The sequence below is a fragment of the Perna viridis genome, chromosome 6 (assembly GCF_037379345.1).
Source record: "Perna viridis isolate PV_CMFRI_1.1 ecotype Kerala chromosome 6, ASM3737934v1, whole genome shotgun sequence".
NCBI classification, from domain to species: domain Eukaryota; kingdom Metazoa; phylum Mollusca; class Bivalvia; order Mytilida; family Mytilidae; genus Perna; species Perna viridis.
Window position 1 is genome coordinate 4,292,290 of NC_142450.1, and position 144,179 is coordinate 4,436,468.

Consider the following 144,179-nt stretch of genomic DNA (forward strand, 5'->3'; position numbering starts at 1 on the left):
CAGCACACCATTTGTGAGAACTTAACTTTTGCAATGACTCATGGATTAAAAAAATCAAGCCAATTGACGTTCATTTGGGACCGCCCCAAGTAAGCACTGATTTGAACAAAAGTTATCATTGCCTAGATAATGTGGACAATTTAGTCATTGTATTGAATGCTGAAAATTTTGAAGCCATTGATTCAAAGAATAAATATTATTCACTTATAAGAAATCGTTAAGAAATTGTTTGTGATTTCTTTTAAAGCGTAAACAAAAATTGTTCGTATGACTTCGAAAGCATAAAAAGTTGTTTGGTTGTTAGTCAAATTCACTACAGTCGTAGCACTGTGTAGTAAATATGTTAACTATTTCAAATTGAGCTACTCTGTCTTTCTGTCTGTAGGGCATCATGGTCATAGGAGTGACCTTGTCACTCTTAAAACAAATTGCGGTCGTATAATGATATGGCACCTTCGTTATCTTTGACGTCGTCTTTATACACTTCGGTTGTATGCCAGAACTACAATACCCTGACAAGTCACAAACAATATTTGGCGGGGTATATTTGAATCCTCTGAAACCATACAAGGTCAAACATATTTGTGATATGAGGTAGAAATGTAGTGTTGTGTACTTCCTAAATTTGTCTTTGAAACAAACTTTTTTCACCGAAAAACGCGAATTTTGGGAAAATATCCCGATTCGGAGACCGTCATTGGTCCGTGTGTTCTAATAAGATTTCGCGCATGCTCAATCGACGTACTGTCCGGATCATGTGTACATGTGTTACACGAGTATTGTACGTTCATAATGACATTATTTTCTTAATTAAACGACAACTACCATTTTTCTGAGGTGCAAAACTGTTCATACATGAAAAGGCGTACAACGGACCGAAATGAAAACTTTTTATGTGTAAACTGGCCTGACTAGTAAGAAAAAAAAAACGACTGGATCATCAATTACAAGCAAACAAGTAATGACACACATTTTCACACATTTAGAATGACTTAAAATATGTAGTAACAAATCTTAAAAGCTTATGGTATATATGTAGTTGTCTTTCTTTTATTACATTGTATGATAATAAGTTTTGTTCGAGCAAAATGCACAGTTCGGATAAAGTGTGAATGCAGCCTAATTTTTGTATTATGCTTACAAATTCAGTTGAGTGTCCGTCTGTTTGTTCATTCGTTTCCCGGCGTTTTCCATTTGATAAACAAAACTTTATATATACAGTTGTCAAATACAATAATACATTCGATTTTGAACTAGATGAAAAAAATTCGACTTAGCAGGAGACCACTTTATTAACCTACTTGAAAGCATTGTTGAGCGTAAATCTTTGATAACTAACAGGATATTTCGTAGAATAAAATGACAAAATGCTAGAAAGTCCCCATTCAATTTTTCTTGTCAATTGAAGCCTATTTTTTTAATATGCATAAAAATTCAGTTGAGTGTCAGTCTGTCTGTCCGTTCGTATCCCGGTATTTTCCATTTGATACACAAAACTTTGTACAGTTGTTAAGCACAAAATTGCATGTTTGAGCTAGATAAAAAAAATCGAGTTAGCAAGATACCACTTTGATGACCTACTTGAAAGTATTATTGAGCGTAATTCTTTGATAACTACCAGAACAATAGGTCAAAAAGCTTGAGGTCCCCATTCGACTTTTCTCGCCAATTCAACCATTAAAAAAATTCGAACGAACAAGTCCCAGTTTGGGGGTTGATTACATATTTGTATATACATATAAAAAGGTGGTTAGGGAGAGAATGTGCATCTGACAAAACTCATTGGAAATAACCAATATCAAAGAACAGAGCTCAATTAATACCTCTTCTGCGTCTTGATGTTGTATGAAGGTGTTCAATAATGAAAAAAAAAACCCAAAAAAAACACCCTCAAACCAGACCAAGAAGACCCAATTTAACGTGCACATAAGCAGAATTCTTGATGAAATAAAAATCAAGGTATATCTCTTGTTGCCAACCGGCCATGGAGTGAAAACTGAGACAAAGCCTCAGGACAAACAGCTTATAGCACCAGGGGTACAGGTAGAGATTGCTAGTTTTGAATTAATCGATCGCTGCGAAAATACGTCATTATTGCAACGCATGTCTGGAGTAGTCAGATTGTTTATTGCAAATGTATTTTAATGGAAATTGTTTTCCTCAACGGGCCATATCAACTTTAAAGGCTCCTATTTGCGTTTGTCGGTGTCAATAACTTTGTAGTGAAACATAAGCTACTCCCATACCCCTGGGTCAAATTAAACCTGGGAGCAATAAAACAGCTTCTTAAATTTTTCCAAGAAAGTACATTAGCATGAGAATATGAAAATTTGCTTAGTGACGCACAATAGAAATTTCGGGGGGGGGGGGGGGCTTAATTTTTTTGTTGTTAAAAATATTGCAATCCTTTCTTTGGAAAAAATATAATTTGGTAAGTAATAGTTAAATATAAGTAATTTGAATAAAAAAAGAAAAAAAATCGCTTACATGCGTTAGAAACGTACATGAGCGCACTAAATAAAAAATTCTTATTCAAAAGAAAACAAAATCCCCCTGAAAGGTAAATGGACAACTCCACTAAAGCCATTTGAACAAAACTGTACACCAATGATGTATGGTAAATGATCGTAGATCATTTATAACGATTACTCACCTCGTTTGGATTCGTCATATTAGTACTGTGTCCACAATTTGCTCAGTGGACCGCCATTACGCGGGCATCCTCTAGTTTAATCAGGGTTGTATTGCCACATTTCCTTGTGAGCTTGCTCACTGTATTTCTATTTTTAGATACCAATTATTTCATATTCCAATACTTTATCCATTGCATCCGAAATTTGCAATTATAAAAGGCTATTGCAGAACCTCAAGATTGAGGACTTCAATGCTAAACCACCTGACTGTTCTTGCAAAAACTCTCCATTCAAATATGGTCCTTCCAGTCACGTCATTACCTGAGATTTAACCACCATCGAAAACGAATCGAGGTCTTTAATTTTGAAACGAATGAAAATTTTAAGTAGGTCAATGAGTGCCAATGCTACATCAGTTTTGAAACACCCCGATGCAGCAAAAACATTGTCTACTATACATGAAAAAGATGTACCCATACTGCTACCACACTCTCCAAAGAAGAGACTGTGGAAAACCATAAATCTGTGCTATCCTCTTTTGGTCTCTCTACCAAGGTCGATGATTGTGTTTTACCGTCTATGTAGTGGATCCCTAAACTCCACAAGAATCCATACAAAAACGTTACATAGCTGAATCTGCAAAATGTACCACCAAACCTCTTTCAAAACTTTTAACTTCTATACTCAAAGGTGTCAAAGAGGGTCTGCAGTCCTACCACAACACTTGTTACTTCCGTAGTTGTATTAATTCAATGTGGATCCTGATCTCTTGGAGACAATCAGTTCAAGACTATTATCAGAATATAATAGCATTAAAACCTATGATTTTTCAACACTGTATACTTCTATTCCCCATACTCAGTTAAAATCCCTACTTGAAAACATTATACATTGTTTTTTTCTCCAAAAAAGATGGTACACCTAGATACAAATACATAGTTCTTGGTAAAGATTCCTCATAATTCTTTAAAATGACTCCAAATTTGCTGGAATTTGTAATCGACATCATATTTGTCCAGTGTGGTGGACGCGTTTTTCTATACTGAATTTTTAATCGACAATATATTTGTCCAGTGTGGTGGACGTGTTTTTCAACAAACGGTCGGCACTCAAATGGGAACAAATTGTGCTCCTTTACTTGCTGACCCATTCTTTCACCCTTATGAGGCTAATTTTATAGCTGATCTGATCAGACAGAAAGAATATCGTTTGGCTAGATCCTTCAATCTCAGTTTCCGCTATATAGATGACGTATTGTCTTAAAACAATCCTAATTTCGGGGATTTGATACATCGCATCTACCCAAAAGAACTTGAGACACTGTGAAGTCAGTCTCATATCTTGACCTACACTTAGAAATCGATGGTGAAGGAAAACTATTGATCAAATTTTACGACAAACGTGATGATTTTTCATTCAGAATTATCAACTTTCCTTTCAACTGTGGCAACATCCCTTCGACACCTGCGTATGGAGTGTTCATATCACAACTCATACGTTATGCCAGAGCTTGCCGAAACTACGCAGACTTTTTGTATCGCGCTAGAACTCTTAACAAAAAGGCTTCTGGAACAGGTTTATGTTGAAGTCATCACTACAGAAGTTTTATGGTTGTCATCATGAACTCGTGGATCGTTATGGTGTATCCAGCTGCACGATGAAAACTGATTTATTCAACGGGTCATAGATTTCCTTTCCTCGTTTGTCTACCCCGGACTTGACTTTTTATGAGCAACTCGGCGAGTGTTTCTAGAAAAGCAGAGGACGCTTACCCTACCGGTGCACCTGGTCCATGCTCCCAATTTTTAGTGGAGTCCGAGTTGCTCATTTACTTTTGTTACTTTGTATGTATGATTTTAGTTACTTTATGTTCTTTGTTGTGTGTGTCTGTTTTCCATGTCTGGTCTTTGTTTGTTTGTTGGGGTATAACGTCCGAGCAGCAATATTTCAGCTATATTCAGACGATGAACATGAATTGGATGATAAAATGAACATGAAAGGAAAAAAAAAGGATGGGTCACAAGGATAATAGGGTCGACAAATTTTGATTGCCACTGGAAAAAGGGGTGTGTGTAAGGTCGGGCAATTTAGCCTCCTGTGGCGGAGCGCAAAGATTCCTACTCCTATCGAATACCACAGCAGGGTTCTTTAACGTGCGAGGAACGTGGCATCTTTTCCAACACGGTGCACCACTATGGTTTGCGGTCAGGTTTTCCGTATTATAGCCTGACAACCCCAGCATGCAACAAGCCAGGGGTACCCTATTCCACCACCTGGGGCACACATCGCAGTTGTTTTGTGGGCAGAGCGCCTAGCCCCCGGCTAGGTTTCTGAGCACTATTTAGTCGCCTTATACGACAAGCTTAGCGCTGCTGCAGGCCTATTCTTTTAACACCCGGACCTGCACGGGGCGTCTGGTCTTTGTCCCTGGATTACATTCTTTTGATTACCGCTAAAACCTTGGTTCCCTTGATTATTCTTTCGCTATATTTTGTATTTCCTTTTATTTCTATAAACCTTTTAAGTCCAATGGTTTCCTTTGTGTCGTTGATTTTATTTTTGATTGTCGTAAGACTCCATTTCATTCGAATTTAAATAAATGTAACAACTTTACAAGTTTTAAGTCACTTTATTAATAATCTATACGTCATGTCAGACTGTTTTTCCTTCCTGTTTTCATATTCCTCTATCATTGGAGTGTTGCTTTGGTATCTCTCATCATCAGAATCAGGAGACATTTCTTTTAAATTGTTAGCATTGCGTATCCTTATTATCGAGCGTGATTATAATATATATATATATATATATATATATATATATATGACACATGACGAAGAAGAATTAAACTATTTTATCGCTCGTGTCAACAATCAACATCTTTCAATTAACTTCACTCACGAAACATCTGCTACTAGCATCTCGTTCCTCGATACCTTCAGCACCTTATCGGGGGGAGAGCTCTCCACGGACCTATACTCAAAACCAACTGACACACATCAATATCTTATGCCTAAGAGCTGTCATTCATCTCACGTGACTAAGAGTATACCATTCAGTCAAGCTCTTAGGCTAAGACGCATTTGTTCAAATGACGAAACATCTAGGTCAACTGAAGAACAATTTAAGAAGAAGGGGATATAGAAACAAGACCATCAATGAAGGGTTCCAAAAAATTCACAATATCCCAAGAATTAGTCTGTTACAATACAAGGCAAAGGAAAAATGCAAAAGAATCCCTTGTGTTCTAACATACCACCCTGCCTTAAAAACAGCCACAACACCATTCGTGAGCACTGGGCCTCTGTCGAGAGAAACTGAACATTATCCAAAGTCTTTCCCGAACCACCTATGATTGCTTTTAGACAGCCAGACAGTTTGCGTAGTCTACTTGTGAGGGCTGAAATATCTAAGCCCAAATTGACTCCAGGCGAGAGTCGCTCCTGTGGTGACAAAAGGTGTAAATGTTGCAATCAAATGCACCACTCGTCATCATTCACCAGCACAGTCACGGGGAAACGCTACAAAATATTTTGCAACGTGCACTGCAAGAGTGCTAATGTAATATATTTGCTCCACTGTCCCATCTGTGGCCTTCAATATGTTGGTGAATCTAAACACATCTAAACGCCTATTCACAAGCGCTTGAACGGACACAGGAGCGACCTAACAAAAACGCCTTTACTCCCAGTGAGTCAACACTTCAGATTACCTAACCACTGCCTCGATGATTTCAACAAAATGAAAATCTTCATCGTAGAACAAAACACGATCTGGGGGATTTTGGATAAAAGAACTCCGTGTTTTACACCCACACGGAATTAACAAAAACATTAAGTTCTTCCTATTTTGTATAGTTTCTTATAACAGTGTTTGTAAATATTTTTAGTTTATAGTTCAGTATACAAGATCAACACACAACGTGTGTCTATAGCACAATGTTCAAGATCTTTGTTACTGTCGGTAAAATTTATACGTCACAGGTATTCACCTGATAAGGTAGTGAGTTGTGTTCACAGACCATTTACTTTCATACACACTCAGTTTATTTAAGGCACTGAAGAAGGTCATTTGTTGACTGAAAATTTTGCCCATTATATATTTTATTATAGTGTGTTAACATCTTTATCGATATCGTTGTACAATCCTTTAGACTTGTATAATTATTTTTGTTTGTGCTGCATCTTCATTACTGGACGATCCGATATCCATTAAGTTTGCTGGTTGGCAGATTCCTTTAGACTTTATATATATATATAGATATAGATATAAAGGTCTGAAAAATTCCCAACGATGTTAGAACTGTCAAATTTGAAAATTTTTGGTCGTTCCCTCCGTGGGACTCGAACTCGCACAAAGTCCAGCGCCCTAGACCAATCGCCCAGCTAGGCTATATATATATCAAACGCAAACATAGTAGAGGTGATATTTTCGAACGAGTTATCGAACAACGCCCGAATTCAAAATGGTCTTACCTCGTGATAACGAATGTTCGGTGGACCGTGAACAAATCTTCCTACACGCTAGGACAAAGACTTAGACTAGCCGATAAACTAAAACGTAGTTTATCGCTTAAAACGTTCGTGAATCATCAAGATCGCGCGGAAAGGATTCGAGATAACTGTTTCGGGTTGATTATAAATATATTTGAAAGAACAGACGACACCGGTGGCGCGAAGTTCGTTTATAGATCTGCGGGAAGGTATGGGGATACAATGAATTTGCCTATTTTTGAAAATCACGTTATGTATATAACTAAAAAGGACAGTTTTTTTAAAAAAGTTTCAGTGTAGAGATTGCGATAACTTATTTTCGAGAGCTGACACGATGAAACGTCACGAACAAAAATGTTCGAATGCTACTCCAGTTGTGTACTCCGGTGGTTACTATTCTCGGGAATCTACTTTTTTTTTAAAACTTGACGACTTGGGCATTCACGTTTCTCAGAAAAATAGATTTTATCCATATTTCCTATTTTACGATTTCGAATCCATACTTCAACGCGTTGAGACAGAGAGAGAATCTAACTCGTCGTGGACCCATAAACACGTCCCGGTTTCTTTCAGTTTAGCCTCAGATGTTCCCGGTTTCGAAGAACCCATTTTTCGTGTCGTGCAAGGTCCCGAGAGATTGGTTGAAGTTTTCGTAAAAGAGATCAATAAAATACAACGCAAAGCTTGCGCCCACATCTCAGAAAAATTTCTCCCCGTGCAGGTCCGGGTGTTAAAAGAATAGGCCTGCAGCAGCGCTAAGCTTGTCGTAAAAGGCGACTAAATAGTGCTCAGAACCCTAGCCGGGGGCTAGGGAGCTCTGCCCACAGAGCAACTGGGATGTGTGCCCCAGGTGGTGGAATGGGGTACCCTTGGCGTGTTACATGCTGGGGTTGTCAGGATATAATACGGAAAACCTGACCGCAAACCATAGTGGTGCACCGTGTTGAGGAAAATGCCATGTTCTTCGCACGTTAAAGAACCCTACTGTGGTATTCTCCCGGAGTAGGAACCATAGGGCTCCGCCACAGGAGGCTAAATTGCCCGACCCTATCCAACTCTCCCTATTTTCAGTGGCAATCAAAATTTGTCGACCCCATTGTCCTTGTGTCCCATCCCTTTTTCATTTCATCATCATTTCATGTTCATTTTATTATCAATTTCATGTTCATCGTCTGAATATAGCTGAAATATTGCTGCTCGGACGTTAAACCCCAACAAATAAACAAACAGAAAAATTTGCCGGTGTCTTCCATGAAGTATTCGGACGAGGACGACAAAAAAAGTTACCTTTCGAGATCAAACATGTGAAATCGTTGAAATCAAAATTAGAAGAATACGCGAGTCAAATCCCCTTGTTAGATTTCAACTCTTCCAAGTACAAATTGAACTTGGTGAAGTTGAAATTTGCCAAATTTTTAAGTCTGTGGAAATCTGAGAACACCAGACCAGACCATCTGTTGGATAAAAATAAAAGAGATGCCTCCCTTTTTGCAAACATGACCCTATACGGGAATCAAGTAGGAGAGGTTAAATATGATGACGGAACTAGGTATACCGGAACGAGGTAAATTTTGGTAGTCAAGCCGCTACTGAAGTGGTATCTCGAAAAAGGTTTTCGAGTGACACGAATCCTTAAAGTCGTAGAATTCATCGCAAGTCGATGTTTCTCCTCTTTTGTGTAGGACGCAGCAAGGACGCGTAGGGCGGGCGATGCCGATCGCAACCTCGAAGTAATCGGGGAAACACTTATTAATTGGAAATTCGAGTTACGGAAACATGTTGCTTCAAAAATTACGATTTTTAGACGTTGAGTATTGCAACTCCGAGGTAGATGCTCAATTAAGAGTAAATGGTAGGAAATTTAGAGAAATGATCGAAATAGACGAATATGTCTACGAAGTAGAAATGGCTAAGAAGAAGGTCGTGATGGATCTTCCCGTGCATAGAGGATTTTTTATTTTGAACTACGCGAAATTGCGAATGTTGAGGTTTTATCACGATTTCCTCGATGAATTCATCCAGAGAAGCAAATTTCAACTCGTGACAATGGATACGGATAGTTATTATTTCGCCCTATCCACGAGTTGTATGGAAGACGCGGTCCCGCTTGAATTTTATTTTTTTTAATTATTAAATTAACAAAAAAAGTTAAGATGTCTTTATTTTTTAATTGCTTTTTTAATAAAATTTTGTGTGTTTTAAAGGTAAAGGGTGCTTTCCGTTCGTTGTTTTCAGTGAAGGTCCCCTGATATATTCCACAATGCAATTAGAAAAGCAAAAATAGCTTGGGCATTGAGGTTGTTGTTTTTCGTTAGCGTTTCTTATGGATGGATGTGAGAGAATGGGGACTAGGATGACGTGTAGGAGATGCTTTAGCCATTTCACTTATGGTTTCTTTCATTTCTCTGATCACCACTTCTTAGATTGCGGTCTTGGTGCCTTTCACGGCTCGGACGTAGCTGTATAGGTTCTCCCACTGGTTTATATTGAGGCATATACCCCATCTAGTTGCCGTTTTAGGGTCCGTGCGTGTATACAAATCCTAAAGTCTACCACTACCGTTCCCCTGCCGAAATTATTCGGAATTTTTTTCACCATCACGAATTTGTTATCCGATATTTTCCACTCTCTCTCCTCCGCATCTTTCACCCTAGGTTCCCTAATATGTCTTACTGTTTATTTCTTGAGCATTGTGGGTAAATTTGTCCCCGTGCAGGTCCGGGTGTTAAAAGAATAGGCCTGCAGCAGCGCTAAGCTTGTCGTATAAGGCGACTAAATAGTGCTCAGAAACCTAGCCGGGGGCTAGGCGCTCTGCCCACAGAGCAACTGGGATGTGTGCCCCAGGTGGTGGAATTGGGTACCCCTGGCGTGTTACATGCTGGGGTTGTCAGGCTATAATACGGAAAACCTGACCGCAAACCATAGTGGTGCACCGTGTTGGGAAAGATGCCACGTTCCTCGCACGTTAAAGAACCCTGCTGTGGTATTCGATAGGAGTAGGAACCATTGCGCCCCGCCACAGGAGGCTAAATTGCCCGACCTTACCCATTCCCCTTTTTCTAGTGGCAATCAAAATTTGTCGACCCTATTATCCTTTTGACCCATCCTTTTTTTTCATTTCATGTTCATTGTCTGATTATAGCTGAAATATTGCTGCTCGGACGTTAAACCCCATCAAACAAACAAACAAACAAACAAATCACATTGGACTTGGCTCAGCGAAATCCCCATTCCTACCTCTGTAAAGAATAGAACGAAAAGATTATGATTGTGAATCGATGAAAGAGAACGTATGAAACACACAAAATACCGCGTACTTTAAATTATGTTTTGTATATATTTACTTTCTGGGTAAAAAAAAATTAAAATGGTTCCAGTCTACCGTTTGCTCATGTTGTTTACGAAAACAATGAAATACCCTCCCCTTTTTCTGCCTCTATAAAATACGAAAATTAAAATAAACGTATCTTACCTGTCAAGTTTTCCCCTGATATCTTTTTTATTCTGTGTCTCTTTTCCCTGAGTAAACCGAGCCCTCTGTAACAATACACGCTGCCTTCGAGATGTATCATGTTTAAAGCCATTTTGGATGTTTGTGAAAGATCGGTCATTCTTTTTATACTTTTAGGGCACTTCAATTAGACACACACCTGTGATTCAATGATATAACGATCCATTAGTTAAACGCCACGAGCGAGGAGTAAATGGAACTTTGACTCAAAAAAATTTTACACAACACTCAAATTCTTGTATAACTACTTTAAGACATAACGAACCATCTATTAATCAACTGCTTCATCTTCATTTTGTCATAACACTCCATTATTCTCATCCCCCCGTGGATTTTTTTTGCATAACTTTGTCTCGTATTATTAAGAAAAAAGAATCGAAAAGATGAACTCGATTTTGACATAACACCAACTTAGGATATGTTCACGTAGTCACGGTTCCCTTGATACACCATATTAACACCAAAAAATAAACAATAAAAAAAAACAAAAATAAAAAACAACATGAATTCAGCATTCAATGTTTACCCTTACGTCAATGATTCTGTTCTAAGTTTAAAGGAATTGTGCTACACGAACATTCAATCACACCTGAGAAGTCCGGATTATCATTTAGAATGGATGTTACACGATTACTTTTCCGGAAATCATCCAAACATGCCGTTATTGGAGAGGAATATTAAACACGTAGAATACTTCCTGCTACAAGCATATGCATTGGGCCATTGTCTGGAAGAACACTTTGATATAATTTGAGACATCTACCATCGTTTTAGGACGAATTCCATTACCTGTTTGGAATCTTTCACAGAACTGTTTTTTTCTTTTATTGAACATGACTTTGATCAAACCAGACGAGAAAGTTTAGGTTACTAGTATCCCGAACTCGTATTTATAAATGTATTTTTCACTGAACTATCAATTGAACCAAGATGTAGACCGGTGTGCGTAAAGCATTGTAATGGAAACTGTCTAATAAATCCAGTTCGTCTTTACCCCTTGTGTGTGCATTTTTTAACCGGTATCTCGATTGCATTTCGAATTTTTGATTCGCATCGTTGTTTGAGTGTATGTACATTTGCCGCTTTTCAAATTGCTACCTTATAATTCTACCATTATAAAAAAAAAAATGTTTCAACCATCGAACTTCTTTTTCATCCGTTTATCATAATTTTCGATTGCTTTAAATCTAATTTATCTACAAAAACTAAGGGAGCCGGGGATTAATTCATCTTTCCAGTTCGAATTATTTTACTTGTAATTACATTTATTTTCCGAAATTCGTTATAGTTTAATTGTGTCGTTTTTACCTATACAGCGTGACAATCTATTTAAAAATCTTGATCTGTGTAACGACCCTTTTTTACTCTACTGCTGGTTAAACCGGAAACGTAGTTTTGATATGAATGCCGGGAGAAAAAAGTTTGTTTCCCAAACATGGCGCCCAAACCGTGTCTCAATTCACCGGATCTAACTACTTATTTTTCTACGAAGAAAATGACAGTGACTAAGTACTAAGAAAGTTGAGAGACTCTATCGAGCGTATTGATCCATTCAACAGCTCCGAGTATAACACATGGCCAGGTCTACATATTTTTTAAATTTTGTTGATCACATGTACGGAGCATGTTTACAATACCGTAATCCATCCTGTATTTTCTATTTTTTTTTTGAAAGTTTCAGTTGTTGATACGCATGCCCAATAAATAAAACTAGAGTTTTAAACATGGATAAGTCCATTTACTATATAAAATACTAACACTGATACATAACGTAAGACAAATAAACAAAACAAGAACTTATAAAAAAAATATAATTTACGGAAATATTTACATTTTCTCAGTTAAAATAACAAATTAAAAAAATAATTATGACATTATGAGTTTGGAAATTATGACTGTATGTTTTATCCTTCGGAACAATGCAAAAAAGTGTCTTATCTTTATACAAATAATTTTATGATATTTTAATGGGTTTACAAAATGGATGGGTTTAAAGAAACGCTTAAGATTGTGTGTGATTAAAGCAACTTGATGATATTTCTGTTTTATTATAGGCAGATTATAACACAGCGTTCATTGTCCCATAATCTATAATGCAACACATACATGTAACCTTGTCATTCGTCTTCAGTTGTGAATGGAAAATCTTGGGCAATGTAAATGGGGAGGGGACAATATGTGTTGTATGAGCATTCCATTACATGTGAATATCAAATCATATTAGCAATGAATGTGTAACATTGAATAAGTTTGAATAGGATCTAAAATTATTAACAGACGGCGAAAGTTGGATATTGAAAAAAGGAAGTATATACATGTGATACATGGTGATAAATGCAATATGAATTGCTTAACATTTTAATCTATTTTATACAATACACATACGAGTTAAGTATTGGGATGCAGTTAAATTCGAATAAAACTATGATAATATGATTAATTTTGGAAATGATGAACAAAAATGGCCAATGGTACAAAGTAGAACTATACCTTAAGTGGTTACATGTACAATGAAAATTAATTATATATAATGGCTGTAAAACTATCTTTTAACTGGAATTTATACTAAATCATAAACTATAAAATTTGATTTTAATTGAGGGTTTATGTGGGACTATAGTAACGTATTTTCAAGTCTGGATTTCTCGTCAAACATTTAAGTATGACTAAAGGATTGTTTGTCATACTTTATACACAAGTACATGTTTGTCCCGATGATCTGTTGTTTCTTTTTTGTTTATATTGATAAAAAAATCCTGGTTATACGTGATTATGCCACTTTTCCTGCCATATAAATCAAAATTGGTTCTTTCCTATAACAAGTAAAATCGTCTGTCTCTATAACAATATGAATAAACATATCACAAGTGATATCAAACTTGTATTCAATTCTACAATAGGAACTCCAAAATTTATACATGTGTCTTGGTTTTGTTCGGTAACGAAGGTAATCCGCCCTTCTTCACTTTGATAAAATGGTGACTGGTTCTTTGTGTATTCGATGAAAACGTCGGAGTCAAGATCCCCTGAAAAAATACAAACAAATCATTGATTAAAAAAAAAGGTTTTTGATTCAGCATGTTTTCTATAAAACATTATTCATAATTGTCATTTTCATTTACAACTGACAAATTTTAAGTTCAAAGCTTAAATACAACAAAATACAATCATCTACAATTCAAGAGCAAAGTGATGGAGACGTGTTGCTTGATTCAAATGACATTCGTTTTAATAATTAACATACATGTATAATAGTCATATTAAACATGTAATAATCATATGGTTGTCATACATGTTTATTAACCAACTTCCCAAAATACGTTAAAAATGTCAAAAACTGACCAATTGATATGAATTCAAACCGGGCATCTATACGGGGTCAATATGGATCGAACCAGGGCCAATACGGCATCATAACTTCTGGTCGTTTGACACCGCCATTTTGAGTAATAATTGGATTTAAATGAACTTTGATTACCAGAACTAAAAGGTGCAGAAACAATCATATTGGCCTCGACTGCCGTATTGGCCCTCGGCAATGCCTCGGGACCAATACGACCGTCTCGACCAATACGACAGACCTCAAACCTGTAACAGGGCCAATATGAAATTACATATTTATCAATATATAATAATAACTATAATTATTAATCAACTACCCAAAATACGTTAAAATATATCAAAAACTGACCAATTGATATGAATTCAAACCGGGCATCTATACGGGGCCAATATGAAAAAAGAGAGCCAATATGGATCAAACCAGGGCCAATACGGCATCATAACTTCCGGTCGTTTGACACCGTCATTTTGAGTTAGAATTGGATTTCATGAACTCTGCAGAAACACAAAAAATCTTCCATTTTATACAAAAAAGATATTTAATACTGATTAATACTAATGAACCTACAAGTTGTTGGTAAAACACGAAAACAACTTTTCTAAGAATCTTCTAGTTGAGTTGGTTAATAAAATTGTCAATAAATATGTCATCTCATATTGGCCCTGTTTTAGGTTTCGGTCAATTATATTGGCCTCGACAGCCGTATTGGCCCTCGGTGATGCCTCGGGACCAATACGACCGCCTCGACTAATATGACAGACCTCAAACCTATAAGACGGCCAATATAGAAGACGAATATCATTTGGTTATGCTTTGTCCGTCATACAGATTTTTGAGATGTCGTTTTTTTTTTTTTTTTTTTTTTTTTTTTTTGTGGGGGGGTGGTGGGTTGTTTTTTTTTGCCTCGTTACTATTATTTTTGACCAAAAATACACCAACTTCAAAGTTAATTGCGGGCAGTCACTGGGGTTGACTGAAAAACTGTGTTTGTTCCTTAAAGCTGCATTGAAACGTAATGTGTATTGCTGGGGGTATTAGTATATTATAGTTTAAATAATGTTGATATACGACTACATATTTTTTCCTTCTATCATATTGTCAATTTGTGTATTATGTTATGTGCTAAAGTTATTCATTCAATAACTAACACATGATAATCATATGGTGATTAACATATGATCCAGTATAAGTGAACTTCACTTGAGATTCACAAAAAAATCCTTTCCAAAAGGCGAGTGGAATATAAAGGGTCGAGCATTGTGTCTTGGTTGCCTGACAAATAAACTTACACCCCTGCAAAGTTGGTTGGTTCCAAAACATGGAAATCGTGACTACATGTGCATGCAACTCACCAACCAGAACAGGACTAGATAAACAATAGCTGATAAATTATGTCTTATAAAACATAATATGATGAATTAATAATCTTAGATTAGAAACACTGTGAGCAATGCTCACTGACTTGATATCCCACTCCCCAATTTGATCAACATGCACCTTAAAACCTCCATATTAATTTCATCAAAATCTAATATAGGCGTACAATTGGAATGAAGATTCTCAGTAAAAAGTTTCTTTAAATTCCATTCAGGGGTGTAGGAGGAATAATGTGCAAGAGATGGGTGAATATGTACCCCGCTGCATAACGGAATGAAGAAAGAAATGAAGGAAGTACGGATACCCCAATCACTGTATATCCCAGTTTGCAAATAGTGTGCAAATAGGGTATACTAAGGGTCACAGCGGGGTCGAGCCATGCATTATTCTCGTCCATTTATAATTGAAGTTAAAATTGAAGATTGAATGTGGTAGATTTTGTCAGGACTGTGTCTGGGTAAGATATATATATACATATTTGGCAAGTCTAACAGGTGCTTTGAAAGGAGAGAAATGTAGCATATAAGATGTGGGTTTCAAACATTATTGATAATTTTTTGCCCAAATTATATACCGCATTAACATTTTTTTTCAAAAACGTTGGGTTTCAACGTCGAGAACCCCCTTCCCTTCTTAGACCGAGCAGCCAACGTATGGTCTTAGTTTTATTTACTTGTGGTATTGATCAAAGTCAACTTTTGTACATGTAGTTTATCTTTCATTGTAAGAAATAATTTATACCATTACAGATGTCGATATTTGTGAACTTACCGACTGTTACAGACTGCTCGGCGTGGTCTCTGATCATGGTGTATGAATCTCCTCCTCCGAGGATGAAATTCGACAAAATAATTCTGTACATTGTGTCCTTGTCAACTGGTTCATACACAGGAACAGAACAATTCTGACATATTGCAAGAGCTTCTACGACACGTTTTAATGGCGGCTTTGACATGTCGTATTTCACTTTAATTCCTGAAATGATAACGTGAGCTTTTTGAATCCTTAGCCAATGTTTTTAACCTTTCTGTCAAATTCGTAAGAATACCCCCTTTCCACAACGTCTTCATTTGTTTTAACTGATATGTAGAATATGGTTTTTGTTTCAGGAGGCAGAATAAGACACTCATCATTTATGAGTAGCGTACAAGTATATTTTACATGCAAGCTTCTTTTAATCCGGCATGTCTGTTTTTTTTTCTTAAGAAGCTTTCAGTGATTTAAAAAAGTTTCGAGTAATTGTTCGACGAGTGCATGGATGGTAGCACGGACAAATAACGATATATATTACATATTTGCAAATTTGACAGTTCTTACATCGTTGGGAATTTTTCAGACCCTTCTATAACATAATCTTCCCCGTATCAATTTGATCTGAAGGAGCAGTGTAGCAAATAGAGTCGTCATATTCTAAGACGTATGTATAATATTGATTTGTTGTGACATGTATCGTTAATTTGATCCTCTATCCTACATAATAACACCTAGATGAACTGTCCCGTACTACCATACATTGCGTACTAAGTTACAGCCCTAGATTTCAGCGGTCAGTCTAAAATCAACAATTTTTTTATACGGGGCATAAGTACATCACGTATCATTCCGCAAAATTAGAATCGCCAAAAATGTTCGTACATTGTCGTTGTTTTGACAATAAATTATGTTTAAACTATCTTGCATTTACCGGAATATTGAAGAAACCTTCCGCTTGGGTCTTCCGGGTTATAATTTCTGACACTGTGTTCCATCGCCTGAAGCAAGTAATCTCCCCTTAACCGTATTGTTTCTATGGTGTTCCGGAAGGGTTGTACTTCCATGGCGTGACCAATGGTTATGTTTCCTGAAATAAATCACTGTGCAACCTGACATAACAAACCTGGATATTACACATACACGTGCCTTTACAAGTCTTGTTCTTAAGCCAATAAAGAATGAAACATGTCTAGACCGAATCATGAATAATCCGAACACTTGTCTAAACCAAATCAATTTTAAAGTCCAAGGGAGTTCGGTTTTGACAGTTTCACTATATGAAATTTCTTTGTCCCCTTTTTTGAGTTTTTCTATAATTTCTTTAACCCAAGAAAATTATCTAAGAGAAACTCATCTAATTAGTTACATGTACTTAAAACATTAAGTATTTAAAAAGTGTTTTAATTTTTTTGGCATTCAAGTTTACTAGACATCATCATGCATGAAACTGAACTGAATTAACTGATTACATGCGGTTCAGCATAACATTTGCCTATTTGAAAAAAAAACAATGTGATAAAATACTTAATTAAATTGCATGTATCTGTTCCAATTTCTACGCCATATTTGACATAAAACATTTAAAAAATATGATTTTGGAAACACTTCTCAAATTAACCTTAATGTAAGTTTTGCTGACTCACAAACCTCTTTCTATAGACGCCCGCACAGCTCCGGAATTGACCAATGAAATGAATACCTTTGCGCCATCTATACTGTCAGCATGTAAGAGATTTTGATGAACCATGCCATCAGCTACTACATTACCTGTTAAAAAAATTGATACGATTTAGACTTTGCCTGTCGGGACTGGGTTATTTGTACTAAAATAACATTTAACTGTAATTGTTGATAACGTAATCATTATGCTACTCCCTTTGACACATATTGTTCGTCAGCGGTATAGTTCAAAGAACTGCTCCATGTGCATACGTCATTTCAGAAATACGTCACTTCCTACATATTCATCTGCATTGCTCCATCCCTGTAAATGCTTGTATTCTTTGGTGAATTTGATTTTCACATATTAGGCTTGGAACAGTTTTTAAGGTCGTAATATCTTCCCTAACTTGTTTTAGTTTCCATTTTGCACGTGACTGAATAATTGATAATGGTTTAACAATCTGTGACAGATATTTCAAAATTTTCAGGTCGAGAATAATTGGCCAATCGAACAGATCCCATTGTGTAGTGTTCACACACACACACACACACACACACACACACACACACACACACACACACACACACACAAACACACTGAGTTGGATCTTTATTTTGCTAGATCACAGAAATAAAACTCCACAGGTATACATGCCACACAACTCGGATACATTATTCTACTTCTAATTAAAAAAAAATAAAAATAAAAAAGATTCTAAACTGTTTTCATAATTGACTTACGATATCTACGAGAAAAAGGGTGAAAACAAAAACTTAAAGGTATTGGACAAACATACCAAAGACATATACATGTAGTTGCATTTTATAAGTTGATTCCAGTTTGATAATACTTGTATAAATAGTACATATTTTGTCTTTCATTTTGATACACAGCAAAAGGTTAAAAAAACATTAAAAATACAACTAATATTAATTTTACTACTAACAATGAAATCACTAAAACGAAATAGAGTTGTCGTTCCTTATACATATACATTTACATGTATATCCTTTCAAATATTTGTTTATACATGTATGTATAATGTTATATGATTGTCTATATATGCTGAATATTGTCTTGCATGGGGAGAACATATATAAGCCTTGCCTGCTATCCAATCCTATTCATTCATCATGAATAAAATATGTTTAAAGTTATATTCTAATTGCGAGTCATCCAGTCGTCTCACCATCTCACGAAAAGCCTTGTTATAGGCGGTTAATGAGTTTAAAGAAATTCGAACCCACGATTGTCTGCACTCGAGGCAAGCACACTACGCTTAGATCACGGAAGATGTCATACACGTATAGCATGAGTACATGTATATGTACCATACATGTCGGTCTTTTGTAATGTTACTGATGTACGGTCTTAATTTGCCAATAATTGGGTCATGCCTTGAAGCACGGGCTTGTACAAGAGAAGTTACTTGAAGAAAATGAAAAAAAAATAGTTACCCTGTTTTACAAAATATAGATTGTGTTGGAAAATAGTTAACTGTAACCAACTAGTTTACACTCTACTATTACTTTAGCTTTTGCTTCAGAAACTTCACGGATGTACATGTACACCAGGCGGCAGAGGCAATACATTTTTCAAGATTCAAGCGGAAGGTTTCTTCAGTATTCCGGTAAAATGCTATAAATTCCAACCTTTAAAATTGCGGTTATACATTGGTAACAAAACTGACTGAAGTATTATGTTTATGTAAAAATCAGGCAGGTGGTGTTACATTAAATCCATGTAAGTGCCAGGCAGGTGGTGGTACATGTACATCTAATCCGTATAACTGTCTTCAGGTTTTGTGGAACCTGATATTACTGAAACCCATTTACGTACATGTATGTAAAACAAGCAGAACACTCTGTATACGACCAACATAGCAGTAGGAGACAGCGTGGTGAGGAGAGATCACAAAAATAAAAATGAAGAACAACTTTGTATAGTGTACATCATCCATTTTTAATGAATTAATTTTTTCTTGATCGTCCTTGACCAACATTTGTATTTCATAATGTTTACAATGATGGTCTCCGATGTGGAATGAATGCAAAGTTTATGCAAAAAAGATCCACAGCTAAAGTTAATTTACTAAGTTGTTTTCCTGTTACAGCATGAACTGCCTTGTTTTTACAATGATTTGTGCTCAAAAACCTCTATAGGTTCGTCATGTCAAGCTAGGCCTTGTTTATAAACTTACCCAAATTGCATTCTCGTCTCCTACAGGAATAACGATCCCCGTCAAGATAAACTAGTGTTCTACCTATAACATTTGTTCTTATTGCCTCAATCTCGGAACCATACTGGTACGTCATGTTCTGTATGGCTTCATCTACAGAGAAAAATAAGAGGCTGGGCATTATTGATGTGTTCAATTATCCGTGAATTCTGTCTTCATTTCTGGTAGTGATGCCCTCTATTTAGGTCAGTAGAAAAAAATTAAATTCCAGCTCAATTCTTCGGGTAGTATTCTGAACTCAGGATGTGTTAAAAATGAATTTATAGGCTTAACATCGGTATATACATTATGTTCCTATAAATTGGCAAGAATTGGGACATACATGTAACTTGTTTTTAGGGTAACTACAATGTATATAATAATGGATTGTTGTTGTTGTTGTTTGTGTGTGTTTTTTTTTATTATCTTTTTCAGTATTAATGGCTGCAGTAAAAAATATGTGTCAACTTTGTAAGGAAAATGGCTACTATGTGATCTCAACAAAAAAAAACAGAACGTTTTGAATTTACATACATGAACCAACATTAGCCATGCATTCTTCGGGGTTCCTGTCCCGTATCTAATTGAATTATCTCTTAAGAGCAGCGAGTTTGGAATGAATAATAATACATTTCATCATATAGACCTGTAAAGCACCGTGCAGGTCCTGGTGTAAAAAGGATAGGCCTGCAGCAGCGCTAAGCTTGTCGTAAAAGGCGACTAAACAGTGCTCAGAGCCCTAGCCCCCGGGGCTAGGGCGCTCTGTCCACACAGCAACTGGGTTGTGTGCCCCAGGTGGTGGAATATGGTATAACTGGCGTGTTACATGCTGGGGTTGTCAGGCTATAATACGGAAAACCTGACGGCAAACCATAGTGGTGCACCGTGTTGGTAAAGATGCCACGTTCCTTGCACGTTAAAGAACCCTGCTGTGGTATTCGATAGGAATAAGAACCTTTGCGCTCCGCCACAGGAGGCAAATTGCCCGACGCTACCCACCCATTCCTTTTTTCTAGTGGCAATCAAAATTTGTCCTTTGTGTCACATCTCTTTTTTTTTAATTCATCATCATCGTTATCATCATCATCATCATTTCATGTTCATTTTATAATCCATTTCATGTTCATCGCCTGAATATAGCTGAAATAAATAAATGCTGCGTAAAACCCCAATAATCAATCAATCAAATAAAAACGTGCAGCCTTTTTTGAGGTTATATCACATTTTACAGAATTTGCATGATTCTTTCAAAGATTGCTACTTAATCAGTGGACAGTGCACCGTGACGATAAATTTTATCATGTGATTTCACTCATGATACTGAGAATAATAATAGGCCAAATACAAATGTATTCGGTTTGTTTGTCTGATGAAATCTCAAAACATATTTTATTATGGAAAGTAGAATAAAAGATTTAAAAGAACGAAGCCACTTTCTTATCTTATTTTCAAAATTACATTCATATCTAAAATCATCTTTTTTCAGAACTTCCCGTATTTGTTAATAACTGCTGCAACTAGTAAACTGAGAAGACTACAAAGCCACGCAACATAAAGAAAGGGAAAAATCTTACTTAGTTTTCTCAAGACCTGTAGATTATCGTAACAATTCATCTGTAAAAAATCATCATTAAGGTATACACTTACGCAATAATGTTTACCTTTTGATACCGTGTTATCTAAGAGTATCGGGTTTCCATCGTAACTTGTGATTTTCCCATCGTCATCAAAACTAATATGTAGGACACCAAGGTATTTGGCAAACGTATAGTCCTGTACTACTAACCCCTTGTTCCCGTTGCCATGGGTAACAACGGTGGGGTATACATTTACTGGTTTCTCGTTAGAGGGCGCATCACCTGTAGTTGCAGAAACAAATAGATACAAGCACAATTAGAAAAAATGATAAAATACATCAATATATATGTACATGTATATTAAATTATACACATAAGTATATTAAGTATATTAAAAAAAAACACGTAAATATATTTAAATACTTTATAAAAATATGAGTTATGTTGCTACAAGATTGAAGTCATCTCTACAGATGTCTTACTGTCGTCATCATGAACTCGTGGATTGTTACGGTGTATCCATCTGCACCATGAAAACTGATTTTTTCAACGTGTCATAGTTTTCCTTTACTCTTTCCTCTACCCCCGACTTGACTTTTTATAAGAAACTCAGCGGGTGTTTCTAGAAAAGCAGAGGACGCTTACCCTACCGGTGCACCTGGTCCACGCTTCCAGTGTTTAGTTGCTCATTTACTTCTGTTACTTTGTATGTATTATTTTAGTTACTTTATGTTCTTTGTCGTGTTTGTCTGTTTTCCATGTCTGGGCTTTGTCCCCGGATAACATTCTTTTGATTTTCGATGGAATCTTGGTTCTCTTGATTACTCTTTGTAGGGATATATCTTTATATACATGTACATAAAAAAATATTCATTGAAATGGAAAGAGTAAAACTCTGATATAAAATCCAGACAGAATTGATCAGTTAGCCTTAGATGCCAACCAGTCCAGAGGAAAGAAGCCTTGACCAAAAGGTCACTGGCCTTCAGGATTGGGGGTTGGACACAGGAACAGCAACTATGACCCGTAAAAACAACAACAACAAAAAAACCCTTATGGAAACAACAAAGAATAAAAAATTTCCAGACGTCGGTTTCACAAAGAGATGCAAGTGTGAAATTGATCCTAAATTATAACGTCACAATGCTATTTTAGGTTGTGACGTCATTACTTACGATCAACTTTACACTTAGGACTTTTTGTGAAATCGACGCCTGCAGGTTCACGTAGCGTCGGGCGTTTGTTTTCTCTCTTACTAACCGCTGCAGACAGATTTTATACTGTTATGTGGCGTATTTGGCTTTTTAATAGTACAGGGAATAGTCGATAGAGCTCTAAGAGACTAACCAAGCGTTTCAAGATAAGAGTTGTAGGTTGGCATGACAACTGAAATTACACGTGGGTCTTTGGTTGTTGGCTGAAATAATGATATAAAACTTAAAGTAAGTTTTTTTTTTTTTTTTTATAATTTATTGTTTCCTCGATGCACGCATGTAGGATGCGTTATTGTAGGTGCATAGCTTTTTTTTATACCAGATTAGCCAGAAAAAAAATGATTGACCAATAAAAATCAAAGTTCACTTAATTGGTCATCTATCAATCAAAATCTTGACCAATGAAATTAAATATAACAAACTGTTTCTAGGGTCAAATCGTCACTATGTGCCACCAAAAGTAATTTTTATTAAATCATAAGCCAAATGGACAATTGTCTTTTATTACATAATTTATCTCGGCATAATTGGTTTTGTTCACTTAGCGAAAATTGGAACTAAAGAAGTCTTTGAACATAATTCCTTGTGGCTTAATCTTATGAAATATGATAAACAATTTACCAAAAAAATAGCCGAAACCTAAACTTTTGATAATAGAAAAAAATTATATGTTTGGTAAGTTCATTGTAAGTGTCGAAAATAAATACATGTACATACAAAATCAATAAAACACTTTTAAATAACACAAACCTAAATAATGAAAAACTTTTCCATCACATTGTAGATTTTAAGAAAGAGAGTTTATTTACACAATATACACTATAATACAGGACTTTCGAAATTCTCGAACATTATTCAAATCAAACGTCATTTGATAATCCGATAATGCAGAGTAAAATCATTCACGTTTCCCCGACTTTGTAATATTCTCGAATTTTCCGAGAGGGCTGCCTGCAGCAGTGAATTACGAACGTCAGACGCTGTTCGGATATTGCAGCAGATGGCTCACAGATTTTTTGTTTTGCAATGACGTTTCATATGCGGACAGTAAGTAAGTAAATAAGTATGATAAAGGTCGCATACGTTTACTTGGAAGGGCCGCGACTCTTTTCGACATTTTTCCGATCCGATTTAATTGATTTTTTTCTAATGGACTGGGTGAATACAGACAATTTTAAAGTTAGTTAAAACGACACGAGTGCATTTCTTGCATACAGATTAAACGTGTAAAATCAAGCATAATGCGTGACAGTTTGTTGAATTATCTTTACAAAATAAGTACAATGGTCTCTCTTTCAGATTACGTAATTCATGTGCATTGTACAAGTACAAAAAAGTCTCTTTTTACATTGAAATATTAAATACATGAGACTTCATCAGAAGCATAATGTAATAATTCGGTAAAAAAAAATACATATTAATCAACAGCTTTATCAAGTGTGTTCGGACTATTGCGTTTATTTCAGATGATAGATATTGATTTGAAAATTTATGAAAGACATCGACTGAATTTGTTTTCAAACTATTTCTATACAGATTTATATCTCAAACCCGAATGATTACACACTCTGTCCAATCAAAAGTAAAAAAGTCCTTCTAATTTGTTGCTATGTATGTTGATTCCGAATACCTTCCTTTAAAAAAATCTTAGGATTCAAAAGGTTCAACTTTACAAGGGTTCAGCCAAATAGACGGTGTCGTACAAGACAAACATTCGGCTTCGAGTGAGTTCGCTAGATTTTACCTTCGTATGAGTTTTTTTTTCTTGTTCGTGCATTTGCTTCGATTAGCTCCTCCTCGTGTTTTTTCATTCCCGTTTTGTTTCTCATTGTGCAATTATGTCTTCAGAATGACTGTTTAACGTTCTCTTTACCTGTGTATAGGAATGTGTTACTATGACCACCGACAATGACGTCAATGTCGGGAATTTCCGTCGCTATTCGTTTGTCCACAATGTATCCTGCATGTCCTACGGCAATGATCTTATTGATACCTTGGTTTTTCAGATAGGTCACTTCCTTTTTAATGGATGTTATTTCGTCAAGGAACACCAAATTTCCTAAAAAGTTAAAATGGCATTAGTTCAAGCATTGCGCGTTAAAAGAGTGGTCGTCACTTTATTTTTTGGTGAATGTTGTTACAAATGATGTACGTGGTGATTTTCATATTAGTTATAGGTCCAATGCTGGTCATACTGGCCCGAGGCAATGCCGAATACCAATATGTCGAACCGAGACTTGAATAAATGTTATTGCTAATGACAAGGCTAACACATTCAACCAATTTTAAGTGAAAATTAAGAAGTTTTCATCGCGTGTTTACGTCTGTAACTCATATATAATTCGTTCCTCTAACTACATGTAGGTTTTCATTTTGCCCGGAGTTTACCTTAAACGAGCACTAAGCAGGAACTGTTCAAACGTCTGGAGCACGCTATTTCACATCCAGTGCACGTGATTGATGGGGTTCGTGCTGGTCGTGTGCGTGTGTGTTGTGCGTGTTGTGCGTTTTAGTTACATCGTGTTTTACAATGTGTTCTTCATTTGTCATTTGTGTGTACGTACATTATGTAGCTTTGTCTTGTCCAAAGATGTTCCCTCTGGTAGTATTACATGTATATACTTTACATGTACTTCTTCTATTATAATTTGTTTGCATATGTATACGTGAAAAATTGTCTTGTGATGTAACCATACACAAAGCATTTCTTATATTCTATTTTTAAAGGCTGGTATAATGACTTTTTTTAATTTTCTTTTTTCGGGGCTGGTATATAGACATTCCTTTTAGAGCAGACCAAAGGTTCTCGGCTTCATCTTCGTGTTGCAAGGAAGGAGATATGGTGTGAAATTACCCGTACACTGAAATATTTGGACTTATAGTCCTTTTTTCTATTATCTTATACCTTTAGTCACAAACAGAAACGCACTACATGTACATACAATATTAATTACAGTTACAATGTACAGATTTCAAAATTGTCTTTTATTATCAATATATGGATGCCCTATTTGATGATTACCTGAATTAGAAATCATTGGAGTGTCTTTCGTTGTATATCCAATGATACCGATCCTTTCCCCGCCAATTTCTTTTATCACGTGTTTCCGGAACTTATTCTGGATCGTCGGGTCGCTTGATTGATCAATGTTGCTGCTCACAATAGTGAAATTGCAGTTGTCTAGTAGAGGTATTAGACCAGAAACACCCCTATCGAATTCATGGTTTCCGAGGGCCTGAAAGCATACATTTAAGTCAATTCGGTTTTAAAAAGTTAAAAAAAACGAGCGTGCTGTACACGTGTACGTAATACAATAAAAAAAGTATGTAACACCATTCTCGTATTTGTGAAGTCGGATTTAGAATTGCCCACAAGTATCTTCATGGCCACATCAGTGGCGAATTCAGGCATTAATGAGCGAACAACACTGTGTAACCTGCACGATTTCAAAGTTAGGGAGCGTCACGTCCGGATCAGCTTTTAAATTTAATTACCTGATCTACCCCTGCACATGCGTCATTAGGTATTTATTTACTCTCTGACGTTTTAAATTTTGCTTCAAAATGACTTTCGATAATTATGTTGGTTAGTTTCAAAATGAACTTTCTTGCAGAAAAAAAGCGCGAGAAAGATGACCAGTCAACTGTGAAGTGGTTGCAAATGTCTAAAAACAGAGAAGGAAATCTGAGGAAGGTCGTATAAATATACAGGTACATGCACATGAATAAAAATATGTAGCCTTTTTAGGATGTATCACATATTACAGAATTTACATGATTCTTACAAAGACAGCTACTTAAATATTTTACGAGCCCTTCTCTAAAAAAGTAAGTCCGTATTATTATTCTTCTCAAACGGCCAAATTCATATGTCACTGGTTGAAGCTGGTAACACTTACGTACTTCTCAATCTAAGAATCGGGCAAAATGTGTATAAGGTGTGGCACATGGAGAAAAAAACGCAGATATTTTATAGCTTAATCCAAATATTTTTACCTCATAACATCCAGAATTAATCATCAAAGTGTTAGTAAAGTTTTGATTTTTTAAACTTAGAGAGGTCGATATTAGTTGAAATTCACTATGGAAAAATAGAGGGAAAATGCGTCTGATACTTTTCCCTATATATGCAGTCAAAATACCTACATCACAAATGTTTCAGAATTAATTCAAAAAGTTTTTTCAGTTGATTTCTAAATCATGTTTTTAATATATTTGAGGACAAAAACAAAAAAGACAAAATAGAGAAAAATGATGTGTCATCAATTGGACAAATCAAGATTCTATGCCAAAAAAATAAAAAAACAAGAGAGAGGTTTTTCCAATGTTAGAGGAGGCTACGTCCGGCACGCCTTTCCCACGACCTGTGCCTGATAAGTCCAATACATGTTTAAAGCATGAAACTTACAACTAAGTTTTAGGATAGTATTCTTAACTTTTCGATTGTATATACACAGTGCACAAAAAAAGAGAACAAAAAAAAAAAAAAAACAAAACAAAAACAAAACAAAAACAAAAACAAAAACAAAAAACAAAACAAAACAACAACAAAAAAAAACGTGTGAATTATAAGTACACCCTAAAGGTAATTTTCACACACATAAAATTTAAAAGACCAGTAACGATGTATATGTTTCATGTTGAAAAGTAAGCAAACTTGAGATGTCAATCACGCCTATGAATATAATTATAATTATTGCACATGTATTTACAAAAGTCATTTGACCTTTTTATGGATCAGTAAATTAAATTTAAACCACCGGCATGTTATAAAGTTCGTCTATAGCTATGCACATACTTTTTGAGATTGTCAAATATTGATTTCATGATCTAAGGCTTTCGGTTTAGGTTTATCCAAAGGACATTATTGAATGTAAAGGTAGGTTCAATGGGTTTAAATACGAGAAGAGAATATTACGTCGTTATTTTTCAACATGGGAGTGTTTAATTATAGATGATAAATGGCAGTTATATTTTGGTTGGACACTTGATTTGTGACAAACAGTAAATGTTTTATATCGTTGTTGTGTTTTATTTGTACCGACTTAAAATACAGTCTTTGAAATTTAACCGGTGGAAAATATATTATTTGTAATTACATGATATTAACATCGGAACTTGAATTTAACGACAATGTCCTTACAATACAAGCAGACAAGCAACAACAAAAAAAGGAAGGAAAAAAAGGAATAAACAATGTATATTAATATATAAACTTTAAAACCAATTTCAAAAAAGTAATAGTAACTACATGTGATAGTACATGTATTTGTAATTTATATTGTATACTAGTACATGCAATCAATACAATTATTTGCAAATTAAAAGTATTTAAAACCAATGTTAACCAAATCAGAATTAAGTCTTAACCGCATCTTGAATAAACCGGACTTCTTCATAATACGTCCGTTATTATTTTATTGGAGAACGATCAAAGCTTTTAAATTAGTTCCACAAAGAAACCAATTAAACTATTTAAACTTTACTATTTAACAATTAACTGGACCGAATGAAACTGCGATAAGACAGCGGGTTACAAACGACATATGTCCCAGGAAGGTTTAGAAGGGGACGGATTTTGACTCTTATAAGCAAAAGAGCGATAAAAAACGAGCTTGAAGTTGGTAAAAGCCCTGATACATGCGGTATTTTTGTCCAAGTACCGCCAATAAGTGTAGCTATGGGACTGATATATGCATGTTATAAATATACATGCAACTGATACCCACCATAACATCATATCCGACAGCATTCATGAATTTATACACTATTTCTCCTCCATGATGGGTAAACCATAAAGTTCCTTGATATTGGTCTCCACCGTCAAGAAAAAGTGTGTCCGCATACATACTACGAATTTCATCCAATTTGGTCTTTAGTCGTGCCATCCCGCCATAACATTCCCCGGGTTGAGAGCACTGACCACCGTATTTGTTCATTTCATCATAATGAGAATGCACATCGTTCGTGTGAAGAATTGTAATATTAAAAGATGAAACAAAACTTACAGAAACGAAAAATAGAATTATTGTAAACAAAATGTGTACATCCATCATGTGTAGAAATAAACAAACTGTGAATGTGATATATGTATAAGTAGTTGGTAAAATCCGTGTTCACACCTTAACTTGAATACCTATATGCAATGAATGACTATTGATGGTGTACAGTGTATGTGTATCTTGGTCTAAAAATGGGAATGTAAGATGTGTAAAAGTTCTCACACCGCTATTATGTAAACACTTGTCTTCCAGTCCTTTAAATCTTATGATTTTGGTCATTGGACCGTTTCGGTAAAAGAAAATGTGTTCCACAACTGGACTAGTAGCACTCTACTTATAATAACGTCATTATGTCATCATGTAAATAAACAGGTTCAATTTAACCGTAAATGGATTGAAGATGACATCTTAATCTGTCATGGGTTTTAACCGCATCGTTCAACGATGACATACTGGTTAAGTAGGTCTACACGGATGTGATTGAAGAGTTGGTGGTTCCGGATGTTTGAATCCCCCTTTTTTTGGAAAATTTTAATTCCATGCCAAATTAAGACACAAATGAGCCCATATAATAGCTTTGAAGTCGCTTTCAGAATCTTCGAATCCGTCCCTGTCACTTGACAAATTCCTAGCAATACAGTTTTTTTTTTTATTTCAATAGTGCCATGTATTTAATTGATCAGTCGAGTCTGCTTTATTGACATCGTCCTCTGGCAGTATAAACCAGATATCAGCCAGCGCAGTTAATCAGAAAACGACTGAACGTCTGCGGATGAGATTGGGTTTTCTATTGAGCAGTTCTAAAGGCTTTGTTTTGAACAAGAGCTCATATGACAAGACTATTTCTAAGAATAGACCTAGGCCGCTATTTGTCAGGGCTTTTTGTATGCATAAATTATGATTGATCACAAAACAATAGATTCTTGTCGAGCTTTTTTATCATCAGTATATTTGAAGATGATTCGGAACCGTTTTTTTTTTAATAAAATGTGAAGAATCTCCGCCAAGTGTTATTGTTTTATCTAGGTGTTCCATCTTTCTCGAAATTACAATCAACAAGCCTCGTTAACACCAAGAAATGTCCCACTACACTTAAATTCTATCAAAAGTAAAAGATAAATCGTATGTACTTTTTTTATATAGGCAAAATGAGTTAAATAATATTTTATTTATTGAACATTGTCAGATAGAATGTCAACGTAAATAAGCAGTTATTATAATATATATTGTAAAATCACAGCTTAAGTACAAAACAACATATTTGTGATGAGCACGACATAAGATAAAATAAACTACCCGTGGAAGATTGATGACGATTGCGTTCCATATATATTTAACTCCAAATAAGTGTCGCACAAAGTTGAACATGAATGAAAAAATGTCGATCAAAGTTTAGAAGTTGTACATGTAATACAGATGCTACTGACTAAATTTGCCGACCCATGCAAATTCTAAACAAGGGGCACAAACAGCGTAAAATAACTGATTGACAACAATGCAATCATACATGTAGCCCTGGATTTCGGCTCGAACCATTTGAAATACTTGGAAGGAGTGGGATGTCTATGTAGGACACGTTTTTTCCTGATGCGGTGGCAAGCCAATTTAATTGTTTATTTAATTAGAACTAAACTATTTATTTGGGTATTTTATTTTTCCCCATTGCTTAAATGAAGTTTAGGATATCTCTATCACTCTGAATTATTTTAATGGAACAAAATTAGGGTAAGAAATTTTATTATAACAATACCCGCCCAATGCAGGAATATCAAATGATCCATGCCTTACACAGACAAAAAAAAATCAATTTAGTGAGCAGTAACGATTAGATACATATTGTACAGCTATATCAATATTAAAAGAGTAAATTTTCAACTATTTACATAACTAGGTGAATTTGATTAAACCATCAGCAATGCAATGACATGAAGGATCGTTTACCTCCCTACAAAATACATTTACATCATACTGATATGCCATTAGAGATCATAGACGCTTTCAATGAATAGGAAGATCAATGCACGTGCAGCCATCTATTAACTGGGCCCTAACTGAAATACAAAATGTACATCGATTTATATTTTGATATTGTGACCCACCTAACATACAAACTCGTGTTCAATTGACGGTTAGTTTCTTCGATTTGTTTCCCCCGTGGAAATAAATGTTTCTACGTGTATATACTTAATATTTGCCCAGGGGAATATAGCGAATTGTTACCCCTGATCCATTCATGATGAATAGCCACCTGCACCCGGCACTATGGAGGTTCCCCGAGAAACACTTGGATGTTCCCTTGAGGAACAATTAACAGTACATAACATCATTTATATTCCTCTGTGGAACAATTAACTATAATATAAATGTAGATACATGTACATCTAATTTCCCAGGGGGAATAAATCACAGAAAACAATAGCCACTAGCGTTCAATCGCTGCTGGCTACCTCTAAAACGGTATATATGCAAACATGTGTAGTTAAGTACAGTAATTACACAGTGCTGTACATAGGTACACATGCCCAGTAAATGTACATAGCCTTAGAGGCGGTGTTCGGGCAGTGCCATATTGACTTCCATGTCAGTATTACTGTCGAAGTGCCAATTTAAGCGCTTACATTCTACACGAACACTTACTAACTAAAGTCTAGTTCAAATTTAAAATACCTCAATTCTGAAGTTAAGCAAATCTTCTATTGTCATCTTTTTTCTAATTATATATATACATGAAAATGAGATAATGAACGTTGTCCTTTGTCTTCAGCACCCTAATAACCTATTTTCGCAAATAATGCCACATTGCTACTGGTTTCCTAAGATTTGTCATCATTTGGTTCCAGTGCGAAAGTTCAGTACCAGAGGTGTTAGCACCAACAATCACATGACCTAAAGATGGCGTCTTGTCCGGTAAATGCTCAGCTACTGTTATCCGCAATTGAACTGTCTATAAATGAATAAAAAAGAAAATCATCAACATAGCTATAAGTTTTTACAATTCAGTCACAAATATTACATATCTATTAATTCCATGTTGAATACAAAATGAGTCAGCAAAATTCAGAAAACGACTTGTACATGTACATGCAAGTCCCGATCTTAATTTATTTTTATCCGGAATTTCTACTGTTGTAAGACTGATCTGTGATTAGTTTGCTACCATGATATCTTCTATTTTGTATCATTACATGTACCAACATCAATATTACCGCACGGATATAGTTAAGCGTCATTAGGTATACAAGTGTAACCATGTTACATGTATTTATAACTGACAGTGTATTTAACTACGCTTAAAGATTTTTTGTTAATAAGATCACAGTCTTTACTCCAAAAACAACCACACCCTTGGCTTATACATAGGGGGTGGGTACACATTCGTTAATTCACCGGGTCATGTGACGAGACTTACATGTATAAGCCCTATAGGAAATCAAGGACAGAAGGCTTCCTAGTCACTAACAGTCAAGAAATTATTAAATAGCAAGACATTACATACTAATTTCATATCCGAAATATATTTTTTCGAAACATAAGTATTTGCAAGCTCTATCCAGCAGCAGCAGACGTTTATGTCGTCTCTCACTGACCGCTGCAGACAGGCCTTTCGAAATCTTCGGACAGTATATCAAATTAAACGTCGTTTGTCAATTGAAATCATTCACTTTTTCTTGACTTTGCAAGATTCTTGCAAATTTTTAGAGACTGAGTGCAGCGTCTATACTAAAGTTCGAACGTCAGCCGCTGTTCGGAGCATGAAGCATTTGAACATATTACGAATTGAAATTGTCCATGATTCCGCAATCTGCTAATTATTACGGTTCATCCTGCAACTACGCTTTCTAGTATACAGATAAAGAGTGTCAAATAACGCAAAGCTTTATCCATCCACTGCATAATATCGTCTCGAACTGCACTGGTTACTTTTCCAGTTATGGGCAACGTCAAAAACAGGAAAATGGTAACAAGTTTATAGGTGCCCTCGCCAACCGCCGCGCTGAAAAGATTGCTGAAAAAATAAACTACTTTGAACAAATTTCGCGTGTTTTAAAATGTGGTTGCATGATAAACATTGCCGAAAATATAATTATATTTATTCGTACTTGCTTCGAAATAAGATTACCTCGGTAAACCCTTGCCATCTGACTATTCCTAAAGCTCGTCAACTATATTTGATATTTTTCGGCAATATATATGTACATTTTGTATTGTGCAAAAATGTATATGGACGATTATCATCCATACTTATCGAAAATGAAATTTACGAGTGCAAGAATTTGCTAATCAAAAGTTGCAAACGTTTTATACTCACTGACAAAGCTGTAGCAGGCACAGAAAAAATCATGGCTTCATTAAAGTTGGGATGTTTTTCTCCGCGTTTTACTGTTGTCTTTTTCTTGCTTATCTTCTTTCCATTTTGCATGAGATAAACCTTCACAAAGGGATCTGGAATATGATGAAATTAAGTTGAATGTACATATGTGTCAGAATAACAACGTATGCTGACATAAGGCTAAAAATAAGAAAAAAGTTATACCTGTTATATATATTTCCTGCTACCCAACCTGCCCTAGTTTTGTGGGCCTACCCTAAACATTTTATGGGCATTACGGCTCAAGCACTGTTATGGTAAACATGCGTACACTATTGTTTCCCCATTAACTCAATGTAAAATGTTCTCGAAAATGAAATTATCCCATTTATCCACCAAATTTGTTTTCAGGTAGCAGCAAAAAAAACTTGCGGCAAATGTGAGCAAATATTAACCTAAAACCCACTTTTATCAAATTTCTTGGTCAAAACACGTCCCCCCGTTAAAGGTATCTGGATCTGCCGCTGTATAAAAGTCCCTAGTTACATGTACTTTTCTGGATCACCTGTACTGTGTTGATTTGTACACCATTGATGCCAAACATACTTCATAATGTCAATATTAAAATGCCGCGAGATAAGACATTATTGTCACATTTACAATTCATCTATGAGAAGGACAATGTCCAAGGCAATCGTCGATGACAATGTTTAAGTGATTTGACTATAAACCTATTTTATTTCTCACGAGGATTGATAAACCTTACGTACTGACAAGAAAGACAACCCTTGAGAATGAAATATAACTTTGACTTGAGAAAAGTTGCTGGTGGTTAAACTGACTTCAGCGCAAAATTCTTGAAATTCTTTTTTCGGTACACATGCATTTTACAAATACAGTATAAAAAAAGCAGTCGCTTATACAAATAAAAAAGCAGTCGCATTTTACCTACGTGTATCATACTATCTTTATCCGGATACGTATTACATGTCAGCATCCACATTCGTTCTACGTACAATACGTAGAAGTTTTGCATGTACCCCGTAAGTTCAAAACAAATCAGATTCCAGAGGTGTCATGAAGGGCGTGCTTTGACATAAATGTACCACTGCCCCTCAGCATGTCGATACGTATTATGGCACATCAGAAACGTTCTTTCGCTGAGTATTTTATTAATATTAGTAAAGATGGGAACATACAAAGAATATGATTTACTTACATCGGTATTTGAGGAGGACAAGGAGTCAAAATTACAGAACTTCCCTTCATGGGGGAAGTCAATTCTTAGAACAGTTACAATTATTTAGTTAAGAAACTTTACCAATTAAATAAAGAAATCAATACCGTCATTACTCGCAAAAAACATGAAAAAAATAACCAATTAAGGATTTTTGCTGGTCATGTTCAGAAAATGTTTGTCAGTTTTTCGAACTCCTCTGGTTTTATGCATTTCACAACATTATTATTTTTGCCCGGTGACCTCAACTTTTCTTGTCATTTCATTAAACATATGCACCTTAAAATGTTATTTGGAAAGTTTTTATGAACTCCTTCTTATTTCTTCACTGATTTTAAAGGAAAAATCCTACTAAGACAAAACATGGAAAATCTAAAAATTTATTTCCCGCCAAATTTCAAAACCAATCTCATAAACGAGCACACTGATCCATCTATTTCTCTCCTAATTTTGTTGTACCATCAAAGATATCAAAATTAAGATTTCACAACCCTTTAAAATCCTTGTTATTCATAAATAGACCAGCGAACATCCCTTAATTATATATATAAAAAAATAACTGAGATTTTCAGTGAAGTATTAACAAAAATACTTAACAATTAAAATTAGTAATCAACTACGATCATAGATATAAGTACATATACATATATTTTACTATATAAAAGACACATGAGAGTACATGTAATTCAGTGGTGGCATTACATCTGCGCACATCCATACAAGAGATGGAACGATTGCGCGCAACTCACCTGTAGTTTGGTGTCACATCACAATTTTGATAAAAGAATAATGATAGTGCACAGTATATAGACAATGAACACCATTTAATAAATTAATGTATGTACAATGATCGACTTCTACTTGTATGATTTCGGTGACTTATTGTGAGCATTACTTATATACTTAAAATTAAAGAGCAAAAAAATCATTCGAAACCTATGTTTTGTAAGGTTAAGATGAAAAAAATGAATCACTTTCCATTACCTGAAAGCCCGGGTAATGTTTTCGTTCCACAAGTTTCTCTCAAATATATCTTAGCGATCATAGGGTCGCTTATGGTATATTGATCAGGGAATCAGATTACATTTTCCATTGTGAAATAATGATAATGACAAGGGGCGGGAACGGGCGCGCACCGTCACAATTTAGGAACTTCCTTTAATTTCAGCCGTTTTTTTCCTAAAAAGGATGGTGCGCACCCGGTGCGCCGTACCTGATTCCGCCTTTGATGACTTGTACGTCTCTACAGTCTAGATGGACAGGCTTCACCTTTAGAACTTTTTGCCCCCCTTTTTTACAAATGTTTATAGAGATATTAAATTATGGGATTCCTCTGTTTTGTAATATTGTTCAGTCTAACTATGTTTGGCAAGGCTTTATCGAAAGAATTATTAATAACTGGTACACTATTTTTAGTCACGGAAGGAAACTCTGCTATTTTTTGTTGGACAGTAAGTTGATCAGAGTTTACGATCCAAAAATATGGGGAGGGGGTGTACCGTTTTTTATTTAGCAGCTGCTTATTACAACTGGAATATTTGTGTGTATGTGTGTGCTTAACATAGTTAGTATAATAAAATGTTACCTCCGACATCTTTACCGGCTGTCATTCGTAGACTTCTGGCTTTTACGATAACAATCGTTAGTCTTTCTGCTGTTGGGAGGTAGCTGAGGGAAAACATTATATCACCGTATTCTGTTGGTTTCTGTAAAATTGGAAAATTAATAAATAATTTTGACAAACACTGAACAATGAAAAAAATGAACGTATTTTAGAAAAAAAAAGTAAAATGACCACAGGTAATGTTCCTACTGTGTTATACATGTATGTGTTTTTTTTTTAACACACAAGTTACAAATGCATGATCAAAGTTATACCATTTCTTTACTTTGCATTTATTTGCTTTCTTTTTCCGAGGTTTGAAGATGGGGTTAGGCTGCATAGTTATATATAATTGTACGCTACTGTAACTGTTGTGATAGTGCCTCGGTCCTCATGGGTGTCTTTTATATATCAAAAGTAATGTGATAAAAAAATGAAATTCATTGGTCCAAAAATGGAAGCACATGCAGGTTATATAAACTTAGAAACTATGGATACTGCTTATTAAAAAATCCAAATTTATCGGAAAATATTTTATGCACAATTGTGATTTTTTTCATTTTTTCATCCTGTTTTGTTGTCTGCCAACTGACATTATTATTTAATTTACACATCCGTCACACAGTCAAGCAAGTGAAATGATCATGAACAGATCGATAATACATGTACATGTATATATGTCAAGTATTACAGCTTGATCATGAACGAGCGAGACTTTTAGCACATCTGCAAATTTAACAAACAAAACGAGGATGATAGCCAAATAATATCCATTTAAAAAAAATAAAATTAAACGCGTCTTTTTTCCAAATAAACCACTGTATTAGCGAAGGTGGTGGTGGTAGTCGTGGTGGTGGGGGGGGGGGGGAGGTTGGGTCTAGCTTTGAACTTAAAAATAAATATACATGTATATATATTTTATACTCATCCAGTAAAAATAATGATTCTATATTTTCCCAATTACTTAAAAAACACAAATTTTCAAATAAAAACATTGTTTTCGGTTGCTGCTGTAATGAAAAATAAAATATTTTGGTCTTGCGACATAAAAATTCTTATCCGACATCAAATTCCAGCCCCCTTTCCACAACAAGAATGGTCGGTGCCTTAATCAACTTGCTCCATCACATTCATGGACAAGCTGAAAAAGTTGTACATATATATATATATATATATATTGTCGATCTAGATCTGTTCACAATCATTTCCCTCGCTTGATATTGTGACGGGAGCATAATTATGCGTTTCCTTCAATTAGTATTTTTTTCATAACAGACTGTCTCTTTAAAACCAATATCTCTTTTTTTGATGAAGAGAAACTAGCAACATAAATGTTATTCATTAACCCAAACTAAACATGCATTTCCATAAAACCTGAGTGAAGATTTGGAAATGAGAATATTGATGAGACTACCGTGTAATTATGTTTTTCGACGAGACCATTTACGGCAACAATTAATTACAATCATTGCCATAAAACAAATCCAAAAAATCTTTTTAATGCCGCAATAATTGACACACTATATATTAACTCAATAGCTATATTGGTAGTTGGTTAACTCACCGATGCCAGTTCAATTCAACGTTTTATAAACCCCATAAACTATTAGATTACAAAACCCACTCTAAAACAACGGAAGTTGCAATGAGTGCGACTCAAACAACCGGAAATGAGCGTGTAAACTTACGTCATCGATATCTCGCAGATTTAACCACATTTTAATGGGAATGCGTAGATCGATATCTCCAACACGAATTTCCGATTCACCAACGACCTTGTGTCGAGCATACTTATCAACAGCGAACACTTGAAACTGAATAATTTTACTATCAAGCTGAAATGGTTCAACATTGAACAGAAATCTCTCTTTGAACACCGGGTCTGTTGACTGCTTTTGGATCTGAAAAACAAAACGTATCAATATGCGTGTACATATACATGTAGTCAGCGCACATAGCGCTTTTTGTATTACAACGACATTGGTCTGTTTACGAAGATGTTTGGTTTTCAATGAAATTTGTAAACATTGTATTCTACCGATGCACTTGGTCTATGCTCCCAGTTTTTAGTGTCCGAACTGCTAATTTACTTTTGTTACATTGTACACATTATTTTGGTTATTTTATGTTCTTTGTTGTGTGTTGTCTGTTTTCCTGTCTGGTCTTTGTCCCGGGATTATATTCTTCTCTGCTTGAATTTTGGTTCGGAATCCCTTGATTACTCTTGGATCATAATATTTTTTTTTTATAGTTACTACATGTACATGAACTATAGAGTGAACTTTCATGTGGAAGTTGTGTAAGAAATCGATTTTTGAGAATTCTACATATTTATATACATGTAACAATCATCTGAAGACCGAGAAAAAAAAGGAGCAAGAATTAATTAAGCTCTCCTAAAATATTTAACTTAATATTTCTATGCCACCAAAGTGTAAAATACATGCATTCAAAAGCCTGCTTTTACTGGATATTTGATCAAGAAACAAATCATGATGGCAATAAATAAAAGTATTCCGTCGTGAATGAAAATCCCAGCCCAGCAATAAAGTTAGCGATTAAGACATGATAGGCGAAAAGTTTTACCCGCAAAATTGATTTTAACACTTTGAACCGCGAAAATAGATACAGGTCAATATGCTCCCTTGACATAGAAATCACGAAAATTAATTCATGTACAAAAAACAATTTTGTACATTCACGTTGACATTATAAATCTTATAAAGTTAATTTTTTTGTTCATTTCTTTTCAACCATTTTGAAAATGTTTGAAAATGTGCTGTTGCATTTTATAGACCAACCACTTGATTTTTATGTTTTAGCTGGGACAAAAATGAAATGAAAAACAGGACAAGGTTTCATGGAGTATAAAACTGGGATGATAAACTGGTCGTACTTTGAATATCTTTTCACATACAAAGATGCTATTAGTAATTTTCGAAAAAAAAACCATAGTTTTTACGATGAGTTTTTTTACAATAATTATTATAAGTTTCGAAAAAGTTACAATATTTTATAGAACGCTAGTCCTTCACCAACAAAAGACAAATAATTGTTTCTTTATTCGAATCGAAGGAGTCATACTTTTGTTTGGAATGTTGAAGATGAATCTGGGAGTATTGTCCCTTTGATGTATGTGTCGAGAGATCCCGAATATTGGTTTGGAGTCAAATCCTTTGCTTGGATAATACTAACTACCAATTCAGAAACTTCTCTGAAATGTAAAATAAAAAAGAAATGCCACATGTACATGTTACATGTAGTAGATAAAAAAAAGAGAGATAGCAGTTTGTGTAGTTCTAAGAATATCGCAAGTAGTAAAAAGATTTTAATCCACTTATTATGTCAAATGGAATTATGTGCGATTCCGTCACAAAAGGAATTACACACACACACACACACACACACACATATATTATACAACGTCTCAGAATGTCACGACTCTATTCGCTACACTTCTCCATCGGATCAAATTGATACAGGGAAGATATGTAGACGTATAGACAGGTCTGAAAAATCCCAACGATGTTAGAACTGTTAAATTTGCGATGCAAATGTTTGGTCGTTCCCTCCGCGGGACTCGAACTTGTACCGCTGTGACATCTATGGCAACATCTCCTGCACAAAGTCCAGCGCCCTAGACCACTAGGCCATGTAGCCTAGATGGTCGAGTGGTCTAGGGCGCTGGACTTTGTGCAGGCGGTGTTGCCATAGATGTCACAGCGGTACAAATTCGAGTCCCGAGTGGGGCCAAAATAAAATTTTAGGCCTAACGGTCTTCGTCAGGGGCAAAAAGTTCTAAAGGTGAAGCCTGTCCATCTAGACTGTAGAGCAGAATTGCCTTTATTGTCCCCTTCCTCACCGCTGTCCTATTCCTTGCCTCCCAGTGTCCAGTTCCCCACCCCTATGATCCCATTCACAGTCCCAAGTTGTCCCATCCCTGTCCCCCATTATCCCCTTCCCCTCCCCAATTGTCCCATCTCTGTTCCCCATTATCCCCTTTCCTTCCCCAATTGTCCCATCTCTGTCCCCCATTATCCCCTTCCCAAACAGTTGTCCTATCTCTGTCCCTCATTATCCCCTTCCCCTCCCCAATTGTCACATTCCCTGTCCCCCATGTCTCGTTCCTCATGTACAATGTACATTAACCATCACCTACCCTTTGCATTACTCAATGAACCTGAAATTAGCTTTTGGTGCATCGTAAAAGAAACACTGTCTCCCCAGAACGCCACACCCCCATACTATGTAAGACTTACAGATGTAATAATGAGTTGATGCTGCACCCTGAACTACCCACGGTGCCCACTCCTGGGAGACAAGTTCTATTTACGATCTAAGACTGATAAATAATGCGTGATGCTAGGGAAATGACATTTAGAAATACAGATATGTGTTGTGTGAATTATTAAATTAACTTCAAAATTGAATTTCTAGATTCATTCTCTCTTAGAATTGCTCTTTTTCAATTACGAGATAGCATGATAAACTATATATTGATATTCAATTTGCAATTAATGTAGATAGTTCTGAAGATTAAGTTTGAGATTATAGTGCAAGCATCTGCAAAATTCAAGCTCAATTCGAAATTCTTGCAGATGATCGATTACAAATGTTAAAACACCACCGACTGAATGATTAAAGAATAGATGCAATCGAAAGTTACTAAGACTTTCCCCTTTTAACAAAATTATCTTCTGCTTAGTTGTTCCTTCGCAATGCAATTACATTGCTCATGAAAAGTAATTATAAGTTTCAACTAATTTACCGAACTGAAAAAAACTCTAGGCGATAGACACAAGAAATAATATCAAGCAACTCGTAGCCATATGTACCCCGCCAACGCAAAAACGTTAAAGTGCCAAAGTCCTACAACTCCAGTAAAATTTGTCGAAATAGAATGGCTGTGCAATATGACCAAGTTCTGACAATGACTAACAATCCTACAAAATTAAAACAAAACCCGTCAAGCAGTTTCCGAGGGGTTGTGCCACAATTGTGACTTGGCGGACAGACGCACGGACGCGCGGACGCATGGACAACGACATTTCTATGCCCCCTTCCGCGTTGCATTCGTATTACAAATGGCAATATTATGGTAGAAATTGTTTAAAAGTATGAAACCACCGCAATGGTCCCAATGTACTGCTGGACAAATGTACGATCATTTCTGACGAGAGGTAAATCAAAACAGATCATATACATATTAGTACAACATTTTCTAGGTAATTTCTCCCACTTCCTGATTCTTGCAATGAATGGTATTTCGTAGAAAAGAAATAAATAATTTCCGACAAACTTTATTAAATTGGGGCCCTGATGAAATGCATTTTCAAGTTGCAGAATATAATTAGCTTTCTTTAAAACAATTTGTTTAATTTAAGCGCACATGAACATTTCAAATGCAAAGTTTTATATGCAGTGCTCATGCAATCAGGGACTATCGATATCGAAAGTTCTTTTGCGCAGTTCTATAACGTAGCAATGCACTTCAATTAGGCCAAGGCTGTAAACGTATTAATTTTTGCGGACTCTATCAAGTGAACATATTCCCGGTATCAAAATATGATTAGCGTTTTAAACTGTCAAAATTAAATTTTGCGGAAACTAATTTCCGCGCTTATCTGCCCACCGCGAAAATAGCGAAAATTAATACACCGCAAAAACTAATACGTCTACACTATAAGATTATGATCGACTCGATTCTTTTCATCTTTCCTTGATTTGTTCTTACAAATATATACCTGTCATATTCTAATGCAAATTCCATCTGTCCTATTTTTGGCATATCTGGTGACATTTCTAAGACAGACGAATCAGAAGCAACGCTGTCACACGACTCCGCCCTCCTCATTCCATGGGGTATTTCAACCTCTGAACCTACAACAATATTAATGTACAAGGTATTGGACACGTTTTTATGTTTTAATAAAGTACATGCATAACGACACACGAAAAACCTGTTCTGTGCTATGCAACTACAAGTGATTGTTGCTTTTAATGATGGTTTGCATTAAACCCTCACATTACTAAAATCCAAATTACCATTGAACGCTTATCGGACACAAGTCAAATGACAATCGGTTTATTGCATTTTGCACATGTAGTTCTATTAATCGAAGATGACTGTACGGACGAAACACTCTTAGACTAAAGAGTTGATGGCTGATGTTAATGAGTAAAACGTGATCAATTTGTGGCTTATTTCTGATATCGACACACACACACAAAAAACCCAAGTGCACTGGTAATATGAAATTCTACAAAGCAAGCTAACAAAAAACAATACAAATAAAACGGGAATGACAGGTGCTCCGAAAGGGTTAGTGCGTCCTGCTCCACAAACCATACACCAGTAACATACATTTTATGTAGCAACTGAGTAAAATTGGCAACTCGTGCACTTTTTTTCAGTAACATAACAGGACATGACTCATAATACGCACTTTATTTCATCATGTCATACGCGTAAAAAGAAACAAAATAAACTAACCAGAGCGCCTATTAGAATATAATGCAATGTATCGTTATGCAATGTTGTTCTGTAGTTTTTTTTTTCCTTTATATCTTCATGCCAGCACTAATAGACAAATGATCTCTGAAAATACCTTTTATTGTAGTTCTTAAATAATTGTTGCTATTTTGATTTTTACGATACAGTCGTTACGCATGTACTTTCGCTCTTTATCCGTTCCCATGGATAGTCACCTGATCGTAATTCTATTTTCTGATCGGCCAAATGCAGGTGATCAGTGACGTAGTCGCGTTCGAAAAAAACTATAGCCAATATTGATATTGCGTCTTACGCGTTATTACATGTATTTGTTTTATAATGAAATATAGAAAATTATAAGTAAAATGATCATAATTTTGCTTGCATCAGCTATTGTTCTTCATAGATAATACTTGTTTATCTATTATTGTTATTTAGCGTTCAATTTTACTTGAGACGAAGTATCCCATGAGTTCATTATCATTGCAATTGACAAGTTGAACGCACTTTACGACTACTTGGAATTAAATTTCAAATAATTTTTAAGTTCTTAATAGTCTGTTTATCTACTTGTTAAGCCGATGTTAATGTAAACGATATCCCTTGTGTTTGAATCTTAAAACAAACTCTTATTATTCGTGCTCACGAAACATTAGTTGTCTTAGATAAACTGAGATAGACAGATTCCTTCGGAACTCCTCTGAGACTTTTGTTACACTCCTGTAACCAAGCCGAAGTATTTTCCTATGAATTATTGAAGTAGAGATTATGGGAGTCGAATGATACATCATGTAATTTTTAATGATATTTTCGATTGCTGAACGTGAGAAATTTGCGGCAGAATTGGAAAATTGATTAATGACGCCTATTATCAAAGTAAGTCGTCAATACAAGAAACTTTCAAATTAATCTGAAGTACTACTAAATTAACCTTTGGAAATATACAAATTTTAAATTGAAAGATTAAGAGCGATTAAAAAATACCAAAGCATTGAACAATTCAGCCGAAACGGTTACTAAGAGATATATCCGCAAAAATACCGAAACGTCAGCAGTGAGATGAAATCCAAATCATGGTTTAAACGTTAACACGTGAAACAGGGACGATCTACATTCACAATATAGTGAACCGAATAAAAACTGAAGTTAAGGGGAAAAAAATAAGACGTCACGTGAAAACAAACTAAAGCATTAACAATATGAACGTCCACAAAGTAAAACGGGTGTGACACCAAGTGCTCCGTGGAAGGGTAACCACGTGCTATTTTACCAGCGACACCCGCCGTATTACAAGTGAGTATAATACTGTAATAATCTAGCAACAATAATATAGCTCCACTACACGTGACAAACACTATTCACACTAGGGCGGAATCATTCATTTCAACTCAGTATCATGATGTACAAATGTAAATGTACAAGTAGATGACTTGGAAACATGGGAAAAATATCCGAAATTGACAAAATTATATCAAGGTAATAAACAATCACCATACATTGACATCATACGCCATTATCAATAATTTTGTATTACCACCGGAATTTATTCTTGAACTTGATATCACAAAGCAATAAATCATACGATAAAAATTTATATAGGGCCAAAAATTTACTTGAAGATTACAAAAGAAAAAAACATGTATATCTCTCTTAACGCACTAACACGATAGTACGACGTTTCCAAATACTAGATAAAATGAGTTTAACTTCGAAAATATTGATATCTTTTTAGCCGGGCCTGCGTATGGATATTCGTTTGCCTTGACATTAGATATTCGACAGTAATGCAAAAATGCATTTACATTTACGTTAAGAATACACTTAAATGTAATTGACTTTTATTTTGCACTTTTAATTTTTATGACTGAATAAATACAAAATTTTCATTAAGTATTCTAATCATATACATGTAATCATTCATATTGTAAATTTTCCATTCCTAAGATAACACATTTTGGAGGTTCTAAAACGAGTTTTCAGCTTGGGAAACCAGTTCATCCCAGAAGAGAAAGTACAAAAATTTCAAAAAGTTTCAAGATAAAATTTATTCGAGGGTAATGACCATCACAGATTCTTTATTATAGTAACATTATTAGCGTAAGGCAGAAACGAATCCAAGATTTCAGGAAAAGGGGGCTAAACACATCTTAATGTCGAACCTAAGCGAGGCGTAAAATTGTATTAGGTAAAAGGCTTTTGAAAATCAAGATAAAATCCAATATGTGTTGGTGGTTGGTGTCTGTTGGCGACCCCTCCCCTGGGGCCTCTGAATCTATCACTGCAGGTACATGTGGTCATGCAATTGTTTTAGTTTTGATTCAAAGTCCACACACAAACAATAAATTTTAATACATTTTGTACATTCTAACACAAATTCTTGAGGCTGATGCCATCAGTGCCCGTCACGCACGTTTTTTTTCGGAGAGAAATTCCGACAAAAGCATTAAAATATTGCTTTTAACATTTTGCTTACGATGATATTGCGAAATGGACAGTACCTATAGAAACGTTGCTGACCGACACAGGACTGCTCCTTGAGCTCTCGTCCAGAGGTGGTGAGTATCTGTCTGGCTGTCCGTACCTTGGATCTGTTTGAATTGTATCATACTGTACAAACTTGCCGCTGGGATCCAACACAAAGTCAGATTCTGAGTTGACCTGTTAGGAAAACCATTGTTTTGTTGTATTGCGACGCACGGGTGTTACGATTGATTCTTCTTAATGATTTTTCTTATGAAAATATATCATGCATTTCATAAAAAAAACATAACCAACTCAGGATTCAGCAGTCAGACTCTATCAGATCATGCTTCGAAATCTACATTTTGATACACCTATACATCAGTAATAGTTGACTGGGCTCGACCCCGAATGAGTTAATCGTAATTTCTTTAAAATCTGGCTTAACTACAATAATTTAACACAAACTGTGACATTTGAGATTTTTTTCTCAGGCAAATTTTCAAAAAATATTACTTGAAAACGAAGAAAACAAGATCTGTTTGGTGTGTGCAAGAATTTAAAGTATTTGTTTTTTCTCAATGATCAAACTATTCTAAACAATTTAGAATCTTACCATGTAACCATTGAACTGATCATGTTGCGTCAGTACCTCTTTCTCCTCCCCCGTGGCAAAACAGGATGTAAGCCTGTAAGTACCAAATAACCGGAACAAAATGGCAACCGCAACACAAACAACCACACACAAAGCAATCACTAACAGGGCAGTTCCTGCGTCGCTCATTTTTTCAGGTACTACATCAGCCTTCAAGTAAACCAATATTACATTACTTTTATCGATTTATTATAGGTTTGAAAGACGACTTAAATAGTTTACGCAAAAGGAGAAATGTACGTGTTAAATGAAAAAAATGATAATTGTCATAAACAGATTGATTTTATATCAAAGTGTTAGCCAATTTTCTGCCGTAAATAATTGCTTTTGCAATATTTCCTTTCATATTCAAAGGATGGCTTTGGGTGCTAACACACATTTATCATTAACATCAAGATCGTTGTCTTATATTTATCCCTGAGTTCCATATCATTTATAATTATTTAACATTATTTGATTACGTTGTAAACGAATAATGGCTCCAGGAGTAGCATCTCAGATGCAGATCCAGTGTTTGAGTTCCGTGGGTTGACCCCCCTGTTTTGCTGGAAAGTTTGTTAATTTTGCACAGAATTTTGCCAAAGAGTTAGCAAGTTAAAATTTAAAAAGTAGTAAGAGAACCCTTTTATTCAATTGTAACCCCTTTTATACATGTATAAGTTTCTGGGTCCGTCCCTGCAATTATGGTCTCATCATCATGATGTTGAATATTAAGGATATTGATACCTGAAATAAGGAGAATCGTATACATGTACATCTTCATTGAGAGGCTTGTAAATTCTGATTAAAATCAATATTGATTTTAATTTGTATTTATTTCTCTAATTTGTGCTTTTTTAGCGGACCTGGTGTACATGTAAGAAGTGTTTTTTTATTACATTCGTTACGGTGGCGATTTCTTGTCTCTTTAAGATTTACTCATCCTTCCTGAGATGAACTCGCTACACCTTGTACATCCCGAATAAAAGTATTAACTGATAACATACTTAAGTATTTTTTTAAACTTATACTTAAGTTTGATGCGGGTGTCACAATTAATGAGTTAATAGGTAATACGAAAAAGGCACCATCAATGTCGCTGGATGATCTATTTACATGTGCAATGTGCCGAAATCGAAATGTGCCGAGTAGTCCCGTTTTCTTTTTGGCATTGTATCGCACGTTAATTAGGTCACATTACTAGTTTATTTTTTTCAGTAGAACCAGTGCCCTAAAGTTGAGATATCTACGATATTTTCCCCAGATTTGTTAGTTTCGCTGTCATTTTGATCATGTGACTTTGCCACCCTTTTGTGCTAACTGTGGGGTAGTCGATCCGCATGCGTAGAGCATGCTCAATATACACTTCCACGAGCAAAATTATTTTGTTATACCCAAGCCCTACCCCGTGGAAGCGTATATTGAGCATGCTCATCAACTAAACACAAAAGGGTCAATTAAGATATTATAGACAAGCTTGCCTCTTTAAGATCAAAAGGAGTGTAAGTCAAACGCTTCTCTGACCATGTAGAACGGTAATCACATAAATGGAAGTACATGTAGAAATTTACCAAACAGACATGAATGTTTTATAATATAGTACTTCAGATCGTTTGACAAATCTAACAAAAGGTTAAAAATAAATCTGACTTTTAGCAATAATTGCCATAATGGAATTATACAGAACTGTGTAGGAGTGTGTTTTGTTATCAAAAAGCAGAACAAATTAACAGATATTTATGGAGTGATACGGAAACTATAAATTTGATTAAATGTGTTTCAAATTTCCTAGGCCTACATATGTTTCCTACTCTCAGCGTGGATTTCCATTTTCCATGGCTTCTATTTAGAGTGTATCAATTAGTATTCTAAAATAACGTTTAGTTTTGGAGCCTATATAAGACTACAGTCTCAATGGGTGTCAAAAAGGTGCTACATGGGATTGGACATGAAGAAGGTTATAATACAATAAAAAAATTGTATATTTAGTACATGTCACATGGTTTAAAGATTAATGTCGGAAGTTCTGTTTAAGGAGGTAGACCTAGAGAAAGAGACATAACTCATGAAATCAGTGATATGTTTGTATTACATTCAATTTCACCAAAGCCTCGCAAGCTTTCGTGTGAGACAGAACAAAATGAATCCAAGTTAATTAGATGCTTACATAAGATTGATGTGAAATACTGAATACAAACGTTCCAATGATTTTTAATAGTTACATCTCTTACCATAGGTCTACCTCCTTAAAGTTAAAGAAATAACAGATTGGTAAAGATGAATAACCAGACTTCATTGAGATGTACAGAGATTTGTAATTTTATCTGCTGAATAACAAAGGATTGATTTTTTTGTGCTAATGAATCACAAATAATTTCATATTAATCAACATTTTTATAACATCTTTAATCATTCAAAGTGATCTGATTGGTCGAACAGAGATCTAGGAAAAACTTGAAGTTGAGTTGAGGAAGGGTTTGAGGTAAATTCTAAATTGATATATTTTTTTTTATAAAACCAAACCCTGTACTGGAAGTTATAAATATCTGTCAGCGTTATATCAAAACATTAAGATTTAGTGAGATAAAAACATTAATTTTATTCTCTGCTGTCTCTGTAGATAACGTAACTCTTCTGTTTTAGTAGAACTCAAAATAGTTGTTTCTGTACAATTGTGCAACCGTCGACATTATGCTGAACAAGTTGATAAGCTGTGAGAAATGTCAAGTTATTCGGAGATTAAAGTCATTTGGCACATCTAGAATCTAAATTTTTAAATTAGAAACTTTAAAGAAACGTGAGTACAGCTATTAGTCCGATATCAAAGAAATACCCGATGGGATTCAGGAACAACTCTTTCTAAAAACATTGCAAGTCATTTAACGACAGTAATTCACTGAAAAAATACCTCAGAATTTAAATGTTGTTCATTCATTCCTCTTTAAATTTTTTTTTTAAAATGTGAAATATCTTTGAAAATAAATTATAGCTAAATGTTTTTTATACATTTATATTGTTTTAATATTTGAGTTGTTTGCACAATATATACACAGTCTTGTATAATCTTTATCTCATAAGTCAAATACGATTTCTATGAAGAAAGACATCAGTTTTTGGGGGGGTTTGTGCCTATCTCAGTAAAAACAATTTTCAATGTGCAATTTCTATGACTTATGCTACTACGAATCATCTCTGCATGATTCTTTCAAATGGCTATATTTAAAATCTCATGATAGACAACGCGAGAGTATCGTATGGTACAAATACCGGCGTACCTAGCACCATGCTTTGATCCAAGATACGTGAATATTAAATTGATTTGTTGCAAGGAGGTGACTAAACCAAGTCTATTTCACATTCAGAAATTGGTGATACATATTCGAACAAGACATATATCATGTAGCAGTATCAAAACACTTGAAATAATCCAATAAATATTTAATATCTATAAGGTACGGAAGTTCATTGGTGTCAGGTGTTGTTTTATTTTTAGGTCGTTATAACGAGATATTAAGTCGTCATAACGAGATATTAAGTCATGATAACGACTTAAAAATAAAATAATTCTTGGCACTAGTGGGCTTCCATAATAAGGCGTCTCTAGCTTATAAATAGTGTACGTCTTATTTCCTAAAGAAAGCTTTTTACGTTTCTGTGAATATCATCAGACCTGTCCAACAGTAAGTTACCTCGTAGTGGTTAATTAAAACAAAGATTTTTGCAAGAAATCACATTAAGTCTGACTTCAGAAGTGATATCGATCGCTTCCGTCGACAATGAAAGAACAAAACAATATGTGTCAATTAGATCCCGACCACCTCCACACGCAAGTCTCTTATCAGATCGTCGTTGACACGATGACACATATTAACACTGTATTCAAATACGTCTTTAGTGTATTGATCAAAGGAATGACAGAGGTTGTAGGAACAATAAAAAATAGAATGACAAGGTACTTTTATGAGAAATTAAATGTAGAAATGTTATGGAAAATGTAACAAAAAGATATTGAAACATCACACTAAAGACAATGAATTTTGATTGTAAAAGGATAGAAAGATTGAGTTCTCTGTTTTGGTCGACTACTCCATGTCAAAAATATCTAATCCTTCTTTTGGAAACATTAACAATTTATAAAACAACGAGCTGTTTTGCATTTTATTTTGTGTTCTGCGGGATATGGCTTTGATCAGGAACATGCAACAGGCAAACAGGACAAGCGGAAAGGGAGAAAACAAAAAAGAACAAACAATCAAAACGACTACCCCAAACAAAAAAAAAACCAAAAAACAAAAAAAACCAAAAAACAAATAAACAAACAAACAAACAAACAAACCAAACAAAAAAAAAAAAAAAAAAAAAAAACAACGAAGTAAAGTATGCTCAAGGAATAACAAAATAATTTTAAGCAAAAAATAAATAAATAAACCAATATGATTTAAGCAAAATAATTAAAAAACCATAACTTTTTGAAAAAAAGACAAAAACAAACCCACAAAAACTACAACAGCAAATAACAAGTAAAAGATACAGGCAAAATTTTAGGGGGTTGGAGTGAAAAAATACACAATTATGTGTATAGTTCTGGATTTACAAAGACTTTGAACTTGAAATGTACAACATCTGAGGTCAAAATAGTTTTCATTTTCTTCAGCGGATATTTTCACTCTTTTGTCCTAATCTTCTTGTTTAAATGACATAAACGTAATAATAAATAAAATCAAATATCGGATGGACACACAAAAGGAGAAGTGCGATTTCCATGTAAAAGAACTAAATTATTCAATTACTGGAGAAAAACAAGCCGCATTTCTCTGTTTCCAACTGAAATGTATGGCTGTTTGTATTAAATGCGTTCAAAATAAATCAATCTTTCTTATTAAATTAACGCCCAACATAGACAGACCAAGAGAAGAATATCGCAATCAGTTAATCTTATGTTATTATTTACTATAAACGGGATCTTTTCTATCATGAAAACGTGACAGGAATTTCTGAATTGAGTGGTGCTTAAATAAGAGTCTTGAAAAAATAAAAATCTAACAGACAAACTTCTGGTCGATTTCTATCAATTTATACAATGATGTGATTTTAGGCTATGCCTATGATGGACGGAGCTCAATGTCATATTAAAAGGAAAAAAGCACCTCCGCACTTGCGCAATTGCTTCCGTGACGACAAATTTCGTAACTTCCGTCAGAATATTTTTTAGCCATCCATAGTTCTGGTCTTACATTCAACATATAGAGGACGATTCTCCGTCTGTATTAAAACGCATTTACTTGCAATGAAATAAAACTACTTTTCTATTGTAACACAGCGATAAAATCACTGCTCTGTTGTAACATAGAGATAACACCACTATTATGTTGTAACACAGAGATAAACTTACTTGAGTACTTTGTTGCAGGACTGAGATAAGACCAATATTTATATTGTAACACAGAAATAGAACCACTATTCTGTTGTTTAATAGAGGTAAAACAACTACATGTATCCTGTTGTAAGAAATAGAAAAAAAAGTTCTGTTGTAACACAGGGATAAGACCAATATTCTGTTGTAACATAGAGATAACACCACTTTTATGTTGTAACAAAGTGATAAAACCAATGTTCTGTTATAATATTAAAATTAGACCACTTTCTTGTTGTAATAAGGGATATAAAACTACTATTATGTTATAATACAGAAATAAACCAACTACTTGAGTACTTTGTTGTAGGACTGAGATAAGACCAATATTATGTTGTAACACAAGGAAAAAACAATATTTATATTGTAACACAGAGATAGAACCACTATTCTGTTGTAACAAAAACCAAAGAAATATTCTATTGTAACACAGAAATGAGACCAATATTCTTTTGTAACAACAAGAATAAAAACACATTTTTGTAACACACAGAACATAGAGAATAACAAATATTCTGTTGTAACAAAGGGAAAAATAATATTTCTATTGTAACACAGAGATAAAACCACTTTTCTTTTGTAACACAAAGATTCAAGTAAAATCACTATTTTGATGTAACACAGAGCTATAAGTAAAACAACTTTTCTGTTGTAACACAGCGGTAAAACCAATCTTTCATTGTAACACAGATGTAACACCATTCTTTCGATGTAACACAGAGGTAAAACCACTCTTTCGATATAACACAGAGGTAAAACCACTCTTTCATTGTAATGCATAGGTAAAACCACTCTTTTGTTGTAACATAGAGGTAAAATCACTCTTTTTTCTTGTAACATAGTGGTACAACCACTCTTTCGATGTACCACAGAGGTTAAACAACACTTTCGGTGTACCATAGAGGTAAAACCACTCTTTTGTTGTAACACAGAGATACAACCACTCATTTGTTGTAACACAGAGGTAAAACCTCTCTTTTGTTGTAACACAGATGTAAAATCACTTTTTTGTTGCAACGCAGCGCTAGAACCACTCTTTCGATGTAACACAGAGCTAAAACCACTCTTTTGTTGTAACACATAGGTAAAAACAACTCTTTTGTTGTAACACAGATATAAAACCACTCGTTTGTTGTAACACAAAGGTAAAACCACTCTTTCGATGTAACACAGAGATTAAACCACTCTTTCGGTGTACCATAGAGGTAAAACCACTCTTTTGTTGTAACACAGAGGTAAAACCACTCTTTTTCCTTTTAACACAGAGGTAAAACCACTCTTTCGATGTAACACAAAGGTAAAAGCACTCTTTTGTTGTAACAGAGAGGTAAAACCACTCTTTTTCCCTTTAACACAGAGGTAAAACCACTCTTTCGATGTAACACAAAGGTAAAAACACTCTTTTGTTGTAACACAGAGGTAAAACCAATCTTTTGTTGTAACACAGAGAGAAAACCACTCGTTTGTTGTAACACAAAGGAAAAACCACTCTTTCGATGTGACACAGAGGTTAAACCACTCTTTCAATGTAACACAGAGATAAAACCACTCTTTTGTTGTAACACAATGATACAAGTAAAATCACTATTTTGATGTAACACAGAGATATAAGTAAAACAACTGTTCTGTTGTAGCACAGCGGTAAAACCAATCTTTCATTGTAACACAGAGGTAACACCACTCTTTCGATATAACACAGAGGTAAAACCAATCTTTTGTTTCAACACAGAAGTAAAACCACTCTTACATTGTAATGCATTGGTAAAACCACTCTTTTGTTGTAACACAGAGGTAAAATCACTCTTTTTTCTTGTAACGCAGTGGTACAACCACTCTTTCGATGTACCACAGAGGTAAAACAACTCTTTCAGTGTACCATAGAGGTAAAATCACTCTTTTGTTGTAACACAGAGGTAAAACTACTCTTTTTTCTTTTAACGCAGAGGTAAAACAACTCTTTCGATGTAACACAAAGGTAAAAGCACTCTTTTGTTGTAACAGAGAGGTAAAACCACTCTTTTTCCCTTTAACACAGAGGTAAAACCACTTTCTCGATGTAACACAAAGGTAAAAACACTCTTTTGTTGTATCACAGAGGTAAAACCACATTTTTTCTTCTAACAAAGAGGTAAAACCACTCTTTCGATGTAACATAGGGGTAAAACCACTCTTTTGATGTAACACAGAGTTAAAACAAATTTTTAATTGTAGCACAGAGGTAAAACCACTCGTTTGTTGTAACACAGAGATAAAACGACTCTATTGTTGTAACACAGAGGTGAAACCTCTTTTTTGTTGTAACACATATGTAAAATCAGTTTTTGGTTGCAAGACAGAGCTAAAACCACTCTTTCGATGTAACACAGAGGTAAAACCACTCTTTTGTTGTAACACAGAGATAAAACCACTCGTTTGTTGGAACACATAGGTAAAACCACTCTTTCGATGTAACACAGAGGTTAAACCACTCTTTCAATGTAACACAGAGATAAAACCACTTTTTTGTTGTAACACAGAGGTAAAACCAATCTTTTGTTGTAACACAGAGGTAAAAACCACTCTTGCATTGTGACACAGATGTAAAACCACTCTTTCGTTGTTACACAGAGGTAAAACCAATATTTTTGTTAAAACACAGATGTAAAACCAATCTTTTGTTGCAACACTGAGGTAAAAAAACACTCTTTCCTTGTAACACAGAGGTAAAACCACTCTTTTGTTGTAACACAGGGGTAAAACCACTCTTTTGTTGTAACACAGAGATAAATCAATTCTTTTATCAATGCCTCATAACAGATCAAAGATCCACTATGCTTTAAAATAATTCATTGAAAACTATAAATGTTAAAATATTTCGCAATCATGACGATGTTTTCAATGTAGACCAACAGATGGGCTATTTTAGTGAATGTTAAGTATAAGTTAACTCAAAAATCCTGCAAATAAAAACAAAATAAAAAGAAATATGAAGAATTTTCTAAACAACATGAATATCTTTCACGGAAAGTAACACTCGGAATAAAATATCAGACATAGTTATAGCTGTGATCTATGGGGAGTATTAAAATAAATCAATCAGTTTAGTATTCATTTTTTAGAAAAAAAATCTCCCGCCAATTTTAAACTACATAATATAATCATGCAATCACTAGTTTTTTTCCTAATTAGCTATCCCAATCTCTATCATTAGTTTGGTCGATATCAAATCACTAAATAGGACATGCCGTTTTATATTACACTGTTTGCCCAGTTCTGAATGGTTCTTGGGTTAGTCTGTGCATAAATCTCTTTATATTGTTCTATATGGTGCAATTATATGCTGATATTGCATGGCTCATGCAGATATAAATCTGACACTCGTTTCGTCTTCGGTTTAAGTAGGTAAACCTAGGGTAAGAGACAAAATTCATGAAATCAGTGATATGTTCGTATCACATTCAATTTCACTAAAGTCTTTCAAGCTTTCATTTGAAACGGAATGAAATCAGTCCAAGTTACTTTGATGCTTACACAAGATTGATGTAAAATGCTGAATACAAACGTTCCAATGATTCGTAAGTCTTAGAGTTGTATCCTTTAACCTAGGTCTACCTCCTCAGGGGACATTTTTGTGGGTTGTGATGCCATATCACGTTTTTGTCATAAAATCAATACAGTACTGAAAAATTATGTACGTAAAAGGAGTTTTTCGTTGTTTCGTATGTTTTGATTTTTTATTAAAAAAAGTTCAGCGTGTTCCTCAAACAAGTCAAATTTTTATTTGTTACTTGGGAGCAACATGGCTTTCACTCCATACAAAAGTAAACATCACAACGAAGTTTGCAATAGTTTTTTTTTTAAATAAAAATGAGAAAAAAAAATGATATTCCAATATCAGTACTAAATCCCCCTCTTTATGCAAATATGTACAGCAATAACTGATACAACATCGCATAGTACTTGTGATGAGATAGAGCGACCTTTCTTCTAGCTGTGAAAGTACAATAGAACGCATGCACATATAAAACAAAACCATGGTGATCATATCGATGTAACGAGGGTAGAGGAGTGTCATCCTCAGGCCGGTAGAACCTTAGTTTTTAAAGATCTGAATTAAGCAATCTCTAAATTAAATCCACAAATTACATTGTTTACATGTATGCGAAAACTATGCTATGTACTTCATGCATGTAGATCTATATGTACGTGTACATGTATATATCTGATTGGTTGGTTAAAAAAATAAGCCTCTGGATTCTGTGATAAGTTGTATTTGATCATTTTCTATTTGGTAGCAGGTTATACTTCTAGCAGATCGTGTAGGGCTACATATACATGCAGTTCAAGATAAGTACAGTACATGTCATGTTGGTCCCTGGGGATTTGTACAGACTCGTGTAAGAATCAGGCATGCTCAAATTGTAATGGATATCTTTATTGCTAAATGCATTCAATACAACAATTCTCAATACACTCTGTAGTGTGGATCAATTTTGGGAAAAACTGAGACAGCCCATGTAAAAGCCAGGCAGATTCAAAGATAGGTGCGGCACAAAGTGAATTTTATCCCACCGCTGTTCTGTTCCAGTGTAATTTAAAAGTAGAACTCAGTGTGATTTCAGAAATAATATGTTTTTTTTCTTTAGCAAAATCCCAAAAATCAATTTAATTATGTCAGATCAAAGAATTATTTCCCTTTATTTTTCAATTGTTTAAGTTTCAAGTGCTTTCTGTGTCTTCTGTGTTGTAATTTTATTATTCTTACCATTTCAGTAGATAACGAACCAACATCAATTTTTTCAGAAATCTCGAAAAGGTGATTTTTCACACGAAATTAGGAATATGCCACCCAGTGCCAGGGTTTCCATGAACACCCTTTTTATTGGTGCTTATACATAATTTTATATACTACCCAATTTTCGATTGAAAATTACATGTTCTAAATATATTTTGCGTATCGCCACCTGCCTAATGTTTACTTGGATGCGTACTGAATTTGATCAAATGTTTTTGTCCCGAAATCCATGAAATGCCTGCTATCTGACAACATATTGTAAGAATTTAATCATCAATAAATAGAGAAACAAAAAGATAAACAAAAAAGAATGAAATCAGCTCTCGTCGGTCAATAAAATCAAGAGAAAAGGGACAAAAATTGCTACGGTGATATATTTACGCTGATCATTGCAGCTTATAAAATATTGTTGGTAATTCGTTTCCTTGGGTTATTGCTGGTTGGCTGACATAAACTAATAACAAAATGATGGATGGTATAAAAGTAAAGGAAATTAGTCTTTCGGTTTGCCTCAAATTAAGCGAATATGAACTTGATAAACTCTATCAGATGACCGAGTTTGAATACGAAGAACCAGTGATATGTGCATGCCTTTTGGGCAGATCGTGAAATTATTAATCAAGTGGGCGCGGTCGAGAAATATTTCAATTCTCTTAAAAAGATTGTGCTTTTTGTTTACATTTTTTAAATAGATAGAAAACAATACCAAACAAGAAGTCATAAATTCTACCGGTACTCCTTTGAATGCTATATTTTACAATTGTGTGTGAGGCCAGAGACTGGTTCCTATTCCTAAGAAGCAATGTGACTAGTGACAATACATACATGTGTACTATTGTTTTAGAACGAGGAGGGTTTGTTGAGCATTTGACCAAAACACTACTTACTGTACTTCTGGATATATTTGATTTTAACCCTTAAAAAAGTACATGTATTCATTTGTGTTGAATCAAATACGCTGAAATCAGTATTTGCATGTTCATCTAATGACAAGACAGAAAACACATCGGCTTGACAAACAGATATACAGACGACAAAGCGTAACTGGGTTTAGTGCAGGGCTTCATGTCATGTACAAGTATGCAGGAGGAGAATGGTCGATTTATAATTGTGAATAATTCGTTGTATTGACATGTAATAACGTGTAAAATGTGTATGCATGTTTGTAAAAACATTAAATAGACACACATTTGTCGCGGTTGAATAAAGTCCGCTGGAATATAGTTTTAAAAGCGTAACTACAAGAAAGAAAGAAGACAAAGTAATAAGAAGAAAATAAACACAGTCAAGACAAATCGGCCTTACATGTATAATTCATAAGCAGTTTTGAGCGAACGGACTGTTACACAAACTGACTATACAAATGGGTGTTTCTTCGTCTTATAATAAAGGGTAGGGGGTTGGGGTTTAGTGATAGCCAATCATGAGAGCAAAAAAAAGTCGTCTATATAAGCAAGCAAAACACATTACATCGTGACTTCCTAGGTTTGAAATTAAATAAATGAAAGTAAAACGCTTTGGTCGATACGCGACTGAATTGCTGAAGACAAGGACGGGGATGACAATAATCAACTTTCCATTGGACAGTTTTGACATATCGAAATTTGTTAAGATATTGAAGGAAAACAAACAAACTTTTGCTTTTCTTCATAACTTACAGCATAGTGTCTGTACAAAAGGTTGTTTTATTTACTGACCCAATTTATTTAAAGATATACTTGTACATTCAAATATATAGGTCCGGCCGAAAATATATGCGTTGTACATTTTATCGTAGTCCTATATATTTTATTGTGGTTTTGTTTCATTGTTTTGTATCATTATAATTTCTTGCTTGCCTTAGACCCTTGTCCCGAGAAATTTCATTTTCTACGTGAAAGACCACTTAAATAATAATGAACAAAACTTCGTGGTAGTAAAAAGCAATGATAACGTTGGAAGATAGAAACCAATATCTAAAATACTATTTGTTAAATGATTACGCTTCAATATTGATTATGGGATGCAGATAATGACCCATTAATCAAATATCGAAGATATGAATGAAAATTTACCTGTTGGTATGAAATAGTTGAACATACCGTATCTTTCAGAATGTCTGTATACAATAATAAAATCCACACTTTCTAGTAGATATACACGAAGAACAGCACTTTAATCAAACAAATAGTTCCGAATGATCTTCGTGTGTTGTAATAATGGTGTACATCTGTTATGTGTAAGTCATGAAAGACGTAATAATTTATTCATAATTTTAAATAATAACCGATAATTAATGGCACCAAAATGAGCAGGTCACATATTGTTCTATAAATATCTTAAATCGCCAATCAAGTAATTGACTTACCGTAGGTGAACGATTGGTCACTCTGTGTGGTCCATGCTAAACAAAGAATGTGCTCGTCAGATCCGTGTTAATCCCGTAAATTTGGTAAAAAGCTCTCTTTTATCGGTTAGTTGTCTGTTGTCACAAGCTTCCAAGCTTTCTGCCAAATCAATAGTACTAAATCAATGGAGAGAAAACTACCGACTTTGGTAAAACATTCGACTTGAGATCCCTTGGGCACAGGAAAAACGTATATTGTAATGACTTCATATTTAGTTTCAATAATTCCAGCTTCGATAGCATAAAAGTCAAAAGATGAATTCACCAAGCAACTATAGATTTTTGAATAAATAATGGATCTGTATGTGTTTATGGTCAAGTTTATCGAGGAATAGCAGTTTCTAATCGATAATCCTTATCTGGCATTTAGCTAGCAAAGTAAATGGTAAATATTTCAGGGGAAATATATACTGTTCTCTTTTTTTTTTGCAATAGCTAATTAATTAATTTCATATTGCAACACGATAGTTTAATTAACCAAGGACAGCTGGTAATTAATTATTGATAAATCATTAATTATTTTATTTGCTGCTGTAGTATTTACGGTGTTCGTCGTTTTATTATTCAGCATTCCATTGAGAAAATATAGTAGTATTTAAAGGAGCAGAGATGCAATCGCACGAGTTTAGCCTTCCGTATACACATAACTTAAGTAGCTGTCTTTGAAAGAATCTTGCAAAATCTGAAAAATGTGATACACCACAAAGAAGGATAATATTTTTTTGTAATTAAGTTGTTTTATGGGTCTATACTATGAAATGTGTAATTATTCATTCCAATCTGCCTGGTCTTAGGAGATAATCAACATTGAAAATCCAATAGATTCTATTGTATTTGAGTGTCATTTACAGAGTTATCTTCCTTCATTTTGAAATCTACAGAACATTCTATATAATTTTTATCTCCTAAGAACACAGGTTATATGAAAAAAACATATAATAAAAATGTTTAGTCTTTTTACCCATGAATCATATTTTGCATGATCCTTAGCTGGAGTGCTACTTAACTTGTTTCGCTTTGAATACCAGTCTCTGTAAGAATCAGGCAGTGGATGAAACGTAGTCATAAAAACAATCACTTCTGAGGTGTAATTTTTGCTATCGGTGCCACTAAATTTATGAAAATGATTTCAGACAAAAGCAGAAGACGAATACAACAACAGCGTTTCATGCCGATGTAGCAAGGTTTTAGTTGCTAATTAACTCTATTTTTGTTTTTATTCATTTATACTGTACATGCAGTGGATTTGAATATTTTATGGTGCCTTTTCTGTTTACTTGGTCGTGTATTTGTCCCAGCGAGGAATATAAGTGTAATTTTGCCATTCGTGACATCAGATTTATGAAATTGATTTCAGACAAAAGTAGAGAGTGATTACAATATTTCTGTGCCTTGTCCATACTCGAAGGTTTTTGTGGATGCGGTGTTGTTGATTTAATCTTTATGTGTGTATTCATTTGGTAGTTTGTGTTTTTATTGTATTTTGTCCGGTTTTATTTTGGTACCGTCTTGTCTTTGTCAAAAGAATCTATGAAAATTCCACTTCTTGTTCTAATCATTGTATCATTATTTCACTTGCTACATATCTGCATGTATATCTTCTTGGTGAAATGAATTTAGAAGTAAATCACGATAACTCCATTTTATCATTGTTTTACCACAGACTGGTCATTGATGTCGTATTGGTTTAACCCGAGCGATAGCGAGGTCTTAACGACATAAATAGCCAGTCTGCGTTAAAACAATGATAAAATGGAGTTTCCGTTATTTATTTCGATTTTGATAGGACGACTAGTTTCTTCATACTTCTGAAAAGACGTGGCCTATGTGTTGCACGAAATATTGGTCATTTGTTTATCACTTCTTTATCATAGCTGTAGTTTGAAGAGCCTTGAAGCATCATATCATATAATCAATATGATTCCATTGGAATGCACTTCAAACTGTCAAAAATTGAATATTTTCACACATACATGTATAAACGTCCAATTTCCTTGTGAAGACAATTGTTGATTACTATTGATACAGAGTATGCGATGAGTGTACCTGTACTTTTATGATTCTAATTTTTCGTTTTTGTCGTCTTTTGGTTTGGTTTGTTTTTTTTTTTTTTACAATAAATGAACTTTATTCGCATATTAACAAAAAAAAATGCTTCTCGTTTTCCTAACATATGCTTACAAAATGTTTGTAGAAGATATAGTGAAACGCAACAATTGCTCCAGCGTATAGCCTGAATCTAAAATGATAAACACTTTCAAATATCACCAAACGCCTTCACTAAGACTTAGTGTAAACGCACCTTTAAGCAAGCAGTGTAACCTCCGGACAACATATGTTAATAAAATCCACGGTAAGAAAACAATAACAATTCTTCGAAAACAATGTAAAAAGTAGTATAACGAGACAGAGACAAACCGTATCTAATATGCAACATCTCCTGACTGAAGAGGCGCGTGAAATCTGCGATGGGGCTCAACTAGCTTGATAAGGCCTTAACCAACTTTAATGTAAGGCAATGAACTGAAGCAACTCAAAAGTACATCCTAAACTTTACCCAAATAACGTATCCATTTTTCTCTGCATGGAATACCTACACATACACTTTATAGAAAACATATAGAGATACCCGCTCAAAGTATCCTCCAACCACTGAAAGCCAGGTCACAACATATTTAAATACGACAATACCATCAAAACTATACCAGCATTAGAAACCTTTTAAAGATTTGTTCTGTTGTTGCCTTATTGTTATTCATTTTTTATGTTTTTGTATCAGTTTTATTTATCAGTTTGTCTGCTTATCTGTGTATCAACTGTATGTAGACCGGAATAGACCACTGTCTGATCTTTCAAGATTAGAATAATCGATACATAGTTTTGGTTTAAATTACAGTTATTTGGTTTCAGTATTTAGTAAAAACATCAGATGTAAACTGGCACTACTTACATGTAGGTCTTTAGAGGAAGCTTTTTTTCGCAACCCAATATTCTAAAAATAGTACATGTATACAACCTGTGTATTTTGTTCCTCAGATTTTGAACTTTGGAAGTTGTTCTTCTTATCCAATGTATTTAGATCAAAATAGTTGCTTCTTGATTAGAGAAGTTTTGTTTTCATTTTCATTCTATCTGTCAATTCATCCTTTCCCTGTTTAGTGTTTTATCTTGAAATATTGTAAGGAATATTTTATTACCAGCTACACTTTAAAATCATTTATTAATATATCAATTAGGTTATAATCGATCATTTTACGTTTTTAATAGATTCCATGATGAAAAGAAATGTACAAAAATTTTAACCTATATATTGAAACAGTTTAATGGTAATGGCATCGACTCTTGTATTATGAATATTTGAATTGTCGATCGTGTTTGTAATGTCACTTCCGCTTAATCTAACAGTAGTCAGATATGTCAATGTTTACTTCCGGTTCATTTGTTGATATGTGGCTGAATTGATCACTATATACGAAATTTTGTATTTTCAGTAATTGAACTGATATTTTATGTGTCAATTTAGTTATATTGCAGTTCTTTCTAAAGTACGATGTAGTCCATTTCAATAGTAAACACTCGGTCACCACTTTATAATAGCCACCCTTCATTTACATGTAATATATCAACGTTCAGTCACATGCATTCAACATCATTGTGAGCTACTTGTATCGCTGTGAAGCGCTGGATACTCACGTGTAGTCCAATTTTATACGTTTTGACCCATCTTATTTCAACTTATTTCAGTATGTCGTGGATACTGACATTGTTTTTGCTCTACTTTATCAATACTGCCACAACCCAAACTTTACAAGATGCAAAAGATTTGAACGACTTCCTATTCGCCGACTACCGGAAAACTATAAGACCAACCAAAAATATGTCGGCTCCGACGGATATTTGTGTGGCATTCTTTATGTTGTCAATCAACGACTTTAGAGAAACAGAAGAAACACTTGTAATAAACGGCGCTCTTTCACTAAACTGGACAGATCCCTCTCTAATATGGAATCCATCAGATTTCGGAAATATAAGCGACATTCAAATTGATTCCAGAGATATATGGACTCCTTGGTTTTATCTTGTCAACAGTGCTGATGAACTGGCACCGATTGGCTCAGATTCCTACTTCTATGCATCTGTAATGAGTTATGGACAGGTCGCTTATTCACCCGGAGGAATCCTTGAAGCGAAATGTATAACTGATATATCAAAATTTCCTCTTGATGTGCAGATTTGTAGATTATCATTTATAATTTGGAGCGCAGGTGCGACACTGTACAAGTTCTCTTCTTTCAGACGGGCGGTTCTTTTGACTTATTTTACCGCAAACTCTAACTGGGATATTACTGAACATACAGCAATCCCTAAGTTAAATGACGGCGAGTACTATTCATTCGATGTAACTCTTTCAATGAAACGAAAATCAGCATACTTCATTGTTATGGTAATACTTCCGACCATAATGTTATGCCTCTTGAACCCGTTAGTATTCTTACTTCCGGTTCAATCTGGTGAACGGATTTCATTTGCTATTACTGTGCTGTTATCATACGCAATATTTTTGACGATTGTGTCGTCGTCAGTCCCGACAACACCAGACCCAATGTGTCGTCTGCTTTCTGTAATCATCGCAATAATGATTGTGAGCTGTCTGATAATTTTTGGTGTGATTCTTTCAAGTGTTTATTCCCATAGCGATCTATATGACCCAGGAAAAATAGTTGGATGTATTATAAAGATCTTCAATCGTAAGACAGAACACAATGACGGAACGGAATCAAAGCATACAACTTATACATCAGGTCAATCTATTTCTAAGGTCATTGATAAACTCTTCATGGTCACTTCTTATTTTCTTATTGTAATTATTCTTGCAGCCTACTTCATTGCCATCGCAATTTAATTATTTATTTCGCTGATGCCACGTAGTGTCTTATAAAGAACATTATAATATAAACATCATTTGAAAACATGTTCCTGCATTTAATTAGTAAAGGTAGTCTTTGTTTGTTCTCTAGTTTAACAGACAGTTACAATGTAGTATAGCCAAATCTCAACACACACACTAGCAAGCAAGTAAGTCTAAAGCAAAGGAATATAAATGTCATATTCTAACTTGTGTCTTTAGTGACAGCTACGTGTAATAGTTTATCTAAAAGAGTAGAGAGTTAATTTTTACATTTAGACAGCTTTGCAATGTTCTTATAATACAATGCACTGCAACACTTATATTATTTTACGATATTTTATCGTAGCAAAATGCATGTTCCTCTGGTTCCTGCCGCCGATGTTGGTGAAACATAAGTTATTTTCAAACTACACGTACATGCATTTATTTGGTTTACATCTTGCAGAGGCGTAACTAAAAATTTATAAAAGGGGATGCCAGGTCGGCATGTACTTATTACCCACATTGTTTACTAAATTAATAAAAAAATCAATAAAGAGATGGGGGATTCAAACTGTGTGTATATAAATTTATAAAAAAAATATAAAAATTGTCGTCGTGAATCTTAATTTGTCTTCACCACATCTTTGAATACATTTCATTTATTTCTAAAATGACAAGATACATGTGCTGTTATTGTATGATGTGCATAAAACGAGTTGATTATGTGCAAGTCTTTTCAAATTACCTTTTAAATGTTAATCCAGCTAAAAAAATTATATGAATTATATCCCAAGCGAAGATCGTAGTGTAATTTTCCCACTGTTGGTGATTAATTCCATGAGGGTCATATCATGTTTTAATAACTCTCCTCAGCTAATCAAGTTTGTAACTTTCTAACATTCCGAATAATGCAATTCTATAAGTATCATACATCATCATGTACAATGGTCATGCAAACAGTACATTTGAAAACTTTATTACTCATGCGTGACAACTTCTAATATGGTGACCTTTGACCTTTGTTTCTACCACGTTGGTTTGTTGAATTAGGCACCTCTTAAATGTGATGCCCCCTCTCGAAAAAAAAAAAAAAAAAAAAGGTACATGCTTGTCAAAACCCAACGACCTGACAATATAATTTACTCGACCTTGAGGAAGAATAATTTCTCTATTTGAAAAGACCACTATTAGATCTCTACATTACTGGGTTTGTTGTACAAAAATTAAAAAAAATTACTTTGTCAATAGAATGTTGGAAAAATGAGGTTTTTGACAGAATTGTTGGCCCTTGAAATGTTCATTTATAGTACATTTCAATGAAATTATAACCCAAATTATTACCGGTGTGATTAGAAAAGTCTTGTCTTTTTTTTTTATTTAATTCTTATTGTGCAAATAGTTTGATTACACATTCGAAATTTTTTTTTTCATTCAACGCTTCACCCATTGCCTGATTCTTACAGAGACTGACAATAAAGAACATGTACTTCGTATGTAAGTAAATGACTGAATACTTAGGGAAATCAAAGAAGTGGTTTTTCAGACAACCAGAGGACTGTACAATGAAAATATGCTAGAGGACACGGAGTTGTCTTTCTTTCTTCATTTTATTCTTTAAATTCATTCATTCATTCATTCATACCTTTATTTCCTCAAATACATGAGATATATGAACAGTTTATATATATATAGCATATAACAAAACATTATTACATGTAAAAATGGAAAAAAATATCAAATATTTACAATTATTTCATGAAACGGTCATTTCAATCGGGGATATCTGTATTAGTACAATCCACGTTAACGTTATCACGAACAAGTCTAAATTGGCGGTTGTATTCTGCGGCGCATTGCACAACATGAGCGTGGCACAATTTAATGAAGTTGATTGCGTCATCATCGCTGCTTTGTATAATGTTCGGTATTTCCCAAGTAGAATAATAAAAAGATCATCCTGGGAGTACAAGTTCTGTAAACAGTTTTAGGTTTTAAGTTTTCGATTATCATGTCCCACCAGATTTGTCTCAAGACGTTGGTTGCAGAACATGTACGACTCTACTCTGGGAATTTTTCAGACCCTTCTATAAGTTTACGTTATCTTCCCTGTATCAATTTGATCCGATGGAGCAGTGTAGAGAATAGAGTCGTCACATTCTGAGACGTTGTATAATATTGATTTGTTGTGACATGCATCATTAATTTGATCCTCTATCCTACATAATAACACCAAGATGAACTGTCCCGTACTACCATACATCGTGTACTAAGTTACATCCCTAGATTAATCCTACGAGGAGGAATCACCCGGCCAGCGAAAGCTATATTTTTATATGGCCGAGTTGTCTAGGACGCTGGACTTAGTGCAGGCGGTGTTGCCATAGATGTCACAGCGGTACGAGTTCGAGTCCCGCGGAGGGAACGACAAAAATTTGCTTCGCAAATTTGACATTTCTAACATCGTTGGGAATTTTTCAGACCCTTCTATAAGTTTACGTTATCTTCCCTGTATCAATTTGATCCGATGGAGCAGTGTAGAGAATAGAGTCGTGACATTCTGAGATGTTATATATATATATGTGTGTGTGTGTTTTAGTTTTCCATATTCATGTATAAATATTTCTTTTTTCAAATTAAACTATGTCAAATTACTATTTTATGTGATAAGGAAATCATGAATGAACTGAACCAGTATTTGTATTTGCCAATGAACAGATTTATCAATTTGTATTTTATTTGATATAAGAACGCAAATTTATCTCTTCAGTTATGTTAAACTTTGTTTGATAAACCACTTCTCATAGATAAGACGAGATATCAATAGTTATATTTAATGTCTTATCGGTTTGATAACTTACCAAACTTGACAATGACCGAATTTCACGCGCTCGCAACGCGACAAGTGCCGCTTTAATTGTTTTGAAGTGATTTCGATTTCTTAGTTCCATTATCGAAATAAATTAAAGTCTTAAAATAAGTTTTTACCTGTTGAACTTAACATTTTTAAAGTGTCAGTCTCAGTAAGAATCAGGCAGTGGGTGAGACATGGTATGAAAAAAAAAAAACCCAATTTGAAAGAGTAATCAAGGGAACCAAGGTTATAGTGGTAATCAAATGAATGCAAACCAGGGATAAAGACCAGACATGGAAAACAGACATACACAACAAAGAACATAAAATAAACAAAAGAATGTAATCCAGGGACAAAGACCAGACATGGAAAACAGACATACACAACAAAGAACATAAAATAAACAAAAGAATGTAATCCAGGGACAAAGACCAGACATGGAAAACAGACATACACAACAAAGAACATAAATCATACATACAACAGTTAATTTGACTGTTTGCCCTTCAGAATCAAGGAAAAGATACAATATTTTCCTTATCATATTGGTGCATTGCGTTATCATTACATTGAAAAGCACTGAAATGAACATTTCAAGGGCAGATAACCAAAAACTTCATTTTTCTAACATTCTATTGAAAAAATTCTGAACAAATCCAATGATGCAGAGGTCAAATAATGGTCTTTTCAAATAGAAAAAGCATTCTCAAGGAATATTTTGTTGTCAGATTAGTGGGGTTTTGACATGAAAATTTCTGATATAAATTTCCTCATTTGCCTGATTCTTACAAACACTAATGCTTAAGCAATACAGTAAACCTGTTTTAACCGATCTCATTTTGACATATTACTTTGACAGCAATTCGGTTTATCCAGTTTGAAATGATTTAAACTGATATGAAGGACTTTTAAAATTGTTTGCTTTAGACAGGTTTTTGATTTATCAGGGTTCGATTTATATAGGTTTCACTGTATATGCTACCATAAGAACAAGTTACGGTACTTTGTAGTCCTTACTATACTGTTTTTACTTGTTTTGCGTTTATACACGTATTAAGTAGCAGTCTATATAAAAATGAGGCAGGAGGTGATTCATGCATGTCAAAAACCTACAAAATTCACTTTTATTTCTTATTTAGGAACAGTTACAGACCACATAACTATTAAATCGGTTGTTCCGCTTTTGAGATAAACACTAAATACATGTAGATTGTGTATGAAATTGGCATTCTGCAGGAGTTATCGTTCCTGATTTGGTTTGATTAAGTTGATTGTAGTGGGTGATTAATGTATGGTTTTCTCAAAATGGGTTTTATCTACACCATGATTCACCATATAGGCAGGGTCCGAATTTTATATGAACTGGTACTTTCAGATATTTATGGGCTCAAAAAATATGACGATGACGCAAATTCAGATATCTCAGCGTTGGTAAACTGCATTTTTAACGCTCTAAGGTCACATGCACTAGTAAATATCTATCATGTAATACATTGTACTTCTTTGTATTGTACATGGGAGAATCGATTGATGCTGGGTTTCGCTTCCTATTTCGATAGATTGGTTTTGAGTAATTCGTATATATACATGTAATTAGTAATGCATTAAGATTATCGAGACGTTACTCCTTAAAACAAGTGTACAGTATATCGAAATTTGCAACATCAATACGTCTTGTATTATTGTATTACTTAAGACAGGTTAGTAAAATATTAAAATTATATAAACTAAAAATCTTCTTACACAGGAAACCTTTTTTTTTTGTAAATAACCTCATGTTTAAACATAATATGAACCTAGGTAAATCAATAATCTTCCTAAACCGAAAAAATCTGAAGTACAAAAAATGGGTTCGGTTTAGACCGGTGTCACTATTGATATTTTTAGGAATTTACTGGTTGTCTTTCCCATAAACCATTGAACTTTAAACAGACGAATTATGTCATTAATGACTACAACTGAGTAGTGATACATGTACTTAATGCCTATTAACATTGCTGCTTTAAATACATGTATGATGAAATCTTTCTAAACCGAATCCCTTTTGCAGGAAGGTAAAACATTCATTTACATTGGTTCACATACACACAGAATTGAAAAGTGTCTGAATTGGACGGTTCTCTGAATTATTCAGGGTTTGTTGAGGACATGTTTAACTGTTATATACGAATTAATACAACCATATTAATGTTGGTTGAATCGGATACACCAACTACATGGAAATCTGTCTAAACCAAACCAATTTCGGACTGTGGAGTCAGTTCAGTTTAGTCGGATTACATAGGTTCATAGAACGCTTACCCTACCGGTGCACCTGGTCCAAGTTGCTCATTTACTTTTGTTACTTTGTATGTATTATTTCAGTTACCTTATGTTCTTATGTTTTCCATGTTTGGTCTTTGTCCCTGCTTTACAGCTTTACATTCTTTTGATTTCCGATAGAATATTGGTTCCCTTGATTAATCTATCAGAATTTGTTGATATTGACGCGAGGTTATTAATAGAACAGGTTGGTATAGACATGTAGATATAGTTTATATATATAAGCATGTCCTTCAACTTCTCTGTAGTTTATATAAAAGAATCAAATACAAATACTGGATAACATATTTATGTAGAAATAAAATACCAAACTTTTAACTACAAATGTATGGTCAAGTCTGAGTTACCAAAAAAAAAACTATTTTGTTATGTCCAAAAACATACATTTTTGCCAATTTTGGTGGAAGAAATCTGTATTGGACTGAAACATCAATGAGACGCAATGCAGATAATTGAGCCCCAAAATGACTGTTCTGGCAAAATACAGGACCAACTGAAAAGATATATTCTGTATGAGGCAGTTCTGAAACATTTTTTGGACAATTAAAATGATTGAACAAGTACAACTGTAGTTTTGTTTGGATTCTTTCCTTTTCTCTCTCTAAAGCATACAGATAATTTAGGATATTGAACACCCGCTGATTTTGTAGTAAACTATAATGCCAAATGCCAAAACCAGATGCAAACTGAATAACTTTAGAAAAAAACAATCACAATTCTCCGATTTTCGAGTAATGAAAATTACATTGAGACTGCCTTGCTTGACTTTTAAAATAAAAACGAAATCAAGGGAACCGTTTATACATCTACTGATGACCAGAAATTAACTTAAAACAATTAATTTGCAAATCAGCTGTTGTGAAGATGTGAAGACAAAAAGCGAAACGACTAATACACATTTATACTCGAAGTCGATAATTAACAGAATAATGGTTGTAACGCATGCGCAGTTACCTATTTCTAAGAATCCCCAAAAAATTGATTTTTTTATCGAGTGGGTGTTGTATACTCGTAATAAATATAAAGAAAATACTTAAAATATGGTTAGTCTATAAACTTCATTTCTACTAAACTTTATATTGTATGAGAAGTCGTACTTGTTAAACTAGGAGCTTATCAGAGAATCAGACGCCATAAATTTCGTGCATTTTATGAATTCATTTTTATAGAGCATTGAATAATGTTATCAGCAGGTAGTTGTGTTTGTAGAGACAATTTACATTTTAATGTAAATTTGAAAAGTGAACGACTCCACAGCTAATGAAACGTTTGTTTTATAGAAAAGAGTAACCAAGGGAACCAACATTTTAGCGGAAATCAAAATAATGTAATCCAAGGATAAAGATCAGAAAGGGAAAACAGACAGACAAAACACAGGACATGCAATAAGCATAAAAGAAATACGTTCATAGAATCAAAAGTAAATGAACAGCTCGGAATCCACTAAAAACTGGGAGCATGGTCGAGGTGCACAGGTAGAGAAAGCATCCTCTGTTTTTCTAATAGATATTACACCACCAGCTGCTGCGGTGGTGTAATATCTATTTTGCCAGATTTATTTTGGACTTGATTATGAATCGGATTAGTGTTCTATTATCTTCTTGTTACCCTTATTTTTTAGAAACACCCGTCGATTTGCAGATAAAAAGTTAAGTTCGGAGTAGACGAATGGGGAAAGGTAAACTATAAAGTTAAGTCCGGAGTAGACGAATGGAGACAGGTAAACTATAAAGTTAAGTCCGGAGTTGACGAATGGGGAAAGGTAAACTATAATATAAACTCTTCCTAAAAAGCAGTAATTTCATGTAATTACAAAATACATAAGCATACATACATTTATCTCTTCTAGTAAATTTGGAAATGTATATGCAAACATTTGATTTATAAAAACACGAGTCGTTTGTTCCGAAACTATGTATGCTTGATCTCCGCATTACAATAACTCAACAGTATTTTATATGTACATGTGTTTAATATTTATTTTCTAAATCATGAGAAGGTCTTTGTTACCAGTAAATTGACATGGACTAAATAAGACAGAGGCATTGTCAATAGACTGATAAACCAATACATTAACTTAAAGTAATAGTAAGATAAAGCATAACGATACATTGTATTTTACCCAATTTAAAATTCAAAAGAAGTTTTTTTTACCTATAATCCAATATCACATTGAATAAGTAGTGTCATTATATTATTAAAACGCAACATTCTAAGATGTTCTCGTCTTTGTAAATATAATAAAAAATAATAATAAAAAAATAATAATAAAATGAAATGAAATGAAATGAAATAAATAAATAAAAAAAAAAACACACAAAAAAAACCGATTGTAATGCACAACTATCTTCTAAGACAAACGCGTTGTCCTAAAAACGTGAATTCAGATGCAGAAATAGATTATTTTTTTTTATTTTAGAATAAAAATATTTTAATATAATATGATAAGTGCAAAAGAAAATTAGCAACTCGGATTCCAACAAAAATTGGGAACATGGACCACGTGCAGTGGTAGGGTAAGCGTCCTCTGCTTTTCTAGAAACCCCCGTCCAGTTGCTCGTAGTTAATTCCAGGGGTAGACGATAGAGGAAAACAAAACTATGACAAGTTGAACAAATCAGTTTTCATGGTGCAGATGGATACACCGTAACGATCCACGAGTTCATGATGACGACTATAAAACTTCTGTAATGATGACTTCAGTCTTGTAGCAACATAACCCTGTTCCAGAGGCCTAATTGTTAGAAGTCTAGCGAGATAAAAAAAGTCTTTACCATTGATATCAAAATAAGGGTCAAGATATGACGGTGACCTTACATTATCTTTTATGATTTGTATTTTCTTTTTACAAAGTATGAGGAATCTCTGCCGAGAACTACGTATTTGTGTCTAGGTGTATCGTCGTTTTGGAGGAACAACAATGTATAATGTTTTTGAGTCGGGATTTTAACAAATTACTGGGAATAGAAGTATAAAGAGTTGAAAAAATGTAGGTATTAATGCTATTGTATTCTGATAATAATAGAGGGTTTCTTAGAGATCTTTGGAATTTGTCAGGGTCCACATTAAATCAATACCATCGCGAGAGTAACACGTGTCGTGGTAGGTCTGGAGACCCTCTATGACAGCTGTGAGTATAGAAGTAAAACGTTTTGAAAGAGGTTTGGTGGTGCATTTTGCAGGACCAGCTATTTACAACTGTTTGTATGGGTTTTTGTGGAGTTTTGAAATCCAGTACATAGACGGTAGATCACAATCATCGTCTTTGGTACAATCCCTGAACCGATCCACTCAACAATTTGACGGATCGATGACCGCTGACTGATTAATCGCTGACGGATCGATATACGATGACCGGTGACCGATCTGACCGCAGTTTTGTTACGTAAAATGACAGATGATCTGCTAAAAATGAAATAAATGTAAAATTAAAGTATTATTTGATGTTTAAATCTACTGCTTTATGTTTATATGTGTAAAATTGACAAATAAAACAACTGAATCTGTAAAATATATTGACCGCTCTGTGGTCACGTGATGCAATAATTGGTAATGGTTCGGCGGGCGAACCCCAAATGGATGAGGAATTCTCTACGGAGACTGATCCGTTAAAAGAGGCGTATGCACTCCAAAGCGCGACGTACGGATAATCAAGATGTGTGGGCCAAGCTAGTAGAAAAGCTAAAACATAATCACCCGTCTACGAAGTCTTGGTGGCAGATATGAAACCAAATTTCAGGTATGAAACAACGCAAAGTTGGCATACCTCCGTTGCAAATAAGTGGTAATCTTATCACCGATGATACTGCCAAAGCGGGTGATTTTAACGAGTTTTTTTCTTACAAACGGAACTAGACGACTCTAACACTCATCTTTCTCATCCTATCATAGGTGAAAATGGGATTAACGAATGCGTAATCATAGAATCCGTGTTCGGAGATGTGTTGAAAAACCTTAACACGGATAAGGCTTCCGGCCCCGACCTTACTAGTATTAGCCCTAACTTCTAAAGGCCGCATACTCGGAACTGAAGAGTCCCTTATGTAGACTTTTCAATCTCTCTCTATCTCGAAGTCTCTCTTTCCAACTATGTGGAAAAGAGCGAACGTGACGCCAGTTTTTAAGACCAGAAATGCACGAGAACTTAAAAATTATCGACCTATTTCGCTACTGAGTATTATTTCAAAATGTATGGAACGTTGAGTTTATAAGCACGTACATAATTTTCTGAGAGATAATCGGATTATTACTCAACACCAATCAGGATTTACTCATGGTGACTTAGCTAACAACCAACTACTAGATATTTCAAATTCATTCGGCCAAGCTTTGAATAAGGTAAGGAAATTGGCGTTGTTATTGCAATATCTCCAAGGCCTTTGACCGTGTTTGGCATAAAGTCCTATTATACAAGTTACAACAGTACGGTCAAACAGGACGTCTCTTGTGATGGTTTAGTAGTTATATGTCAGACCGACGCCAGCGAGTTGTTTTAAACGGTTGCTTTTCTAATGTAGAAACCAGTGAGAGCTGGAGTTCCGCAAGGATCTATACTCGGACCTATAGTATTTCTTGTTTTTATTAACGACATCGTCAACGACATCGATACTTGAATTAAATTATTCGCCGACGACACTAGTCTTTATGTCATAGTAGAGACGCCAAATATTCAGCTCGAATATTGAATAGTGATATGGAAAAAAATCACCAATGGGCTACTTGCAGGTTGGTGCAATTCAATCCTCATAAAACGGAAACGAAGTTGATAACACGTAAAAATGCTAGACAAAACCACCCTCTGTTACAGATGAATAATTTTGTTCTTCAAGAGGTCATCAGTCACAAGCATTTCGATATCTATTTCTCCGACGACGGTTTCTTGCATGATCATGTTGATCATATCATTAGGAAGGTATACAAGAGGATTAATACCCTACGACGTGTACGATTGGTTCTTGTTCGTTTTACACTAGCAAAATGTATATGTCTTTTGTCAGATCGATCGTAGAATATGGAGACGTTGTATGGGATAACGATTTACAAATCTTGATGAACAAGAACGAGGAAGTTCAAATACAACCCATGCGAATTGTCACAGATGGTACAAAATTAAGATCGTTGGACGAGCTATATCGAGAAACCGGATGGGAAAAACTCTCTGATAGGAGGAAAAACATAAACTTGTGATGATGTATAGGATGGTGACCATTTTACCTGCCAATCACATAATTTATCTGAGTTACGTACTAGGACGTCATTATACTCCAATTATTTTCTGCCGTCCACTGTCAAAATATGGAACGACCTTCAAGTCACCACTCGGGATTCTACGTCTTTGAATATATTCAAAACGTTTATTAATATTTTGAACGATCGTAAAAAACCTGTGTACTATAATATTGGTAGTAAATCCGGTCAGGTCTTGCACGCCAGATTATGCATGAACAGCAGCTCTCTCAATGAACATCTGTACAGGCGAGGTCTGGTGGCCACTCCGAACTGTATCTGCGGACAAAGAGAAACAAACAGCCACTTTCTACTTGAATGTAACAATTACTCAGAGATTCGACGTAACACTATACATACTTCGAATTTCAATATCGATATTGATATTCTTCTCAAAGGGTCTGATGCCCTAACTTTAGAACAACATGCAGATTTATTCTTAAAGGTGCAAACTTACATTTTAAAAATTAAAGATTTGTCAATGCTTAATAGTGTATATACATATACCTCTTCGTATTATGTGTTATGAGCATGCTATTATCGTCTTAAGATAGCTCGTTGTTTATTTGGAGACGGATTTTGTTGCACGGACCGGTTCAGGTACTGTAGAAACACTAAAAGAGGATAGAACAGATGTATGGTTTAAAAAAAACCCCTCATTTTTGGAGAGTGTGGTAGCTGTCTTATTAGTGGTATTATTTTCTATACGTGTACATCTAATAATAAACATTGGATTCATTGTTCTCCAATTTGGAATGCGTTGTGAAAGTTAGAAGGTAACTGTGTCTACATCTCGGTAGTAAAATAAAAAAAGGATAAAATTAGGAATTCTTTGCGTTAGATTATTTCAATATAAATTCTTTATGTTGAAGAAATGACACAAAATGTGTTGGTTATGTGTACGTTTGGTTTTTCGCAAATCATTTTGTAATTTTGATATTTCTGAGTATTATCTTGTCAAGACGTCTTCTTGTTTCCATCTTTGGTATAATATTTTTTTATAATAATAAAAACCTTAATGCCGCATTTAAAGATAGGACGTTAATGTGCCGTATTTGTTTTTATGTCATGTTCTCTGGAACCGGAAGGTACAAGCTCATCGTAAATATCAATTATTTGTCGACAAATAATCAGTCCCTGGTTCTGCCGTTTTGATTAGCATTTAGATAGTATATGGAAATGTACCTGTTTTACAAATTCCTCGTTGCTAAAAGTAGTCTTAAAAACTTACCAAAATATAAAGTTGGCGAGGTCTTTAATCTTGAAACGCATGAGAGTTCTAAGTATGTCAATAACTGTCAATGCTACATCAGTTTTCAAAGATTGCAATGTAGCAAAACATTGTCTGCTATACATGACTAAACATGTTGTCATAACAGCAGACAAAGCCAAACTCAACACTGTTTTTGTCTGCAAGACGTATTAGTATTGCACGCAATATTAATTATCGTAAGTAGACAGAAAAAAACCTATAATGAGACAAACAGTTATATCACACACTTTAAAAAGAAATAGAGGAGAATCAAATCAACGCTAAATGGCTAGATCTGTAAGAGTAATCAAGGGAACCAAGGTTATAGCGGTAATCTAAAGAATGCAATCCAGGGACAAAGACCTGCTTTTCTAGAAACATCCGCAGAGTTGCTCATAAAAAGTCAAGTCTGGAGTAGACGAGATAAGGAAAACTATGACCCGTTGAATAAATCAGTTTTCATGGTGCAGATGGATACACCATAACGATCCACGAGTTCATGATGGCGACCATAAATCTTCTGTAGTGATGACGTCAATCTTTTAGCAAAATAACCCTTTTCCAGAAGCCTATTTGTGAGAGTTCTAGCGCGATACCAAAAGTCTGCATAGTTTCGGCAAGCTCTGGCATAACGTATGAGTTGTGATTTGAACACTCAATACGTAGATGCTGAAGGGATGTTGCCACGGATTAAAGGAAAATTGACAATCCTGAATGAAAAGGCATCACGTTTGTCGTAAAGTTTGGTCAATAGTTTTCCTTTACCATCGATTTCTAAGTGTAGGTCAAGATATGAGGCTTACTTCACAGTGTCTGTAGTGTCCTTTATCTCAAGTTTTTTGGGGGTAGTTGCGATGTATCAAATCCTCGAAATTAGGATTGTTTAAAGATAATACTTCATATATATAGCGGAAACTGAGATTAAAGGATCTAGCCAAACGATATTCTTTCTTTCGGATCAGATCAGCTATAAAGTCAGTCTCATAGGAGTGAAGGAATAGGTCAGCAAGTAAAGGAGCACAATTTGTTCCTATGGGAATGCCGACCGTTTGTTGAAAAACACGTCCACCACACTGGACAAATATGTTGTCGATTAAAAATTCCAGCATTTTGTTTGGGTTTAACGTCCGAGCAGCAATATTTCAGCTATATTCAGACGATGGACATGAAATTGATGATAAAATGAACATGAAATGATGATGAAATGAAAAAGGGATCGGACACAAGGACAATGGGATCGACAAATTTTGACTGGAAATAGGGAGATGTCGGGCAATTTAGCCCCCTGTGGCGGAGCCCTATGGTTTCTACTCCGGGAGAATACCACAGTAGGGTTTTTTAACGTGCGAGGAACGTGGCGTCTTTTCCAGGATCCTCATTGAATTAATACCAATACTTTCAAGCCTCATTCGAAACTATTAACTGCAATACTTGCAGCTGTCAAAAAGCGTTTTCAGTCTTACACTTGTTACTCCTGTATTGGTATAAATTCAATGTTGATCCTGAAAAAGTCGAAAGATATACAGCAAGCGCTCAATGCTAAATTATTATTTCTATCATTTATATTTTCCCTTCCAATACTAAATTGAGATCCCGCCTCAAAAACATTAAAATTGAGACAAATTTTGCTCCGCTACTCCCTGACCTATTCCTCACCTTTTATGAGGCTGACTTTTTAGCTGATCTGATCTAAAATAAAGAATACTGTTTATCCAGATCTTTCATTTGGGTTTCCGCTACATAAATAACGTATTGGCCATAAACAAACCTAGTTTCTGGCATTTTTTATATTCCATCTGCCAAAATGAAAAAACAAAATAAACTTGAGATAATGGACACTACTGACACTATAAAGAAGCTATATATCTTGACCTACATTAAGAGATATGACCAAACTATACGACAGACATGATGACATCTCATTCTGTTCTCATCTTTCCCTTCATCTTTAGAAGCACCCTTTCAACACCTGCGTATAAAGTAATACTTCATGCCAATGTTTGCCGTAATTTGCTATAACCTTGGTTCCCTTAATTACTCTTTCGCAGACTATTTGCACAATTCTAATGGGTGGCCTTGGGATGACATTTTCATCCCGATGGGGTTGTTGTCTCTTTTACATATACACCATACTCATTAGTGTTGTATTCTTACAACTAGTCTTCTTAAACCGGGTTATGTTGTTAAAAGATTGAAGTTGTCACTACAGAAGTTTAATGGTCGTCATCATGAACCGGCTAACGATCAACTTTTTATTTTATATTGACTTAAAATATTTCAATGTAATATTTTTGATTTTTGTGTCATAATTTATTTGAAACCATAAGGCGGAATGTTTCTCTTTGCATTTTCTGAATAAAGATTATCAAAATAAATGAAGCATTACTACATATTCTATTGAAATAATTATTCATTTGACAGACATCTTTGGCTTGTTTATAAATTTTGCAGTTTTGTTGAAACTGTCTCCAAAAAGTTCTAAAACGATACAAAATAATTGGTCACGATCCCTAGCTTCCTTTGTTTACGAGATCAAGCTGCAATACTTGAATTATATGTATAGTGTACAAGTATATGAAAGATCTGTTCACGATCATTTTCTCGGTTGACAGTGTGACGGGGTGATAAGTAAAAATTATAAAAAGTTCTGATCAAGAACTGATCAAGTAACAATAGAATAGATATACTACATATTAAACAAAATTTATAAGACTTTTATTCAAAATGTGTTCCTTTTAATATATGACAAACATTTAAAAAAATGACGAAAAATCATAGGTATGTTTAATAAATGCGTTTTTTACACTGACTACGTTATCTTCAGCAAATATTTCTTCCTGTACTAGATAAACGTTATCATGGTAATGTATTAAATTAACCGTAGCACCCTTGGTATGGCTTTTATCACATTATCTGAAACCGACAATTTGCAGTAATTAGCATTCATTTAACAGATTTCTAGTGTGTGATCAGTTCAGGTAGGTGATTTGTATTCACAGAGTTATACATGTATTCTGTACACAATACAATTCATATCGTTTTATCTGTTTTATATTATTTCAATATGTTTCTGCAGTTTAGGGAAGAGCATTATTATTCTGAAAACAATGAATGCACTTGATATGAATATTTCGTGACATTTTCCAGTAGTTTATTGATTACCATGATTTGTTTGTATAAAGGTTTGACTATTGATTTAAAAACTAATTCGTTAAATTATTATGTTTTCACTCGATTTGCTTAACACTGTATCTATAACTATAGTAAGGAAGGGCCTTATGAGTGCAGTTTCTCCGAGTAATAATTAATCATATATGGTAAAATACCCAATAATTTTTTTTCGACATTTAAATCGTATTAGTGCATCAGGTTATCCATGAATGATTTGGAAAGTAATATAATCAATGATACCTGTTAAAAATATTCATCTTTGTTATCTTCTTAACATTAAATTACAACTACTAAATGTACAACTCATGAATGAAATAAACTCTTTAGGATCCCCGATTCCCATCGCCACAGTGTCTTTTCCCAATTTTAGCATCGCCAAATTACCCATGCGCATGTTATCATTCCCTATTTTTATCACCCCAGTGTCCATATTCAATAGTAATATTCCCAAATACCATCAGTGGATGCATACCATTCCGTTCCAAACTGATCGTCATCGTCTCCTTTCAAATGTCCAACCGAGATATTTTCCGGTCCCATCGCAACATTTTTCATACGAAATTGTAACATTCCTCATTCACACCTCTATTGCACATTGCACGCAATCGGACTCCGACTTCGAAATGTCAACTCCGACAATAGTATGATACTGAGATGAGTAATTTCAAAGAGTAATCAAGGGAACCAAGGTTATAGCGGTAATAAAAAAAATGTAATCCAGGGACAAAGACCAGACATGGAAAACAGACATACACAACAAAGAACATAAAGTAACTGAAATCATACAAACAAAGTACCAAAAGTAAATGAGCAACTCGGACTCCACTAAAAACTGGGAGCATGGACTACCATTTAAACTACCATTTAAAGGGATCGAATACATCTTGATGTTGTTGATCCGGATGTTTTCTGTTAAAAAAATGTAATGATCATTATAACATGAAATATATGTTTTTGACGATATCGTCTAATCATACAAAAATTGCAGAATCAGACCTTTAAGATCTCGCAAAGTCATATGGCAACGCGTCACTGCCCACTCTTGTCGAGTGGTGAACATGTCCTGTTGACCAAGGACTAACCACTGGAAAATGCCAATGTAATTTTCTATTCATATTCTCAGACACACTTTATCGCACACCTGGTTTTGCCAAGGGATTTGCCAGAGAGATTATTTCAACATTAAAAATAGAACTTTCTCCTATTCATAGTCTTCATTCACAACACACGAACGAGTGATTAAAAAATTGAAATTTCCCACCACGTCCCGGGAAATTAAAATGTCGCGTGAAAACCCCAACGCTTACCACGCTTACCATGTTAATCATGTTTACAATTGTTATAGTTGATCAATTAAATACTTGTTGATTTACGAATGCTATTTCATATTTTAAAAGATTAGTTGGTAGTGAACCAACCGCAGTTAAATTTTAGATTTTAACCCACTCGCTTAAGCTCGTAGGTAAAATCTATAATTTAACTATCTCGAGTGGAGACATCCTGTAATCCCCTCGAGACCAGGGGAGACTCTATATATATCTGAATGTAGAGTATATATGCCGGTAGAACAACAGTCGGAACTCTATGGTTCTACGACTACACCTACGTCGTATGACTAGGACTCGTCTGCAGACATAATAATCCCATTTTCACAATTCAACATGCATGTAATGTAATTAACACGGTTATACAAGTTTACTTTTCTCATTGTTATATTGACCGGCATGTAATTCGAAATCCCCATTGTCCGAGCGCTATGCATAATTCTCCAAAAATCATATGCATCATTCCAATTGCTCCAGGCATGACTTCCTATATCCAAATGCCACAGTTAATTGACATGTATCTCGTTCTCGGTGGATAATAAACAAGTCTCTATAAAGGGTTTCAACTTTCGACTCATAGTCTTTTCTTTATTTTCACGGATTTGGTCAATCTACTTAACACCATGCATATTAAATAGGCATAAAGTTAGATAAAATGAACATTCTTTATTTTAAGTATAGCCACCAACAAACCAAATGATGGAAATTGATTTACATTTTTCATTGGTAAAACTATTTCTCATGTCAATTGCTGTACAGATAACAGTGTCAAAAACATAATTTTTCTAACATTCTATTGAAAAATTTCTGAGCTATGCCAGTGTTGCAGAAACCAAATATTGGTCTTTTCAAATAGAGAAAGTATCCTTGAGTGATGTACATTGTCAGAACACTGGGGTTTTGATCGTAAAGTTGGACAAAAAAACATGACATTTATGAGATTCTCCATACAATTTTTTGACCCCATATTTGTTCACCTTGATTTAATCTTCTGTTATATTTGTTAGGCATAGCAGATATGAATAGATCTTTCGACGGAAATAACTTTTTTAACCTGAGCGTTAAATTTCACTTTTTATAACTGAGTTTAAAAAAATTATTTTAGAAATTCGATGAATAAGCTAGAATGGTTTATTTTGATATGCTGGGAAAATGTTTAAAAATAATTCACACATTACCTATATACGACTTGTTGAACCTAGCTTCTTTCGATTGTATTAAAAATGACAAATATATATCCATTGACGGTTAAAAATGCAATTGTATGTGTTAGAAAATTATTTTTAAATTATTTTCTAAACAATTGACATATTGTTCTATCGAAAAGCTGTGGTTTAACATTTTTTGGCATATATGAAATGTTCTGTCAGGATATATGTTTAATCAATCGAAAAGATCCTGATTTGTACAAGATAGACACGCTCAGACGAGATTTTAAGGATGTTAACTGCTCATGTTAAGTCGATTTTTGTCAGATTTTCGGACTTCTTAGGTTTTATTCATTTCATAGCATTATTACTTTTTGCCTGTTGACTACCACTTTTCAATTCATAATTTTATTAAACACCCCTCGAACTGTTGTTTTGAAAGTTGCTTTTGGAAATCCTTGGTATTTCTTCAACATTTTTGTATAATAAACCTGCTCAGACAAAACCTATGAAAAATGCAGAGAAATCCATTTCCCGCTAAAATTTCAAATGCTTATATCTCATAAACGACCACACTGATATTTCATTCTTTCCGTTTAGCATTGTTCTATCATGAAAAATCTTAAAAGGTTTCACAACTCTTTGAATTTTGTTATTTTCAAATAAACCGAACAGCATTAACCAATAAAGCAATATCAATAACAGGCACGTTTTATGCATGCCTACAATTCGGACACAATACTCCGACGTAACTATACATCTTTCTGAAAAGGTGATACTTCCATTCCACCGAGTGATTACAGTCCCTGAACCGATCCGTGCAACAAAAAATTGCGATCGGTCATCAATCATCAATCCGTCAAACCGATCCAACTGGTGATCGCATCAAGTTACCACAGAACGGTCAATGTATTTAATGGTTTTTGTAATTTTCTTTGTCAATTGTACACATATTTACATTATGTAATAGATCTAAACATCAATTTATACTTTTATTTTAATTCTTTTATTTAAAACAGATTTTACGTCTTTTTACATAACAAAACTGCGATTAGATCAGTCACCGGTCATCGGTCCGTCAGCAATCAATCAGTCAACGGTCATCGATCCGTCAAATCGTTGCGCGGATCGGTTCAAAGACTGTAAACAAATGACCTCCAATACCAACGAGGTGATTTCATTCAGTAGATGATAGAAGTGGATTAATATAAATTTTGAGGATTTATGCTATACAAAATAATCAAACAGATTACTTTTGAAAAGGTAACAAAAAATTTTGTTTAAAACGTTTTCTAAAAAATATTTTAAAATGTTTAAAAAATGTAACGTATTTTCTGTTTTAACTTCATGATAAATCTTGAACGAAGAGGTAAATAATTGCGTGCAATTTCAAAATAAACCTTGAAAACAAATTCATTTCTACAGAATGAAATCAAATAAATCCATTATCTTATTATCAAATGAGTTGACATTTACTCCTTTAGTGTAACAATTTAATACAGGTAATATAACAGATTAAGCAAAATTTGAAAAATTTGTTGCCATTTTATAAAATTTGATATAAATTTGATTTCCTTGTTTCATACTACATCTCTTTTTAAGTCGGTAACACACAAAAATATTAAAAAAATAAGGAACACGCTTTTTTTTTAGTTTTGCTAACCCTAGATAAGACGCACTTTACACATGTATATTTAGTGTAAGTATTTGTAAGGATTTGCCAAAATTGGAAAAATCTGAAACATACATGTGCATGTCAAAACCCAACCGATAGGACAATATACATGCACTCAGTGATGCTTTCTGTATTTGAAAAGATTATTATTTGATCTCTGCATCACTGGCTTTGCTCAGAAATTTTTCAATAGAATGTTAAGTGTTTTATATCCCGTAATTGTCGTAGTAATGTTCACCTGAATGTAAACTGTAAGTATCTATTTAATCCTTATCGACGCTTTCAGCTTTAACCGTGATATCTGTTTGGCACTCTGCATAGTTTCATCCTTAATCACATTTGGACGACAAATATATACATTTAACAATTGTTTTCTACTTTGCATTATTCTTAGTTGGAACAATACCTAACGGTAACTATTAAAAACAGGAAACGCTCCAAATATGCATACCATTTACACCATAAAAGAAAATCTACAAGATTTGATTTACAAATTATGGGGTTAACCAACAACGGGAAATTGCCGATTATCTGTGTCAATTTTAACAGGTGAAATTCAATTAAAGATTATTTAGTGATTTTCGATTTACGATTGTTTGTTTATTTAGAGTACAGGAATGCTGCTCACGTAATATAATTATAATCCTGATCTTCAATACCTTATATTCACAGTAAAGTCCTTTACACTGCTTTGATGACTTTTGACATGAAGTCATAAAAAGTAAAGATAGATTTTTTATAATCCCGTAATCAGTTCTTATTTCAGTCCAAGCTAAACCATGTGTTAACAAAATCCAGGTTAGACGTTGTCATCATCTTTAATGGTTTCCAAGATCCAGGTATAACACGCTGTCATATTTAACGATAACACTAGATATGTATTACATAATCAAAAAAGTGTTATCAGTTTTAAATGCAAATTTGCAATTGTTCGTATTGTTCACTCCACTCATTCAGGCGTGTTTTAAAGTGAATTATCAGTAAGTATGCTATTACCATAGTAACTTATTTGAAATGATCTGAAAATAGATTCAAGCGATGAGCAATAGCATATAAAATGAATTGTAGGTCAAAAAGAATTTTGGTGGAAATATATACATGTAAAATCAATATGAAATTTGCGTTTCTTTTTACATATTATTCTCCGTTTATAAGATCTATAAAGTAGTTTTTGTCATATTTCCTGAATGCAAACCATTTTAGCAATATGTTCAAAGGGATGTTACCCACCAACAATCTGGTTGCTGGTCTCCTTTGCTTTGGGAAAAGGTAAATAGTAAGCATTTGTTTAGAAACATAAACTATTGTCACTTCGATAAGTACCTGAATGGTTTGAAATAAGTTATTTTAAAATATCTAAGTACTTACAGCGGCCGTAATAAATTGATTATTTGAATTTGAAGTATACTGCTGTTCATTGCTGCACTTTGTCAGTAAACTGTTGGAAAACAAATTTGTAGAAAGTGACTCCCCTTTGCTTAAAATCTTGAAAATCGAAGCCAATGTCAGAAATATGAAAAAAGACTATTCTATGCCCAGAAAGCTATAATCAACATTTCTCTATCAACCACAGCATAACTGTTAGAATATAAATTTACATTTTCATCAACCTTTGTAAATAAGATCAGATTCACGTTTTTTTTACGGATGGACAATCCAAACGACTTACCAGATTTTACTTACTAACAATGTGAAGGGTATCAGACATGCTTAACCTTCCGGAGCGCCTGATGTCACGTTTGTTTTTTATTTCAGTTTTGTGAAGACTGTCTTGTTTTCCTAATTTTCAGTTTATATATGGAACTATTTTATAATGTAATAAACATTGTGTATGCAGATTTCCCTTGGAATGTCATGTCTTTGTTTCAAATGAGTTTGCCTATGCTTTGACACTGTTTGTTAAAATCAGGTAATTAGTACACATACACCAATAATTGAGTGCGACTTGAAATTTTTTTGTTTCTAAAAATAGCTCGTGTTAACAAAAGACATACAAAAGATAATCCTTATTTTGATAAGTTAAGTCTTTGTGCATCTTACACAAATACAGTCCCTGTATGGGATAAACTTCCCACTTGCCCCATCCCACATTCCACATTTTCCCCACCCTCATTCCCCCATACCCCATTCCCCATAGGTCCGTTCCGTTCCCCATTGTATTTCCTGCTGTCCATTGCCTATTACCAATTCAGAAAATAAGAAGTAAAGTAAATTTTCTATCAAACACATACAGTGCATTACGATGCACAAAGTTTTGTGCTACATGTATCAATATTAATTTTAGAATCTCACCACCAGTTCCGGAATTACGCGATACTTGCATTGTGAATTATCGCAACTCCGAGCTACACGTGAAATAATCATGCACAATTTTTTTTTAAAACTACAGATATATGCATAAAATGTGAACGAATTTAGTTTTTCAAATGATTCTTTATTTCATATTAGTAATGGTAAACAATAATTTCCAATGTATACATATATTCAGTCAAAGTTCCTCAAAATAACATATTTCTGTAAATGGTATGGGTGCAAACAAATTTAATTTCAATGATGGACAAATATTATTCTTTGAAATGTTAAAATTGTCAAAATAAGCATCATATATGTGCCTGTGACTCATTAATCTCAGTTCAATTTATCAAACATAACATATTTCTGCAGATTGTAAGGGTGCAAACAGTTTCAATTTTAATAATAGTAAAAAATTATTGTTTAAAATATTAAAAAAGGCAATATTAGTATCCAGTTGGTGATTGCGACACTTATATTTCAGTCAAAAATCTTCAAAATGACAAATTTGTATGTAACACTATCAATATTCCTATCAGTCAAAAACAATTGTATACAATGTTAAGATTGTCAATATCTGTATTGTGTGGATTGCTGTAAAACATACATTTCATAACAAATTCTTAAAAATTAGATATTTTTGCAAGTTGAATGAGTGCTTACTCTTAAAATTTCCTTAATGGTCTTATATCATGATTTAAAATGTACAAAGTATCAAAATATGCATCACTCTAGGTGCCAGTGAATAATTTTCAACATTTGAAGCTAAAGATTCAACATCATAAGAAACATTTTCTATAGCACTCGAAGTTGGTTTAATGAATTCAGAAACCCCAGTCCCATTTGAACAATTGTTAAGCCAAGACTCATTAACTGATATCCCTTCATTTCTAAAAATAGAACTATTTTATACCAGATACTTAGCAGCATTGAAAACCATGTTTGGTCTTATCATTTCATATGATACATGCCTTTTGTAACATTTTTTTGTTTTTTAACTTCAATGGTATTGTGTAATTGTCATTAAGCATACGTGGAAGTTTCTTAATAGTTTTATCAACATCAACAGGTACATTCACAACATTACCCTTTACAGCCAATTGACCACCTCTACATTTTTCATATATCTACATAAACGGTATTCTTGGTGCAACTAATTTTCCTCTAATTGAGTCAAATCAAGCTCTACAGGTCTTTCAGGATAAGATAGACCATTTGCTTTAGGAAGGCCTGGTATTTTGCCTTGTTTTAAATTTGAATCGCAAAAATGATAGAGCCATTGTTGTTTATTTTCATGATTTTGATAAATTCGTTCTAAATTCTTATTACATGCAATAAATTTTTTTACCATAACAGAAGTCAGCATGGTGACACTATTTTTAACCATGTTTGATAACATGAGCAGCAAACATATTCTGGACCATGTGATATAGCTTTTTTGAACTTAGCTATGACACTTGTATCAGATGTGACAAATGTTCTAGCTATTTTTCTAGGTGTAATAATAGGAACATTTTCACTGGAGTCTGTTGTAGTTTCCGTGTCTGAGGTTGAACTGGTCTCGTCCTTTCAATGGCAATAGAACTGTTAGAGTGAATAATTTCAGTTTTTTACAAGTTGGTAGACGATTGAAGTATGACCTTCACTTTCACTTGTAAACAATGAAAATCAAACTGACTTTCACATAGAGGTCTTTTTGACAGTGAACGCACTACAGTTCTAATGAATGAACACAACATGTCAACATTATTAGATTGAGTAAGTAAAGTGACCATTCTCAACACAGAAACCATTCTCATCCCTACTATGTGAGTCAAAATAATAAATATTTTCACCAAGGCGACGAAATGCCATTGCATAACCTAATGTAATAAAAAATAGCATTGAATCTTCAGTAAGAACTAAACTAAGAATGCATGTTTCCAAGGATAAAACATTAATTGCAGCATTTTCAACAAATGCATCGTTTAAACAACCTGAATATGTTGATTGAATTTTGAAACTGAAGTACTTATTGGAAAATGACACATAAGGAGGGAAATCAATTGGATGCAAAATGTCATGTGTCACTGAACCAGTTTGTCAGAGCTCACTTTATAGTTTATCTGCAAGGAACATAGCTTGATGAAGCTCATCTTTAGACCAATTTATAGTTTTCTGATTGGTAGTCATTTTATGGAAGACAAGACAATTGGCGAGACATTGCTTTCCTCTTGATGATGGAGGAAATATAGGTGCGTCATGGCGAAAATCATCCAGAAGAAACATTTTCATATCATACAAAAATGGATGTGCATGTACTGTGTGTATTTTTCTCTCATTTACTGTTTAGCTAAGCATAGGAGAAAAACTTAAATAGTGTATACAGAAGGAAATAACCCAATATACACAGTGAATTACGTCACAGCCTTACAAAAATGTGATAACTGATATGATGAAAACTATATCATCATTGTTTCATAAATATTGATTGTGTTCATTCTCTTGGAATAAGTATGCTGAAAACTACCTCAACTTGGGCTCATGAAAATCAAATGCCAATATTAATTATCATAATAATTCATGTACATTGTACATGTCATACATTGATACATGACATAAATCTCAAATTCTGTTCAATCAAAGGCTCAACATTTGGCTAAAAAAAGCTCATATTAGCTCAAATATAATTCGATAAAAATATGCTAAAATTTGTCTCAGTAACATTAGCTCGTTTAAACAAATGTCAGTATCAATCATCATGTACATGTCATCAAAATTATGATACTCAAATTAGTTATAATCAAAGGCTCAATAATATTTTTGTCTTGAGTTTCGAGAAGCAGTTGTACACGAACATGTAAGTCTATGCTCAATATTAAAACTTTGTAATATTATCCTACCTAAGTTTAAATAGCATATCTGCATGTTTCCAGGGGATATTTGATATTTCGCAAATAAGTACACAAAAACATACTTTCGAAATCTAGTCCGGTAGGGTATGCATTTTTCTCCGTGAATCAGATAAGTAAATGCAAGGAAAAATAGCAAACAATGTTAAGAGTATAAGAAATTCTTATTTAATCTGAATTTCTTTTATGAAAAATAAGAAGACAGCGGTTCACAGATAAATACATGGAATTTAAAAACCATTGTTCAAAATCGCTAAAGGGCACTTAAAACATAAATTGCTATAAAGAGATGAAAAGAATATAACTGATGGGATGGCTGTAGTTTTACATAAAAGTCCTTGAAAATATTTAGAAATTACGACAAATAATTTAAATCTTCCGATGCCGTTCACTTCAATTTCATATGATGCCTTACATACAATGTATTCTTCGCGATGTATGACGGGTGACAAAAAAATTTAAAATGGCGGAAAGGACTGTTTTGAGCTTTTGAAAAAATATATCATTTCTGCATTACAGTTTTCTAATTGATTAATTAGTAACAGCTAAAACATGGAATCGAAATTAACCAGAAGTCTATCGATTTTGAATAAATTAATTAAACATTTCAACCCAGTGCGAAGTTTTCAAAATGGCGGAAAGTGACCCTATAACCTTTGGGGACGCTGTGGTAAGAGTAGAGGATATGACTTGACTCCAAAGGTTAAACACACAGGCCCCTTTGTTTTAATTCATAAAGAATTAAGATACGAATACATATTCTTTGCACCGAAGATAAACTTTCAAGTTTAACTACTTGGTTAGCACTGGGGGTATCTTGGAAGCAATATTCGAAATGGCGGAAAGGGACGCTTAAGACAGATTGAAGAATATACAACAAAGTACACGTTACGGGTTCACCTCTTCTTGTAATTAAATTTACTCACACAAGCTAGAAAAATGAAAAAGACTCTTTATATATCATATGCAAATATGTTTCAACTCAATACGATCATTTTTTTTTCAAAATCGAGGAAAGCGACGCTTTGAGGATGCTGTCGGAAGATTCGGGAAGTAAACTGACAAATCCATCTTTTAAGGGTATAAACACATAACCTATTATATTGTCTAAAATGCATAAGAATGAATATTCTTTGTACCAATTATACCTTCAAATGTAGTATACAATTTCCAAACTTCTCGTTGTATCCCTGCGGGGGTCTATCTGATGCTGACGCTGAGGCTGCAAAGAATCTGGGAAGTATATGTGATGTCACGAGAAATAGTTCGGATATGTAGTTAAATATCCAAAATGTACCACAAAAATTCTGTTAAAGTTGCTTTTTTGATAACCATTTATGTCAAAACTATTATCTTTCATTTTCATTAGAATGTATTGCTCAAAGCAAACTCTTCTGTGCAAAATTGTTTTTGCGTATGAATATTAAAGTTGTGGCTTAAATAGGAGACGCCCTCAATTTGACGCTAACAGATTTTACAAGCTAAGTGCTCTTGCGACTGCTATGTCAATACCGATCTGCGATCGTTAATTGACTTCTATAAGTTTATTTTATCGTCCCTGTATAAACGTGATCAGCCGGAGCAGTATAGCGAATAGAGTCGTCACATTCTGAAACGTTGTATAATATTGATTTGTTGTGACATGTATCACGAATTTGAACCTCTATCCTATATAATGACACCAACATCACAGAAAAAATGCCCCTAAAATTGGTTGCATTTTAGTGCATTTTCAATGATTAAAAGATAATAAGACACCGTAGAATATTACAATGTATACATAAGTATTCTTTACTGGATAATAAATAAAATAAACACAACGTTCTCGATTCAATCTGCAACATGGGCTTTGCAAAATGAGTTTTCACATATTTAAACTATTAATTGTACTACCGTTTCCGGACAATTTGGCTACTTCCCTGACTGCTTTATGAACATAGACACATGTAAATTATTGAGTCTAACTTACGTTTTGATGAACAAAACTTAAAAAACTCAAGAATATCATTAAAAGAGAAGGGCTCTGATAAAGACTTTTAAAAACGGGGTATACTATTGTTTGCTATATTTACTGTCTATAACTTTTTTGCGGCGTAAACCTACAGAGCAATTGTAGTAAGTGGTTTGTGTATTGAAGTGTGCGTTAATACAGTTGTCATATTTTGACAAGGTAGAAGAATTACCAACCTATAATACCTACAATAAACGTTTGATTCAATAAATTGCAGTTTGAGAGCAAGTTGACACAATGTAAACTTTAAATTGTTATAGAGAAAATAAAACATCAAAAGTTATAAAAGGATATCCGTGATTCAATCTTTCCGCCCACGCCGCCATCCCGGATCTTCACGAAATAAATCGATTTAGGCATTTGACTGCCTTATAACATATCGCTGTGGACTCAAACCTAACTTTTTGAAAATTTAGGACAAGTGGGATCCATGGACCTTTTTGTTTGAGGTTAGTTTTCAGTTATTATGGTCTCCATTTAAAACAAAAAATAAAAATTAGGACTGTTACATGGTATTCCTTTCTCTCACTGCATTTTATTTTCTTGTAAATACAATCTTTCTATATTTATTTGATTAAATGCAAGGCAAACAAAATTGCACAGATATTAAATAGATTATAATACACTTAACTGAAAACTGGTTTCCAAACAAAATGTAATTTAATTGCAATATTATATTTATTGTACTTTGTGTTTAATGCATTTTCAGGGCTATACTTAGCATCCATTTCGTAAGATTTAATTCATGAATCGCATCTTGAAAACTTTTTTTTCATTCGGCCTCCAGGAATATATTTGTTGTCATTCAAACATTGTCTGATATACACGGTAGTCAAGAATGTAGTTTGGCATAAAAGACCTGGTCATAAAACAAAATCTTTGTAACAAAGTATAAGAGCATCTGAAAGATAAAACATATTTTTCAGTAAAATTCTTCAAAATGACTTTACGACAAACATGATGACTTTTCATTCAAAATTGTCAATTTTCCTTTCATCTGTAGCAACATCCCTTCAGCACCTACATATTATCGCAAATTTTGTGAGTCCGAACACTTTTAATTTCCTAGATGGTTAGTATAATTAAACTTTCGTATAACATATCATATAGGTTGCAGAGTTTTGTCGAATGTTCCGAGTGAAATAAATTTCGATAATTCACACTGTGAGATTAATTCGGTAATTTCACTCTCGGACTTTCTCCCGCCAAATCTTTGAAATCAATCCGCCGTTCACAAAATTTGAAATTTGTATTGAAAATAGCAACGAATAATTGAGAAAATCTATATAATAAATAGGATAAAAGCAATATCGCCCTTCGCTCTCCGCTCATCACTCAATAACTCATGACTCAACTTAGAAAGTTGAGCCATACAGGGACTAAACAAAATAAAACCATAACAACATTTTTTAAAGTCGATTTCCCCATATTAAATCACTATATTTAATGTACATTCCCTAAGTTAATAGAAGGGGATGTTTATTCCACACAAAACCTGAATTGCTTAATGTCATCTAATAAAAAGAATACTTGCATTTGGACAAATTTTGACGAATTTCGAAAGAATCTGATACATGTATGTCACATATAAAGGCGGATGTCATATTTATAATGTCAAGAATAATGCAAGTTTTTACTTGGAGAGTTCAATAATGACGTAAGCATGCAACTCATTGACCAGATTAGTAGGTCAATTCAGTTCATCACTGTTACGTGAATATGTATACAATATCACAATGTAGCAAAACTCTCGATCTACTTATTATTAATGCAAAATGGATCGATCGATCGGAGTTTGTAGTTTTCGTTTCGACTTTTGTTAACATTTGTAAGAAAAAAAAAAGATGAACTGCCAGTAGGCTTCTATGAACATCATAGTCTGTTTTCATTTCAGAAGCACTGAATGATGGGTTGAGATATTTGTTCACTAAATACCTAGTTCGAAACAACATGATGCCGAATTCTTATCCAGGAATATATAAATGAATTTCATTCATGTTGATGAATTATTGGTGGAAAAGTCTTTTGATTATTTACATCACGGTTCAAAGCAGTATAGACTGCGAGCTTCAAACAAAAGTAAGTAGAGGTGTATACCATCTAGATGTCCAAAACCTCGTACAAATAGCAAATCCGAATTCACAAAACATAATGAAGTGGGTAGTGAATGACAGAAAAGTAAAAACTGACCGTTTTACTCTTAACATGGAACGAACACAAATAGAATTCAAAACTAAAGGTTCGGTGAAGGTAGAGTTGACAATGACAGTTGCCATTCTCAAACATCCCCAAAACGTCTTGTTGTGCTTGAATTTAGCAACAGATAGTTTAGAAAGTACGGAACAAGAATGTCAACAGTTTAAGTTTGTTGAATCTCAAAATGGTGTCGTTACTACAGTTGGAATAAACTGGATATTTGATGTCAATTCAGGTGATAAGCTAGAAGTTGCCGTTGTTGGAACCGAAATGATTAAAAAGGTTAGCCAATTTAACAGACTTCTGATGTACTATATATAATCTGAATATTATGGCAATACGTTTGTAATAAATGTTGACAATTGTCTTCGAAGTATGCCTAGATTTGAATAGAAAGCATTAGTATTTTTATCCATACAATCATTGTGCATTTTGAATTTAGACGTACTGACCTCCGCTTGAAACTAATATTCCTCAACATATCATAAATGTTGGTAGATTTGCTAAATTTTTTATTTATTGGATATTTAATTGTGGTTAACCTAATAAAGCAGATACTCTATGTACTTCTGGACTAGGACAGACTTAAACTAGTCCGACCAGTTAGACAAAAAATTGTAATGCACATGCTCATAGAAGCAACACTTGAACACATATTCTAACTCTGAGCAAACCAACCTTTTCCCTATCTCCGATATCATACTTGCTTGACAAATATTCAGTGACTGCCAGTTTGGACAATCTAAAATATTCTCAATAGAAATTCTCTCTAAGGACCAAAATTAAGAATAAACAACAAGGGTCCTATATTATTGATTTTATCTTTATGAAGTTATGCTGGCATGTAAACGTGGAAAACAAAATCACTTAATATTGTTTTAATCCTGTTGCCATGGTGACCATCAGAGACATTGCGATATACTCCTGGAAAGTTCATTCCATGCTATTTTCTATTCTTCTGTTCCGATGGAAACCGTAACGGAATTTAATTAATAACTTTGTTTTGCATGAATTAAGACTTATATCTTAAAGAGCAATCAAATGAACCAAGAAAACAGACAAACACGACAAAGAGTATACAGTAACTAAAATGATACATACAAAGTAATAAAAGTAAATGAAAACTCGGACTTTATTTTAAACTGGGAGCATAGACCAGTTGCACAGGTAGGGTAAGCGTCCTCTGCTTTTCTGGAAACACTCGAATATCATTTGTCATAGTTGTAATACTGCTGTTAAAATACGAGGTCCAAAAGGGTAAACCAATCTTTCAAAAACGTTCTATTTTGCATTGTGAGAATGCTTTCTTTATATCAATTTCAAATTATGGAACACAACAACAACTTACACCGGCATCTATGTAATTCCTTTAAATGTTACAAAACATCACCATTACTCCAAATTTTATGAGAAAAATATTTGTTTTTTTAATTTCCATCAAGGGGTTAAAATGTCAGAATATAGTCAGGATATACCTATAAGATAAAACAAAATATATCTTGTGGTGAAAAAAGGTCAAGAGAAAAAACATGTATATTTAAACAGACATTACGAAGATGACCTTGACCATGATAACAGTTTTAACCTGCTAACTTAAATTTTTTGAGAGTGTTAATGAAATGACCTGCGGAAAAAAGAAAACATCCCAATAACACCGTCATTTTGTTAAAGAATTACCATGGTTACCAAGAATAATCAAGCAAACCAAGGTTATAGCGTCAATTAAAAGAATGTAATCCAGGGACAAAGCTCAGACATGGAGAACAGACATACACTGCAAAGAACATGAAGTAACTAAAATCATACATACAAAGTAACAAAAGCAAATGATCAACTCGAACTACACTAAAAACTGGGAACATGGACCAGGTGCATCAGTAGGGTAAGCGACCTCTGCTTTTCTAGAAACAACAACCGAGTTGCTCATAAAAAAGTCAAGTCCGGGGTAGAAAAACGAGGAAACGAAAACCATGACACGTTGAATAAATCAGTTTTCATTGCGCAGATGCGCAGATGGATACACCATAACGATCCACGAGTTCATGATGACGACGCTTGTTGTAAAATTTGGTCAATAGTTTTCTTTTACCATCGATTTCTAAGTGAAGATCAATATATGAGGCCGACTTCACAGTATCTGTAGTATCCTTTATCTCCAGTTCTTTGGGGTAGATGCGATTTATCAAATCCCCGAAATTAGGATTGTTTAAAGATAATACGGTATCTATATAGCGGAACTGAGATTTAAACGATATTCTTTCTTTCGGATCAGATCAGCTATAGTCAGTCTCATAAAAGTGAAGTAATAGATAAGCAAGTAGAGAAGCACAATTTGGTTCCATTGGAATGCCGACCGTTTGTTGAAAAAAAAAATGCGTCCCCCACACTGGACAACTATGTTGTCGATTAAAAATTCCTGCATTTTGTTAACATCTTCCTCCTTATATTTGGAAGGTGATTTGGAATTATTTCTTACAAAGTATGAGGAATCTCTACCAAGAACTTTGAAAAAAAAACGATGTATAATGTTTTTAAGTCGGGATTTTAACTGTGTATGGGGGATAGACGTATACAGTGTTGAAAAATCATAGGTTTTAATGCTATTATATTTTGATAATAGTCTTGAACTTATTGTTTCCAAAAGATCGTTTTAATTTTTCAAGATCTACATTGAATTTATACCACTACAAGAGTAACAAGTGTTGTGTTAGGACTGCAGACCCTCTTTGACAGTTGTGAGAATTGAATTTAAAAGTTTTGAAAGTAGTTTGGTGGTACATTTTGATCCAGCTATGAAACATTGTTTGTATAGATTTCTGTGGAGTTCAGGAATCCAGTACATAGACGGTAAATCACAATCATTGTCCTGGGTAGAGATACCAAAGGAGAATAGTACAGATCTATGGTTTTCCACAATCTCTTCTTTGGAGAGTGTGGTAGCAGTATAGGTCTCATCGCTGCTATTATTTTCTACGTCTACCTCTGAATGTTTTGCAGACAAAAACAATGTTGTTTTGGGCTTTGTCTGCTGGTACGACAACATATTTGTCATGTATAGTAGACAATGTTTTTGCTACATCGGGGTCTGTGAAAACCGATGTAGCCTTGGCGCTCATTGACCTACTTAAAATTTTCATTCGTTTCAAAATTAAATAACTTAGGGTTTTTAACCACTCTGACAGAGAATCAACGTCTTCTTGTAACCGCTTTATCTATTTTCTCGTATAGTACTCTACCACATCCATAGGAATTTTAAATGTTATAATTCCAATTTATTGAGCGGGTTCACGGGACTTCGGACATTTAGAAAGGATATTACGCAGAAATTCGTTTTCGATAATGGTTAAGTCTCCCGTAGCGACTTGACCAGATGGACCATATTTGAATAGAGGGTTTCTCGTTAAATTTCTTTAAACCTAAATCACATCTTTAGTTTTGTAAAATATTTGTTGGCAAGAATAGTTTGATCCATTTTTGAAAGTATGCACATATCTATTACGGGAGTAATTTTGTTCTGGTTTGGTATAGAAAAGGATCTTGCATAAAAAAAGATGTAAACCATTGTAAACTCTTTAAATACATTTTGATACCCTAGCATTTGAAGATATGGATGTGACTACCTACAAAAATTGGTTATATTATTATTATTATGGAGTTATCAAACTATCTAAAGCATGAATATATAATGTCTGCATTTATATTTTCCGTAGTAACAAGTCCACTGAAAATAGCAAAGTTTCCCTTTGGTAGTTAATGTATATACTAAATGCTGATTCGCATGGCAACGGGGTTTTCAGGTAATTTTGATGTCTCATAGACTTATTTTGGTTATTTGTAAGATATTTGAACATATGGTAAAACAATACACCAATCATTCCATCGGGAAGAAGGGTTCTCTTCACTCTTGTTTTTTTTCTAATGGTAATATTTAAAGAAGAATACTCATGACATTATATTATATTCAACATGTTGTTATGGTTTCGAACAAATTCATTATTAAAATTATGTATGATACATGTAGGCTCTTATTCTGTATGAAAGTTAAAAAAAAACCAAAATAATATCAAATGAATAAATAACCTTTATTATGCACGCTACAAGAGAGACAACTTTAACTGGTATTTAAACACTTGCAACGTTTAAATAAAACGATAAATCTAAATGTTGAATGCAGAGTCAAATACAAATACAATTTTCTGGTAATTATAGAGACGAACGTTTTGTTTTTCAAGAATAAATCTGTGTATATAATGGTACTATTTTGTCATAAAACAAATACAAGTACGCAGTTTATTGCTAGTAGCTAATACCTGGAACGTAGTCCCGGGAACTAGGATAGCAGTTCTGTGGCTATGAATGAATGAATTACTTATGGAAAGATCAAACCGACAACGTATCAGGATTGAAAAAAAAAACTTAATTACAAAAGTAAAAATACATATTCTTTTGTGGGATGTATCGCATTTTTTTCAGATTTTGCTTGAATCTTACAAAGAATACTACTGAATAAGGTCTACTGTTGACCAAATATTTACAAAATTTGCGTGGCGAAGTGGACATGATTACCATTCCGGTATACTTTCGGTCAATTCGCTGTTGTGGGAAGTAAGAAGAAGGGGCGAAAAAAGGTCTTGTTGGCCTAAAATGCAACTGCAAACTAATCATAAATTGTTGAATAATTCAATTGTGAATATGGAGACTTGCATCCATCCATCACATTTGAAACTTTCACTTATAATTTCAATCCACAATACGCAAAAGAAGAGATTGAGACTCATTATGTAAGCAAATATTAGAAACCTTTGATGAAAGAAAATCTAATGGTTATTTCCGAAGGTTTCTTTTTTTTTGTTAAAAAAACTGTTTCAATAATTATCATGTATGCAATCATAAGCTTGACAAGACAGTATGATTTTGGTGATGAGAAAAACAATATCGGTAAAATATTTACGGAATATTCTTTGTTTACATATTAATATGCAGTACTTGCATCGGAACCAAACCGACTTAAAGACGTCAAGTGCTAATCGGAAGCTATCAGTGAAATTGAAAAAAAAGCCTTAGGTATGATCAACATTATCGATTACTCCAGATACAGTATCTGTATGGGATAATCTTCCCATTTTACGGGGTATGGGGCAATGGGGCATGGGGAATGGGGGATGGGGCAATGGGGGATGAAGGAATGGGGCATTGGGATTGGGGTATATGAATAGGAATGGGGAATGGGGCGAGGGAATAATTTTGACTGGTCAAGCAAAAAAAAAATTTTTTTTTCTGCTAGCAACGTACCTATCATAATTCTTTGACAGCAATTTAAGGAGCTTAAATTTAGAGTACTATTTAATGATAACAGGTGTCGTAGTTCATATTCATTTGAATTGAAATAATTTTGTGTCGGGGTCACTCGCATTTTATTATTGACAAATTGACATATTGAGTAGTAATAACAAGACCACTTAAAAAAATGTTGATTCCCATTCAATTGACAGAAATATGTCATTTGTCGCAATTTCGAAAAGGATAATATTATTGCCACTTTTGATATTTTAAACAATAATTTCGGATCATTATTGAAATTAAAATTGTTTGCGCACTTTCCAATATGCAGAAATATGTCATTTTTTTGAGAAATTGGACTGAGATTAGTGTGTCACAGCCACACATACGATGCTCATTGTGACAATTTTAAAATTTTAAACAATAGTATAAGATTGTTAAGGCAATTTCAAGTGTTAACACTCTTTTAATTTGCCAACATTATCTCATTTTCAAGAATTTGGTTTGAAATATATGTACTGTATCACAGCCATTAGCATAAAACTGGTATAGACATTAAAAAAATTAGACTAATAGGTATATTTAAAGGTGTTCGCACAAATACACTTAACAAAAATATGCCATTTTGTAGATTTTTTGCTAAAATATGATTGTTGCAACTGCCAACCGGAAACAAATATTGCCATTTTAATATTTTAAACAACAATTTTGGACCATTTTTGAAATTAAAACTGTTCACACCCTTACAATTTGCAGAAATATGTCATTTAAAAAAAATGGATAAAAAATAATGTGTCACAGCCACACATATGATGCTTATTTTGACAATTTTTACATTTGAAACAATTATACCAGTCCATCATTCAAAATGAATTTGTTTTCACCCATACTTTGTACTGAAATATGTTACTTTGTGGAACTGGGACTGAATATGTATACATTTGGAAAAGTGTTTCCCTATTTTTAAATTTGAAATAAAGCAAGAATATCCATTTTTAATAATCATTTTGAAAATTAAATTCATTCACAATTTATATATATACATATCTGTAGTTTAAAGAATATTTTGCATGATTTTCTCTTGCATCTCGGAGTGGCGATCATACATGTAAGCAATGCAAATATCGCATGATTTCGGTAATTCTCGAACTCGGCGGCGAGATTCTGAAATCAATATTGATTGCACAAGTCTTTTTGCATCCTAATGCATTATATGTGTTTGATAAAGCATTTCTGTACTTTTTCTTTTAATTTCGTAATGGGGAATAGGCATTGGGCAACAACGGTGGAATGGGCTATGGGGAATGGGGGAATGGGCAATGGGGGGTGGGGCTATTATGAATGGGACATGAGGCAATGGAGTATGGGCCAATTGGAAATCGGGGATGGGGCAAAGGGGTACTGAGCAAGTGGGAGGTTTATCCCATACAGGGACTGTAGACGAGCTTTGCAAGATGGCTATTTAGATATATCTCGATTCTTCATAGCCTTGTACATTACACAAAAGCGCATTTAGCATTAAAGGTAATTTTTTATTTTGTTACATGTGTATGATGACCAAACATGAAAAATAGCCATACACAACAACGAACTAAAATAATACATACAAAGTAACAAAGGCAAATGAGCAACTAAACTAAATTCAGGGAATGTGGATCAAGTGCATCGGTAGTGTAAGCGTTCCCTGCTTTTCTAGAAACACCCGCCAAGTTGCTCATAAAATGTCCTTGGTGGACAAAAAAGGAAAGGAAAACTATGACACGATCAATTAATTTTTTTCATTCTGCAGATGGATACATCGTAACGATCCGCGAGTTCATGATGGCGACTATAAAACATTTTGTAGTTATGACTTAAATCTTGTAGCAACAAAACCCTGTACCAGAAGTCTAAAAAGTCATAATACTTAGCCGGTTTTTATTAAAAATTCACATCACCGGTAACACATAATACAATATTCGCTGTTAAGTTTCCACTATAGGTGTAAAACCACTATTTCGGGAACCAGTCACCTGAACATACAAGAAAGTAGTACTGTAGGACATAAATAAGTCCCCCTTTTTTAATGCATCTCCTGTCTGACTTAACATACAGTAAATAATTTTGTATCATCTTAAAGTTGGTTATATCAGCTACCATTTAAGCATCCATCACATTTAATAAGTAATGATAATATTACATGAAAAATAAAATAAAAAAAAAATATGGGGCCTGATTTAGAGGCCCATAATTTTGGCAAATTACTCCCAGGAATTGACGTTTTGACCCCCTTCCTACTTTCACTTTACCGTTTTCTCTTGGAAGGCACATGAGGTATGTTCATTTTTCACGAATGCACAGAAATGGTTGCCCTTCCCAGTGAGACCACTGTCACTCGCTCGTAGGAAAGATAAAAAAATAAAGCCTGAAATTAGGTTAATTTAGTATAGAAAGTAATGGGACCTGGAAATAGTGGTAGGAGACTTATAAAGATAGCGTGTTATCGTGAAACAATCCTAGTTTCGGTGATTTCATACAATGCATTCACTCCAACTTTAGATAAAGGATACAACACTGTGATATCAGCCTCATAACTTGAACTACACTTAAAAAGTTGGTTTGGCGGATGTTTCTACAAAAGCAGAGGACGCTTATTCTACTAGTGCACGTGGTCCATGCTTCAAGTTTGTAGCGTTCGAGTTGGTTTGTACGTATTTTTTTGGGGGGATGGGTTATTTCATAACACCCCAACGTTTATTATCAGGGGTAGACGTAGAAAATAAAAAAAGTAATAAGACGCATAATGCTACCACACTATCTAAAGAAGAGATAGCGGTTAACCATAAATCTGTGCTATACTCGTTTGGTCTTTCACCGAAGACGATGATTGTGATATACCGTCTGTTTACTGAATTTCTAAACTCCACAAGAATCCGTAGAAACAACGATACATAGGTGGTTTCTGCAAAATGTACCATCAAACCACTTTCAAAACGTTTAACTTCTACATTTACAGCTGTCAAGGACGTTTTCCAGTCTTATCGCGAAACTAGTTACTCCCGTAGTAGTATTAATTCGATGCGGATCCTGAAAACATTGAATGATTTTATTGAAACTCTCAATTTAAGATTACTATCAGAATACAATTTCTATCAAACCTATTATTTTTAATACTTTATACTTTATTCCTCGTTATTCTGTTAAAATCCGACTCAAATACTATACATCATTGATACTCCATAAAAGGCGATACAGACAGATACAAAAATGTAGTGCTTGGTAGATAATTTTCACACCATAATAATACTGTTTTTTATTATGTGTATCTAGGAAATGAATTAACACTGTTGTGCTAAGTAGGACCCAACGATGCATGAACTAATTGCTGTATCTTACTTTTTCATATGTATACTACTATAGGTTATTTGTGATGGAAGAATAATCAAAGGAACCAATGTTCTAGTGGTAATCAAAATAATGTAAACCAGGAAAAAATAAAACAAAACAAAACAAAAACAAACAAAAACAAAACAAAACAAAACAAAAAAAAAAACCCAAACCAACAAAACTAAAAACAATGTATATATTTACTCAGTTATATCCAAAAGATTTAAATTACTTTCATGTATATCAATTTAGTGTTTAAAATATGTAAGTTTTTTATTTATTTCGTTACTTCGAAAGTTTGCATTTATGGTTCACTTTAAAAATGTAGTCTTTACCTCACAGAAGAGATCAGATATCTACGGATAGATGTCACGTCTTACCAGACAATCAACTGAAATTTATACTTGCAAATGTAATAGGTGTCTCTGGCGGAGCAGGAAATAAATATTGGTTCGGGACATCTGGAGTCATTTTCGTAATTTGTAGAAAAATTCAATTTCAACCGAGTCAGATATGTTTTTGTTTGATTTTTTGTTGACCTTATCTCCAGTTCTTATATACGCAATTTTATTTTATTGTGTTGTTTATATAACTTAAATGTATGTGGATCGTCTCCGTATTCACGTTTTTGTCATGTACTGAGGCTTCATTGGCAATGAATTTTCCTTTTGTTTAATTGATATAGTATATTTTTGACTACAATTGAAGTCAAACAATATGATTATTTTGATGAACAAATGTACCTTTTCATAACAGAAATATGATTTATCATAATTAATTTGTAACACATTTTTATAAAATTTATTAATTTACCACGTTTTTAGTGACATCGAAATGGTATGCTAATCCGATTTGACAATAATTTGTGGTTGTGTAGTTTAATTTTGCATGTTTAGCGTAGGCAATTGATCCCGATCTGAAGAAATAAAAGCAAAAATTAAACTACAACCATCATTTTAAAAGTATGTTTGAAAATTATTTCAAAAACGTTTTGAACAACTGAAAGGCGAGAAACCAGTTTGAAAATTCGACGTTCGGCAAAATTATAAGTGTATATATTGAGTTTCCATTGTTCTTGCAATTTGCAAGATGTAATTAATTTATCAAAGTCTTAAATGAAAAAAAATCTAATATTTTCGAAAACAAATGTAGATGAAAAAAATTCAAGTTCTTTGGTTTTGATGTTAACGTTCCTTCAATGTTTATTTTGAGATTAAGGTCATGTCTAGTGTGGGTGTGCAAGCCGTTTGCATCATATTTGTGGTGTCATTGTAATGTAAAACTCATTATAATGTCAGAGACCTTTTCTATATTAAAATAAATTGAAAAAACAAATTTAATCCAGAAATGACATAGAAATAATGCCTTAAGGTATTTTTCTTTAAAAAATTTCTGACGATATTCAGTACACTGTAGAAATGTATGAGGAAAATGAATAAAAGACTGATACTTTGAAAGAGTTATTTCCCTTCAATTAGGGTTTGCTGTAATGTACTTAACCTCATTCTATCATTTCTTTAAATACAAATCAATATTCAGTCTTTAGGAAACTTTTACTTATTGTTGAGCATTGTTGCTGAACCAGGGAAAAACTCTGCATAGATCTTCCATGGACATCTTCTTAAGTGTAAGTATTACATGAATCAGGCAAAATGGGATAAAAATCAGAAACATGCATGTCAAAACCCCACCGATCTGACAATAAAATATTACTGAAGGATGCTTACTTTAATTGAAAAGACCATAATTTGATGTCTGCAACATTGGATTTGCTCAAAAACGTTTCAAAAGAATTTTAGAAAAACGAGTTATCTGCCCTTGAACTATCCATTTTCGGCACATTTCAATGAAATTGATTGAATTGTAACTCAATGGTCCATAATGATCTTGGAAGTCTTGTCCGTTTTCTTTAATTCTGATATCGCAAATAGTCAAATTACATTATCAAAATGATTTTTATGCCTTGTTCCCTCGTATGTCTAATTCTTACAGGAGCATTTTCTTAAGCGTTCACAAATACAACAAAATATTTGCGTCAAACGAAATTTAATTTCTGGTAGATAAGCAAACGCACTTTAAACGTGTGCATTGTTGATCATATATAACAAAATCGAAGTTTTATAATATAATTAAAATTCATGCATTTTTTACAGAATAACACAAGATCCACATATAATTCCTACCCAATTCCACAAGACACTTTTGAAAGAAAGGGTTATATATGTGAAAATACCAAAGCTTAAATTATTATACCGGTGTGTAATTTTGAAATTCAAAATTTGGGATTTATTGATTTTTATGAGAGGGCTTGCTATTTAACATTTTTAATAGTATCCATACATGCATATGTGCCTGGACTTATTTTGAAATGTTGTTCAATGACGTTAATTTAATTGGTGTTTCATTGTACATTGATGTGAAGAAAAAAGTATATTTAATTATTTTCATTTGAAATTAACTGAAGTAATTTTGTCTATCAAATATCGTTTGGTTTCTTTGTTTTAGTTCAGATATAAGAGCAGCTGGTCAGTCTATTAATTATTTTTAATATGTTATGTCTGTAGATTCAAGGTTACATGTAATATGTTTACTGATAACACCTGGAGATGTCTGCAGTATCCAAAATATAGAGATTTTATTACTCTAACTGCTTAGTATTCAGGGCAATTAATTTTGTTACCATTGAAGCGAGATAATTAGTGAATAGTGACGGTCAGTTCTGTGTGTATCGAGTGTGGTTGTAATATTGTAATCGAAGTATGTAGACAAATGTTCGTTTGGTCTGACAAAAATTGTTGGTCAAGTGCATATCGGCACATCGTATCGTAATCGTACTCGAAAATCGTCATTGAATTATTATGTAAAATGTGGATGTATATTTTATTCGATACAAGAAGAATAGAACGTGTGTGTTAATTCCGGTAATAAAAAATCTCTGGGTAAAATAGTAAACATTTTTGGTAGCAGAGCGTGGTTATACTTGGATATATATCGAGTTAATATTTGGAATTCTCAAAATGAGTAATTGGGATTTAGAAACTGTAGATAGATAAGACAATCGTTGAAACAGACAAAAATGATTTTAAAATTGAGGACTTAAGGAAAAATAAATCGAAAGCAAAATCGGCTTTCACAAAAAGTAGACACAGGCTTTTGCAACTGTTAGTGGAATCCGCTTATCGAGCAGAGGTTGAAGAACTGCTGGAAAAATTACGTGCCGCTGAAGAGAATGCAATGGAAATAATGAACGAACTTTTAAATGAATACAAAACAAGAAGTGGCAAATGTTCGTAAAATCGCAAATGAAATGGAGCGGATGGAAACTGAACTTACTGAGACAGAAAATGAATATCACGATTATTTTTTAGAAAGTTCAAGTGCTAAATCAAGATTATCGTTTGAAGGCTGAGCCAATTAATATACAAGGCGGTGCTGATAATGCTACGGAGTACACAAATGCCGAAAACAGAGGAATCGTCTAAAAGTAGAGACATTGGTCAAGACATGTGGAAGCAACTGAAGCACAATTCAATACCAGTATTTGCCGGTGATAAACAAATTGTGGAAAGCGGCATTCATGTCATTTGTGGATCCAGCGCCAGCGACTTCAGAATATGAATTGCTACAATTGCAGCAGTATTTATAGGGTGAAAGTGATGAAAATATTGGATATTCGAGGACGGCATACAAAGCAGCAAAGAGCAACTATACCAAAAATATGGCTGAAAAGGCGTCAAATTGCGCGGCATTTGGAACTACTTGAAAACTTTTGACCGACAAGATCTGAAAATGCAAAAGACATCAAATGATTTGCAGATTTGATTGACATTGCTGTAATAAATTTGAAAGACGCGGGTCGAATTGAGGAGCTTGAAAATGGGTCGCTTTTTAACAAACTGCAACAGAAATTGCCAGAAAAAAACTTTCGCAGTATCATGGTTGGATATTCGACAAATGTAAAATTGAATCAGTTGAGTCACATCGTGAGTGGATTATTCAAGAAGTAGAATTCAAAACTATCCCCGCAGATACCGATCGTGGGTTGGAAAGTTGTGAGTTTAGGAGAAGTAAAACTAGTACAAATAGAACATTCGTTAGTACTGCAGGTTCAGATAGAAAGCAGCTTAACTTTCGAAAACGAACATGTGAAGTCTGTAGTGTTGCGTGTTCAGAAATATGGATGTACGAAAAAAAGATGTCAATTTCAAAAGAGAAGAGACTGTGTTATCGGTGCCTGGGCAAAGATCATTTCGGACAAAAGTACCAAAGGAGTAGAAAATGTAGAATCGACGGATGTCAAGAATTACACAATCGTATGCTACATAAGGGCAGAATCAGGAACTTCGATCATAGTGTTCATGTTGGACATTCTGAAAATAACAGTTCGAAAGGAAACGTCAATTCAGCAGAGTCTGTCATTAATACCCAAGAAGAGTTCGTTGGTGGGGAAAACGGAACAATGATTGCGAAAGATCGAAGAGAAGTAAATCAAGTGACATTAAAAGCTGTACCTGTAATCGACGACTGAAAGTGAATGCTTTACTTAATGATGCAAGTACAAACACTTACATAAATTTGGATGTAGCAGCAGACTTAGGGATTCAAGGTCTTATTAAACTGTGACAGTAAATGTGATAAATGATGAAGTGAAATCTTTGAAAACTATGTCCGTTGAATGCAAACTTGAAAGCTTAAATGGTCAAACGAAACCCGTATCGTTGCATTTACAGCTGACAAAATGACAGGAGATATGCGGCAAATCGATTGGATAAAAGACAGTGTGAAATGGGAACATTTAAAAGGAATCAAGTTTCCAAATCTTTGACCGGAACCGAAAGTTGATACGCTGATTGGACTAGACTACTCGTAATTACATTATTCGTATCGAGATATTCGAGGTAGGCAAAGTCAGCCTATGACAAGGTTGACTCCGCTGGGGTAGGCATGTATCGGCAATCCGGAAAATGGTCGAAATGACACACACTTCAGTCGTACGTGTTTCGTTGGTCAAAATGGTTCAGATGATGTCAATGCAATACTTCAGAGATTTTGAGACATTGAAAGTGTGAAGCCTCTTGAAAAGTTATGTGAAAGTGACAAGAAATCAATTGACATTGCAGAAACATCGATTGAGTTTAAAGGCGGTCATTATGAAATAGACGTTCCGTGGAAAGCAAATCCAGCCGAATTACCGAATAATTATGAAACGGGATGAAGCAGTGACTAAGGATTACACGAACATTATCGATAAGTACATTGAAAAGGGCTACGTTCGAAAGGTCTACAAGGATGTTACTACAAAAAGTATTTGCCTAATTTCCTCGTAATTCGTCCTAAGAAAGAAACAACAAAGTCAAGAATCGTGTTCGATGTTTCAGCTAAAGGTTTTTTGTTAAATGATAAAATCTCCAAGGTCCTAAATTACAAAGTGAATTATTTGATGTGTTATTGCGATTTAGAAAACAACAAGTCGCAATTGTGTGTGTGATGTAGCAGAAATGTATCTGAGGGTTAATATACCTGAAAATTATAGGCCGTATCATCGACTTTTGTGGCGGTCATTGAATACAGATTAAATCCCAGACGAGTATGAATTTAATTCTTTGGTTTTTGGAGTTAATTCATCGCCGTTTCAAGCTTTATTTGTTACTAGAAAGCATGTCGAAATGTATGAAAATGTATATCCGAGAGCGGCTGAAACAGTGAAAAATGTACGTACATGAGAGCATGGATTCTGTTAAATCGGATACCGACGGGGTAGTGTTGTATATGCAATTATCAGAATTATGGAGTAAAGCTTGGATGTATGTGCGTAAGTGGTTGTCAAATCAGAGGCAATGCAAAATGTATTCCAAGGGGAGATAGCGCGTCAGAAGTGAATCTTGATGATGGGAGTTTACCTGCTGTAAAAATATTGGGAGTTATGTGGTAATCGGATATTGATATGTTCACATTTAGTTTGAATTCTCCGAATAAAGATTTGAAATCTACAAAAAGGAATTTTCTTAGCAATATTGCAATGTTATTTGATGCATTGGGAGTTATTGCGCCCTTCACAATTAGAGGTAAAATGTTACTTCAAGATATGTGGATATCTGGATATAAGTGAGATAATAATTTAGATGAGAAATTAATGTGCAAAGCAAAGTCATGGTTTAGTGAATTGGTATATTTGAAAAGAATCAAAGAGTAATCAAGGGAACCAAGGTTATAGCGGTAATCAAAAGAGTGTAATCCAGGGACAAAGATCAGACATGGAAAACAGACACACACAACAAAGAACATAAAGCAACCAAAATCATACATACAAAGTAACAAAAGTAAATGAGCAACTCGGACTCCACTAAAAACTGGGAGCATGGACCAGGTGCACCGGTAGGGTAAGCGTCCTCTGTTTTTCTACAAACACCCGACGAGTTGCTCATAAAAAGTCAAGTCCGGGGTAGACAAACGAGGAAAGGCACACTATGACCCATTGAATAAATCAGTTTTCATGGTGCTGATGAATACATCATAACGATCCACGAGTTTATAATGACGACCATAAAACTTCTGTAGTGATGACTTCAATCTTGTAGCAACATAACCCTGTTACAGAAGCCTATTTGTTAGACTTCTAGCGTGATACAAAAAGTCTGCGTAGTTTCCGCAAGCTCTGGCATAGCGTATGAGTTGTGATATGAACACTATCAAAGTTCCGAGATGTTTACAAGTAATTTACAAAAATGAAGAAATCGATAGTTCATGTATTCACACATTCGTTGATGCATCCGAAAATCAAAACGATACAGTCACGTACATTCGACATGTGTATAAAAAGTGGATTAATATCGACAAGATTCGTTGCTGCAAAATCGAAAGTTTCTCCGTTGACTTCTGTTAGTATTCCTCGACTCCTCGAGCTTATGGCGGCTCAAAACAACATTGTTTTTGTCTGCAAAACGTTATACATCAAATGTTTACTATCAGATGTAGACGTAGAAAAAAATAGCAGTGCTAAGACGTATACTGCTACCACACTCTCCAAAGAAGAGATTGTGGAAAACCATAAATCTGTGCTATCCTCTTTTGGTCTCTCTACCAAGGACGATGATTGTGATTTAACGTATATATACTGGATTCCTAAACTCCAAAAGAATCCATACAAAAAACGTCTCATAGCTGGATCTGCAAAATGTACCACCAAACCTCTTTCAAAACTTTACTTTACTACAAGTTCTATACTCACAACTGTCAAAGAGGGTCTGCAGTCCTACCACAACACTTATTGTTCCCGTAGTGGTATGAATTCAATGTGGATGCTGAAATATTCGAAAGATCTTTTGGAGACAATCAGTTTAAGACTATTATCATAATATAATAACATTAAAACCTATGATTTTTCACTTCTGTATACTTCTATTCCCCATACTCAGTTTAAATCCAGACTTAAAAACATTATACATCGTTGTATTTCCAATAAAGATGGTACACCAAGATACAAATTTATAGTTCTTGGTAGAGATTCCTCATACTTTGCAAGAAATAATTCCAAATCATCTTCCAAATATACAGAGGAAGATGTTAACAAAATGCTGAAATTTTTAATCGACAACATATTTGTCCAGTGTGGTGGACGTAGTTTTTCAACAAACGCACGGCATTCCAATGGGAACAAATTATGCTCCTTTACTTGCTGACCTATTCCTTCACTCTTATGAGGCTGACATTATAGCTGATTTGATCCGAAAGAAAGAATATTGTTTGCTAGATCCTTTAATCTCGATTTCCGCTATATAGATGATGTATTATCTTAAAATAATCCTAATTTCGGGGATTTGATACATCGCTTCTACCCCAAAGAATGTGAGATACTACAGACACTGTGAAGTCAACCTCATATCTTGACTTACACTTAGAAATCGATGGTAAAGGAAGACTATTGACCAAACTTTACGACAAACGTGATGATTTTTCATTCAGAATTGTCAATTTTCTTTTCGTCTGTGGCAACATCCCTTCAGCACCTGCGTAGGGAGTGTTCATATCACAACTCATACGTTATGCCAGAGCTTGCCGATACTACGCAGACGTTTTGTATCGGGCTAGAACTCTAACAAATAGGCTTCTGGAACAGGGTTATGTTGCAACAAGATTGAAGTCATCACTACAGAAGTTTTAAGGTCGTCATCATGAATTCGTGGATCGTTATGGTGTCCATCTGCACCATGAAAACTGATTTATTCAACGGTTCATAGTTTTTCTTTCCCCGTTTGTGTACGCCGGACTTGGCTGTTATGAGCAACTCGGCGAAGAAATGCAGAAGACGAGTACCTTACCGGTGCACCTGGTCCATGCTCCCAGTTTTTGGTGGAGTCCGAGTTGCTCATTTGCTTTTGTTACTTTGTATGTATGATTTTAGTTACTCTATGTTCTTTGTTGTGTATGGTCTCACAAACCACTTCTAACGTTTCCATTACTTTACATGTTAAAAAAGTAATTTTCAAAGTCTCACTGTGAATTCCCAGGACAAATGACATCTTAAAGTGGCATACCGTTGGGAAGGTTGGGAAATAAGGCTTCCAAAATCATTATGCTAATGGTACGATGATTGTAGAAATTCTTCACAAAACTTACTTGAATAAATAATACTGAAAATTGACATTTTTACCTGTTCTGCTAATTGACAGGATGGAGGCAAATCACACATGTAAACACTATTTGTACACTTTCGTAGTTAATTACATATATGATTTGAAAGTACACATTCTCAGCTTTACTTTGACTACTTTTAATCATAATACACACACATAATGTACTTACAATGCGTATGTCTAGGTTCAGTGTGTTTTTGGTACTACATAGGGGGTGGCCATTTGACCCGGAAGTGGTTAGTGAGACCTTAAAAACATTTTATTAGTTTTTATGTTTTTCTGTTTTTACATTTTATGAAAGCTTGTGGTATTTTGAGTCTAATAAGACCAAAACTATCAAAGTCAGACATAGATACTTTTACATGTTCGTGCGTGGGCAATAGTTTACTGAGAACTATTGACAAACAAAGGTCTTGTGGAGAACAGGAACTTTATCGGAAGATGAAATCGATGAATCATAATTTTTGACGCACGACAAGACGAATGTTATGATAATTACTGTGCAATTGTTAGAGACAGACAGTTATCAACTAATAGTAAACTGTTTAATTTGAATCCTAAACTAGATGAAAATAGACTCATGCGGTGTGATGGGCGACTTGTGTATGCAGATTATCTACCATATCACACTATGTATCCAATTATATTGCCTAGAAGAAACTATGTGACAAAATTCATTGTGAAACACTACCACGAATAAGGTAACCATGTTACACCAACTAATCAAACATTATCGGCGATGTCTTTCACGTTTTGGATTATTTCTGGTCGCGAAGAAGTAAGACAGTATGAGAATGAATGTTACGACTGTCGAGGAAAAATGCCTAAAGCCTGGCGCGGATCCAAGGACTGGCGTACCGGTTGTACGCTCCCACCCCTAAATTGGTAAGAGAAAAAAACTTCACCACTAGTTTTACCTCATAATATTTTTGCCTTGCTTTGCACGGCATTTAATTCAATAAACGCCACTCTAAACTCAAACCCTGGAAACGCCCCTGAAAGCTGAACAGCAATTAATGGCTCCATTACCGGACATTCGATTTTAAACTCCGTTAAAAGCATTTGCAAGAACAGCAGTTGATTATGCTGGGCCTTTTATTGCTGTGCAAGGTAGAGAAAAACGTCGGGAAAAATGTTACTTGTGTCTTTTTACGTTTACCTTCAATGACTGTATATCTCGAACTTTCGTATGAACTAGATACTAATTCGTTTCTAAATTCATTTTATGGTATGGTGAATCGTAGAAGACTTAAAATTGGGGTGCTGTCCGATAATGGAACTAACTTTGTGGGAGCAGTTCGTGAGCTCCGGGAATTTGTTTCGAAATTGGACAGGGAGAAAATAAATGATTCGGTATGTAATCGTGGGATCATTTGGCATTTTAACCTGCCGCACCACATTTTGGTGGAGTTCATGAGACTATGATAAAATCAGCTAAACGAGCTATTTTTGCAAAACTTTGAAATGCAGATGTTACAAATGAGGAACTGTTAACTTCATTTACTTTACTGGTGCTGAATCTTTGTTGAACTCAAGACCGTTAACTTATCCGTCAGCTAATCCAAAAGACGGTGTACCGTTAACTCCGAATCATTTTCTTGATGAAAAATTAAATTGGTAGATGAAACAGATTATAATCCAAAGAAAAGATGGCGTAGAGTTCAAGAGCTTGTTCGATATTTTTTGAATCGTTGGTTGAGTGAGTGATTACCAGCGTTGAATAAACGAATGAAATGGACAAAATTTTCGAAGACTTAAAAGTTGATGACATTGTACTCGTAATGAATGAAAACGTTTCGAGAGGACATTGGCTGTTAGGCAGAATAAAAGAGGTGTTTCCTGGAAAAGATGGACATGTAAGAGTTACGAAAGTAAGATTAGGGGAAACTGTCTTAGTTAGGCCATTATCTAAGTTATGTCGTTTGGAAATTTATGATTAGTTACTAAGGAGTTATCGAGTGACTGAGTGTCTTATAGACGATAGTTAAATGATTTTTCAATGATTTAATTTTTTTGGTAACTGTTGTTATATGTGCATTATTTTGTGTTGTTGATTGCTAGGTCCAATTAAGAAGGGGGATAAATGGTGTGAAGAAAAAAAGTATTTTTAATTATTTTCATTTGAAATTAACTGAAATTTTTTTGTCTCTCAAATAGTTTGGTTTCTTTAATTTGGTTCAGAGATAAGAACAGCTGGTCAGTTTAGCACATATCTTTAATATGTTATGTCTGTACATTCAAGGTTACATGTAATTTGCTTACTGATAGCACCTGCAGCTGTCTGTAGTATCGAAAAATTATATTTTATTAATCTAACTGTCCAGTGTTCAGGGCAATTAATTTTGTTATCATTGAAGCGAGATAATTAGTGAATAGTGATGGTCAGTTCTGTGTGTATTGGTACCAGTACCGCATTGCATATCCCTGAGCAGATGTACGTCAAAACATGGATGCTATAGAAATATAGTGCATCTTCTTGTTGCCTCTTTACAAACTAATGTTTTGTCAAAAAATATGAACAATGACTTATAAAATAGAGCAAACATCACACTGTAAGATGAAAAACTTTTTTAAAAGAAAATCTAACATAATAACATTAAAATGTTCCACTGAAAAGGTTGGTTTGATGAGTGCAAAATGAAAGTGAAAGTAGAGAAAATGGCTATTTATAGTTCAAGACTACTTTTCTGTCCGGTCTTCGTGGACTCACCCTATTTTCTTTGCGGGAAATTATTTTTTCACATGTCCTTAGAAATGCTACATAAGTGAAAGTTTTATTGAATCAATTTACACATTTTTTTTAAATCCTAAAAATATGCACTTCACTATAGCAGTCTAAGTAAAAAATTAATACGATACTGAGACCTATTGGGTGTACTTGTCAAATCGAAGTATGTAGACACATGTTCGTTTGGTTTGACTAAAATTGTTGGTCAAGTGCATATCGGCACATCGTATCGTAATCGTACTCAAAAATCGTCATTATTATGTAAAATGTAGATGTATATTTTATTCAATACAAGTTGAATATAACATGTTTGTTTATATCCGTAAAGAAAAACCTCTGAGTAAGATAGTAAACATACATTTAGATTATGTATCTTTTTTTTGGGTTATTTTACCTTATTTTATTCAAGAATACAATTTGAAAATGGTCTTTAATTTTTTTTTTATTGGGTGGGGGGGGGGGGGTAAAGTCTTTAATCAATAACATATCAACTATATCTAAAAAATAAGAAAAATGACGAATGAAATTACTTAAATAACGTATATAAACAACCATTTCGTCATTGATACATATAATACACCAACGGTCTATTCAACTCATGAATATCTCGTATCACCGTAGTCCCGGTAACACTGACCTTCAAAGTATCTCCGGAAGTTATACCGAATACACGGTAAGCATTATTGTATCAACAATACCTATTTGACATTCAACAAACTTGAATTGCTGACATTCTTGATCTTTGCTAATGTGTGTGCTATTCAGCAAGTCAAAACTTAGTAAAACATTTGCCAGATTCGTGTTGCTAGAAACTGTTAAAGATAGATCTGCTTTATTGATGCCATCAGCTTCAAACCTAATCCTTTTGTGATCTGACTGAAGAGTGAAGAGCGATTCAGCTTCATGTTCATGTTCTCGCTCCCATTCTACGACGACTTGTTTGTACGGTGGATGTCTTTTAATATTCGTAACATTCATATAATAACTCCCTATGCTACATCCCCTTTGAGTGTTGAAATCTTCACAATCTTTTGTCAAGCGTTTGTAAATATCGTACGATACAATGAAATACACGATACATACTATAATACTAATACTAATATAAAAGAACGAAAAGAGCTCTTTTTTACTCCATCTATAAACAACGTAAAGCCAACCAACAGCTTAAAACGAAAACAAACAAAAAAATATTTATATATATAAAAAAAAAATAAAAATGTAACGGTTGTCCTTGTTTTACAAAGTAATTACAGTAATATTTATTTATTTTTTTACTTCCAGTGGACTTTGGTATGAACGGATGTTCGGAAATCGCAAAAGTAAAGTGTAAAAGAACAGGCCATACATTATGAATTGAAATATTCTGTCCTGTTATGTTTCATATCGAATTTGGTCTGCATGGCTCTATAAAATGTTTCTTATTCGACACAGCTACTTCATGCAAAATTAACAAACATACAACAATGATTACAACAATTCTAACTGTATAAAATAATTCATTTTTTTAAGTTTCTTTTATTCTGTGTGTTGCTTTGATAATACACTAATCGCTGTTCAAACTAGCATTAGTATCTGTCCCTTGAATAGCATAAAAAGAACATTTCGCGGAAGAGTTTTCGAATAACTTACCTAAATTACGTAGGATCGTTAAACGACCTTAGATCCTTCTTTTAACGTTCCTACATGTATGCAATTTAGCTAAGGACCACACCTTTTAATCCATGAGACATAGTTTTATTTTATCAAAATCTTTACTAGTTTTTTTTTAAACTTTGGTACTTTTAAAAGTGGCTAATGGTTAATGGTTGATATCAAGTTTTTTTTAATGCAATAAATATTTTGGTCATATATGCTGTTAATTGTTTATAATATATATATGTCGCTACACAAACAAATGAAAAGTCTGTTGGTCTGTTGTGAATTTCGTGTAAATATGCACTATATTTATTGTTTTTAATTATTATTTTTTTGTGTGGAGGTGGTGAGGAGGTATCCTCAGGGGTACTGATACCTATCCACATTAAGTATTATATGGTTATTCTTGTATTAGTATTCATATTAGATATGCCAATTTTTTGTTACTTTCTGCATTTTTATGTGATTTTCAGTTTAATTTTAACGTTTTTTAATTCTACTATAATTTACTTGGCGACCAAATGTTCATTTTAACATAAAAAAAATTTGTTGTTGTCTTGTGTCTTACACAGAAAATCACATGTTTTTTAAGGGAGCATTCGGAAAGCATGCGCATCGCCCTGCTAAGTAAGCGGGAATTTTAAGACCCGCGAGCCTCTTTAAGTAATTGTTTGTTATTTATACAAATTAAAGTTATGTACAGAAACGTTGAACCAATTTAATTTAACTGTTCAACATAAGTTTTGTCTATCATCATTCAGTTTTCGATGAATTGGTCAATGTACGGAGCACCCCAGCAAATTTATTGTGTCACATCTAAATATCAACAGTTTAGAAACAAAATTTATTGAAATTAAAGAATTGCTTGTTGACAAAATTGTCGATTTTCTAATTATAGCAGAAACCAAACTTGATCCATCTTACAGAAATAGCTTATATGAAGTTCCAGGATACAAAATAGAACGTAGAGATAGAGATTTCCGAGCTGCAACAATTTATCAATTTTACAGAAATTTTATCAACACCTGTAGCCTTTTTCGTAACAAATTCGCTCATAATTTTGACTACTTTTTCATCACTGGTGGGTTGAAAAGTAAACCAATTTTTCTCAAACATTTTATCTTCATTTTCCCCCAAACTAGGATGATTATCTTTGTCAAAATTGTAATCTTTTCCAATATCTTTGGCTACGTTTACAAAAAAAAGTATTAAAAACTTCTGCTACTTCTTAATTTTTGAAATAACATTTTCATTTTCTTGCAGAATAATTTTTGAATCTGAATTTTTACATTTCTTTAAAACATAAGGCTTTATAGTTTGCCAGAAATTCTTTTGTTTACATCCTCCAGTGCATCGTTCTAAAAAAAATACTTATTATCTGATTTACGTTTTAGTTTGTCAACAAGATTTCGTCTAATTCTTTACTGTTCCCATGTTTTGGAATTCTTATTTTTTTAAATATTTGGTATAATACATCTTCCTGTCATAGATTACCTTCCGCAATTCCCTGTTCATATAAGGAACCTGTTCATCAGATCAAGGAGACGACCAGACCTACAGTGCAAGTTTCCGAACACTCGATATCAATGCGTTAAATGAAGATATTGCAAATATCGATAAACCAACCAAAATACCAACATAAATGAGTGTTATGAACTTTTTGAAAGTAAACTGTCAACCATTTTTGATAAACATACTCTTATAAACACAGTGTACAGGAAGCAGAATCAGGTTCCTTATATGAACAGGGAATTGCGGAAGGTAATCTATGACAAGAAGATGTATTATACCAAATATTTAAAAAAATAAGAATTCCAAAACATGGGAACAGTAAAGAATTAGACGAAATCTTGTTGACAAACTAAAACGTAAATCAGATAATAAGTATTTTTTTTTAGAACGATGCACTGGAGGATGTAAACAAAAGAATTTCTGGCAAACTATAAAGCCTTATGTTTTAAAGAAATGTAAAAATTCAGATTCAAAAATTATTCTGCAAGAAAATGAAAATGTTATTTCAAAAATTAAGAAGTAGCAGAAGTTTTTAATACTTTTTTTTGTAAACGTAGCCAAAGATATTGGAAAAGATTACAATTTTGACAAAGATAATCATCCTAGTTTGGGGAAAAATGAAGATAAAATGTTTGAGAAAAATTGGTTTACTTTTCAACCCACCAGTGATGAAAAAGTAGTCAACATTATGAGCAAATTTGTTACGAAAAAGGCTACAGGTGTTGATAAAATTTCTGTAAAATTGATAAATTGTTGCAGCTCATCAATTGTAAAACCAATAACTGATATGATCAATTTTTCTATAATAACTAGTTCTTTTCCAGACAGACTAAAGAAAGCACAAGTTATACCTATCTACAAAAAGAGCGATCCTTTCCTGAAAAACAACTATAGACCTGTCAGTATTCTCCCCATTCCTTCTTAAATTTTTGAAAAGGTGTTGGCAGAACAACTCTCAAATTTCTTCGAAAATATATTTGATAATTATTTGTGTGCATTTAGGAAAGGACATGGCTGTCAAACAACTGTGCTAAAACTTTTGGAAGCTTGGAAACTTGCTTTGGAACAAAGCTGCTATTCTTATGGATTTATCTAAAGCATTCGACTGCCTTCCCTACAATATTTTGATATGTAAACTGTCTTCCTATGGCCTGTCTGAAGAAGCCTGTAATCTGCTTTCATCTGATTTATCAAGTAGAAAACAACAAATAAAGATAGGTGGTATTGTAAGCCAATGGGCAGATATTGAAAAAGGTGTACCCCAGGAATCAATACTGCGGACTTCACTATTTAATGTATTTATCAATGACATTTTTTATTTCACTGAAAAGGGTAATCTTTATAATTATGCAGATGACAATAATTTGTCATACTGTTCTTCTAGTTTTGATGATCTTGTAAATGTTTTCGAAACAGAATTTTGATTGATTGGTTTCATGTTAACTGCATGCAGGCTAACCCTGAAAAATTTCAGGCGATTTTCGAATTGGTGATATTAATGTGACATGTGAGGAGACAATCAAACTCCTAGGTGTTGATATAGATTTTATGTTAATTTTGACATATTAAAACTATTTGTACAAAAGCTGTACAACAGCTGAATATTTTAAAAAGCGTTGGTAGAAATCTTTGTAAACTAAGTAGACTTACTATTTTCCATACATTTATATTGTCAAATTTTTATTTTTGTCCTCTTTCTTGGCACTTTTGTTCAATGGCCAATACAACGAAAATGGAAAAAAATACAAGAAAGAGCATTACCGTATGTGTATTATGATTATAACTCTTCTTATGAGGATCTTTTAATAAAGGCAAAAATGCCTTCACTACATATAAGACGTGTTAGAGCCATGGCACTAGAAACGTTTTACACGATCAAGCACCACCTGCATTATCCGATTTAATCTGTAAACAAAATCATACTTATAATTTCAGATACAATAACTTTTAACATTTCCTTCATGTAAAAACAACAAGGTTTGGGAAACAATCATTTAGGTACGCTGCTCCAGTCCACTGGAACTCTCTTTCTGTAGAGTTCAGACAGTGCTAAAATTTTAATCAATTTAAATCTATGATTTCTAGCTGGGAGAGAGAAAACTGCTCCTGTGTTGCCTGTAAAACATGATTTGTGTTACCATGACTGAAGCAGCGCACCTAAACCAAATTGTTCTCTGTGTTGTTCTGTTCATTTTTGTTGATATTTTGCTTGCTTATCTTGCTTAAATTTACGCTACTAGTTTTATTAAACAACTTATTGCTTGCTCTGCATTTAATTTGCTTTTAAGTGTTGGAAAATGTCTTAACTTGTCTTCGTCATATTTTATTTATGTCTCGTTTTATGTATTGGCTTATATGTATACATGCACTCACTTTTATATCATTCACTTTATGTCGGTTATAAAAGCTCTTTAAGAGCTTATGTCGTTTTATTACATAACTTGCCGACTTCAAATAAAGCTTATTTGATTTGATGATTGATATTAGTTCATTATTCTGACATCATTCGTTACCGATACACTAATACTGCGGATGAAAGCTAGTTGTCTGCGTATTCTGTACATCTTAAGAACAACAAGTTTCGCGTACAATGTTCGTAAAAAGTTTGTTCCACGGTCAGAATGGAGGGTTTTACAAATATCCGACGGCATTTGACGTTCTATAGAAAAGCGTCAGCCAAGATTACAGCACTTATTTCTTTCACATTTATTAGTTTTACTAATTTAGACAAATTACAAAACACAACTACAGGTTAGTTTCCATTGGTCACTGTCTTAAGCATTGGTCCCAAAATATAAATAATAAAAGCTTCAAAAGGATGACTTGAGACGGGCGTGGAAATTAATTTAGATTTTATAAAATGTTTGTGGTACCTTACGTTGGCTACATACTACTACGTTGTCTTGAATAATGTTCGATTAATGCCAAACTGATTTTAGTTAACAACGAACGAATCGTGTAGTCTCTTCAAGTACAAGTTTAACTAGATGTTTTGGAATACGAATTTGTAGATTTTTCCAATATGTTTAATTTTTCGTTAATTTTGAGTGTAAATGTGGAATAAATTTCATTGTCCATTATATAATTAGTTGTGAAAAGTTGTTATATATCATCGTCGCGTGAGATCGTCTGGTAGTGTTTCTGTTTTATGATAAGAAATAATATTTTTTGTACTACGCGTCTTTTCTCTGTGATTGACGTATATTGTCATTCTGGAATGGTGAAGGTCGGTTTCGTTGATGTTTTTGTTATTGAAAATCCGATACAGATGTTAGTAATATAAGGATGGGGCTTCCATGTATCATTAAAACAGTAGGATTACTCTCTGTATCTCCAGTCATTGTACAGACATTTCGACAATTTCTAGCTGCAATAAATTGATAAAATAAAATGCATTTTGACTTAAGAAAAAACACACTTGTGCATCTGAATTATAAAAAAAGAAAATTAGCCTTAATGTCCATTTGAAAATACTATGAAAAAAGTGAACAAAGTTTTTGTCATAAACTTCTGAAATGACGCAGCAAAACACATGTTATCATACAAAAGATTTTCGTTGGGTGTTCTTTTCCATGCTTGCGCTTTACCACGCGTCACGTATATTGTTATTTGATAGTATTGAAATGTCATCCCATGATGTCTTTGCAGCGGCACACGTGACTGTTATTTCTTTTACTCCATAACTTGCTAATATATCACATCGCTTCTTCTCGCTTACTAATTGATAATTACACTCGAACGTAGGTAGTTCATCCCAATTATCTGATTGACCGGGCTGATTATCATAAGTCCGCCTTGATACTCCACCTGCAGTAGTGTTAATTTTCCCTGGGGGGGGAGGGGGTATTTTATGTCCAAATCATAAGATTGTAGTAAAGCAAACCCATCGTGCAGACTTTCAGACAGGTTTATTCATTGTAAATAGTCATTGTAACCAACAATGATCCACAAATGTCCCGAATTTGTTGTGTCTTAAATAATAGTCAGAGTGTTTAACAGCATACACTAAAGCTAAGAATTCCTTTTTGCTTATTATATTATTCTTCTTGGAAACTGATAACGACTTTTCTGCATAACTTTTGACACGTTCAATACCGTCTTGAACAGGACCTAATATAGCTCCAAGTGCAAAAGAACTTGCATCAGTGTAGCGACGAAAAGGATGATCGTATCGAGGATATCCAAAGTTTGTTTGAATTCATCAAAAGTAATTTGACACAGTTCAGTTCATACAAAAGTTACATTTTTTCCGGAAGTTGATAAAGAGGTGATGCAATGGAATAGTATTGCATAAAACGACGGTATCATGAGGGTCCTAAAAATGCGCTCAATTGAGGGTCTCAATTATTTTAAATTAGTTGCATTGGTTTCGGGTATGTTTTAATAGCATTCAATTTTTCAGGATCTGCAGATATTGCTTCGCAGTTGATAATATGTCCAAGATCGCGTATTTCACGTTTAGCACTGCTATATTTGACGGGTGTAACTAATTAAGTCCTGCATTTCATAATCTCTCAAAAAACTGTTGTAAATGTAATAGATGGTCTTGAAAAGTACGACTGAACACTATAACATCTTCAAGATATACTAGTGAAAATTTCCAATTAAGGCGTCTCAACACTGCTTCCACGACTCTTTGAAACGTAATAGGGCAATTTTTCAGTCCCATTGGTAATCGTTAGAACTGAAACAATGTTAAATAACAACGCCACGGTGTAAGGGTGGTACGGGAGGTTGGGTAAATTTCCAATTGTTAAAACTATAATTGAAGATCTAAACATGAGATGTATGTGGGTGAATCTGACCCTAAGAATTCTAAAGCTTCATTGGTAGTAGGGAGTGAATAAGCATCTAGATTTGCAATATGTTTTTGAGTGAAAGAAAATCATCAACAAAGCTATATCCATTGTTATTCTTTCTCGCAACGAGCAGACAAGGAACGCGTCATGGACTAATAAATTGTTCAATAATGTCTTGCTTAAGCATATCGTTTATCATATTTTCCAAAACATTCTTTTGATGTGGTTCTATCTTATATGCACGTTGAAGAACAGGTTGTGTTTCCCCTGAAACCTCAATTTTGTGTTCCTTTTTAAAGTAAGCAATTTACCAAGCTTATTGACTTACTGATAATGATTTATCAACTTGATTTCTAACATCGACATATCTTTATTTAGTCATATTACAGACTCTACTTTCACCTAGAGATTCTAAATCAAACATTCTATCATGCTTTGCCAAACAGACAGAATTCCTAATATGACATTGTTTTGATTAAGCAATAGGTTTATCTGGGAAATTGCCAACACCAAACAAAATCTGATTTTTATCGACTTTACTTACACGCATTGACTTTACAGCCCTTATTCTAGAAGCCAATAAATTTTGACTGATTGATTGAATGTTGGGGTTTAACGTCCGAGCAGCAATATTTCAGCTATATTCAGACGATGAACATGAAATGGATGACAAAATTTGTTTTTACCAATAACTGTTTAAAGATACTGTGAATAAAACAAAACTAATTTCCAATAGTTTATATAATAAAAGTATAAATAAAAAATATAGCTCCAGAAACAGGTGTCGATGATTGGGAAAAAGACAGCTGGACCCCAAAATTATGACATTAATAACAGTGCAATTATGAAAAAAGAGCAATTCTTGTAATAAGAGGTTAAGAGGGAATAGTGTGAGAAAATAAAATTATGTTCTTCTAGTTATGGGCATAATTATTATTTTTGTCGTTCAAAATATGGACATATTAATCAGCTTAGAATTGATTGTACCATAATTAAGTTGCTAGATGCAATTTATAAACTTGTTATCGGATTGCTAATCGTCCTATAAATTATGTCGACACATACCTAATACTCGACTGAATGATAACTATTTTAACGTTGCTTGTTAAATCAAAACTGATAGCTTACTGTGTTTAAACTCATTCAGATATGAAATAATGATATGCAGACGTGTAGCTAAGTATTCTTACAGATTCAAGTGCAATGCAACTTAAAGAACGTATGATAAAACTGCCAAATATTAATGGGTCAATATCCTTTAAAATTACACAAGAACCGACACAAGTATCACTCTTTATTAAGAGGGACCATTGTGCACGTTTTAACAAAAATATGTATTCGATAAAGTAAATTATATATGAACAAATTAAGGAGATTTTTGCTCCTTGCTTCGTTACAGCAAACACTGTATTCAAAGTGAATACTAGATGCAATATAAATGATGCGCTAGACACATGTGAACGAAACAAAAGGAGCATTTTGCCCTAGTAAAATTAACACTCACGAAGTAAATATAACAATGAATGTAATTAAGTACCATTCTGTGTAAGAATCGGGCAATGGGTGGCACATAAAGGCATTTTTCAGTATATCCGAAAAAAAACTAAAAAGCTATTTAAGTTTATTCTAAAGCATCTGTGACGTAGATATTTTTTACTTTTTATAAAAGGAAAGCATGTAGGAAAGTTTTCCCTCAATTTTCCATAGTGCATTGCAACTGAATTTGATCTATCAAAATCTTTAAAAGGCAGAGTTTACAAACACTTTAATGTTTATTTCTGGTGGTTATCAGGTATAATTAATTGTGTTATAAAATTTCTGCATTTTCTTTCTTAAGTGCCACAACTTAAATACATTGTGCATGATTCTTAGACGGAGAAGCACTTAAAAGATATTGTTAAAGCCGCAAATCTTGACAAAAGGGATTGTTATGCCTTTACACTTTACATTCACCATGCGATGAAAGAAAGACATTTATAATTGCAGATCGAAAAAAGAATTTTAAGTACAAATAACTTAATAGATATTCAAAACATTTCGTCTTTAAGGTGGAACGGTACTATTTCTCATTATTGTAGGCTTGCTTTTGTGTACTTAAGTAAATACTTCCAACATTGTAATTGGACAACTTATGCTGATATCAGAAATCATTCATTAATTCCAGACTTTAACATTATTATACTTTAAAACAAATTGTTTTTTTAAACCGTTTTATATAAGTATAATGTTTTTTTTTTAATTTGTTTACCAGAAAAAGGGGGCACTTAGACCAAAACATCATCTGCATAAATAGGAGCAAAAGTAAACGGTCAATCTATTACATTACTCACATTTTTGATGAAGAAAATGAAGATATAACTGATGAAAAGTCAGTTTACAGCTCAGTCATTGTTTTAAACGGGGATTTTTTTTCAAAAGTTATACTATTGTCTCATATGAAAAAATAGTACCTAAATGTCAATAAAATTAAAATATTAGAACCTTATTTTTAATGTAGTAATAAAACGAATTCATTAAATTAAAGGACTGTTTTAATTGTTTGACAAGTAATCAACAATAACTGCTGTCATTTTATTTAATGAACATTAAAACTCTTTCTTTCTTGACGTTGAAAACCTTAATATAAGCAAAAACTTATAAACAAACACAATATAATCGTCAAGACCATCATCCGATTATCAAGATTGTATAATGTGATATATAAGACTAGATCAAGACTTTGAAACATTGATAAGTTTAAGTGAGATTATATAATATCAAATGTCATTTTTGAAATGTTGTATTTCGATGATTTCTCAAATAAAGAAAAGCTTTTCTCCGTTATTGGGGAAACGTGTTGATTAAGCTGTTAAAAACAGACGATCCGATCACTACCTATGGTTTTAAAATGATTTACAATATAATATTCAGGCAACAATAATGTGGCTCACTGATACAAATCACAAACAGGTGTCATCAAAATTTATCACCACTTAATATATCAAAACAAAGAGGCTGTATTTCTGTCAAATGGACTAAAAGGCATTAGAGTCAGTGGTAAATAATTCATATAAAACAAAATATAGAGAAGAAAGTAAAAAAAAAAGCCAAAGATGCTGTTACTACATCAATATACTAAATATATACAATGCATTTCATGTTTTCTGTTTCTTACAACTTGGTTTGATCATGGCGAGAACGGTCTTAGATAAACATTTATAATATAATAAAATTTCCAAAACTGTGAAAACAGAGAAACAACACACAAATACAAAAAAAATATACGATACGTGAAATATTCGACTACAAATTCTAATATATCGTGTTTCAAAGCTCTTTAGATCACAGCCATGGTAAAAAAGTGATTAAACACAAGACCAACATTTCGTGCAACACATGGGATGCGTCTAATAAAAATATGCAGAAACTAGTCCTACTAGAATCGAAATAAATAATAGACTCAGAATTAATATCGTTAAAAATCCCTTTCTTCAGCCCAGGGTAAAACAATGAGACATCAATGGCCAGCCAAGGGTAGAACAATGATAAAATGGATATTCCATTGTTCATTTCCTAAATAAATGGCAACAGTGTTAAAACTGTAAAACATTTTAATAAGTGATTTGCTATTTCAAAAATCTGTTTTACCACAACCAACCAAATCTAAAACAAGTTATTAACATCCGATATAATTACTCCACGTTTTAGACCTATGTTATTTATGTCAACACTGGATTTCACTCGGCGGTCTTTCAAAAGCAGAGGACGCTAACCCTACCGGTGCACCTGATCCATGCTCCCAGTTTTTAGTGCAGTCCGAGTTGCTCATTTGCTTTTGTTACTGAGTTTGTATTATTTTTGTTACTTAATTTTCTTTGTTTTGTATGTCCGTTTTCCATATTTGGTTTTTGTCCCTGGATGTTTTCTTTTATTTCCGCTAGAATCTTGGTTCTCTTGATTACTCTTTCAACATTTTATCTAATGAATTTAGACAGTTTTTTTGTATTCTTATCCTTCGGTGGAAATTCCATAAGTTGTATAGAATATAGTAAAATATTATTAAACCGTTTGCATTTGTTTACCTCGAAGTGCCAACGAATCTTGTCTATTGTGTACCACCGTTTTACACTTTAAATTGTACATTGAATTTAATATCTTATGAAAATAGATGTGGTATATGTTAATTTGATTTATAGGTTTTTAATTTCTTAAATGTTTTTTTAAACAATCGGTGAAAAACGTTTAAGAGGTTAGATCCTTAGATTTGTTTTATCGATAAACATTGTATTGATGATGGTTTCTCATTTAATAATTCTGAATTGGCTATCGTTTATTTATACACCAGAACAATAATTTCGAGGCTCTTTTAGCATTGTTTCCTCCTTAGGATCAGTTAACATTGACCTAAAATTATTATCTTTATTTTGAACTTGAAAAAAAATTAAGTAGCTGTCTTTGTAAGAATCATGCAAAATCTGAAAAATGTGATACACCCTAAAAAAGGCTACATATTTTTATTTTTGTAATTAGGTTGTTTTATGGGTCTTTAGTATGAAATGTGCAATTATCCATTCAAATCTGCCTGCTCTTAGGAGATAATCGACATTGAAAATACAGTAGATTCTATTGTATTTGAGCGCCATTTACAGAGTTATCTCCCTTAATTTTTAAATCTACAGTGCATTCTATATAATTTTTATCTCCTAAGAGCACAATTTATATGAAAAACCACATGTTTATTTCTGTTCACTATGACATTTTAAACACATAAAATATGTATGTGGCTTTTCATCCATGTATCACATTTTGCATGATCCTTAGCTGAAGTCTTGATTTGAACCTTGTATTTTGGGTTTTGTTAACTTTAAGTGTATTAAGTTTCTTTAACTTTCACTGATCTATTTCTCATACCTTCTTTACTGTTTTGACTACTGTTTTCCACGGATTTTGACCAGTTGTAATTTTATTCTGTCCGTTTATCTATGTTTGAAAACGTCCCGTGACGGAAGCGAAAAGGTTTTGCGAGCTTTCAAACCTGTTTTAAACCACACATTTTTGGGGGATTCTGGTACCAAGAAAGAACCGTTGCAGTGGTTTATAACTCTCTGTTTTTTTCTTTATATCGTCATTTACTGTACGATTTTCCTTTTGATTACAGCCTAAATTTAGTTTTATCAATTAGTTTGTTATTACTTTTTTCTAAGTAGGGGAGACAATCTGTTTTACCTTTCTTCAACTTATGATAATTCAAAATATTGTCAAATTATGTATTCTTTGTTATTCTATGTGATTGGCCAGCTTTGTGTCCATTCTTTTCCCATTATAAATAAATGGTCTTATCTTATAAAATTAGTTGAAATTGTACTTACTAAAATATGGAATGTCTCAAATTCAATTTCAATAACCGTTGAAATTATTATACATTTCATTTGAATTATATATTGAATTTAAAAATAAAAAATAAACACATTTGAATTTTTTTCGTCCATGAATATTATTTGCCTAAATTGCAAAAGGTTCTCATGATATAAGGGAAATGACAGAAATTACCATTTTGTCGACAAATGGTATGAGTTATGACTATAACGAAATACCATAGCAAAAGCATAATTAAACACAAATGTATAGAGTTTAAGGCTATATATACAACATGATGCAGTTACAAGTCTATAAACTTCGTCCATATTGGAACTGTCATGGCAAATATTAATTTGTGAAATTTGCACAAATGAAAGTTTATAAGATTTTAGGCTGAAATATAAAGATGGGAATATTTGATAAATTAATTTAAACAAGCATCAACAGGTAAAACATTAAGATGAGTCAGATTCCGACAAGATGTACATATATTTGTCAAATATATATAAAAATGTCAAGTTTAAATTAAAGTTCAACTTGAAATGCTTATTTTATATATCAAATCAAATAGAAAACGATAGAAGAAATGTTCTGGTTGTAATTGGCTTGCAAATAAAATCTAAAGGATAACTGGTCTATGGAAATGCATTTGGGTCACTTTTTAAATTTTCATTGCTTCATCTCTACTTTTTTTAACTTGGAGTTATTGTATATTAATATGACAAATCGACTTAAATAATCGCACTTGTTCTACTGCACTATTCTTGTGAACAAATATACGTCGATTTGGCGTCGCTATTTCTGTTCTTGGAATTTCATTAACATGATTTAAAAAATTTGTCTATATATTTTTTTTTCACTTATGTATAAACTTTATGGGATGACATACGATTAAACGACTTGAAACGTTGATCATTACATACTGACATATTTAAGGCCACTTTTATATAGTTGATGTAATAAGACGTTTATCTGTATGTAGACTTGTCCACTTGTTTGTCACATGTCGATTATAGACAGGTATTTTGGTTCAAATCATATGAAGTAGATGATATTCAAAGAATGATTTATTTTAATGAATAACTCGGTTAGGTAATTTGACAGTCTGTGAGAGAAAATGGTTGCTGAGAATAATTCGAGTTTACCTATACGTTTTGTTATAGATATTATTTCACGTATCAATTGTTGTAACTCCCGTCTTGTTCATACTCCTATTACCATCATGGCCAGGTTTGATTAAACAAGGATGATTTAGTAGACCCAGAACCAGCCAATTCTCTACAACTGTAAGAGAGCTTTTTGATTTCAAGTTAATGATGCACACGTGGTTAACCATTTTATTTGCACTTTTGAAAACTGTTTTATCAAAAAACAAAAGATCAAAATCATTTTTTGCCCTTTTTCTTGGGGGAAAATACATGAAATAAAATGCATTCAAAATGCAATCGAAGGGTCGTACGCCCTCTACGACCTCACCTGAATTCACCTGAAATATGCCTGATACACAACTGAAATAACGTCGCTAAAACATAAATCCGCCTTTAAATCGTAAGAATGATGAGTCGTGACAGCGGAATACAGGTGATTGCAAACTTCAACATGGGCGTAGGAGCGGGACTCATAGGCCTGGGGGTGGGGTGGGGGGCACATACCCCTACTTTTGGCGAATAGGCCAATTGAATGTGAAATTATACAGGTAATACTTTGGTCATATTTACCTTTGTTGATCTCCTTAATTTCTTTCTTAGAAAATTAGTTAACATAATTTTTTTCATCAGCTTTTCTTTTTATCAAATATGTATTTCGTTAAATTGTTCACATGTACTGTTTTTGTTACATAGTCTATAACCTGTCCGTCCGTTTATTTGTTCGGAAAAGTCACCAACATTTATAAACAAAAATATTAAAAATCTACACTATTTGAACGTCTGATTCTTCTTCTCGGCTTCAAAGTGTTTCAATTCCTTTTTAGTGAATAGCTACATAGTTTATCTTCAAAATATAGGTTTATTCAGCAAAATGAGTCGTTTAGAGTTTACATGCAGTCTTTACCAGGAACTGATAGGGAATTACGCTTGTGAGAAGAAAAGAAGAGGAAAACCGGCCGTTCACCCCATCCCATTAAGACTGACTGAACGTTATTTTATACATTATATGCCAGGTACATGATTATTATAACACTGTAATTTGTGATATGAATTTCCCGGGTTCAGGTAAAATAACTATAATTATAAATAAAATTGCTTTTTTTATTTCAAGAAACAGTTTCCCCTAATATTATATATAAAACTACATGTAGATAACTTGTCATAAAAAAAAACTGCCTTGTTCGCCATCCGTTTGTTACAACATTACTTGCCTTTCGCACCTCAAGTTTATTTTTGAGTTATGAAATATTTCAGTTTTTTTTTAAGCACGGTAATCGGTAAAAAAACCCCAATTATACTGATGATGAACTTGGTAAAAGATCGGTCAGAATATGGAACCAAATATCTACCGCGCTAAAATATATACATTCCCGGGTCACAGAAATGCGGCGATTTTAAGCAGTCTGTAAAGTTTGTAATGCAAAAGTGAGAACCTGGTGCCCGGATAGCCATTGTAATGCAGGACTGTGCGTAGGGGAATGTTTTGAACGTTTTCACACCAGCTGGGCGGTTACAGAGGAGTAAAGCAATAGAAAATCATGAATAAAATAAAATTGACTAAATTAAGTTTCTGTTCCTTTATTCCGTCTTTGTATTTTAGTGAAGAATACTTCAGTTAAAGTAAGATAAAAGCAGTGTATAGATTGTTTATCCGTGTAAAACATGTAGATTACATTGTTGTCTAGTGCGTTCAATTAATTAACAACGTAAGAGGTGCCTGCGACGTGTATTTAACGACGTCGTAACAAAGGAAAAGTGACGCTTGTGACGTTACCGTAAAATAAAGTCGCGTACGGTAAACAAACAAGTAATATTTCGCAGGCAAAGGGTTAATGTCTTTATTCTCTAAGAAAATTGTTTCATCATCTTTTACATGTATGCCTTTTTAGCTCACCTGGCCAAAGGCCATATGAGCTATTGCCATCACTCGGCGTCCGTCGTCGTCGTCGTCGTCGTCCGTCGTCGTGGTTAACAATTATACAAAACTCTTCTCCTCTGACACTACTTGTTTGATTAGAACCAAACTTGGTATAAATGTTTCTTGGGGTATTCTTTATAAAACTGATGTGGGGATTTTTGATTCGTCGAAAAACATAGCCACCGTTACTAAAAATAAAACGTAGGGGTCAGACAGTAGTTTTTCACATATATCTCCAAAACCGTTAGGTTTTCTTTAATTTTGATTAAAAGTGTTCAGCATGAGAAGACCTATCTCTGGTCAAATTCTGGTTTTATTCCGTTAAGTCATGTTGGAGTTATTGCCCTTTTTCGACAATTTTTGTTATTTTCAATGTTATTTTTTTTTAAATCTTCTCCTCCGACATTATTTGATCAATTGGAACCAAAATTGGTACGATAGTTCCTTGGTGTTTCCTGCATAAAACTGATGTAGGGATTTTTGATCCCTCAAAAACAAACATGGCAGCCGTTACTAAAAATAGAACATACAGTGTAGGGGTCAGACAGTAGTTTTTCGCATATATCTCTTAAACGGTTATGTGTAGCCACCTTTCAATAGCTGAAATGACTACAAAAGTCTTCAGGTATAAAAGTTGTCAGATAAGGTCTCCCTAACCACTTCTAAAGTTTCCATTACTTTACATGTTAAACAAGTAATTTTCAATGTTTGACTGTGAATTCCCAGGACAAATGACACCTGAAAGTTGCATACCATTGCAAAGCTTGGACAAGAAGGTTTTCCAAATCACTATTCAATGACCGTAGAAATTCTTTACAAAATTTACTTGAATAAAAAATACTGAGAATCAACATTTTGACCTTGTCTGCTAAATGACAGCATGGAGGCAAATTACTCACACATGTAAACAATATTCATACACTTTTGTAGTAAATTACAAATATGGTTTTAAAATAGGAAAGGGGAAAAGTGACTTTTTTAACAGTTTTCAGTCAATATCTTGAAAACAACGATAGATTAAAATAAACTTTTGATTGTTGAAATGATCCATATGATAAGCCCTTCCAGCGACTTTCTGAGTCAAAATTGTTGGACAACTTCTTTTTAAATTTATTGCCTTTGAAAGGCAAAATTCAACCAGGTGGGCGATTCAAGCTCCTGGGAGGGAGCCTCTTGTTTTGATATGAGTAAATTAGATCTGTGGATGGAAAGAAACGCAAATGACACATTCCATGCACGGAAAACTCGATTACAAAATAAACGTACTAGATATCATTGAGACGGAATCCACCTCTGTTTGCCTGATATCAAAACCTATAACAAAAAGCAGAAAAAAATACTGACCGCACACGACTGGTCACTAAAGGTTGTCCGTCACTTTTTGTGACGCAGCCCTAATCATTATAAATCACCTCCCGATAATATTATATTATTTAATATTTTTTCAACGAGAGGGAGTTTCTCATGCTTATCTCGTCAAGCGGCTTTGAGAAACTCCTGACCTAAATATGTAAATTTAATTAGCGCTGCAAAGTTTTCTTTCGGGACTATTTTCCAGCGACGTGCTGCTTGACGTCACGTATGTTGTGCAGCTGTGATACACGTCATTTGAAAAAAATTCGGTTAACCATTTAGGGTCGCGTTTAAAATTTGTGAATTAATTTTGGGATTTATTCATTCTAATCGGAGAACTTACTGTAGTATATCATTTTCCATTGTGGACTAGAAAATGTTACCACAAATCAGGCATTATTTCATACACAGTAAACAAACAGACGGTTATTTGGGTGGTCAAATATTCCTACGCTGTTGCTTGTATGTCACACGAGGACATAGAAACTAGCGATAATTTTCTTTCTCACTAGACTGGCGTGATATTGAAAATTATCGTATAGCAAGATAATAGCGATAATAACTAATATCATAAGTATCGATTACCTTATGTCATTCATGTCATTGGATATCATGTTTGTGTTTGAGTCGGTATTTCTGTAATCTACAAGTCATTTTAATGTGCTCTATATTTTTGTTTTTTTTTGCCAGTCTGAAATAGGAGGCAAATGCCTACATGCCTCAATGATATTTGCGATCCTGCTAGGTACCGGTAATTTAGTAAAAATACAATTTTGCCTCCTGTCCAATGCAGAAAAGCCAACAGAGAGAAATAGATAAAATGATGATCATAAATATAATTAATGTAAACGTAAATATTAACATACATGCACATAGATCATTCAAAACAAATCACATAATGTTGTGTATCTGATAGGAGATGCAGAATTTCTCCTTGTGTCAATGCAGAAAAAATGGTTTATTAGGGCAAGCTGTCCATTGTTCTTTAAACTGCAATAAGTATATTAGCTTCGTTATTCTTAATTAATTGAACGATTTCTATTATCGTATAAATAGTATTGTCTTAACAAGTCATTAACAAAAAAATTTATTTGGAGTTCTTAATGAGTACAGTTTTATCATGATTGCAGTGCTGTACAAACAGTTGTTGACTCTCATTATCATATTTTGTACATCAGAAAATGCATTCCTTCTTCTACCTCACCATACTTCAGCAATGGTAGAGGTTATCTGACAAGCTATTTTCTGACTTGGTGTCATCCTAACCTCTAGTATTTGACATGTTGAAAGCCAAATGTTAATTAGCTCAACGTGTGTTTTAAAATACTGTACGTCTTTTATTTACAGAAAAGAAGTTTAACCTACCGGAAATCGAACGGTAAAAATCCTAAGTATTTGTTAAATAACTGAAAACATTTTAAATGAAGGCAGTGTCAGATTGACCAGCAATTTTTAATTAGGTCATTAATTTTACGGAATACAATATATTTTTGACAAAATGAACTTAAAGCTGGTAAAAGCCGTTGGTTAATTTGATACGTTCGTTTCGCTAATTGTAAAATCCGTAATTTTATGGACCGGAATTACACGCTCAAAACGCTACAAACCAAAACATAAAGTTCATTTCAACTGCTTTTACAAAGGATTTCCAGGATTGCTGGATTTTCTCATCAGGTAGGTCATTGTTTATCTTTAGTTTAGTCACTTTTTCCCGTGTAATGGTAAAGAAACTGTATAAAAAATGTTTAAATGGAAAATAGTTTACTATAATTTCGAGCAATTAGTCAATACTTAATAAACATAAATATACTAATACATATGCTGTCCTAACTTTATAAAAAAGCAAAATACCGATGTTGAAAGAATGTGTTGTATACGTGTTTCAAGGAGCATCCTCTCACCATCAACAAATAGAACAAATAAATAGGAAGACCAGAATGAAAAAATAGTCTCAAATAAGTACTCGTAACCTAACATATCCTTTTTCATATAAAAGATAACAAGAATAGTACCCACTCTGCTAAAGACAATAATTATCAATTTTTACTTGAAAGGGTATGCCTTGAGCATATTTCGTGGGTTGCATACAGATGTGTTTGAATAACGGATTTTTCTAATCATCAACGAAAAGTTAAAGTTGATAATTTTGAATATATGTACATGTATCTATACAATAATTTGATTTAAAAAAAACCTTTAACCCAAAGAAACAATCGCTGTTACCGACATCTAGAAAATTAACCAGTTACCGACATCTTATTGTCTGTGTGTTGTTAAGTTACCTGCATCCTCGACCTTAGTAACCGTCATCTTTAGCTATTAATCAATCGTCAAATACAACCAAGAAAGGGACCTTTTTGACTGACGTTCACTTCCAATTTGTTCCAGTGATTGATGTACCTAATATGATGCTTCATTAAACGATCTAAACAGTAGATTGAAGAAATCAATCCTGCCTATTTTGCATCTGCCATGTCGGGATGTCGGTAACTGCAGTTGTCGTAATCAGTTTACTACCAGTGATTATGGACCATAGTGTTCTGTAGAATAAAAACAGTAAAACGCTACTGTTTATTTCGTTGGTAGATCACTTCCACTAAAATATGTCCCCACGAAAACTTTTTTCTCCAAATATGCATTTCAATTTTAAATAAAACATCATTCTGAATTCAAATGCACTTATATGTATATAAAATCAATAATCCTAAATATTCCTTCGAAACACGCCAGCGTAATTTACTTCACCTTTGTGTGCGGTAGAGCGTATGATACACAATAACGGGAGTGCCCAGCTGTCCTCAAGCCCTTTGTCATTTAATTAGCAGAAGATAACAAAACATTTACAAAGCAGAAAACATTTATCCCTAATCCTTTAATCCACTTGATTAACTGTTTACAGATTGATGTCAAAACTTAAATAAATGAGCTTGGCATATTCAAAATATCGTTTTCCTTAGCTGTGACGGTGCCGGTGCCGATGTTATTGTTTTATTGAAACCCTTGATTTGCACATTACCGTAAACCTTAGGATACGTAAAATTCAAAAAACAATTCAAGACATTTTGAACACAAAGCCAATCTGATAAGGGAGAAAGCTTTGTCAATGAAGTCTTAAATACTACAGATCTGCCCTTTGATAGACTTCAACTGTTATTCTGTACCTTATCATGTTTGATTTTAAATATGTTGCATAGTGTTACTTTAGTATTCTACATGTACATGTTATATTTTTGCTGGGATGCAGAATTTGTTTATCTTGAAATTTAACCTAAGTTCAAAGTAAGATATAGACAGATAGTGTTGGATGTTGCACAAGTGGGTTTTTCCTTCATACCTTTGGTAGAAAGTTTGGAAAAAAATATTCAAAATGATCAAGTGTTTATAAATTCGAATAACACATCAAACGGATATTTAATTGATTTCATTGATGTATGTAATTTTAGGACATATCCATTATTATCCAAATGTAATAATGCATGAAGGATGTGTATATACTTTGATCAACTTGAAATGTGTAATCCGTTAGGAAATTGGGCAGGTGTGCAAAATATCGGAGTGTAATTTTATATAATTTTGAATTTCCCCAGTTTATATCGTTCAAGACTAACTGCTATATGAACTTTCGCCATCATAAAGGGAGAGATCATTACCAATTATGGGATCAATTTTTACGCAGGAGAATAAATCAAGATCTTGATGTTATTTCCAAGGACTTATTTGGTTCTGTTTATCACCATTAATACTTCTGGGGTTATTTTAATGAATTGTACGAACATTTCAAGCAGATACAATTACGTCTGTAAATATTATTTTTGTATCATTCCATTGCAAGATTCTTAGGAAATTCAGTGATGCAGAGATTATATAATAGTCTTTTCAAATAGCAAAAGCATCCTTGAGTGAAATAATGTTGTCAAATTGGTAAGGCTTTGAAATCCATGTTTCTGACATTTCCCATTTTGCCTGATTCTTGCAAACACTTACACTTAAATTGCCTTCAGGAATATATCTTAACAAACCAAAATGTCATTGATACATATAATGCACCAACAGTCTATTCAACTCTTGAATCTGTCTTATCATCATAGTCCCGGTAACACTGACCTTCAAAGTATCTCCGGAAGTTATATCAAATACACGATTAATCGCCATTGTATCAACAATTCCAATTTGACATTCAACAAACTTGAATTGCTGACATTCTAGATCTTTGCGAATGTGTGTGCTATTCAGCAAGTGAAAACATAGCAAAACATTTGTCAGATTCTTGTTGATAGAAACTGTTAAAGATAGATCTGCTTTAATGATGCCACCAGCTTCAAACCTAATCCCTTTGTGATCTGACTGAAGTGTGATGAGCGATTCAGCTTCATGTTCATGTTCTCGCTCCCATTCTACGACGATTTGTTGGTATGGTGGATGTCTTTTAATATTCGTAACATTCATATAATAACTCCCTATGCTACATCCTACGACATTTGCACACCGCCTTTCAGTCTTGAAATATTTGAAATCTTTTATAAAGCGTTTGTGAATATCATACGATACAATGAAATAAATAATGCATACTATAATGCTGTATAATACGAAAAAAGTCTCTTTTTTGTACTCCATCAATAAACAATGGATAGCCAACCAGTATCTAAAAAGGAATTTATTTAAAAGATACAAGTATCGGTAGATGTTTCTGTACGAGTATATATTAGGATATGGGCATTTAGTATTTTTATAGACAGACGACCCAATAGTTTTATCAACTTTCTTTATTACATAATGGTATAAATATTGTCAAAATGACCAAATACAAAGAAAAAATCAAACAGAAAAACAGCAAATAAAAACCCACCGCGTGCAGTTTTATTTCTTGTTCAGAAAACGTCATAGACCGCATAATCAGTTTTAGCGTTTTTCATTTTTGTGATTGTACTTTTGAGATAATTTTTCTGTAGATTGTACGCGAAATAAGCACTTATAAGAGTTATTGTTCTGGATTTGGTATGATTTGGTTGATATAAGTTGGAGATTAAAGTGTAGTTTTCTCAAAAGTACAGATCTGAACAAAGAAAGGACTATGACTATTGTCAAATAAATTATAGCAAAAGGCAATGTCTTAATTTAATATGGACTTGTACATTCAACTAAATTATGAGATTTAAAGTTTTGATAAGTTACCCGCCTGACAATCGAACAAATTTTTGCATGGAAGAACAAATAATATCTTAACCAGCATGGCTTCACGCATAAACTAACATTCAGAGAGTCCGTGGCTATATTTTCTAAGATTAGACTACTTAATTGTACAATCAGTACTAAAATATAGATAAAATGTTATTCTTTTACTAAAAATTAAGAGTTCAAGATATAAAAAGTAATCTTGTAATATCCGAATACCTTTATCGCTGGTTAAAAGTAATTGACTATAGGATAACGTTACACATACCGTGTAATATTGGTATGCATATTAACAATTACTCAGCAAAAATTATAAATTTATCATTTTATCTAAGTTTGTCAATACTTAACTTATTTGATATACTATTATTGACATATCTTTTTACTTACATCTTATCACCTGTTTTCAGTTCGCTCTAAACAACGTCTGGAAAAGTAAAATGCAACCTGACAAAGGTTTTAATTTTAATGATAACTGTTGTGTTCAATGAACAACCATGGTTTTATAGACTCTTACCCAATATATGGTATGTTGTCAATAAACACCCACCAGAATGTGTCATCAAACGGTTTTGTTCTTTAATTATTCATTATTGCCTTTAATTCTTCGTGGGCAGACAAACATTTTTCTCTCCTTTTTGGTATCCATATCTCTCTTCTTTCTAGAAACTGTTTACTTAACTTAATGTTTTTAGTATCCCAAAATATCTTCTTTTTTGTGCTTTATGTACAGTTCAGTTTGACACTAACTGTCATACCAATACGTATATTTAGCAAGTCTTCAAAAATAATTATAAAGTTTGTTTTTTTTATTATTATTCATTAAAAAATAAGAAGAAATATTCAGCTCAATAAATATATCAATTGACATAATATCTTAGATTGTCTTCGTTCAATGTCGCTTTATACTTTCGGACACATTTTGTTAATAATTATTGAAAAAATATAAATCAATTATCAATACTTTTCTTTTCCAAATCAACGAGTAAAATTGTCCCATTCTTGAAAAGACAAGTAGATCGTCTGTTTTCGTGCTGAGGAAACAAATAAACAAGATACTCTTACGGCTGATGAAACTGATGTTTATCTTATCTAGTTAACTTGTTTCTATACATTACAGTCGCACGATAAAACACAGTTACCAGATAAGTGATAATGTAGATCTTCCCTTATAGTGCAATAACTTTTATGATATATTTATGTCGATTTATTAAAAATGAACAGTATGTTGTCTAATTCGTGTTAATATGTACTATGGTAATTGTTTTTGTTGCTTATTTTGTTCTGTTTTGTTTTTATTTTTTTGTTTTTGTTTTTTTTTGCTTTTTTTTTGGTTTGGTTTTTAGTGGTTAGGAAAAGAGATACTCAAATTGGTAATTCCGTATTAAGTATTATATAGTTATTCAAGTATATTATAATAGATATACAAATCTTGTAAATTTCTGCATTATTTCGAGTGTTGCCTAGATATATCGCAAATTAACAAGATTATCAGATTCTAGAACATTCAGTGTTATTAAACATGATTTTTTTCTCGGAAGAAATTCTTATTGTTTTGTCATCTCAGATACCACTTAAATTGTCAACTTAACAGCGATTGAAAACTAACGAACAAATTTAACTCAATCAAATCTTTAACAATTGACAAAATATATCGAAAAGACCTAAACATTCGTGAGTAAACACTATTAAGATTTTCCATAACAATTATTGATTTAATAACATTCGTGATAAGTTATGCCATATATTACTACATAAACATGATGAAGGATAAATAATTTTCGCTCATTTTCTTTTAATACAGCCATTACCTTTGTATTACCCAAAGTATATCTAAATAATAGTTGGCTGACCGTAAATGAACACATTGAAAAAGAATGAAAATTGATGATGAAGGACGAACATAAAAAAACGCAAAATAATCAAGGTATAAATAAAAATTGATAAAAAGGGTGACGAATAAGTATTTTGAAAATTTGATAAATGTGAATTTGACTCCATGCATGAATAAAGTAAATTATTTTATAACAAACAATAAAATTGTCTTCTATATGTAAAGAAAAAAAGAAAATAAAATTTTGATAACAGAGATGCGATTTAGTGACCATAAGTTAATGATAGAAAAGAAGAGACATAGGGCAAAATATTAGACAGTACTTGTAGTTCAATAGATGATGAGAAATATTTCTATCTTGAAGGCCAGCAAAAATTCAAATGATAGATCATTATCTTATATTCAATATTTAAGGTTATGTCCAATCAGGATAAGATCATTTGTATACAACTGATTCCATTTTCAAATGGGATTTCTTTTCCCTTTTGGTAGTTGTTAGCAATGAACCACATAAAACTGCATAAAACTGTAATTAAATGAAGTTTTGTCTCTCTTGATATGATTTCGGTTGTAGGCTGGAGATGAGATGCAATATTTTTCTTAATCTAAGGACAATATGTAAGTAATAAACAGTGGGTGTACTATGTCTTTACATGTACATGCAAAATTCCCACATTCTTCTGTTTATTTTAATACCATTGAATGGTTATATGAATAATGATAGATATGCATACCTTAATAAACCTGAATTCTTTAGTATCTCAAACTTTTTCATCTTCTCCGATATAAGACCATTTTCTTCGACTTACAGATCGCCATCGTTTAAAACAATTTCCCAGTTTACGGGAGCAACAAATTCGACCATTGATAGTTGCTACTTACGAATAAACAACATTGACAATGTCCACATGTAAAGAGTTTGCCTGTATCTAAATTTAATGTGCATGGTTATAACCCATCCGTACGCCACATACAGAGAGGCCACGCCCACATTGGACATATTATGTAATAATAATAATCTCGTTGCGATAAGTGATGCTCAAGGTATTCCTATCATTAAAAGACATTTACTTGATTCTATTGTTCTTAAGATGTATAAATGAGTCATTTTATTTCATTACTTAGATATAAATAGACTGTCAATATAGATTCCAGACTTTCAACGGCTTTCAATCTAAATTTCATATTGAATGAATACCAATTTGCGGATTTCATACACGGGCTTATTATATCATCATAATAACATCTTTCATATTTGCTTGTGGTAATTTATCGTCTTAAAACAAAACCTGATTAAAAATACATAATTGTTTTCCATATGAAGAATGTATTGTGGAAACAAGTGTCAGAATGCAGTACACTGTACTTGACATTATGATAGAGCATTTGCGCTTAAAAATGACTATTGCACTTCAGTTGCGATATGATAATTGCAATTCAAATATTTATCTAAACTCACCTGCTTTATCTGAGATCGACCATCTTATAAAGAAGTCGTGTAAACACCGTAAACATTTACAGGTCATAAATTTATTTCTTTTCCAGCGCTAGAGACTTTTCTGAAATCTTTCTGAACTCAGTATACTACGCTATTCGATTTTGAATGACAAGAATGTTTTTCTTGATAATAGTGAAATAAAAAGTGTACATCTGAACTTTTCTGACATGCTAAACCTGGGTATTTTAAATAATGTGGTTGAACAAATGTCGGGGATTAATAACGATACAATGCATGTAATAAAGGTGATTCCATGGAATTAGTTTTAGATAACCTCGGAGAGTCCTCAGACTTTCAAGAATTGTACATCGACTGTAGCTATGGTATCAGGAAAATTTTACCTCCAGATGATCGAGACTATGACCAATTATCGCCATTTTTTAATCTTGGTAATTCATTCGATTATAGTTCTAAAAAAAAACTAATAGGGATGAGACAGGTTAGCGAAAAGTATAAAGGACAAGCACCCCTATGAAAAGAACTTAAAAAAAAATTCACATGCTAGAATGAAAGTGCAAGGTTCAAAAAGAATCAAAGCTGTGTGCCTACTCAATCTGTTATTAGAGAGTGGCTCTTTCGAAGATGCATTATTTGTTAATTCAAATAGCATTTTTATGGAACTTAAAAAGGCACTTCTTGCAAATTTGTGGATGGAAGTCAGGATACCATGAAATTTGTATATACTGCATGGTCGCCAAATCACGATCCCAGTGTCCAGAACTTGGATACCGGTACAGTTACTGCTTTATATTACGCTACTCCTATTTCGGAAATCGATCCGATAGCTGGAAACCTTACCAATGACACGTCTGATGGGTTGGACAGTGTTTACCAAGAAGTTCCGTGCTACGTTTCCATATACAAATGTAGTACCATTAAACCTACATGTATCCTTTAATCTATTGCACGTAAGTAAAATATACATTTTATTTTAAACATGAAATAAATGTAATCGTTATGTATATTTCCAGGAGGTGTCTTTTTATATAAGCCGAAACGGGGAGATGTGGATATTCGGGTCTTTTAGTATTCGGGATTAATAATCTGAGTGTATGTACATGTACATGTACCGGTATTAGTAAGGTAGCATCCCTCCCCTATGCATGTAAAATCATTCAGGTGTGAATTAAGAATGATTTGATATATGGACATGTTTTTCTCTTTCAAGTCTGACAACTTGACAAAATGTTTCATGTAATTTCAATTAAATAATCCTAAATACAAATAGCCAGGAAATACTCTGACCGTCTGTTTGCTATTAGGGCATTTGTTAACGTCGCAACATCAAATGCAAACACCCCAACTGTGACAATTGTATAAACATCATTATCTTACTGATTATTCTGGATTAATTCCAATTACTTGGCTAATCTGATGGAGCATTCTTTTAACTGGCAACAAAAAACTTGATCGCTATGACCGGTCTGGTAGACAAAGATTACTATAAAATGGGTAAAAGAAACATAACATTAAGTTGATTTTATAACAGAAAGCAGTGTGTGCTAATGGGTATAAAACAAATACAGTTAAATGATCTTAAGAAACGTCCGAAATTATACAGAACTTTAAACGGAGTCTGCATTTTCTTCTAGTTTTACTAAATAAGTTAATTTAGATACTTTTTCATTTCTGCTTGGTTCGGTTTCCCTCTTCTTCAAAAGTATCAATTGTGTATATTTCTCTTTTTGAGTCTGGTACCTAAAAAACACATACATGTATATTTACCCAGTCAAATATTTGTATCAGTCAGACAACTAAATCATAACCAAGTGACCGACACAGGAGATTTTTGTGAATGTAAATATGCGTAAATTATATAATACAACATGTATTCGAAAAAACCTAGTACCAAAACCTAGTGCCAAAACCTAGTACCATTACCTAGTACCAAAACCTAGTACCAATACCTAGTACCAAAACCTAGTACCAATACCTAGTGCCAAAACCTTGTACCAATACCTAGTACCAAAACCTAGTACCAAAACCTAGTACCAATACCTAGTACCAAAACCTAGTACCAATACCTGGTACCAATACCTGGTACCAAAACCTAGTACCAATACCTGGTACCAAAACCTAGTGCCAAATACTAGTACCAATACCTAGTACCAAAACCTAGTACCAATACTTAGTACCAAAACCTAGTACCAATACCTAGTACCAATACCTGGTACCAAAACCTAGTACCAATACCTAGTACCAATACCTGGTACCAAAACCTAGTACCAATACCTGGTACCAAAACCTAGTACCAATACCTAGTACCAAAACCTAGTACCAATACCTAGTACCAATACCTAGTACCAATACTTAGTACCAAAACCTAGTACCAATACCTAGTACCAAAACCTAGTACCAATACCTAGTACCAATCCCTAGTACCAATCCCTAGTACCAAAACCTAGTACCAATACCTAGTACCAATACCTAGTACCAATACTTAGTACCAATACCTAGTACCAATACTTAGTACCAAAACCTAGTGCCAAAACCTAGTACCAATACCTAGTACCAATGCCTAGTACCACATCTGTTTTAGTATTATAATAAGATTTTTTTGGTAACTTTTACAATTAAATTTAGTAACTTTTCAAAATATGTTGTTATTCTTGATAAATAAGTTTAATTAAAGAAGTCAATTATAGCCTATAGACAAATAGAAATATACATGATGTATGTTTAATTTGTATTTGCAGATCCTGGAAGAAGTCGCCTACTTTCTTGTCACACGAGGTGACATGGAGTAGAAAATTTTCAATTTCGCTCATAAAAAAATGAGACTGAAACTGTTAACTATCGTAAGCAGTTGCTTCTTAAGAAGTTCTCGGGAACAGGTACGAATGTATGAAGTATTTATTATTCACCATATTTCTGCATACAAAATGGAATTATTGTTTGTGCTAAGTCTTTACTGAAAATTTTCGGATTTAAATCACGCCAAATCACGATTCCAGTGTCCAGAACTTGGATACCGGTATAGGTACTGCTTTATATTACGCTACTCCTATTTCGGAAATCGATCCGACAGCTGGAAACCTTACCAATGACACGTCTGATGGGTTGGACAGATGGATTAATAAAAACTTCTACTATGCTATTAGAAAGAAATTCTTAGATGGCACATGTTTTTTTTTTCTGTAAAAGAAAGAGATTACTGTACAAGTCCAAAACTACACCAGGTAATTAATTGGCTAGAGGATTACTCAGCTTACTATGCAGACGGTCTCCCAGCCTGTTCAACCTTTTTGCTGCTATACCGGACAAGACAATGTACAATATACTTGAGGTGAAAAGAAGATATGAATCAGCGATCAGAACTGTTTTTATGCCATTAGCATTTTATTAGATGTGGAGAAAGTACTTTCCAAATCTAAAAGTCAAACAAGTATTCTATAAAGCCGAAGTCATTTTTGTACAAATAAAAATTGGTTCTTGAAACCACGGAAGAAAAACGTCTAAGCAGGAATTACAATGTCTATATGTTGAAAAGAATACCTAACGACATTTGTATATGCATGCGTGTTCTAATATTCTATAAACATTTGATACATAGAATAGTAAAATGATACTTTTGCTGGCAGTACTTAATAGCCATAAGTTATCATCTTCTACAAGTACATGTATATCGACTTAAACATTTTTTTTTATAAATGTAGTGCTTTTTGAACTTCTGCTTCTTGTTTTCCAAAAAGAATGCTACCAAAAACCCTTACCTTCTCATTATATGAGCTTGATAATTAATGGGATGGATCAGTGCAAGTTTTTTTTTTATAGATGGTTTACTGCATAGTGCATGTATTAGTCATAAGAGAACACATGGCTATTTTCTTTAGACTTTTAAATGATACTTTCAAAAAGCTGTTAAAGCAGAGTCAATTTCTTATCTCTTCTTAAACTGGTTTCTTAGTTTTATTACTGGGTGTTTGCTATTTCATGTAATAGACAGTTCATTTCTATCTAAATACAAGAAAAAAACGTTCTCGGTTACCGAGGGTGCCACCGTCGCCTACTGTGTACTACTGCATCTACTTTCCTCCGTTTTAGCTTCGGGCACGCTGATTGACATCATTACATTTTTGTAATGGGTATTTCTTATATATAAAAAAATACAAATTCTCTTTTTAATTATAGTTTTATTTATCCCATGTCTCTTAAGTGGACAGGTTTTTAATTACTATCTTAAACTGTTTTCTTTATTTTATTTTAAGTAAAACTAACATTCCCCATTTTATTGGACGAATGGCAAATGTAATTTCAATTTATTATATGCAGATACATGTAAAAAACTAAATAAAACACGTGCCATTCTAGATCTCAAGGGATTATAAATAAAAACATTAATTTTAAAATCTAGCAGGATGCATTTTAAAGCCCCACCATCTAGTAGTGTGATAAATCTAATTTCATGAGATTCGATTCATATCCTGACACGAAGTCTAGGTAAAAATAATAATTTCATGCAGACAAGTTTAACCACATCAATTTGAAATTGTAAAAAAAGAACTCATAGGTTCTGTTTTCGTTTGCTCTCTCAATGTAAATGGTAACGTTTTTGTTTTTCTCCATCAAGCCTTTTTCTTTACGAAATTTGACAGTGGCAATTAATATGTTAGGGACCAAGCATGTCTGGGGAGTTCACAGACTTCAAGGACATACCATTTTTCTGTTGGACGTTGTCAAAGCTCTGGACCTTCTTGCAACACATGTAACAGGAGTTTTGGCTCACAGTCAGAACGGATTAGATGTAATATGGCTGATACAAAACTCTCCGCACCAATGTTTTATTTTTGTATAGTTCAGATACAGCTTAATGTCATTAAAGTAAAGAAGAAAATTTCAAAATTTGATTTAAGTAATTTTCATCGTCGACTGAATGTATAAGGTAAAAGTCTTTTTCTTTTTTTCAGACAAGACAATAGCAAAGAAAATTAGAAGGAAAAACAGAAATCGACAGATTTATTCGTCATATGTTATTATATTCCAACCTTAAAATATTGTACCAAAGACATGACATTTTATCTATTTTATCTTTTGCTTGAGTCCTTGTTATGTACTTATATCTTACAAAATTTACTCAACTAGTAGTAAGGACAAGCCTACAGACATTTTGCTATATATATGGAAAATTATGATTGCATGCCATTAGTATCACGCTAATGCAGAATTTTCAATTCCTGAAAAAGTAGAACTTTCAAATACTGGATTATATGTCTTAAAAAGTTTTGCCCATTTTGCTGAATGCAAGATGCCACCAAGGCTAGACATATATAGGAGTAATACCATAAGATTTCTGGTCTATAGACCAAATTCATTAGCAACATACAGTGTATGATATATTTGTATCAATTTTCTTATAATACATGTATGAAAGTTCTCGTCTTTAGACCAAATTATAGAAATAATAGTATTCGTTGTACATGGGTTTTTTTGTCTTTAGACCAAGTCTGTTATTCAGGTTCCTTTACCTACACTAAAAACCAAGTGTCTCGCTCAATGATTTTACTGCTTGAAGAAATCTGGTCTAAAGGCCAACAATTGTATCAGATGAATACACACATTAACAGTCTGAATACTTCGTTTCTGGTCTAAAGACCAATTTATATCACTCGATTTCATTGTAATCATATTTTAAGTCATATACAATAGAGATGTACATTTAACAGTAAAAATAAAATTAAAATGATCAATTATGTTAATATTTTATTTGTTTTTTAGACCAAATTAGTCCTGTGATTGACCAAAATAATAGATTACGTCGCTACTCTGTTACCGAAATCACATAATGTATTACAAAACACTATTTAACTGCATTTTAATGCAGTTATATGTAGTTCGCTGATAACAATTAGTAAAAGGGAAAAGAAAATATATTCCTTTTTGAAAATGGAATCAGTTATACATGAACGCAACTTTGAGTGAATAGGCTATATTCCTTCATTGAAAGTGAGGGCAGAGGACTTATATATATTTATTTTATTTCTTTGTTTATGAAAAAATGTAGCATTCTCAGTCAATTGTTATCAAAAAGGAATTTTACATTAATACAAAATTGACCAAATGGACTAGCGAACTGGTACATGTAACTAAGAATTAATTCAACATTTTAGTATGCTTCAGAGAAGGCTAGAGATCGAACATTGATGAGTGTGCACCTTGCTATAATTTTGTTAAGATTTATTTCATTTCAAACGTTGAAACCAAGCAAAAAAATTGCCAAAGACAAACGCCAAACAATCGTCAAGATTGTCATCCGATTCATAATATTTCGTGTTGTGATAGAAATAGATCAACAATTGTAAAACTTGAACAGGTTTTATGATTGTAATATTATGTAATATCAAATGTCATTAACTATTGTTTGATTTGTTTTGATTTTTCAAATTGATAAATGTTTTTGACGATTTAGTCGCTAAAAAAACCCAGAAGTAACTAGTTTGGTTTAGGAACGTTTTAAAAATGATACATGGTATTCTATAAAAAGGGATTAGACGTCTGTATGCCAGGAGAATAATTAAAAGTGACTCGGAATATTATAAATTCATTTAAGTACAAGGCCTTGATTGTAATTACAACTGGAATAAAAAGAAAATATTTTATCTAGATATCTAAACTCAGTCACCTCAGA

The 144,179-nt window shown here is 33.7% G+C and overlaps 4 protein-coding genes, 1 long non-coding RNA gene and 1 pseudogene across 12 annotated transcripts; 2 read left to right on the forward strand and 4 right to left on the reverse strand.

Moving 5' to 3' along the window:
* Positions 1-12,431: 12,431 nt before the first annotated feature.
* On the reverse strand, positions 12,432-29,117 carry LOC148613278 (snake venom 5'-nucleotidase-like). The gene is made up of 9 exons (XM_088586601.1): positions 28,509-29,117; positions 25,802-26,015; positions 24,653-24,838; positions 21,650-21,847; positions 19,971-20,102; positions 17,755-17,874; positions 17,039-17,194; positions 16,126-16,329; positions 12,432-13,660 (listed from the first exon to the last, which is right to left on the reverse strand). The coding sequence occupies exons 1-9, from the start codon at positions 28,833-28,835 to the stop codon at positions 13,473-13,475; spliced, it is 1,725 nt and encodes a 574-aa protein (XP_088442727.1). The 5' UTR covers positions 28,836-29,117; the 3' UTR covers positions 12,432-13,472.
* An 817-nt stretch (positions 29,118-29,934) lies between these two features.
* Positions 29,935-58,417, reverse strand: LOC148613279 (synaptotagmin-12-like). Its single transcript, XM_088586602.1, has 9 exons — positions 58,052-58,417; positions 45,500-45,688; positions 44,922-45,081; positions 41,675-41,810; positions 39,015-39,144; positions 37,619-37,831; positions 35,913-36,033; positions 33,091-33,224; positions 29,935-31,725 (listed from the first exon to the last, which is right to left on the reverse strand). Exons 2-9 carry the CDS (start codon positions 45,665-45,667, stop codon positions 31,558-31,560), a joined length of 1,230 nt encoding a protein of 409 aa, XP_088442728.1. The 5' UTR covers positions 45,668-45,688; positions 58,052-58,417; the 3' UTR covers positions 29,935-31,557.
* On the forward strand, positions 57,852-63,118 carry LOC148613280 (neuronal acetylcholine receptor subunit alpha-7-like). Its single transcript, XM_088586603.1, has 2 exons — positions 57,852-57,922; positions 61,835-63,118. The coding sequence occupies exons 1-2, from the start codon at positions 57,903-57,905 to the stop codon at positions 62,991-62,993; spliced, it is 1,179 nt and encodes a 392-aa protein (XP_088442729.1). The 5' UTR covers positions 57,852-57,902; the 3' UTR covers positions 62,994-63,118.
* A 7,301-nt stretch (positions 63,119-70,419) lies between these two features.
* On the forward strand, positions 70,420-116,969 carry LOC148613281 (uncharacterized). 8 transcript variants are annotated; one of them, XR_015923320.1, is made up of 8 exons: positions 77,487-77,610; positions 91,040-91,623; positions 95,052-95,138; positions 96,325-96,405; positions 99,160-99,307; positions 101,527-101,614; positions 102,552-106,052; positions 108,922-109,087. XR_015923320.1 is itself a non-coding variant. In XM_088586604.1 (4 exons), the coding sequence occupies exons 2-3, from the start codon at positions 91,141-91,143 to the stop codon at positions 112,642-112,644; spliced, it is 498 nt and encodes a 165-aa protein (XP_088442730.1). In that variant the 5' UTR covers positions 77,487-77,610; positions 91,040-91,140; the 3' UTR covers positions 112,645-114,744; positions 115,320-116,969. The 8 variants fall into 8 exon arrangements, 1 of the variants encoding a protein (XP_088442730.1); XR_015923319.1 differs by lacking the exon at positions 108,922-109,087 and having other exon boundaries at positions 102,552-106,275; XM_088586604.1 differs by lacking the exons at positions 95,052-95,138; positions 96,325-96,405; positions 99,160-99,307; ... (1 more) ...; positions 102,552-106,052; positions 108,922-109,087 and adding exons at positions 112,630-114,744; positions 115,320-116,969.
* Positions 116,970-130,347: 13,378 nt separating this feature from the next.
* Positions 130,348-137,120, reverse strand: LOC148613282 (uncharacterized). The gene is made up of 3 exons (XR_015923325.1): positions 136,791-137,120; positions 134,613-134,649; positions 130,348-133,692 (listed from the first exon to the last, which is right to left on the reverse strand). It is a non-coding gene; the product is annotated as an uncharacterized LOC148613282 (long non-coding RNA).
* Positions 137,121-143,971: 6,851 nt separating this feature from the next.
* LOC148613283 (uncharacterized) overlaps positions 143,972-144,179 on the reverse strand; it is a 3,688-nt pseudogene continuing 3,480 nt past the window's right edge.

Coding starts and splice junctions, on each gene's coding strand:
- LOC148613280 (XM_088586603.1), top strand. CDS start 57,903: ATGGTGTACATCTGTTATGT. Junction 57,923..61,834: donor ATGGTGTACATCTGTTATGT/GTAAGTCATGAA, acceptor AACTTATTTCAG/TATGTCGTGGATACTGACAT.
- LOC148613279 (XM_088586602.1), bottom strand. CDS start 45,667: ATGAGCGACGCAGGAACTGCCCTGTTAGTGATTGCTTTGTGTGTGGTT. Junction 45,082..45,499: donor ATCAGTTCAATGGTTACATG/GTAAGATTCTAA, acceptor TTTTCCTAACAG/GTCAACTCAGAATCTGACTT. Junction 39,145..41,674: donor TTTGCATTAGAATATGACAG/GTATATATTTGT, acceptor TTTACATTTCAG/AGAAGTTTCTGAATTGGTAG.
- LOC148613281 (XM_088586604.1), top strand. CDS start 91,141: ATGTTGATGAATTATTGGTGGAAAAGTCTTTTGATTATTTACATCACG.
- LOC148613278 (XM_088586601.1), bottom strand. CDS start 28,835: ATGATGGATGTACACATTTTGTTTACAATAATTCTATTTTTCGTTTCT. Junction 17,875..19,970: donor GAGACGAGAATGCAATTTGG/GTAAGTTTATAA, acceptor TTTTTTTAACAG/GTAATGTAGTAGCTGATGGC. Junction 16,330..17,038: donor AAGGTTTCTTCAATATTCCG/GTAAATGCAAGA, acceptor TTATCATTTCAG/GAATTAAAGTGAAATACGAC.